Here is a 144,179-nt window from a genome sequence, read left to right as displayed (position 1 = left end):
ATATGTTGGGGTATCTGGTTGCCCACATTTGAAAGGTATACCTACTACACAAGAAAGACAGCAACTCTGTGTGGTGATATAATTAGACAGGATATAAGCACTGTCCTTCACAGTGATATAACGCTTTCATGCCTATAACATTCCATGGTGTGCTACCTGCCAGTGAAACACATTTTGCTTCCATTAAAAAGAATGCTTCTTCTCAATACAATCAACTTCAAAGCACAAAACGTAACAATGGTTTTCTTTTTTCTTTGTCTTTTTTTCACTCAACTAATTCGAGATGTGATTAGATAAAACAATTACTGAAATGTGTGTGCTTTCTCAGAGGAAGGAAGCTAATAATATAAGCAGTTGTATTTTGTGTGTGTATATATCTTTAGTGATCATTTGAAAGAAAGCAAAACAAAGGACCTTTTTTATAAGGATGTTTTTATACAGAAAAAATGCTCCTAGTAGAATTATTTTACAGGAAAGCAAATGTTAATGTTATAGTGCTACTAGTGACAACATATGAATGCTTCTAATATCTAAAATAAACAAGCAATACAATAAGGAACTGATCTCAGTTACCCTAGAGTGTGCTCAGGTCTGTCTTACAGTGCCTGAAATGGGTGTCTATTGAGAAAGCATAAAATAAACAGCCTGTTACTATTATGTGGGAATTGATGGATCTGTGTTTACAAGATGGTTCTTTCTAGTTTATGAATGCACTTTTCAGAGCACAGACATAAAGCTGCTTTTCAAGAGACCTTGACGTGCAGTGAAGAAATGCAGGTTTACTTATAGGTGTAAACATTGATTGGCGTTGTAAAGCAATCCAGTTTCACCTTTGGCTATTAATTCAAGTGAATTCAGGTCAAGAGCACATTGAGCTTGTTAGGATATCAACTCATTGCTGCCCCCATCATGAAATAAAAAAGGTGATTTGTGTTCAAAAGACCTGAAACCAAGACTCAGTTACCCTTTAACCACTGGCTTGGTGGCTAAGGTCTGATAGGTGTTTGGGAAAACTGGCATGGGCTCTCATTGCCCTACAATTGGTCTGTGAAGAGAAGGCTATTACTTGTAAGTGTTTAAGACTCCCAGCACTACAGTACAAGCACTCTCTTAAGAATAAAGCTACAGCTAAAGTCAGTCAGGGCACTTATAAGATGATACACCCAAACCCCTTGAAACATGTAACTGATGGGATTATTTCATTTGATATTTGGCTGGGTTTGCAGATCCCAGTTTCTATTCTAGGACTTACCTGAAGTAATAGTTTAGAGTCCAAGATTAGTGCAAACCGTGGTCTGTAAAAGCGACTGACATTATTTCACTTGCATGAATAAAGATGGACTTTACCCTTAATTTGATTAATACACTTGCAATGCCATTGTGTACAACATATTGAAGTGAGCAGATGTGTTACCCTTTCTACTGTCTTGTTTTACATTGTCTTTCTTTGTCATTTTGTTTGTGACAAATGTGAAATTTCCTATACCAAGCTTTGTTGTGTTGGAAGCCCAGGGCATACATCATACTTTAATAACATGGTAATAACTGAGTTATTGCCAACATTTCCTTCTATTGCATGGTAACTACTAGTGGAATAAGTGTAAAATCACATGGAAACTGTCTGCACCACAGTGTTTACATCAGATTGGCTTATAAAATGTTCTGTTCACAGGGCCATTTCCATGTGATTGAATAGTAGATACTGTGTAACAGCAGGAACCATGGTTAATAACTGAGTTATTACAAGGTAATTACATGATATGTAACTGAAACTGCTACCTGCATGCTTGAGGAATTGTTTATTCTGTATTTATTTGGTGCAGCTATATTTTGCAAGGAAGAAAAGGGTTGCTCTCCATGCTTATATCCAAACTCCAGTCCACAGCGTACTTCCAGATTGCATAAATTCATCACAGAATGGGATGGTATGTTTGTTCCTAATGTGCCATCACACATTTAATGAAGCAGAGGTGATCTTTATATGGAGTGAAAGATGCAGTTATTCTTGGCAACTGTCCAGGGGTAACATGTATAAATCTTAAAATAGTTCTTATTAATGGAACAGAGTGCCAACAGCAGCTTTTAAAACCGGTCTTGCAGCATTTATCCCAAGCCCTGGACCTTCACCTTCAGTCTGACCACAAACTGATGGCATTTACAACAGGTCTGTGAAAGCTGCCCATGGGAATATTGTGTGGATATAGGCACTGACCTGAATACAATGCTGTACATGTTACCAATTGAAATAGCTAATCGAGAGAGACCATCAGTGCACAGGTTAGAGAACACTAGTGTTTTACTATTCATATTTATACTCACCCTATTGCACTATATTACAATTCTGGTACATAACTTTAATTCCAAAAAAATAAACAAACAAAACATACAAACAAAGACAAAGACAAATTAAATATAGTGTAATGCACATGACTTGGCAACATATTTAATACATGCACACAATTCTATGATTGTGAGGATGGAACTTCATACATTAACAAGACACATTTTTCCACATTATATCATTTTGCTTTAAGTACATGTGAGGCAACCTAAAACACAGATTGGGGTGCAAACTTAACACCTTGAGCTTACCATCCAGATCTGCGCCACTGTACAAAGGAAACAGGCTCAATTGGACGAGCAGTTATATACCTAAAGTAATGGACTACAGGGGTGTCATTCAGACTGGATATGGGTTGATGGATATCAGTACTTTGGGTAATTATTTGAATACTATTTTGGTGACCATCTCTAGAACTATCTCACAAAGAGATAAACATAGACTGTGTCAATGTTATGAAGTATAACAGGACTTCACTGGTGAATTCAAAATGAAAGGCAGGTTTTGAGATTGTGTTTGTTTTAACAAGAGCACTAATGCAGAACAACAAACCTGTTTGTATGTTGAGGGCTTCCTGTGGGAGAGACTGCCAGTTAGCATTGTTGGTTCTCATACAGGAACTCTGATTAATCAGAACCACCAAAAAAAATGCTGCAGTTTGCACAATGGATACTTCCTCCGAATTTCACATGCAGGTTATCTAGGGCACCTTTTTTCTTCCTTGCCAAATCAGAAATGGACTGAACTCATTATTGGATGGAAAGTATGACACATAAACAGCACAGTAAGAATAACTGTGCTTACATTTATTTTATTAGCATTGATAACACAATAAAACAATGGCTGTTTTAAAATGGAATATTATAGGAAAGAGGAAATTACATCTGTAAATTAAATGTGAATCTTTTGCTAGTACTATTACAATTGCCTGCCATGCTTATTTTCAATTACCACACTTGCCAACAACATATTTTACCATGGATAGGTTCATCTCATGCTAATCAGCCACTGTACATATGCATAGCATATTTTGGCACCATCATTTTGGCATGTTCTCCTGGTATACCCTGGGTCTCTTAAATAATGAGGAAGGTCAAACAAAATGCTGTTTGATGGTGCTGGCTACTTTCAAGCCTATAATGCTCCAATCCACCATGCCAGAATTATGCACGAATGGTTTGAGGACCATGACAGAGACTTCTTCCATGGTCACCTCAATCCCAGGTCTCAATCCAATTGAGCATGTTTGGAATGATCTTGACCAATGCATTCATCATCCAGATCCTCTGCCTACCTCTGCACTGATTGTATAGAATATTAATGACTGAATGGATTAACATCCTATGAGTCAGCTTCCAGCAATTTGTGGAGTCTATGCCACATGGTAAAGGCTGCGATCAGGGCATATGGTGACCCAAGATGAAATGATCTACAGGTCCTTAAAAAGTGGCAGAGAGCAGTGTATATATGGGACAGAAAGTGACAGAGCTTAAAAGGGTGTACAACTCAATGTCCCATGCTGCAACTCTTAGTCTGTATTTGTACTTATCTTAATAAACTGATTTCCAAATGGCCAAGATTAGGATGTAATGTTCTTTTTAAATGTATTTCTTACTGTCAAATGCATCTGTAGAATGCTTTGGATATCTTGTGAGGATGCACACAAATCTACAAAAATAAACTAGTTTACATAAATGGGACACTACATTTCCATCCATGCATAATTTTCTTCTTGGCTGGCTTTCCTACTGTAACTCCCATTTTGCATTTAGTTCCAGCCTTTAACTTGGAAGATTTAAATCTGATCACTTAATCTAATTCGTATATGCAAAGTAGATCACATTTGCATAATTCATTAGCACACTTCCATTAAGTTATAACATAATACTGTATGCTTTCCAAGGTTCATTAAGACCATTAGGTTGTTTTCACTTAGATTTACACAGCTACTAACATACTCATTCTGAATGTACTGTATAGAACTGTAGCAGACCATCTCTGTCTTGTTGTTCTAAATTGGGTTGATCCTGCTTTACTTTTCAGTGAAGGAAGGCTATTTCGTGTTATCATCACAGACAGGGCCAGCGTCAGGGGTGGGGGATGCAACTGCACCCAGGCCCAGACTTTGTGGGGGACCCCCAGCCCTGTGTCCATTTCTTTAAAAAATATATAGGTGCCGTCTAATCTACTGGGATTAGAAAAATAAACCGTAACAAGGTAGTATTGGCGGACTGTCAATCAAAACACAAATTCACAAATCAGAGCCAACAGATTGTCTATCTGTAGGCGGGACACAGAGCGAGAGCTCTGGCAATAGGTCAGTGTTAAGATCATGTGATTGCTCTGCTGGCAGATGTGTGATACTAACCAACGGATGGTAAAAATTCAGCATTTAAAAAAATATTTTTTAATCGTATCTTTTTTTTTTTTTTTTACTACCTTGCTACATTTTTGGGGTTTTTTTTCTAATCCCGGTTGATTACAGGGCACCTACATGGCCAGACAAATAACCTAGCGTGCTCATCTCTTACCTGATGATGTGAACTCTCCATTTCAAGTGGTACAGTACTGTACTTACAGTTCCAAGGTTGCTAGTGCTAGTGATCCTTCAGTAAACTGTCTTTGATAGAGAATTACTTGTGGTCAAGAATGTCACAGGAGACGTTGTCTGCGTTGGCTGTACTGTCATTTGAAAATAGACTTGCAAGACAAGTAAACTTTTTTGATGTAATCGAAAAATGTGCATTATATTGAATACATGTGTGCTATAGGCTAAGTTTTGTGTTTTTTTTATAGAAATGTTTTCCTACTAACTTTTGTATTTGATAACATTCATTTAAAAATCCTATGATTAATACGTTTTTGTGCCTTATTTGAAGCTATTAATATGTTTCACTATTAACTGAATTGAGTTATCAATCAAATTGATTAATCTTGTTACATAATTGATTTATTAAAATGTTTGGATATGCTGTTACTTGATTGATTACTGTCTTGCTCACAGTCGTCTTAAAATAATGAAATAACTTTAGAATATGCTTTGTTGGAAAATAACAAAATATATTTTTGGACTGATTCAAATTTTGCTGCTGATGTATTTATTTTCAAACGGTGTTCTTAGGTTAAGAGTTGCATGTTTTTCCTTTTTCTTTTTCTTTTTTTGGAGGGGGGGAGGGTCTTTACATTCTTGCACCAGGGCTCAGTAAATCGTAGCGCAGGCACTGAACACAGAGATGGGCTGCTCTCTATAGATCCAATTTTACAACCCAGGAGCTGAATGAATTTTAATTTAAAGCAAGTGGTGGATGGGGACAGATGAGCAAGACTGGGAAATATTACAAGATTACAGTACAATAATGAATTAGTGTGTGCATAATTCTGGAGGGCCTATTACCAATTTCCTAACATATACTGCAATAATAGTCTCCTATACAAGTACTGTGCAAGATACTACATTATTATACAATAGATCTTCATTACAAACTATATAAAATGTTGCTTATAATATAATTGGGAGAACCACTGTGTATATAGTTGTTGTAAAAAGTGTGGTTAGTTTTTTTTGGGTTTTTTTAATATATACATATTAGAGATTGAAGACGGTCCAAGCTAGAACAAATATCAGAAGATCTTTAAACATAGCAACAGGTTTTCCTGTACTCAGATATATTTACTACTGTATTACTGATGCATGTCAAATAAAATAATACGTGTACAAATAATACATTACAAAATTCAGTGAACTGTTAAAAAAACAGGCAACTTTATTATGCAAAATCCAACACCAGTTAGAAATCATTCTGAGGTGGTTATTCTCTATGGAGAGATGGAACACTGTATAGTTTTTCTGAAATAGATTTTTCTGCCCTTTTGCTTCAATCTTCATGCTTCATTCACTTTCATAAGTGAATTATACGTCTTTAAATTGGAACCAATAGTTTAAAAAGGGCAAGCCAACAATTACCCAATTGCTGCAAATCAACATAAAACACAAGAAAGCTACTTCGGTTATAGAATAGTATGTTGCCCTGTGCACAGGTTTGCATTGTGTTGAAACAACCCAAGAAATAATTTTCAAATGAAACCCCTTAATATATTGTTTAGTTAAAGGGTACATAAGGACATTTTATATTATATTGTGTTACATGTTCCCATGTGTTGCTACAACTGTTTACGTAAGGTCTGTGTTTTTTTTTTGGTTGTTTTTTTTTTAACATTTTGACCACTTTTTTAAACTTTTAAACTGCATTCCCTGCTTCAAGATGGCTTCCCATGTACCCGCATAGACCTCTCAGAACTACATTTCTCATCATCCTCCTGCTCACTGATAAATCCATCTCAGTTACATATGTGAGCAGGAGGATGACGGGAAATGTAGTTTCAGGTACATGGGAAGCCATCTTGAGGCAGGGAATGCAATTTAAAAGCTTTAAAAAGAGGTCAAAATGTAAAAAAAAAGCAATACACACACCTGTAGCAACACATGGGAACATGTAACACAATAAAATAAAAAGGTCTTTTTGTACCCTTTAACTTGCTAAAAGCATTTTAATGTTTCTTCAAAATAATCAGTGGTCATGTATACATACTTACATTTTGATCTTGTAATCACCTGACTTGAAATAAAATGTTCTTACATCTACAGTAAGTTCCCTAGATATTTTAATTACTTAAAGCCTTCTATGGGTTCTTTTAGCAAAGGCCCTTACATAACAATTACAAAGCAGAACAAACTCAGCAGTGCACTGGAACACCAATGGGTTAATGATGTGTACTGTTTTCCCAGTGGTAAAGAATTTTGAAAATCAGATCCATACATTTAAAGATGGCATTAAACTAAACACAAGACTGGTGACATCATTAAAATGTCTTTTATAATTACCTCCATATGCCTTATCAAACGATTCTATGACTATTAATGTCAAACTGATTCTAAACACAATTTCCTAAACTACCACAAATCAAAACATGAAGTCAGCCATTAATTACTCCAAACCTTTTCATATCCACGTACTTATTTTCTAGGGATTTTTAAGAAGCTTAATATTAGTAGATGCAGTAAATCTGGTTATGTGTCTGATAGAAATATCTCACCAATTTCATTATGCTTCTTAAAAAGCCCATTAATGCCCTATTCATACTACCAATACAATGAGCAGTTATCAAGTTTTGAAAATGTAATGTCTGTTTATCATGCATTCATTAAGTAGTGTAGATACCTTTCACATTTCATGTGTTACCTTTTTATTCATTAAACTGTATGTCGCACATTAGGCTCCAATTTGATTGTTACTTGCTAGCTTATTCTCACTTATTTGATGTATTTTGATGTCACATAATAACCAAAATAGCAGCTGAACACCCTTGAATCATTCTGATAAAATATGCAAATATACTGTACACATGCAACGTTTTATCATTGCTGCCAGATAATCTAGGGTGCATTGGGTTAAGTGTGTCCATACATGGGTATTTAAATAAACCTTTAGGTGGAATACAAAAGAAATCATGGAAAATGTCATTACTGTTTGTCATGCATGCGTAACTCTAATAAACTAAGTGTGAACTAAGGTAATGCATTTACAAGGGTGGATAATTAAGTATTTCTGGAATAAAATTTTAAAAAAACTGTCTGGTGCTTGGGAAACTAAAACCTAGAAAAACATGTCTACTTTACTCTTGGTCTGCCAGGGAAACTGTCAGCAAAGGTACCTTGAATCTAAGAGCTCACTTAGGGCTTCGACAACCACCAGATTCAAATGACTTTCGATCTTTACTGACCCTGATTGGTTTCAAACTGGCTCCCTAGAATAGGCCAGCATCAAATCCTATGTTGCCGCTAAGCCGCCCAGCACTGCTTGTTTTTCCTTTTTCTGAACTTTTCTCTCTTCATTTCAAACAAAACCATGAAAGGCTGCTTCCAGACTGTAAATACAACTGAGAACGCTCAATGTGAAATTACCCTGAACAGATTGTTTTGTGAAGTTGTGTTTATTTAAATTGCTGTATTTCCTCCCAGAGTGAAAATTGTACTGCTCTCTGCATCTCAAGATTAGTCTTAATTGTTTGCATCAATAGGGCATAAATGGCACAGGATATTTCCTTTATAGGAAATTAATGTTATTGTAAATCTAAATAACATCTACTCTGATTGGAAGGTTTGGACTGGAGACTTATACCCTGTTTCTACTGCCTGGCGCTCCCGACTACGGCTGCCCACGGCAACAAAACAGGGTGTCTCCACTGCTCTGCCAAGCAGATGAGCGCAGCTATCTGGTCATCCTCGATGTAGCCAAACTGGCTACAAAGGAAGTGTGTCATGACATAGCCAGGAGAAGCTAGCAGAGAAGATAGGTAAAGCATGCTTATGACATTGTCTTTATTGTTTTTCTTGAAGCTTTATTCTATTCACTGAAAGCAGACAGCTTTGTTAAGCTGAGCAGTGTTCATTCTGTTTCGGCACACAAACAAAAAGTCTGAAGTAGCGTCGCTTTTTTTAATTCACGATGAACACAATGATAAAACCTGTCTGTTTGTTTGGCTGTGCTCTTCTTTTTTATTTGTAATGAGCCTATGGTAAAATGTATTTGTTACATCCCACAATCTCGTTTCAGAGGTTGGCCAGGTTTGTTAAAAAGCAACTGAGGAGTTATTTTGATTTCAGCAGCTAGCAGTGGGCAGCTGAAGCCTGTGGAACCAGGCACTGGAAGCGAGGCATTAGTGTCAAAGCTTGTAATAAACAATATTTTAAATCTGAAGTGCAAGAACATTGAGGAGTCCATGTTGTTGTTCTTTACTATCGGGATATACTTTCTCTCTCTCAGTGGCGGTTGGTGGTCAGAATAATGAGGAGGCAGAACAAAGCAGAGGCCTTGGGGTCCCCTTAAGCCACCAGCAGCAGAATAATCATTTTATTCTATTCTGACTGAGAACACTTTTCATATCTTCTTGACGTTTTACCGCAATTCAAAGATGTTAAGCGCATTTTCTCCACCAGCCAGCAGAAAAAAGAAAACATTAGCCCACTGTAATGTATTCTAATAAATGTAACTGTCACACACTGCCAACGTATGCTTAAAATACAACATTAATATAGCTTTTAGATTTCAAGACCATGTTACTTTAACATGCTTTGCATAAAATATTTTCTAAACATAGTTGTTAAAGCAGGAGAAAGGCAGATAAAAAGTAAACACACCCTATTGACATAATTTGTTAAACTTAATAAATGACAAACAATTATTAGATACTGTTCTGTACATATGAAACGTATCTATTTATTTTAAAAGAAGCAGGTGGCTGATGGAAAACCTCTTCCTAAAAGTAATTAAAAAAACAGAAACAGTAATTTTAATTATAATTAAAAACCTTATTGAAAATTAAATAAATCAAACTACTGTATTTGTATTCGCTAGTACTATGTCCTTCATTGCAACTTGTGCCTCTCTCCTTTCACTCTCTTCAGTGTTAGCATCTGAGGTCATCAATGTGGGACGGCACATGTCCGGTGATTGGCTAAAACAGTCAAAAGGGGATGGGATGCATGCCGCCTTTGGCTGTTATTTCAGACAGCTTTACTCATGTGGTCCATGCTAGCCATTTAACGAAAATTGAAGAATATGATTGGCTAATAGACATGCTAATCACCACTATACAGGAAGCAAGAGCGTGTCTGCCTGTGTCTGCCTCCTCCGAACATGCAGCGGTGACTGAGTGGAGAATTTGGATCGGGTGTCGAAGTGGAATTACGAACACTGGTGACAGCAAGACCTGGCTAACGTTACAGTACTGATAATCACAGAGGCTGAAGACAATTGTTATACTACTGGAAAAAGGGTTGCTTTCATGATTCATCGTGTTGCATCTGGACATATAACACATATATAACAAAACCTTTGCTTTAATTGTACAGTTAAAGTAACCACAATACCCTCCAGTAGAAAACGTCTCAAAATGCTTTTAAAACAAATATATATGAAAACATCTCTGCTAGTCCATGTAAAAGTTTGCCGTTGATATGTCAACTTGTGCAAAGCTTAGTAAAACATTGGTAAATAAAAACTAGCAGGATGGCAGGGTAATGACGCAGGATGAAATGAGAATAAAATACATTCAAGGGCAGTAATGTCAAAGACAGTGAGGGACTCGCTGACCCCTGAACATTGCCCTATTAACATTCTTGCTGTTCTGTGTTACACAATACACAAGGAACCATCTGTACCAGACTAAAAGAAATCGCAACATCATAATGAAATTCCACTGAGATTGATCCAATGTTAATTTATTGTAAAATACGAAATTCAGTATATAATGTAAAAACAGGAGAGTATAACAGTGCAGTGCTAGTATACTAAATGATGTGAAAGGTTAGGGCATTCCAGTTATCTCTGGTCTAAATAGAAAAAGGAAAACAACAGGAATGTGAAAGCTAAAAGCTTAACATATACTTAGACAAAAAAAATCATATGATTCAGCCATAGTTTCTAACTACTAGTCTCTAAAAGCATTTCTTCTGTCTTTCATGTTTTTTATTACCGTTATGTAAAACACTCCAGTTTTTTTCCAGACTGATTACAGAACCCAACAGAAGACCAAATATGATCCAATTACTGTATGAGAGATACAATTACCACCCACCCCTCCCCCCACACTCCATAGACCTACTGCATAGACCTACATCCTCCCCAGAATGTGTACACATGTACAATGAATAATGTATATGCCATAAACTACAAGCTTTAGGACAGGAATGATAAACACATCTATATATCTGCTCCCTTTTACACAACATAATATTGTGCTTCAGAATTAATGCAAACACATTGAACTACTACTTTTGCACTGCATAGACATGTATATTATAATACTCTAGCCTACGGATATTTAAACAGGTTTCACTAGATATAACTAATGCACAAAGGGACAAAAATGATAAATTCCTGCGCCTTGGTGTTAAATGGCTAGTCAATCACAGAGATATTTTTTTATGACCACAAGGTTTTACATTTTTATTTGCAAGGATTCGTTTTCCTATTGAACACATTTATCCCTTTAAAGTATCCCTTTAAATAAGGATTTCCAAAATGCAGAACGCCCCTTTATGAAACAGTAGCAGACAGAGAGCTCAAATTCATAACTCTCATGCTGCTATACCGGGAGTGTTGTATGTGTGATCTATAGAGCTGGATGGATCTAGCTCCAGCTAATTATATTTTGAACAGAGTTCAGCCAAAGGGTTGTAGTCGACTTTATGATTGGCGGTTGTTTCAATAGCCGATTGTCTCAGGAACAGGAAGCAACATATTCTCATTATTAAAGGTCACTGGCTAGACAAGGTTGGTTCAGGATCAAATTGAAGACTACTGAGCTTGCTGATATTGCACAGCAACTGCTAATTTATTCAGAATCGTTTTACTCCTGGGGAAGACTTTTAACATGTCTTCAAAAATGATCTTTGTCTACATTACAGTACTGGCTTTGCAATGCGGCACTGGGTTTATATTGTTGCAGAAACAGGACCCATGTCTGTATGTTTAATGTGTTTATTAATAATCCAAGAGTGGTACTGTACATCTTGTTTTACACATGCAGTAAGCCTAAGCAACATCACCAGGACAATATTTTTTTATTTTACATATTGGCAATTACTGTATTCTTACTCTTTGACCATTTTTTAATTGTTAGAACGATGAAGTCCTAATATTTGAGCACTGTGGGGGATACAAAGAGTAGTCTCTTATTGTTGTCTCATATTAAATATCTGCTGTAATGTATGGTAATTGGTTTTATTGGTGGATCAAAGGATAAGGAGAAATTACAAAAGAACCTGGAAGAAAACAGCATGCATCAGGATAGAACAGCTCAAAATGTTCTCCGTCGCTTTTGTTTAATTAAAGATTAAGAGGTTAGAGGAACCATCGGTTAAATCATTTTAATTCTGTATGTTAAGGGGGGAAGGTGTTAAATAACAAATTAACAAATGTTAAATGTAAAGAGGTCCTTGGGTCTATTCAATGAATGTGGGGGTTTCTGTTTCAATAATTCATGTATTTTAAGCAACAGCACACTTAAATAAAAGACTTACTGTGCATGCAATGTAAAATATATTGTTTTCATAACCTTTCCTAACCTATTTCATCTAAACAGCGCAGTTATGTAGATTTGCCACTATTTACAATGCCCCTTGCATTCATATTGATTGAGAATTGAAATATCCTTCAGGGAGAATTTAACCAGGTCATTTATTTGGGTCCTTCTTCAACAAAAACGGTGAGGGATCATGGTGCAAAGAGGTCTTCAGTTTCAAGTCATTTAATACAGAGCTCCGCGCCACACTGAGCTGTCGAGAGATGGGATAGGTCCAGCTTATCCACAGGCAGGGTTTGAACCTTTGTCCTTTGGTTCAGTAACACTTGTGGATGGACCCCTCTGAGCCACCCTGGGTGATTCCTGAAGTCATTCATGGGACATTCAAAGAGATGAACTGTACAGAATGTATGCTAGTTTAAGAGTAAAAAAAAAGACTTAAGTCAAATGAAGATTGAGCTATCTTGCACATTAATTTAATAAGTTACTTTGGCATGTATTGAAATGTTGGTGTGACATGTTAATTCTGTTACACATTTGAAGAACCTCCTTGAGCAGACAGCTTCTATTGTGGCATTGAACTGTAACCAACTGAACCTGCGTAACTGACCAGCCACAAAATGAGAGAATGTAAATCATTCATTTTCAATCTACCATGTTAGAAGACAACCTAGAGGTTGATAAAGGACATTTTTGCTGTAATACTTATTAAGTATGGTAAATAATCACCTAAGCAGAAACTGCAATAGAGACTGATAGAGAACACACATAAAGAGATTTTAAACATTTTGACGATCCAGATGAAAATTAAGTATTTATTTAAAATACTAATGTAAATAGTGAACACATCAACACAACCTCTTCCAGACCCCCTCAGAGTACCAACTTTGAGTATAGATATTACTGTAAATAGGCTAATTTGTAAGGAGGATCATTTTCAGCCCCCCCCCTCCCCCCCCCCCCCCCTATAAATAAGAAGAGTCAAAGGCAAAAAACGTTTATTAAATAGTTTTATTGGCTTCAACTAGCAAGAAACTAGCCAATAAATGAACTGCTCCTTCCTCTGGCATCAATGTATTGCACATCTTCCTTTGCATTATAACTTCAATTACATTTTTCTCAATTAAGGGCAGAGGTACACAACATTTATTTACTGAGATTTGTGAATGTATTTTGTGTAAATTACTGTATATTAATGTTTTTGGTTACTGCAGAAGGTTATGCAATATTTACATTCCATTGAACCTCAGCTACCAATTAAGCACAAACCATTGCAACAACTTTTTCAAGTAGCTACTAAATACAAATGAAGTCTTAGTTCATTGGTCTCACCCCAATTTGTGGAAGAATGTATGTACTAAACCTTGCTTCTGTTTAATTGAAATCCTCAGCTCTGCATTTCAATACAGTATGGTAACTGGACAAAGGCGCAAATCTTCCTTCAAATTGGGGTTTTACTCATAATCCAGCACTGGCATTATTGTGCTTTTAATCGTTGATAAAAGAAACCAACATCCCCAACCCCCATGTCAATTCCAGTCATTTTTGCATTCTGCATAATGAACGCCCCTCCCCCACCCCCCACCTAATAGTATCAGCTATAGACTGAATATCAACCCCCCAGCTGCAACATGCAAGCGGCTGTAATTAATGAAAACTGTATGAATGGGTCACTACTGCCCCCTCAGCTTTGGGCCTCACCCCATTGTGCTGGTAGTTTTTTTCCCATTCTTCCTCAAGCATCTCATTTCAATGGCTGTTTATTTGAGCGGAATAACCGCGCACTATTATTTTGCTCAGTGGATCATCACCCACAATTCCCTTGGGGGAGAAAATGCACTACTTTGAAGCAGCAAGTGTTAAATAAGAGAACACTGATCTGTGCCTTGAAGACACTGCACTTCCCTTGTGGTTACAGGGCTTTAATGACTGCAGTTAGTTGTAGGAACCTCTAGGAATTATTTTCACCCCTCAAGAGATTAACTTTACTTTGGTGGATGTATTATTGGACAGTATAGAACCGCTGCTTCCAGTGTGCCTGGCTCACCAAACACTCAAACTACATCTTTGCCTTTTTTATTTTATTTTTTATGACCAGTATGGAAATCCTTCCATGTAGTGCTTTTCATAACAGGAATTGTTCATTTGTTAACATGGGAAAGCTAAGTGGGATACCCAAAAATCCTCCAAAACAGGTTCTGTCTTCTGGGTGATCCCATAACTAATTCAGAGACCTGCAGAGGAGTAAGTGCAGTTAAACCTCAAAGTAACCAACCCCATTGGGAATGAAGATGTTCATAAGTCTGAAATGTCTGTAACTGTAAAACTATTCCCAATGATTTAATGCATGTGTGCTGAACCCATAAACAGTTGCATTTAATCTAAGAAATAATAATAAGAAAACAGCAAATAAGCCTGATCTGCATGTCATTTACAGTAGCCAGGAACCATCAGATAATGTGTTTGGTTGTCAGTACGCTAGTTTGGCGATCATAACTTTGAGGTCCTACTGCAGTTGCTGCCTGTTTAATGCCTGCATGGTTTTTCCAACATCTGATCTAAGATCCAGTGGACACACACGTAATTATTTGTGGAAGCGCATTTCTACAAATATCTGTCATATAAAGTGGTTGGAAATGATTAGATGTGCGTACAGGTTTAAGGTAGGTGGTGATTAAACAAAATGACATAGCAATACCCCGCTTGGTTTAAACTTCTAACATATGTAAGAGATTGTTGTTATATTATTATACAAATATTTGAGCGGTGGGGGTGGTCTCCTCATTAATATCTGTTTTGCTTTCTGTTCAGTAACTCAGCTGTCATTCATAACTACTTGTAAGTAGTATCTGCAGCTTAAATTGAGGAATGCAAATAAACAGAGCCACTATGGTAGAGTGCATAGCAGGATTAACTGTGGAAGAATGTGGTAAATGGAGATCTGGTTTAAAGGTCAAATATTAGCATTTATTTTGGACATTTTCTATCACAGCACAGACATCTTGTCTGTTAGTTATAAAATGTGACTAATAGAATAAAACAGCTTAAGAGTAGTACAGGTAATGAATAACACAGCTGTATTGTTGTTAAACTATATGGACTTTACAATGCAGTCAAAATGTACCGGTAGTGACAGTGTGCATCTCTAAACTGCAGTTACATTGAATGTGCCTCCACTGCATTAAAACTGCAATCCATGAATAAAAGTACTTCTACTAATAAGGCAGCTTAACCAAGAATGCACAGCATAACTTAATTCAATATAGGAATGTTTAATTAAAAAAGAGAGTATTTCTGTTTTGGAAGGTGAAAACATCAAATGACGTATTTAGAGGATAGAGATAATATTATCTAATAAATATATATATATACACACAGGTAGTGGACAAAAAATGGAAACACTTAGGTAAATGAGGGACACCAAGTATATTGAAAGCAAGGGCTTCCACACAGGTGTGGCTCATGTGTTAATTTAGCAAATAACATCCCAGCATGCTTAGGGTCATGTATAAAAATGCTGGACAGGCCTGGTTGCCTATAATTATGGCTAGCATGGCTGCAAGAGGAGACCTCAGTGACTTTGAAAGAGAGGTGATTGTTGGGGCGAGTTTGGCAGGAGCTTCAGTGACCAAGACAGCTCAACTTGCTGATGTTTCACAAGCAACGGTGTCTAAGGTGATGTCGGCATGGAACTCCAAGGGAAAGACACCATCAGCAAAGGGCAACAGTGGGTGGAAGCACATATTCCAGGATCGTGATATCCGTGCATTAATTTGAAGTGCAAGGCAAAACAGGCGAGCAACTGCAGATCAATTGACTGCAAATTTCAACCTGGGGCACGAGTAGCCAGTTTCATCAAAAAAGGTCCTCCGAGAACTCCACAGACCGAGATACCATAATGGCCCAACGCCTATTAAATGACTTTACATTGGTGTTTCCATTTTTTTGTCCACTACCCCTATATGATGTGTTTAAATATTTAATCTAATGTACTCTATCTTAAAAATGTAATATACTATTTTAAATGTATTGCTGTACTGCTCAGATTCTGTTAATGCAATATCCCCTGATTAGATGAAGAGGTTGTTTTTATTCTTTATTAGCTACTCTGGTCTAAGACCCATAAATGCCAAGTGTTTATGTCCTGCACATTCCTGGAAAATGCATTGCACATAATTATAATTTTAAAGTGTGTTGCTAGTTTAAAGTATATTGTGTATTTTGTCAGACTTTTCCTACTAAACATTATAATTCCTGGAGATATTTGATCAAATTAATTTTAAGTACCATATATATAAAGCAGTTGTTGGTAGTAAAACTCTATAACCTTAATGCAATACCAGTGTTGATATAATACATACAGCTATGGCCAAAGGTTCAGCATCAACCTACCAAATTGACTCATTTTGCTTCATAAAGTTGAATGAAACCTTCTGAATAATGCTAACATTTTGAATTACATACCGCTTTGTAGTTTCCCATATACTTAACGAAAAACTGACACATTTTAAAAATGTGACATTTAGAAATCTAACATGAAATACTGTACACTATTATGGCTTCCGATAGACTTTGATGATATGATTTTGTAGTTTCTTTGATTAGATGATGGTAAGTAAAATATCTAAATTGTGTTCATATCGTTTTTTTTTTGTTTTTTGTTTTTTTTAATGATGTCTCAATCCTAAAATTGCAGGTGATGCATACATGGCTGAATGTGATGTCTGAGAGAATAAAGAGAGGTGCCTCACGTATGATTTTTTAAATCAGATGACGTCAGCCATACCAATATGGAGAATAACGCATGGCAGAAACCTCATACAGTTAATGTCATGAATGGGGTTTCTTTGTGATGCGCTGTGGCACACAGCAGATGAACGTGGCACTGAGACTGGCTGAAAGATCCTCAGCAATCCATTTTAATTATGGTAATCCTATCCTTTCAGCAGTTTAATAACAAAATAAACACTACTGTGATAGAGAATAGTTGCAGTATAGCCACCCATTGTTTTTGTGATCTGACAAGACAGCTTTAAGGATAGCAGTGCCATAATTCAAATTAAAACACTTAGAGTAAGTTGCGTTTTGCTAGATTTATACCATTCCAATTGTTTTCTTGTTCATGTGTTCATTATACTGAATATCTGGGTTCAGAAAATGAAAGGGTAAGCTTGATAGAAATCCCCAGTGACTTCTACTGCAAGGAGAGGCAATGCTGGCATCTCTGCAGGGTCATCAGATAACCATGAATCTTAGTTAGCAGTGAACCGCCTGCAGTAACATCGTCTCTGCACTGTACAGCAGTACAACGCATTCCCTTAAAGGGAAACCAGTCCACACATTACCCAGAAGACTTGCCCACCAGTCACATGTGATCATGATAAAGAACCTGCTTCACCATGAGGTTAGTTCAGGTTCCTGTTCTGTGTCAACACTACAATGTAAACCTACAGCACACTGATGGAAAGACTCAATGCCCCTAGCACTCCTTACATACGTTATGATAATCTTCAGACAAGCAGTTCATAAGCTGTGATATAATAGTTAAAGACAGGATGAAAGCTGCCCTGAGATTTTTAAATTATAGTCCAACTAGTAGCACTCCAGGGTGGTGGACGGGGGGATTATACACAGTTTGAGGGTTTGTGCTATTGAGTAGAAGTAATGGCTTGTTAGATCACTGAATATGTGAACAACAGGGAGCACATGATACCATCCCAGTTGCACATTTGCTTTATTTCCATACAGAAATGGTAATTACATTCTAAATATGGTTTTTTTTATTAGTCTTCTTGTTTATGTATTTATTAGGGGTGTGCAGAGGAAATATTACTTGCCCTTGTATCCCTATTCATGCTCATACTCAGAAACCCTATATGGGTAGTCAGATCGTACTCTGACAGTTAGTTATCATTTTACCATAAAAGATACTTGTATGATCCAAGCACTCGGCACACCCCTAGTATTTACTTATTTAACTACTGTTGGACCAAATCCTCATGGTCATGTGGGTCCTGACAAGACAACATAAACCGATAGCATCAATCACAAGGACATTGGTATACAACTCACATACAAATAGAATGAATTTAGGCTTAGGCTGCTGTTCCCAGAGTTGTCTCATAAGCTGCATTCAAACTCACGCTATGGAGGTCAAATTCTTGTTTATAATATAATAATAATATATTTATTTTTACATAGCACATGAACTGTGCATTATACGCATAGTCACTTACAATAGGACATTGATTTTACATCTCATCCACAGGATGGAGGAGACGGAGGTTAAGTGACTTGCTCAGGGTCACACACAGTAAGTTAGTCAGTGGCAGCGTGGGTTTTGAACCGGTGACCTTCTGGTTACAAGCCCTGGACTTTAACCATGGGACCACACTGCCTTCTCAAATTATTATCCTAGTGTCATACCACATACAGCACCAGAATACTTGCTTACAAGTAGTTATATTGAAATCTCCCAAATAAATTTTCCTAACCTCAAACTACAGCAGCATGAGATGAGGGCCTCTTTGAAAACAAACATGAATGTTTTATAAATGTTCAGCAATGTCCTTTTTCACAGTTTATTGTCATCTGTTTAATGTCTGCTGAGACCAAAAGAAGGCCATGCCACAGTTGTTCAGTAAATGTGATCCTTTATTATTTTGGGGGAAAACTTAATTTGATTAGAGAAACTTAAATTAGATAGACACCGTATCCTGCTGGACGTGCTTTGACCTGACTGGCAGTTACAAGCTTCGAAATGACATTTTTATTCCTGAAATAAAAAAGCTTTTCATTTCAAAGCTGATGCGCTGTATAACCACATCATGTCAAAGCAGAGTTTTGGGCTTGAAAATAGCCCAGAGGATATAAAGGATAGACTTGTTAGTTTGGGAGTCTGTGTCAGATTTGCTCACAATGACAGAGTCACTTTAATAGAGGTAGCTGAATTTGAAAAACATTTGTAGGGGGTAAAACTCAACCAGACCCTGGCTGAAACGTTTGTCTACTTTACTTCTCGTTTTTAAAGTAATGGATAAACATTTGTGTGGCCTGCTTCCTTGGTTTTAAGTTGTCCTACCTTACCTTAGTTTTGCTGCCCTGTCAACTGACGTATCTTCTAGTTACTGTTGATATTTCTGTTTTATTATATTGGCATCATATTTTAAAGCAAAGCCACATTTTCAGATAGGATTGAAATATTTGAACAGCCTAATATTCTTAAGAAGAATGCAATATTTGCTGTTTCTTGCTGGTTTTCTACAGTTACAATTTGCTATAGGCTCCTCTATCAGTCTAATAGCCCATGGTTGTACAGGATGTCCCAACCCTTCTTGAAGGATACCCTATAGCTTGATAATCTCCCAGTATGTTTTACATACACAGCCCACATGCTTGCATGTACATACTGAAGTGAGTATGTGTAGCTGTGTACATCTAGGTGCGATAGATTACAGTGAAATAAGTATTGCTTGCTTCAGTTAAGCTGGGGTGTGTGTGTGTGTGTGTGTGTGTGTGTGTGGGGGGGGGGGGGGGGGGGGGGGGGGGGGATATGAGTGAATGTGTGTGTGTTCACCAAAAGCCTGTCAAATTTATGCATAATTGAGTTTCTAAATGTATATATTAAAGTAGGCTCTATAAGTCATCTTTTACTACAGCAACCTTTAGTTTTTCAGAAAATCTTAGTAACAAAATGAAGACTGTGTGAAAAATCAGCCTGTTAAATCTATGGTTGATAAGAATCACTACTGAATTTTACAAGCATTGGATCCTATAAATAAGTAAACAAATAACAATGAAAAGGGTGTCTTCCTATCTTGTACTATTTTATTTTTTCAGCCAGTTTCTTCTATTGGTTTCCTATGCTATTAGTGGTTTACAATCCTCTTAACTTGAGTGTATTCTTTAAATATTTGTTTCAATTTAGTCCTGGGGGAAAATGTATGGATGAAGTCACAGCCTGTTTTGCTTTTATCAGCAGTACTTACTCACATTTTAGTGGTTGTCTTGACAACCTTTTATTGTCCTCTAATACATTATGTATGTTCTACACCATGGAGCATAATGCCCCCAGTATGGCCAAATATAAATGTGTTATTATAAATATAAATGACATTATATCCAACAGAGCAGTGATTGAATATGGGAATGTGTGATTGTTAATGGTACAAATATTGTATATTTAAGGAATTTACTAATGGGTATTAAATACCTTGTTCACGTATGTATTCCATGATCTGGTCTAGCGAATCTCATTAAAGAACAGCCATAGGAACATTCAAACTTATGAGAGGAAGCCATTTTGGTCTATCAATGCTTGTCTATTTCCTAATAGCTAACTGATACCAGAACAGCACCGAGATACATCTTGTGAAGGATACCATTGAATCAGCAGCAGTAGCCCACCCCTTACACCCACCACGCTGTGTGAAAAGGTACCTCCTACCCTCCGTCCTGAATCTGTCTCCTCTCAACTTCCAAAATGTGTTATCTGCTCCTTGTCTCTGTTTATAATAGCAACATATCTATTATGAATCTCTACAACCCAAATGAGAATCCTTCCTTTCTCCATTTAACCATGCTATACAGTAACTTAACCTGTAAACTTAGTGAACATATTTAAGGTGTTTAAATTCAATTGGTAGACCCGCAGTATGAGGCACTTATGTTAGGTCTGATCTGCGAGAGGACCAGAAGACTGAACTTACTAACTCTCAATCCAAAGCTGGTTATGAAAACCCCCACATCAAGCTCCTAAAGGACTATCCAGACAGCCTTCGATCAAAAGCCCGTCTTTTTTGGTTGGAAATATGCATGGTTTCCCTTTAAGAGTGCAATTGCAAATTGTAACTTGAGAGTTAAAAAAAAAAAGCCTAGACAATGTTCTTGAAAGAGATTTGTGTCAAACAATGAAACATGTCCTTATGAATTTTAACTGCATGTTTCCAGGACACCCATGGAAACAAAACTTCAGGCTCTGTGGAGTCTTTCTTCCCTTTGTAAATCCTTTAAGTAAATACTTAAAATTCAAGATTAAAGTTGCATGTATGAGTTTGGCTTAGAAGATGTCCAGTGAAGAAATCCTGATTCAGTTAAAAGTGGGTGGAAAAGAAATACTGTATATAAAAAACATCCAAAGGCAATTGGATCCACAGACCAACAAGGTTTTCTCTCCAAAACTAATACATACAACACAGCAATTAAATAAAGACATTGAGCAATTTCTGAGATAATCACCATTCACAGCTTCTCAACTTGATTTAAGTGCATAAACCGTAAAGGATGCACAATCAGGTGCTCAGTAATATTTTATATATAGCCGTGTCTTTTCCAAGCACTCCACTATTTCTATAACTGGATCCCTTTGCAACTCAGACCAGGAAGAATCAATTGGATTGCAAGCGAATATAATTGCTTTTCCATATGCTTCAGCAGTCATGGACCTTCAGAGGGAAAAAATACATGGTAGAGGTGGTAGCTTGACAAAACGGCTTGTCTGGAGACTTGTTAAATAAAATGACTATGAATATGAATGCCCACAAGTGATTACACACATCCATCTGGTCCTTCTCGCAGCTGTGGATTTGATCAGCTACAAGCTTTAAGCAATCTGGACCACAAAGTTGTAGGTACCACTGGTATCTTTGATTCAGTCCACATACCAGTGTGAAGACAGCATATCACTTCATATCCCAAAGGGATGTACTTTATGACTCAATGTACAGTGATCTATCCCCAAAAAGGTAAGTCTTTGTTTCTGTGACTTTGTATAGCTAAAACAGCAAGACTTTAGTCAGTGTCAGATGGATTATTGGGTTATTATCTCGCTGTAGGGTATATTGTACTGCACAGTAGTCACAGTCTCTGTGTGTTCCCAGTTTGCTTTGCCAGTGGGAACCTGTGTTAAGTATCGCAGGCTGTTAAAGTGAATAATCTCATCAAATAAAATGACTTCAGATCAGCTGGAAATACCATAATGAGAGAGAGTAAAGGAGAGTGCAAGGACAGAGTCTGGATATGGAAGTTCGATCAATAGGGAGATTAATTAATCCCTCCCTGAACTTGCTTTAGTTTTATTTGTACGGTTGTATTAAACATGCAGAGGCAACAACAAGGACAAGAAAGAGCTGCTTTCTTGTAGTCAATCAAAAGTGTGCCCTACTCAGAAATACACATCTATAATCATTTTCCACTGTAAACCAAAAATATTTAGTGGTAATTGTATTGGTCTACAGATGAAAAGAAAGGAAATAATATAATAATATATTTTGATACTTTTTTTTTTTTACTGGGCCAATATGTTTAAACCAAATGTACCTAATGAGGGAGCCTACAATGTTTTGAAAGCCATTTTTCAGTTTGCATCTATAAAAGTTGTAAGAAAGATGTAAATCTTTATCTTTGTAAAAAAAAAAAAAAAAAAAAAACTTTCCAAAGGACCAGCAATTCTACTAACAAAATCATTCATAATTAATTTAAAAGGAATATCTTAGAAAGTATTGCGTTAAAATTCATATGGATTTGAGATGTTGTTTTTAATTGTTATCAATTATGTGATAAACATAATTGTCAATGATGTCATGGAATATATATCATGGCATAAAAAAAACACTGTTTTATTAGTGTGTTTTTGCAAATGCAATATTCCTTTAACCAGCTGCATCTTTTTTTGTTATGGCAATAAAATGAGTGTATTTGTTCTACTAATTGCCAAAGAGGTTCAGTAATTAAAGGATAATAAAGCTTTAGTAGTAATTAGTTTCTGTTGTTTGGTCGCAGTCCATCAATTGTTCTTTAATAATACTGATCATTAGCATTCAGTAGGCAGTTTAATTCCAGAGGGATGCTGGGACAGGACCACTACACATGCACTACACATTCCATTCCCATGAAGACACTGCAGCCAGTGAAACCATTAACCCTGCACTTTCTTACAGTCGCTGAACACTTTGGAGTTGTTGTCACATTCATCACTGTGTACTGTGATTGTAACTTTCATTAAAGCAGAAATATAACTGATGCTTTAATGAAACAAAAACAGCCCCTTGCCTTTCATGACCTTCACACAAGTACAAATTTTATTTGACAAACATTATTTTCATTTGACACCTACGTGATGCATGCAATATGACCCAACCTGAGTGTTACACTTGTGATCTATGCTGCACATATGCAGTCCTACATTTAACAGGAAACGAACTGAAAAGGTGGTGGGAGGGAAAATCTGTGACTATACGCTTAAAGTATTGATCAGGGATCATTTCTTCAGCTCCTTTTAAGATGTTAAAGACTGCTAGAGATAAAACTTTTTTTTTAAAGCCCTTTTAAACATATTGACACTCCAGGGTGCTTGTACTGGGTAATAACCACCATTGTAAAACCTTTTGTTTGTCAGCTGCAGAGCACTTCTATACACTTCTCTTTTAGGCCAGAGCAGAACTGATGCCTGTGAGTAGATGGGTTGTACTAGGATTGTTATAAAAAAATGCAATTAATAGAAAACTGAAGTTGTTTCCTAAAAGGAGACCCTTATTATTGTAGAGTTTTACAGCAAGTAAAACCCTGATTATTATACCTGTTTACTGTTTCTCTTATCCACTCTCCTCACACTTGAAGCCAGCCTTGTATGTTAGACTTCCTGTCTGTTGACATTTGTTAATTTGTCATTTCGGTGCTCAGACAGATTTAAAGGCCAACACTGATAACGAATGAGGCACAGGTCCATGTCCACGCTCATTAGGATTGCAAGAAGCCCTGTATATGGTTGTATAAGTTGATCCATTTCACTTGGTGGTAGTGGGATGTGTAAAACTCAAACCTGTGTAGAAGATGTGCACTCAGCAAAGTATTTTGCAGTTGAGGATATTTTAGGTAGTCCTGTAAAAAAGGAAATCAAACCGCCATAGTAGATTGAAATAACTTGTTTTGTACCAGAACTTCCATATTCTACATTATAAATGTGCATGATTCCACCAACTATATCAAAAACAGTATTATCTTTATTTTCATGTTGGCTTACTTTATTTTTGGTATAAATGTTTAATCAGTGTTTTTTATTACAATTGTGTATATTAAATGAACCCAGGAAAGGGTTAACGTAGAGCCTTAATTTCCTTGTCAGAATGTGGATAGAATAGAGAAAACTGTGGGCCATGATTGGAGGTCTAATTATTTAATTTAGTTTAAATGAAGCAGTTGTGTATAAAATGATGTTACGTCTGGTAGAGGCTGGTGTTTAAGAAGGAGTGCCAATAGGTTGTACAAAAAGAGTCTGAACGTTTGATTGTATATTGTTATTATTTAGTTTTATTTGTTGCTATTTAACAGATGCTTGATTTCCTGCCTTTTTGCCTGATCGCTTCTGCCTAACACTTACACTGGTTATAATATTGTAACTGAAAAGAGCTCTAAAAAACTGTTACTGGAGCTTAATTGTGACATGACGCACAGTGTGTCAACAGTCATCATCATTGGAACAACCTACAGTATTGCTGTGAACCAATACAATCAATAACAGGGGAAAGGGTTAAGTAGCCCTGGCTAAACGTTTTACTTGTTCCTAATCCAGTGGGGGCTTCTTATTAAATAAAAGATGTGTCTTCAGCACTTGTAAAGGAAGACCTGATCAAATGGACTCAGGAGGAGCATTTTGAAAATCATAGGTCAGACACTACTTTGCTGCACCTGGATGACCTCTCTCTTATTGATTGGAGCCCTGTATCTTTAAGTATTAGACCCCAGACAATGATCTCTACTGTTTGCTTACTTTAAAAATAAATCATGCAGAAACTTAGAACCTGTTTCTGTAGATTTCTATGAAAGCGCTTGATTCTTAAAACTTTTAAACACCTTGTTGGAATGATCTGAAAATGTGTATTTGGCTTCATCGTGGTACAAAACAAGTAGAGAGACATTTTTTTTATAACAAACCATTCCCTCAAAACAGCCGACAAGCCTGTCCACTCTCTGTTTAGAGATCTACTGTATGAGCATAACATTTTGTGATTGCTCCTTGATGGTACTTGCAGTGTTAGGACAACACCCTTCTAGTTAGATAAGTAGACAAATGTATTGCATATCCGTGCAAAGCATATTTGTGCAAAGCAGGCAAACGTTCATAAAGAGTTTACTGCAGTGTAACATTGTAAAATCAGTATGATAAGGTATAGAGTCAACAGAACAGAAACACAGATGCTGGTAAGAGTGGTAAAAGATCAATACTATGACTAGACACCTAGAAGCTGTGATAAATCCAAAGCTGAAAATACACTGCAAGGATGTCAGTGCTTATAATCAAAGTATATATTTTTTTAAAATTTTGGACGAATGGTAGATACTTATTGGGAACCTAGTAGCAGTATATTGGCTAAATTAGGTGTATCAATACTTATGGGCACCACTACATGCAACTGTCATCCCCAGATCAGACCTCAAAATGGGAATGACAGTTAGAACCCAGCTGGGTTGAACTTTAAATGCTAAGACAGTAACCGTAAAACACCTCCCATGTTACAGCATTAATCCCAAACAGCATCTCTGGGATAAGTAAAACAGTGCCTTCATCTGCTTCAGCTTTGCCCACATATCACTGAGCAGCTCCCTGTTTCTCTGCTGGAAGAATGCACTGGTACGCCTCCTGGAGAGCAGTGGCATCTATCTAAATACTGTTTGCATCATCGTGGAGTGGTTTTAAACTGCGGATTTCATTCACGTCCTCTTTAGCATTGTCAGTGGCACTGAATGGCATCATCTGTTTTTTGTTGAGTGATAATGCCATTTTGCTAATAACCATATATCCATTTATATTCTAGTACCCATTAAAAGGTTTTCAATGGGATTATGCGTTGTCATTTTTGCAATTCACCGTATTTCTGTCATTTACTATGCAGGAGGCAGTGTGGTCCAGTGGTTAAAGTCAAGGGCTTGTAACCAGAAGGTCACCAGAAGCTTCAAATCCCACCTCTGCCACTGACTGACCCGCTGTGTGAACCTAAGCAAGTCACTTAACCTTCTTGTGTTCCATCCTGCGGATGAGATGTTAAATCAATGTCCTATTGTAAGTGACTCTGCATGTAATGCACAGTTCACAGCCTACCTCTGTAAAGTGCTTTGTGATAGTGGTCCACTATGAAAGGTGCTATATAAAGATATTATTATTTGTGTGTTTTTTTTACAATCGTTTCACTATAAATATCTGTGCTTTACATGCTTTTATGTGCTTTACCGTGCTTTTACTACAGTTTATGCTTAACTATGCTTTTACTGTAGTATACAACAGCAAACATGTACAGTAAAAAGAACAATCTTAATGTGTTTACATAATACACTACACATTTTCACAAAGTAGCAGACCAATACAGCACAGTGCCCCCTAACATTATGCTGGGTTATTGTTTTGTTTTTCTGGTTTTATGTGCAAGTGCCTAACAGCTGAGCTATCAGATGAACAGCCTTTCCCACATAGCGCCAAGGCAATTTCTGTCTCCAGCTATGATGAATGTGCAGCTGTTTTAGATTAAGTAATTAAAGATTGTTGGTATAAAATAAGGCCAGCCTTAATTTGAAAATCGGCTAGCCAGAATTAATTTATACTGCCATTTGCTGGTATTTGAAATTGAAAATGATTCTGTGCAGGGTACTGTTTTCATCACTCATTTCTAGCACTTGTTTTAAACACTGTTACATTCACAACTTATCAGTTACAGCAGTTAGTAGGACTGTCAAGGATCAGTGTTTATGTGGATCTACTGTATAAGAAAGAACCCCTTTTTAAATATCTATAATTACAGTCTGTTTCTGGGAATGGAGGATGATTTAATAATTACTGGTAATTTAAATGAAGGAAATGTGCATTTTCTGCTTAATTGTGTTACAATGACTTTCTTACTAGTTTCTAGTGAGGTTTCATGGAAATGACTTACTATTTTTTAGTCAATCAATTTGACATTTTATTCCAATAGACATGATCTGTAATGTTATGCATGTAAAATGATGCTAATACAGTGGTTCCACAGTATGTTAGAATTTGAGCAAGCGGTATCTCATTGCAACAATGGGATGTTTTGTCAACTTATTGCCAATTGCTTTCTGTTCAGATGTAGCTTTGTGTTGTTTTAGTTCCACCACACCTTCATCAAACACTGAGGTAAGACTTTCTTCTTGCAGCACAACTTATTAAAACAAACACGATTTCAATACCTTACTGTGCTCGTTATGGCCTTTAAAGAAAACTTCATGACATGGTACAATTGATTTAAACTTATTTGCTTGCATTACAGATATGTTATGTCAATTGTACACATTTCCATAAGTGCCTTTCAAGTGCCTTTCTAGACGGGGATATTCCAACAAACATTAAAGTCATGTTGTTAGCTCTCAGAAACTAAGCAAGGTTGCTCCTGATCAGTACATGAATGGGAGACCCTCAAATAAATTCTGGTTTTGAAGTGCATGAAGTTGTGGCTCTGTAAGGGGCACTCTTTCTAATGAGCCTGAGATCTACCAATGCCCTAGCATGGTGTCAGACAGCACTGTATACTGTACATTAATACTAGCATGGCTACATTTCCCCTTAACTGTACAGCCAGCACTCGGATATCCGTTACCCAGATACACGTCAGTCATGTTTTACCGCTCTTGTATTAAGAATAAAATAAATCCCCATTATATATGTAACAAATGAACGCACTTACCTGTCACATGCGATTTCTGACTCCGTCACCAGTTTACTGAAACAAAGCTCATCTCTTCAATAAGTGGCACCAATTGGGGGGAGGCTAAAGGGGGCGATGCCCCCCCCCCCCCCCACAAGACTGCCCCCCCGTCCCACCCCAAGATTGAACTTTCTTTAATAAATATACTTTTTTTTTTTTTCACTGCCGGCGACGCATAACATGGTCCTCGGGCTCCTCTGTAGTTTGTCAGTTTGGTTAAAGTGTGTGACGTCATCAAAAATGATTCAGCACTGTTACATATAGAGCCAAGGTCAAATGTTATTCTCGCAGCTATTGAAATCTGTTTATATATATATATATATATATATATATATATATATATATTATATATGAGAGGAAGTGTTCACCATGAAAAGAACAGAGATGCAAAGTACCTTACATAGTTTTTTCAGAAGAAAAGTAGAAGGGAAAAATCTGAAAATGAGAGCAATGCTGACAGAGGCCTTTCCAGTAAGCCATCAAGCAGAAACAAGCACATGTCTCAAGACGGTGACTGCCTCGAAAGATTTAGCTACCGTTACCATTGTGGAGACTCCAACACATTCTGTACAAGTTACAGTGAATGATGTGAGTGAAAATAAAAGCGACTCTCCTGTGCAGCCAAGACAACAGGGCTTTCCTGTAGGCAAAAATGGACGTCGATTTTCAGTGCATTTCTACCATGTGCACGAGTGGATCGCATATTCTATCAAAGACGATGCTGTTTATTGCTTTTCTAAGTGGAAGGATATGCATGCTCTCTTCAGGTAACATACAGAACGCGACCATCATAAAAGCTCAATCATTGTATGGTCAGAGTATCAGGCCATATGTTCGGGTGAAAAAACGATTGCCAGTATGTGAGAACGTCTGTATCCTTTGCTTGACTGTTCTATCATCCAACTGGATCAAGGATTTTCAACACAAAACATCAACAGTGGCTGTAAATTTTGTAAGTAATATCTGCCAAGAAGAAATATTGTGTATAAAAACCGTGCGCTGTTTATTTACTATAGCACCAATGTTTTACAGGTTTACAGGTAATTTAGCCGTCCTGTTGTTAGTTAAGGGACATTTATAAGTTTAGTTAGTGCTCAAGGAAGAGCTAGGTTTTTGTTTTCATTTAATAGGGAAAAGTGTTTTTATTTTTCTACTTCACTGTATATATTGTGCACCACGTTTGTGTCCCTGCAAGGAAAAATTTTGGACACTAACTCAATCTCCCTCTCAACCTGTGAGGGCACGGTATAATAGGAACAGTGTGCCCTGGACTGGATGGTTTGACAGTTCATTCCAGGGTCAGTCGGAAGTTGGCCATCCAAAAAGGGCGGCGAAGCCACAATACTAGAAGTCAGCGCCTTACTGCGGTAGGCGATGTGTCAGTCATGGATTGGAGGAGACGTGATTGCACTCGCTACTAAAGGAGGCATGACTGAAGGTATATCAGGGTGTGTGGCCGAGCGATCTGTTCCTTTGTTATGGTTACGGACAGACCTGTAGAAGGAGTACAGTGATAAGGTAACCGTGAGTGCTGTATTTTGTTTGTGTTTATAACTGTTTATTTGTAATTATTAGACAGATAAACACCCGGGAGCTGTCGCTGTCAAGCCAGCATTAAAACCCGGATTACAATTACTGCACCAAGTCACTAATCACTGTGTATTCACCACCAGCACGGGAGCACCACGAAAGGACACAGAGTCGTGCCTGGACATTGCCTTTGTTTGTTATCGTTTCAGGACTGAAACCCAGTATTATTTCTCTGTGCAAACTACACATTGCTGTGTAGTTGCCAGCGCTATTATTGAACGGTGCAAAAACGGGAAAAATAAAAATAAAACTGTTTGCACCGTGAACTCTGTCTGTGTGTTATTGTTGGAGCACTGCACCGCATCTACACCTGCGCACTACAAACCACTTTGCGACACACATACACACACATATCCTGTTACATTGTTTAATTATTGCTTTGTTACTGTGGAGTTTTAACTGTTGTTTGTGGCTGAAGGACTAAAATACACGTAAACAGCTAGTAAAATGCAGTTCGGTTATGTTGGAGCTCATTTTTGCTGGATACAGTACATTGCAATGCAAGGATTGACAGGGGAAGAAAGCTGTATATTTTTTACTTTATAACTGTCTATTATGATCTTGCATAAATTGTTGCCTGTGGATTTTGCTTGAGGATACAGCACTCGATCACAAGTTTACTCATTTTGTTCAATAGTGTTTGTGTGGTGTTGTGTTGGGGTTTTGTTAATGTACTATTCGCGTGTGACATGTTGATGTATCGGTGCTTTGTTCATTAAACGTGTATAAGAAGTCATGTTTTACATTCTTGTGGTAAATATACTGTATATAAGATTAACCCAGCATGAGATGTTTCCTCTGATGAAACCCAATGAGCACCACTAAGTAACCAGATTTCAACTTTGCAGCACCCTGCCAACCCCCGCCCCCACCCAAGCTTTTGCTGAATTGGTACCACTGTCTTCAATGTTACAATGAATTTAATTATCTGTCACACCCCTCGTTTTCTTAGTGATCTTTAGTTGCTTTTGTGCATTTTCATTTGCAAGTGAACTGTGACATTAGGGCCTTATCGAGCACTATATTCTGCAATTTTGAATACTGACTTTGGATACTGTATTAATTCTGGAAACTGGTGTTGTTGTTTTTTTTCTGTGTTTTTTCTAGTTCTGTGCATGGGTAACATTTTGATTTCATTTTGCTGTTGGGTTGTTAATGGGGAATTGCACATACTGCTACAATACGTACCGGATTTAAAAGTATGTACTGTATTAAAGTCGACGTGTCCTATCTTATCATACGGTTCTGAATTCAGATACTTCTGTTGAAAATATAGTACTGTACCAGCAAATAGTTAAACATTCGACAGACTGCTGTAAATATCCTACCTTGACCCTGCTGAATCAGATCTTTCATGAACGATTATTTCAAATCAGATGAAATAATCAGATATGCGTCACATTCGTTTAACCGTCACTGAAGTAAAAATTTTATAGGGTCAGATATGTGAGTGCTGACTGTATTTCTCATATACAAGTGCAGTTCCTTCGGTGCTTCAGGTTAGTTCTACATGGTTAAATACATAGTTTATAAAACATCTCCAATAATTTATAGTTGAATTCTCCTTTATTTCTTACAATTGTATTCAGTGTATTCAGTTTCTTTGTGTACAGGGCTGTGCGAAAATGAACAAAATGGACAAATTCTTACATTACAACCAAATTAATACATAGGCCTTTGTCCCAAACCAACCTGGTGATAGCAATGAACAATAGTTTCCCTTTTCCAGTCACTCACTCTACCAGAAAGGGTTAGGCAGTGTGTGGGGGTAAAGGAAAGGGGCTTGCAAAGCTAACAACCCCATATAGTAATTAAACTATCAGCCTAAAGGCTCTCTAAATACACAAAGCTGACCGTGGTTTATTATACGCAGCTGTATATACACTACAGCATTGGCCGCTGCTAATCTGAATCTCATAATAACAGAAACTGGAGCTGCTGTCAAGGCAGCTCCCCTCCCCCCTGTTCCCCATATTCCTTCTATTATCGGCAGAGGTCGCATGGCATTTAGCATGGAGAGAAACAGCACATCTATACACTCCCCTAAACTGAACGCATGGATAAACACTTATGACAAAGCTGAGAGGGAGAGTGTACGCAGCGGGAAAATAGAAATACAGACAAAGGTGATTTTTTTAAAAAAGCAATAACCTCAGAAGCAGCATTTTACTGCACTGTGCAGTACGTGGAACTACCTCAACTACACGTTTGGTTATTGCTACTTTGTTAAGGCGCTTTTGAAAGACGGGAGTACTTTTTTTCTACAGCATACCTCCTTTGTTAACAGAACTAGCAGTAGAAATAAAACAGAAATATATACAATTATAAAGCACCCAGAGCATCACTCTGCTGCTCGTTGGTGTTGAAGTTAGACCGCGAACGGATGCGAGGAAAGGGTGTACTGACAGACTCAACCCCTTTTTTTTCTTTCTCTTACTCTGTTTCTTTTTTGTTCGGCTAAACAATAGAGAGAGAGAGAGAGAGAGAGAGAGAGAGAGAGAGAGAGAGAGAGAGAGAGAGAGAGAGAGAGAGAGAGAGAGAGTCACAGACACTGAAACTGCTTTCATGCCGTCAGTCTTGCGGACTCTGAAATGGACGTAAGATTTTATCCAGCAACCCCTGCTAGCGTGGGTTCGTTACCAACCGATCCAACTTGCCTGAGCTCTTTGGACTATTACCACTGCAATAAGGTAATTGGAAAATAATGCTTTTGTGTTTGAATTGCTTAGTCTCGTTATATGTCACTGTCTCATCCCCTCTGGCTGTATGTCATATTTGTATTGTATTTGTTGGGAGGGAAATGTAGCCCTTTTTTTCAAGCAATGTAGTTTAAAAATATGTAAATTAGTACTGTCTGTATTAAGTATGTCGGAACCCTAAGCAACAACACTAACTCATACCCTACAGAGACTGGTGTGCTTCTTCTGAAATTAGTCGTACTAGAATTCCTAAACTTTGTTACATCTCCGCGGAATTTCTCAAATCAAAAGGGCACAACCAATAGCTCAACAGCAACCCCTGCTAAGTTGTAACCACCTCCAAAACGAGGATCACTTTGTAGGTGGAACATAATTGTATAAATGCAAACTGAATAGTTCCCTGCTTGTAAAAAAAAAAAAAAAAAAAAGTCTTGCAATGAGGAGAAGAAAGGGCAGCTCTCACAAACAAAGTCATTCTCACGTGCATGCAGTTGCTATTTTGAAACCATCATAAATAATAGAGTGTCCACTACGGGTTGCTTGTAATGAAATACAAATTAGAATATGATATGTTTGAAAAAGAACAGCTTACAGTATATTTACGGGGGGGGAGGGGGGCGTTGATGAAAAACTTCAAAGTACCGGTATTGTTTATTTAATACATGTCTAGTTCATAATAAAATTACAAATTAAAATAAATAAACACATAAATAATAATTTTAAAAAGACTACGCAGAGCAATGTAGGTCAGCGTTACTATTTGGAGACGCGCTAACTCAGTCAAAGAGGCATTTCTATTGATTTCCCTAACAATTCCACTCGCTTCATACAGAAAAACGGTTCCCATTTGTTTTTTCTTTTCTTTTCCCCCCAGCATTAGCATATTGAAGTAGTGGATTCGTTGGAAGAAACCCATGCTCGTTGTATTTCAAACTTGCATTGTGATCATCAGCGTGTTTTCAATTTTTAAGACAGTTAGCACATTTTAGCTAAAACACCAGTTCTTTTTTTTCAGCATCAAGCTGTAAGTTCGGAATCCAGCACTGTGGCTTTTTAACATGATCAGATCTGTTGCTTTCTCAACAATGATTAAGAGAGATTCAAAGACAGACAGTAATGATCATGAAGGACTTCATCCCTTCCCTAATCCTTCCTTTTGTATCTTGCGGGTATAATGAAAATGCCCATATGTATACGGATAACCAATACAAGTAAATATCCTCAAGTGATTTTAATATAGGTACAGAATAACTACATTGGTTGCAGTATTATTGACATGTTTAACTGTTAGCATATTGTTCGTCTAGCATTGAGTGATACACAAAGGAAAAGCTGTTGATGTTATTTCAACTACGTAATTAATTTGTATATGCACTATACCATATGCACGGTAATGCAAATAATAATTGTTTTACAACTTATAACACAACAACCCAATTTGTATTTGTGTTATTGGTGAAGTGCGTAGGTGCAGGATAGGATAGACAACTGGGTTTATGGGGCTTTTGCATTCTGGTCTAAGCAACAGCGCGCGGGGTACTGTACAGAGCACCTGCCTGAATCTACTTGTGTGACAGAAGCAGTGTTTAGTGTCGTAGGCTGCCTATCGCCCTCTCTATTTAGTTATTGGTAACAGTCCAGACTAGAGTAAGCTGCAGGGTAACACTATGTTTTTTTGGTTTGTTTGATTTTGGTGGCGTTATGTTGTGCCGTTAGCGATCTCAGATTCGTCCATGCCCCGCAGAACTTGGCAGGTGCCGTGTGTCTGCTGGGTTCGTGAAACCTGCCCTCCACCAATATCGCTAAAAAGTAAAAAAAAAAAAAAAAAAAAAAAATGAAAGAAAAAAAACACCCGTCTGTGTTATCTCTATTGTGTAAACGAAATGAAAGCGACATACTGGAACCTAGATTTCTCTACGGCATGCTTCTGCTAGAGTTCTCTCTCTGTAAATTGGATTGGATTCCAGTGGGAATGTGTTCAGTATTGATGACTTTGTTACTATATGCACTGTACCTAGCAACCTGTTTTCATGTTATGCACTGTCAAAATAGCAAATGCAATTTAAATAAATGATAAGCTATTCTTCAATATAGTGCTGTATTAAATACATTGTTATATACTAAACATGGTACTAATGACGTCCCATATGCTAGTGCCAGGGCGAAATCACTATTGCTTTATGTTTTCATGAAATTAAAAGCATTTTTTCTTTCTACAGCATTCCTGCTTGTTCTCGTTTAATAAGGGTTAGTTTTACTGTGCAAATTGGGGTAATCCTGTAAGGAGAACTTGCAGTAATACTTCAAATTAACATTGAATTAATTCCAATTGAGATTGACAATTGTGAATTAATTAAAGGTCTGTACATGGGTAAGGTCAGTAATTGGGTTAAAAGACTGGAAGTTCAAAAGCGTTTACCATGTAACTTAGTTGCTGCCAAATTACCATTTACAAATGGCAACTACAATTTTCTGTGTCATTAGAAGTTTACCATTACAAAAATCCAGTCCGTTTTTCATAACATGTGTGTGTGTGTGTTGTATATATTTTCCTATCAAGATTACGATAGGTTTATTATAATCCCAAAAGGATCCATACAGTGCAGTCAAATATCAGAGATATAAGAAAAAGGATTTCATTTAGAAATGCAGTTTTCATAAAGTGCTTACTGCATGTTTTATAGACTCAAAACCCAGAATAGATTTATTAAGTACTGTATAATTGTCAAGTTTCTTGTTCATTAAATGCATTTAATGACAGGGTTTTTGGTTAATCTGCCAATTGTGTCATTTATATTGCTCTATGCATATGCAGTCTGCATTTTATATGAATGTGCTCGAGAATAATAGATTGCATAATCATGTAATAATTATTGATCAGTTACACTGAACAGCTCCATAATATTCAAACAGTAATGATTCTATGATGTTTCAATTAAAAATGAATACTGCACGTTGCATTTAATTTGGATAGTCTCTGATATGTTATCCATTTCAAACTGAAGACGTTACAGAAATGCTTAAACTTTTTTTTAAAATGTGTTATTTATTTATTTTTTCTTTTAAGCCAAGTAAAATATTGCCATTGATCTGAAAGGCCTAGTAATTTGAAGGTAATCCTTTACATTTCCCTTAACATGTATACATATTTATCTATACCGCACTATAAGAAACTTAACTTATGCTTTATTTATAGGTACAGTTTGTAACTCTTATAAGAAGTAAAATAGTTAGGATATTTGATGCAACTGGTTTTGGGACTTTCAAATATGGAGTAGTGGTTAGGGCTCTGGACTCTTGACCGGAGGGTTGTGGGTTCAATCCCCAGTGGGGGACACTGCTGTTGTACCCTTGAGCAAGGTACTTTACCTAGATTGCTCCAGTAAAAACCCAACTGTATAAATGGGTAATTGTATGTAAAAATAATGTGATATCTGTATAATGTGAAATAATGTATAATGTGATATCTTGTAACAATTGTAAGTCGCCCTGGATAAGGGCGTCTGCTAAGAAATAAATAATAATAATAATAAAATAATATATAGACTGTCAAACACCCATGGTACTTGCAAAGCAACAACACAAATAAATATCAGTTCTGAAACTTCTGATTGATAGTTGGATCAGTGCAGAAGGTTCCCAGCAGCTGGTTTGCTTTTACTGCAAAGAAATGACTGTAGTAAAAGATGCAATTATTTGAAGAATTCCTAGTTTTGGGTGGCATCAGCTTTTTATAACAATGCATTGAACTGTAACCACCTATAAAACATAACGCTCAGTAAAGGACAATACTCAGCACAGTCCCCGTAACTATTTAAATGTGCCGTATGTTGTGATTTATAAGTCATATATGACAGTTTTTTTATTATTCTGTATACATTATACTATTTCCTAGCACCAAAGATTATGACTGATTTATAAATGAAAATTACATTTAAATGAATACCTTGACTGAGGCGGCTCAATACTGTAGTCATTTAAGAAGTATTAGGTTGCGGTTTAGCATTTCAACATGGTATTTAATACATCCATTTTAAAGGGAAGGCTTTTCTTATAAACACTTGAATAAAAAACTTGATAGCTTTAAAAAGCTGCATTACACGTCTGTTAAATGTGTAATGTAGCAATTTACTATGCTTCCACTCAAACGGCTGTTTGTTGAAGAATTGCAATTGTCCTTTTTGTAAAATTGTTTTCAAATAGAATGCATTCAAATGTGCTTTCTTACACCAGTGCACTGTGGTTTTTTCATGAATTCAAACCCATAATTACTGTGATATTCAAAACAGCGTGGGTGGGCAGAGGATGTGTTGAAGGGAATATAAATGTTTAAATGTTAAGGGAGACAAATGTTTCAGTCCAACTGCAATATTTATATAAGTATCTTGGCTTTTTTTTCCTTTTTAAGAATTCCCTTGCTATTGTTTTTAAAGTTAAAATACATTGTAATCAACAAACAAACAAACAAAAAATGACAGACAAGTTTTACATAATAAATAAATATATAATGTATATGTATATGTATGCATATAGATAGATGTGATACTGTAGAATACCATCAAGAGTTTGACAAAGAGCACCTAATGTGAGCACACAAACAAAGAGGGAGTCTATAGTACTGTGTAAGTTGCATTGTAATGTACTGCATGTTTCTGTTATGCGTGCATTTTATATTACATTACATATACAAAATGTTTTGTTTTTTTCATGTGGGCATGCATCTGTCAGCTTACATTTTTGGGGGTATCCTATTTGTAGATCACAACTTAGGTAGGGGTAGTTTACAGATAGAGTGGAACTTGTGTAACCATTATGGGCAGATGATTTAGAAAGATGCATGGATGGTAATACAGTGGCATTAACAAAAAGACAAAGGGTGAAGGTATGGATGTAAGATAAAATACAATAGAATAAAAAAAGACTTCTTTTTGCAAGCCTGTTTTGTACTACACACAAGCTTGCACTATGCAAATTAAGTCATATTTTATCTGCATTGAATCAGCATTGCTAATGTATAAAATAAACTAGCATTAAAACCACAGTGTTTTGCATTTTACATGTTGGGGGTCATTTCTGGTTTTGCTACTTACTAATGCTGCAATTATTAAAGTGAACTTTTGCTAATGCCTGGTTCTGACATGATAATGATTAGTGTCAGAGAGCACCCCTTTGTGGAATTCATACTTATCATCAACCTTTTAAAAGTGATGGTGTTACCACTTTATATCTTCCTTTTGCCAGGGTTGGTATTAGATCAGAGAGAATTGCAGTGGAAAGTGAATGCTAGCCTTATACAGCACTAGCAATGACATTAGAACAGACAGCCTAAGAGAACAAGGGTAATAGTCTATTGTAGTCCATTTGTCAGAGTATTAGTGCATAGACTAGTTGTACGGTCAAGAATACATTTTAATATTGATGCATAAAAAGGCTTTTAAAATCCCTTTTGTAGGATTGCAACATTTGCTATTTCCATTTTGTTGAGATATAGTTAGCAATAATAAATATGAACCATGTCAAATGTTTTCATATACACAATCCAGCTACAATGCCCAGTAGTGTAGTTAAAACTACAAGTAATGATAATAATTGTAAAACAACTCAGTGATATTTAGTAAGCAATGGATCTATAAAACGTATATTCCCCGGTTCATATTAACAAGATGTGTTGAGCTCATTTTCATTTCCAGTGGGACCTTCAAGCAGGTTCAGATAATCAGGAGTTCCTCTTGTGAAATTGCCTAAGCGGGAGATTGTGCTTTAACTGCATGCAATACAACTGCTGAGTTAATCTTTTCAGTGGTAGTTTTATAAAGGTGAAGCAATTAGAGGTGCACAATTCATGTTGATTTTACAAGGAAAACAAACGAAACACTTTCAACCCTTTACTATTGGGGGCAAAGAGAACAACAACACTAAATTGGACATACAGAGATTTGTTTATGTCAAGGCATCACAATTAAACACTGTACATCAAAGAGTATGGTATGCTGTATTCTGCAACTTTAGCCAGCTCTCTTCCCAGCCCCCACATGTCATGTGTTAATGAGCGAGCCTTCTGCACGTTTAGCATACGTTGTGGGAATGTCTGTGCTGCGGGCCATTTCTTTAGGAATGGGAGTTTACAGTGTGCATGATGACTGGTGTATATCCCAGGGCTGCATCACATTAGTTAAATTAAGTAGCAAAACACTATATGTGAACACATTTTGAGGTTTAATTTTAGTCGCCCCATGAACTGTGAGGTAAACAGAGTTTTTTGGCAGTGATGTGTTCCAATTTTTGAGTGCGTGTTAACTGTATAACTAGGCATTGCTTTATTGTAGTCACTTCTGTAAGGTACTTATGTCAGAGTTCTTGTGCTACCAATTGATTCAATTCATTCATACTAAAGTAGAACAATAAAATGTCTTAGCTAGAGAATCGTGTATCAACCTGATATATGAGCATTCCTGTAAGGTTGTCCTGTAATAGTCGTTTGCAAGGGTCACGGATACTTTTACAGAGATTCAGAAACACAACAAAAATCATCCTTATAATATATTAATACACAGTTACGGCCGCCGAAGGAGATTTAAAAGTGTTTTTCTTGAGCAACCTTTACACCTGTATAGGATGGAGCTCTGGCTACCCTCCGGAGGGACCCCACCTGCTCTCTCACTACACATATCTGGACAGGCTCAGCTTGCAGGCGTGCTTTCCAAAAAGGATTGTCTGGATCTAATTGGAATCACATGCAACCATCAGTTTGAGCAACATATCTGAGACATTTACTGCATTACTGTCACCACAAAAGCTGCACTCTCTGCACCAATAGAGAAAATAAATATCACCTTTTATTACAGGGTGTCTGTGCTAGACCTAGTAACCAACATTATTTATGTAGTTATTTTGGTCACATTGAAGATAAAGCAATAATACATCTATAAATGTGTTATAGTTATCACAGTTCTGAACAATGCAGTGTTTTAGATAAAAGGCATTAGCTTTACTTTAGTAATGAGTCATTTAAATACCACAATAATAAAGAGTTTTCCCCTGCTAATAATTGTTATTTTATTAACACATGTTGATGTTTTAAAAAAGCATCCTTAACTAAATGTGCTATTATTAATGGTTTATTCCATTCTACATGATTGGACCCAGACAGCTGCACTAATAACACAACTGAATACAGCTTACACAGCTATAATAGAACAATAGACATCTATTGCTGCTGAGATTTGATTTATCCAAGTATTGTGTTTAGAGCGTGTTTGTGTTTAGTCAGCAGTAGAAGCTTTGCAGTGACAAGCAGACTTTAGCATATATCAAGCACAGATTGAAAGAATGGAAAAAGCTCATGAAACAGTATCTTCAGACTGGGTAAAAACATGTCCATAGAAGCTGGTAGGCCAAGAACTTGGTACCCTTGCAACCAACTGAATTTCTGGTTTGCAAAATGGCCACTAGAGGTACGCAGTTGTAATTTGTGTCCACTCGAATGCTGATTTCTATTTACTGACTCCTAGTTGACAGCCATCATGAATAATGTTATTTCTATTTCTGTGCTGTTAGGATGCCACACAAATGACTAATTTAATTTTAGTGCTGTTTTTATCCATGCTAATTTTTTAGCCGAGAAACTGCAGTCAGCTTTTTGCACTAGTTCCATTTCTGTGTATGCTGAGTGGGAGTTGACAAGTTTGCTGCCCCAATGCCCTTTTCATACAACAAACAATATAAAATATTACACACACATAAAAAAAAATGTTTTTGAAATATTCTTACTGCTTGGCATACTTGTTTTGTTTCTTGAGGATATTAAACACATGTAATGATTTGACCTTTCCTTTCCTTGCAACTGGTGAGATTACATTTTGGTTAAACATTGAGAGCTTAGTTTATTACACATTGAAAACAGAGATTAACACTTCTTTCATCTCCCTCTTATTTGCTGGTGAAGAGTAAGAAAGCACCGGCTCAGATTACAGCTCAGATAAAGCCCTGTCCTGAACTTGGCAGTAGAGAGGTAATGATAAACTAACACCATGATACGATACATATCACAATATGATACAATACCAGCTGACAGATGGGATACGTTGTATGACATGTAATAGGATGAAATGATCATCAATGATCGTAAACTAAGTTTCTATGGTAACTTGGATGTTGATGAGACAGACCCAACCCACTTCGCCTTTTGGATGATCTCATCTCCATACAGATATATACTTTTAAGCAATATTGCTCTCTCCGTTGCTGGCCTTAAAAAACAATAATAATCTAAATTAAAAGATCCTTTAGGAATAATCCATATCTGTAAATATGTTATAAAGCATACCATAAACAGTTATAACATGTTATAGTAATACAGTTTTATTAGAACATGACTAAGGCATTGTAATTACTTTCACACTGTAACATCACACTACCTTTACTCTGGTTATGTGTCATTAAAGGTTTTGTAATGAAGTTGTATCCCTTGTTATTTACCTTACAAGCTTTTAGTTACAAGTTAAAGTAACCCAGCTATTTAAACTCCTACCACTAAAATGCCTATTAGTTTTGTTTAACTGTCAGTAAGAAGATAAGTTTCAATTTGCTGGTAAAATACAAGGTTGGTTATTCATGTATGAGGAATAGTGAAAGGGTGAAACTGAAAAGAAGCCACATGAAATATAACACTTTCCTACATTTAACTAATTAGTCAGATTTATACCAAAGAAAAACCACCTTTGTGGATTGTGAGTACCAAATGCCAACAAGAAGTGTCAACTTCGGCTGATACAAAAAAACCTACAGAGAATCTAAAATGATGGCCCTTGTCTCATGTTTGCAGTGAGTGTGGATTAGATGTTAATTAAAAATTAAATTATATTTTAGCAACATTTTATTTGGAGATGGTCTCAAATGTACCAGGCCCTTATGGTAATTAAAAGCCTGTTGAGAAGGGATGAAGCGATGTGGTATATTTATTTCACCTACTGAATAAAAAGACCATCTACAGTAGCCTTATTTTTGTGTCTATGCAATTAAGTCAGCACCATCTAAGTACAATTGAAGTCCATCTTTAATATCCCATTGAGCTCTATGAAGAGCAGCCTCAATCTTTGGAGTTCGATTTCAATGGAAGGATACTTCTACATCACCAAGATGTGGATTTAGAAAGATATTTCTGTTGCTATACTCAGGTTATCTCAGGTGACTATCTGTTACCAGTGCTGCTGAACCCTGCTGGTGAAATGACCTCAATGCAATACGAGTGCTGTGTACTACCCATTTATATGGATCCAATCCTTTTACAGAGTGGTTGCTTTGGTGTAAGATCTGGAATAGGCTTTTCTTCAGTGGTCAAAGACATGTATTTCTGTGAGGCTGACAGGCAGTTAATCTCCCTGTTATAATTCTGCTATTGATCTATTGCAGGGGTCTCCAACCCTTGAACTGGAGAGCTACAGGGTCTTCTGGTTTTCGTTTCAACCGAGCTCTTGTTACTTAATTGAACCAATTAGTGGCTTAATTAGTCAAGAGTAACGTGTTCCAGATCTTTAGCCATTGATGACACAGACACTTGTAAAACCTTCGGGAAAGGGATTGGAAACCCCTGATCTACTGTATATGGGTCATGGTCATCTCAATTCTGAAGTTGCAATGCCAAAGTATCATAGGGGTCCGATGATATTGCCAACAGCAGAAGATAACTTTAAATGAGTTAATCTTGCTGTGCAGCACTCTCTTGGCAATCAGGTGTCACATTCTACAATATAGACAATACAGAATAAATTGTATGTAATCTGTTGAAGTCATGTTTTCCACCAGATGCCAAAAGGTTAAAGAAGTATAACTGACACATACCGTCCGCATGCCAGAATGTGCCCAAGACTGGATATTTTAGTGTGGTTTCTGTAGACAGTAACACAACTAGAGACCAAGCGCAAAACCATGGTCTCCTGACATGAGCTACATACAATATTATTTGTTTATTTTAGCAATGATGTTCTCCAGCTCTCAATAAAGCCTGGTTTACTCAGTTGATCAGGGGAAATACATATTGTGCTGCAGTAGTTGTCACTAGGGAAACCAACACATGGATACAGTATATCAGATGAATTAGTATTTTAATGGTGCACAATGATTATGTACTCATAAGTGTGCATCACTGTTCTGAATTCATGCAAACCAATGGATAGGGCTTTGTTATGTTGGCAATAAAAAAAAAATACATTAAAAATACATTCACAGTGTGAACTGGACTATAGGATAACATGTAACTGAAACTGAGTACTGTAAAAGGGACGGGCTGTTTTGTAGTAGTTGGAATTAATTTGCCTTCGTATTAATCAATATAGCCAAACTGAAAAGCACAATCACACCTTTGGTCTAACTGAAGCTGTGGTTTCCAGTTTAGTAGGATTTGATATGAAGATCGCGTCTCTTTACAAAGCAACAAGGAAAGCTGTGCACTAATTAGAGAGAGTGGCAGAGGGAAATTGCTACCTGTTGGCATGAGTGGGCTGCGTCTCTGCCTTGCTGCTGGTAAAATTAAGAATGGGACTCTGTTCCAGTAGGGCTTTACTTAATAAGAATGGGATTCCTGTGGTGTGCTGCTTGGACTCCAGTATAACCTGCAGCAAATGTTTCATGAAACCTAACACCACCTGCTGTGCTTATTACCCATGGGTATTATGGGTATTATGTTAACAGTTGTTTATATTTATTAACAATTTGAGTTGGTAAAATAATGTATTCATTGCAATTAGCCAATGGTGTAGTTATCCAATTTAACAGCACAATACCAATTTATTTTGGAATATGCTCTATTGTTTATTATTCATCCATCTCTGCTTATAAGCAAATGTGTAAGGTAATATTACAGTTTACTATTCTTATTGTATGGATTCACCAGGCATTTCTGAGATAATCAAAGTTCCATCAGTGTTTCAAAGTTAAAGAGTTGCTGGAACATTTCTTATCTTTAGAATTTACTACAATGCCTACTTTTTAACCACCTATATACCATATACTCTTTCTATAGCCTTGCTTTGCTGCCTGCGTGTGTGTTTTTTATACTGCTTTTGATCAGTTTTAATGAATGCATTTCCTTCCTTTGGAAGTGCATGTTCTCTGTTTTTTTTTTTATCATGTCAGTTACAGTATGAGTAATAACAGCAGTGATACCCATGTCTCACTTCTTCAATGTCTCAGAACACCAGCTTTGCACTCTTGCATTCCTTTGGTATCAGGTAAAGCAGTTTTCCTTGTCCTGAATAGAATTGCCTTTGTTGCATTGACATAGGTGTTCATATTGGTAAATGAAAAATATCAGTTAAATTAATGATAGTGATTGAAGATGTAATGATATTCATCTATCAAAAAAAACACAGAAGCAAATATTTTTATACCAGTAAAATAAATGTACTCCTCTCAAAATGTACCCTTGCTTCAAAATACTGCATTGCTAATTCAATATCTGACCCTGGCCACTTTACTTCTTTTACAGATGAATTGTCTGTGCAGTTGTAGATCAGCCTTTGCCCACTGATCTGGTCCCTGGGCTTCCACAAAACTTACTTGTTACTGTAGCAGTACATGTAGTACCCAAATGGTAACCACAGTATCTAGGGCTAACCTGCCTTAGTTGCAATTGCAATTTAAAACAAACCAAACCCAGGGAGCTATCATTTCATACCAAAAGACACCAAAGTGTATGTTGTTATGTTTGTTAGTTATTCATACAGGATTTAGATTCATCTTTGTGTAGTACATAAGAAGGGGCATAAGGGATATTTATAGAGCTCATGATGTGCTTGCTAAGAAATACTGATACAATACGACTGTCTGTTTGTAAGAATCTTTTGAAATACCATCTCATCCAGATGTGTTTAAGGTCAGTATTTTTAGCCGTGAAGCATGGTCCACATGGAGTTTCAGCAGTGGCATAATGTTCCCCATAGCACAGTAGACCAAAATCCACAGTGAACTCCAAGCTCCAACTACTCAATCTGACCACTTTCTAAACTCTAACATTCTCCAGTGGAGGGGGGAAAGCATTGAGACCAGATGTGTTCTAATTCTAGCTGAAATAAGCACATCAAAGACAGGCGTTTATTTTGTTTTAGCACACTTAGGATGGTTTAAATTTAAATGGGACAAAACTGACTCAGACAAGGCAGACCAAAGATAAACATCAGCCACCTTCTCATTCACTGCAGTTTAACCCTGTACCCCCCAGAAGGTACCAAAGGAAGATTGGAGCCTTACTGAGCAAAAGCATTGGGACACTTTACTGGACAGCAAACGTTTGGTCCTAAACTGGCAGTCTTTCCCCTAACGTTTCAATAAAAATGACTTTTAGCAGACTGTTTTAAAATATAAACATTAGTACAGTTTCTTCTCTTCCACTTTCAACTTAATTGGCACACCAAAATAATAAATGCATTACACTACTGTTCTAGAACTGACAATGTTACTCAGGCTCTGAATATCATTATTACAAAAAAAGTCACATAACAACATTGGACAAATTTCAGATGGAACAGAAAATATATATTTTTATTCTCACCATAATTGTGTACAGGAGTTGCTTTTGAGCATTGCCAGGAAGCGATTATCCAATAACCTTAAAATAAATGTTGTGTAAATTCAAAAAGCCATAAATGTCTGTAGAGCCACTTTTAATTTCTGTATTTCAAGTGAGTACTAAACAGAAAATACTTCCTACACAGTTGTGTTTTTTTCTTTATGGGCTGTGTACAGTTCTTCTGTTTCTGAATCACAGATTGACACTAGTATATTTATTCCAGTACCTTGCATACAAACCCCACACTGCCCCAGTTGTACAGTTGAAAGATTATTTTGATAACCTACTGTATAAAACTCTTCAGGGTAAAGTCCTATCTTCTGGACTTGGTCGATTGCTTAGATCAACTAGCATCTCAGTGTCTTTTAAAACAATACTATTATACAATGTATTATGGTGAAAATAACTGTATTATTCCTCTTCTTTAAAATGTCAGCGAGGTTACTCCAGTCTATGATGTTAAAAATGAGCACCTCCCTATAACCTCCCTATAATGGATTATTCTGACTTTTACAAGGTTTCATCATAAACTAACTAACTATCATCTCAATCTGATACAAATGGTCCTGGCTCTGCCCAAGTATAATAAAACAATAAAATGAAGAGAAATGGGCTGGCTGGTTATTGGGTCAGCAGCTTGTAAGTCTGCTGGCACCACTGAAGTAGGTCAGAGTGTTGAGGATGTTTAGAGCTGACAGATTCAGTCTAGCGCTTTTGTTTTCCCATAGTTTATACAGAATCCTTTAGAGATGTAGGTCCTATTTCCAAAGGGGTCCTGGCAAGACCTTGTCCAATGTTAAGGGTATAACTGGAATTGCATGTCAATGAAGAAATGGCGTGGGAATTTAATTGTTGCTTTGTTTTTATTTTCAATATTAATTTAGCTTCAGGTGCAAAATTTTCAGATAGATTACTCACTCAAAAAACTTCAGAAAACTGACAGGTACAATGCTTTTTTGACTGAAATCATCAGGAAGTGTATTTGGTATGTTTTTACATGGTGGGCTTCAATTATATGCATGTTTATTATTTTGAAAAGGGTGTCACTGTGGGAGGTCTTCATAAAACCCAGGGTTTTGGCTTAATATAAAGCCACAAGCATGAACATGTTAACTGAAATTGAACAAAATGGGTAATGTTCTGGACTTGCAGTACTCAGACCAAAAAAATGTATGCATCCCATAGTTGTATTAAAAAAATGGCAACATATAGCTCAGTTAAAATTCTGTATGAACAAACCAGCTTGGTTTCTCATTTACTATTTGCATTAAATACAGCACTAAGCTGGTATTTAAAAGTTTAAACACTTGGTCATTCATACCATGTGGAATGACTCATAGATTGAAAAAAAGATTCTGAAAACATGAACCCAACAAGATAAATGGTACAGCAATTCACTGTGTGGCAGAGCAAGCAGGAGGAGGGCTTGTGAAAGAAATGGATGTTTAAAAGTTCAGGTAATAGATGTTATTTATAACAAAAACTTTTCATGAAAAATTCCACTAACAGTGGAATTGCCTACTCCACAGCAAACGCATACCATTTGGCCACAGTAGAAAAATGGGCCTAGTGTATTTATCCTAGTTTTTATTTTTTTGGCACTTCTTTAAAGATGTAGGGATTTAAGGATATCGGTGCCATAATTACAATTTCATCCCAGCTGGGGTTATAAGTGGCTACTGCAGAAGATACAAAATACATGGATTTTCTATACTTAACACAAAACCTAGGAAAGCAAAACGTAAAGAACGTGGAACCATTCGCTATCTCTTGATCTTTAAAACTGTTGTTGAGTGCTGTTCTTTACAGGGACTGATAGCTCCGAGTTCGGCACGGTCACCTGATGCAATTAACCTAGTTTTCCTATCCTGCGGCCCAGGTTATATAAATGTTCAAAAGATGAGAACTCAGATTGAAACCAATGGCACTGCTCCCTAATCTTGTTTCATTGCTGCCCATTTATTATTATAATTTGTTCTGGTTGTGTTAGAGCTGCATTGCTGTTATTGCACCTGTGGTCTTTGAGAAAGGTGATAAATAAACAGTCCGACTAAGAAAAAAAAGTACAAAATAAATAGGAAAAATCCAGCTAGTGTGTGTATTACAAGGAAAAGAGACTCTGCAAGCCTGGGCAAACATGAACAGTTGTCTTAGCTTCATGAGGCATGTCCTGTGCAAATACAAATGGAGATGGCAGACTCCAGTTCTGGCTTAGGAGCCTCATTCTGAACACAGAGGAGCTTTCAAGGCTCAGTTTGCAGAGATCACTGCCATGGACTCCGTGTTTGCCAGGAAATGAGGAGAGAAATTAATAATGTCTGCCCAAAAATCTCATCAAACTTTTGAAACAAAGTTGAACCCATTCTCAGCAGAGATTCCACCACACTCAGAGTAGGACAGAATGCTGTATTGCATCTGTGGGACATTTCTTAGCTTGTATTTAAGCCACAGTGAAGTGCTGTTAAATTGTCCACATCAAGGACCCACAGACTCCCAGAGTAGTGCAAAAAACAGGTGCTCAAAATAATTCCCCTTTAAGGTGTTACTTTTAATTCTAACAATATTGTAACTGTTTGTTTTTAAAGTTGAAGCCAATTTTTGTATACTCACCCCTGGTCTCATTACATACTCAGATATAATAGAAATATGCCAAAGTTTGTATTGTATTTCCTCTTTGTGTATCTATTGAAGTTTTCTTTATTTTTGTCATGTATTATATGCCTGCAAAATATAGGAAGACAAGATGAAATTACACAAGTTATCAGTTACAATGGGCTGATAAAGAACTTTTAATAAAGAGACCATCCCAGATTGTACACTACTTACCCTTGCCAATAGCGATAAGGATTACAATGATGCTGCTGCGGTTTAAATAAAGAATCTTAAGAAAATGCATTGCAGAGTTGCACCACTTCTTAGCACCATATCTAGATACACAAATCTACAAAGTGTTTAAGCTTTTCAAAAGGTTTATGCCATTGACAGGAGTCTCATGTAATCACGTTTAGGTAGTGATTCTTTTTACAACCAACAGAGACAACTAAACGACCCCTAAGTGGTTTTGTGTGGGCATTATTTAATGACACACGTCCACTTTAAAAAAAGAATGTTTACTTCACGGACCATTAACTTAACACATACATCCTCTGCAAGACTTCACAACTCCTAGTCACAATACACACAGAGCAAGCAGTGTATACAGGAATTCAGTTCACTGTACAGTTCACTCTAGCAGTATCGGTCTTAAGAGAAGGCTTGATTGTGTGCGTTGGGAGTTCTCAGCTTTTGGATTTCAGAACTGCAAAAAGTTTAAGTGTGTCACCACCAGTTTGTCTGACCCAACTTTCCATGAACAGACTCAATGACAGATTCAAAAGCCTGTCTTTTTAAATCTTAATCAGTCCCATAGATGTGTGGAAATACTCGATTAGAAAACACAAAGACACTAAACACTCGTGCAAGCTACGTGGTAATGTGTACAGACTTTTTTACTAATTTCCACCCAGAATTTCACGCCTACACATGTTAGAAAATATCTATTTATACCCAGAAATAAACACAATAAATTGCAGGAAAATTTTAGATTAAAATAAAACTGCAAAGAGGTTTTGTTACATGCTATCCTGTTGAGAAACATTATATTTACCTGCCGCCTTCATGCTTCTGATACAATCGCTTAATTGCAGGCGCTTCAGAAACAATCGTTATTTGAATACAGCTGTTTCTATCGTCCTGGCAACTCGGTTTTGTAGAATTGCTAATAACAAAGCACACAATAGTGGAAAAACACTCCTACAGCCTGGGGCCGCATTTACTGACACTGACCACGTGAGCCTGCCTGGTGGTAAAATGCAGCAGAACAGAGTTTGATGGGCTTGCATGGTATTGAAAAGTTTAGCAAGCAAAATCCTATTGAGATATCCTAATCCAATTGTAAGAGCCAGCTGGTTTTGGATCCAACAGGCTGCCAGCAGATCTGTGTGGTTTTTAGACAGCTCCATCCTGCTATCTTTAATTTGATTGCTTGCCTACAGTCACATGTTAATGACCTAAACTAAGCAGAATGATACTAAACAGCATATTGTTAATTGGCATGTCATTGTAGTGAACATATCACACCCCCAATAGTCCCATTCATCTAGTATCGAGTCAGGAGGCTGGAGGAGAAATAACTCGGCAGTTCAGGTTCATTGAAACACAGCCAGCTTTATTAGGCAGCATCTCAGAGTCCTCTTTTACAAATACGGTTATGGTGCCATAGCCTTTCTCTATGTGGTGACTTGCAGTCCACTAACTAGCCCCAAACATGCCAGTTTGCTCAAGGCACATTTTATCATGTGAACAAACTATTTTATGATACAAATTTGCCAGGGTCAAGTATGTATTTGGATTGGATTAGCCAACCCATTCCAAACCCAATATTATCATTCTGTTATTATCACATTCTCCTGTTGACGCACCCCTCCATCATCACAGAATGTTATGTGGCAGTCTGTCTCTGGGGGTGCAATTTAATGAAAGGAGTAGTGCTGATACCTGTTTTGTCCCTTTGCCTATACTGTACCTAGCTTTTGAATGTAGCCGGAAAATGAAGCAGTTAAGCAGAGAGCATGCTGGGAGATGCTTTTTTTTTTTTTGGTTGATTCATACATTTAATAGAATCTGCTTTGCAATCCATTCTGTGGTTCTGTCATGCTGCCAACTTGGTGCCGTGGTGTGATCGATCTGCACTCTTTTGTGTGGACAGTTTCGAGATAATGGTGTTTTGTGTAGTGTGTTGACATTTTTGCACTGTCTGTTTGCATGTTTTATTTTAATACTAGACATCCGATACTGTAATCTGAGGTGTAAAATCGGGATCAAAATAGCAGTTCCTGCTCTTGCGGTAGAAGCTGATAAGCAGAGGCTGGTACATTAAGAAAAATATATAATAACTAGTAGGCCAGAAACAGAAACATTATTTTTCTTAATTGGCTTTAGTCCATACTACGACTACTACTACTACTACTACTACTACTACTACTAATAATAATAATAATAATAATAATAATAATAATGATTTTTAAAACGTCATATACTGTAAAGCATTACAGTATTTCTTCATATCAGTAATATTGCAGTAGATTCTGTTTTACAATCTACTGTACTGTGCTCTCCACGCATTTGACCTCATTGGAAAAATGTTTTCATAGCATAACAGTGATAATGCCATAGCTACAGATTGCAACCAACTTTTGTTGATACCAGTTTTATTTAATTAAACGATATTGGCAGGCATATACACTTCAATAGGTTTTTAATTAGATTTTGTGAAAACGAATTAGTGCAATTAGGCAAAAAGTACACACAGCATTCTTGGCAACACTGAGTGGTTATAACAGAACAGATTCACTCATTTGTTTTCTTAACAGAATGCTGGATAACAATCCTGCATCACTGCCTGCCAACTTCGTATGCAACAGAAATAATTCCGAACAGTGTGAAATGCATTAAAAAGGAGAGAGAACAATACCTGCTTTAAGTGAAATGCATATAACGTACAGTATGAGATACTGTGCTCTATTCACAAAGCTTTAACATTATTTATTTTGTTAAGTCTGTTTGGATGTCAGTTTTATCGCCGCAAACCTGTTTGTTTATTTAATAACCGTCTAGAATTTCGACAAGTTAGATGTAAACAATATTTCACTGGGCAGGGCGAGTGAGAGGGGGTGTGAGTTGGCCTAAGGTCCCACTCCCTTGTGAGAGGATGGGGCACTAGCCCCACCCAGTAGAGGGCAGCATTGCAGAGGAGGTGTAGGGGAGGCAGTGGAATAACAGCACAGAGACAACTGGAAGACAATATTCAATCCAAGTACTATGCAAAACGACTTTAAGATCAATATGGGAAGTCCCAGGGTCTTATTAAGGACATTGTGATTAAAATATTTGAAATAGCGTTAGTGATTGCGCTATACAGTGTGGGTTACATTGCTTTTTATTCTTGCTCATTTTTTGTTCAATAAATGTACTGACCTAGTTATGTTTAAAGAAATCAAACAAATGTATTAATTAGGTCATGCATTAAAACTGTAAGAAAATAGAATCACCATGTCCTGTTTCCTGAGAACATTGCACAAGCTATTTATATATCTAAATGCTGTACTGACTGTATTTGGTCTAAATAATATAAAACAGTATAGTACTGGCTCCCTGTTGTCTTAACAACTTCTGGTCAAATAAACTAAAGTGAGGGTGGTCTTGCCTGTTTGAAAATCTACAGAAATGATGGATGTGACGCAATAATGTATGCTACAGGAATATAACCCCCTCCCCCTCACTCATGACCAGCGAGAAACCGTGGTTTCTATGCAATACATGATCCATGACCATGGTCTTAAATGGATCCACTAATGGTAAATAGAGCAAGTATGTCCATTTTGTTTCTCTTAATCCTGTGTGGCTTTGTCTTTATGTCATTCCCATGGATCATGAGTTAACAAACAAATAGATGAACGCCGGAACAGGGGTGACCTGTCTCTTAATATTAATCCTTACATTGTGCAGCAAGTTTAGGGCTACTGAAGTCAGTATGAGATCTGCCGTTCATCGTTCATTTTCTAATGGAGCCTTCCTGAACAGGCTACACAAATATACCAAAGCGTTTCTTAAATGCTGGTGTGTTTTCTTTTGCTATTTTATAAAGCTGGAATCAAACTGGGATCTGTGGGAAGGTGGGGCTTAATACTGCAGCACAGTGTCATTTCCAACCAGCTGTGTGAGCACCATATTGTCTCGCAACTGAACAGAATAATTAGGCAATTTGAAACCCCTGCGCGTACAAGGCAACAGACCTATCAAACAGTAATTGTTTTGCATTTGTATTTCTAATGGAAAGGAGCTAAAGGGAATATCAGTTTTACTCATTCTGTTCTGAAGCACAATATGATATCTACTTTACAGTAGCACGCTGTAAAGATAAGACTAATGTACAGTTCAAGCAACCTGCACCCCCATTCTATAAAACAACACCTGAACAGATTGACACAGATACATTTACATTTTCTCACTCTGTCATAACAATATTGTTTTTTTTCCCATTTGCTGTAACACTTTTGCCTTGATTTCTAAAGGAATCCTTAAAAAAAAACTGCAATTGAAATCTGCCAAACCCACTTACGAACCAAGGCCGAGAAGCCTCCGTGGACCAATATCTTCACAGACGGCGTTCCTGAGATAAGAGCCTGCTTTGCAAACAAACACCACACTTCCCCACAGTGAAGTAACACATTTCTGAATTGAGAATCAAGTTGAAAATGATCCTGGCAGGGAATCCATATTGCTGTTGGCCAGTATTGTTAAAAGTGAGCAGGCTTAACCATAGAATTCTCATCAACAAACAAGTACACTGCCCTTGTGTATGTGTGTGCGTATGCAAGTGTGTTGGAAACTGCTATGCAACTGGAGTGTACCAATCTATGCCGTGCACAGGTTATTAACAACAAAGAGCCATCAATAGCTGTCATTGTTTTCGTAAGCAAACAGAGGCTCTGGGATTTGGAGGTTGACTGAAATGTCAATTGTTGCCTAGGCATCAAAACACATTGACAGAGAAAGAAAAATAAACGCCTTACAAAAAAACAAATGTAGCATCTAGAACAGATGTTGGGTATGCAAATCCAGTGGCAATGCAGTAACCAGACTGGCTAGCCATAGACACTACAAGCAGCTCCAGAATTAACATATTTAAGGTTTTTGAGAGGTTTTTTTTTACTTCTTTATTTAATTTGCACTACATACCTGTAATATATATATATATATATATATATATATATATAGTATAAATAGAAGAAGAAGAGAAGAAGAAATGTTCAGAGATTGTTAGTAGTCTGGAACAGCAACTAGGTGCATTGCTTTCATATCTGCTGAAAACGTATATTTTGTTTAGTATGCACCGTATCTGAACTATTTAATACATTTTCCTGTTTTTTGTGAAGCCCAATCTTTTTATTTTATTTTATTGCTGGCTATGCCCTGGGCCTATTTAATCACCCCATTTCCTGCCTGTGAATTGCTTTCAAAGATTTAATCAGTCCATTTATTTATTGGCCCAGTAACATTAAAACTGAAACCAAAGGTGGTGTTATAGCAGCAGTGTTTGGTTGCGGTAGCCTTGGAAACGGTTTGAATTAACTATAGTGAACCAATGGTTGTTTTTTTAATTTTTTTTTTTATTAAAAAATGTGCTGACCTTTACCATGCAGAATAATATACTGTGAAGAACAATCATGTTGGGTTTTAAATTTCTATTTTGTAAGTGCTGAGGACCAGGATTGCTGTTGCTACAAAATAACACAGAAGAGCTCTAAGGGTTAACTGAGAAGTTCACAGTCATCCACTTTACCAATAATGGTAATGCTCCTTGAGGTCTGTCTCTGTTGTTTGCCTTTAGGGAAACAGAGTGTACTTTTATTTCTCACTTTACAGCCTTCCTGATATGAATATCAGTGCACGCTGATTGTAAAACATGATGTTTAATGGTCTGAAAAGTACAGCCAGACCTAGATATGATCCAGCCACTTGATTGGAGCCTTACCCCAGGGCCTACCACAACCATAAACCATAGTTTCTACAAAAACTTTTTTGACCAGAAACAATAGAGCAAAATCTGGTTTTAATATTAATTTCACAGAACTAATTTGTATACCAAGTATTAACTACATCCAAATAACGATTTCCCCATTTTACTGCACCAGCTTATTTCCTACTATAACAAATATTGGATACTGATAAAAAAAAAAAGCCAATCTTATCCTATGGGATTCCCCTATTGGCCGTGCTCCTACACCACTGACTTACTGTAATCCTTTTTTTCTGTTATTGATTATGTGTGTAGGAGATGTATAAAGTCTATGTTGTAAATGAGGCAGATTCCATTTTCACTCCGCAGGGCTATATTTAAACCAATGAGGTAATGCTGGAAAAAGGGATACTTTTATATGCAGTGTATATATTTAGCTACAAACCAAAGTCATGCCAAAGTCCATGCTATAGCATAGCAGAGACAATGAATACATTCATTTTGGTTATAGAGATCTGGATACTTCAGTCTGTTCTATACATGTAGCTCACCAGTGGCAATACAGTGTTTTTATAACATATAAACATGTTCCTGGAATAATTGTAAAGAATCAATCCAGCATAATAATTCCATTTTATTGGGTTAATTTGTTTAAAATGACTGCATGCATTCCAATTCTGTCACCCTGACATCTTCAAAGGCCATGAAGTGGCACAAGCACAGCTACAATGACACAGTATGAATTAGATGAATGGAACCAGTGGTAGCATTTACTTTTTTTGAATACCAGTGGTATCATGCTGGTAATCCATTGCAGTACCACAGTGCCATATCAGCACCAGTTTGGTACATTTTGTGTCGACATTGCTGTGGTCCGCTAATGGTTCTGAGAGTTTCTTCAGGGTGGTGACACACTGGGATTGTATGTTCTAGCACGAATATGATATTTTTTACTTTATGTGGTGGCTAAATGATATCTAATAGCTAAATTATAAGTAAATAAGTTGTGTGTAGGCTGTCTCAAAGAATAAGAAATGGAATTTAGTCAAAAGGAATTTGGACAAACCCATAACTGTGATAGGTTGATTTCCTCTTTGTGATTTATAATATATGTACTGTTCAGTGATGTCTGTGCACCACAGTTGAACACATATTTTATAAGGGTTGCGATTTACATCTCAAATTGATGGTTGTTTTTTGTTTGTCATTCTAATGACTTGGTCCTCGTTTTTAAATTAAATTCAACACTTGACACAGTAAAATATATCATTAACCAAGCCATATTGCAAAGCAGCAATATAATGTAAAATGTGTAGATGCTTTGTGTCGGGGAGATATGACCGTATTTGCTCAAGGTTTATTATCGAACACCAAAACAAACAGCAGCTCAGTTAATAGCGCTGTTTGTTTGGCAAGGGCAAAGACAGCTGGCCCATCAGGAGGTAATGACAGAGACGTCCCCGGGTCAAAGTGTAACCCTTGCCTGCCCCTGAACTTCAACGCTTCTTTCCTGTATTAGTTCAGCATTCAACAGGCTCTGGTTGTGATTAAGGGCGTTCAATTCTGTTTCATTTCCTGACAGTTCAAATTTCAGAGGAAGTCGCTTCAAGTTACATTTTCATAATGTCTGCTCTGCCGCCCCCTACATGTTTATGATGTTTGTACTCTTCCTGTGGTGGTTCTTATTGCAATAGTTAAATACGTTGTTCATTAAGGAGCCTTGGCCTGAGTACAGAAGCTGCTCTTCAGTTGCAGTTGGCTGCCATACAATTCAGTTAGGTCAGTCAGAGTGTGTTTATGTTAGTAGGTGCCAGCACCATCTAGTGACCACCAACAGTGGATTTGAGTTTCCATTTCTGTTCGTAGCAGTAGATGGTGGTCCTGCTAACTAACATAAAGGCACTTTGGTTGATCTAGCCTGTGTTACATATATAACAGAAGAGCAGCTTTAAACTGTGTTACGTAATAAATCATAAAAAGAGGGGAGAGTAACAAATATGATGGCAATGTCATTTGAATCTACATGGTCTTTAAACTTGTTTTAATATGGAAACTTTATTGATATGTTTGGAACTAACCAGAAAACCATCCTGAATATTATTATTTATTTCTTAGCAGACGCCCTTATCCAGGGTGACTTACAATTGTTACAAGATAACCCATTATTTCACATTATACAGATATCACATTATTTTTACATACAATTACCCTTTTATACAGTTGGGTTTTTTACTGGAGCAATCTATGTAAAGTACCTTGCTTAAGGGTACAACAGCAGTGTCCCCCACCAGGGATTGAACCCACAATCCTCCGGTCAAGAGTCCAGAGCCCTAACCACTACTCCACACTGCTGCCCAACACTCTAATAGAGCGATGTGTTAAAGTAAAAACAATATGAATATAATATTTGTGTGTAAACTATTACCACCACTAGCTGTGAGCCACTTCCTGTCCTCTGAAATGATTTGTTCCACTGTTTTTAAGTCTCCATTTCTTTCCGGTGGACACAGCAGCATAACCAAATCTACATCACCAGCAGAGCATGTTAGTATGTTTTTCTTTTAAAAAGTATGTAAAATGCTGCAGCTGCTTGGATCAGTTACATTGACCCCAGTAATTATAGCTTTGAGAAGTTTATTATCTGTATTAAATCAGATGCTGTAACCATCATATAAAAATAAAATCAGTTCTAATAATTAGTGTTTATTTTTTATAAGCCATCGTGATGTTTGTAATAAGCCGTTTAACTAAACAAATGCCCTTTTTTCAAAAGGAGGTTATACTCTCAAATGTGTGGGATAATACATTGATTAAAGTGCAAAGGGTGCTCCCCTTGCTGATGGAAAATAGGCCCCCTACATCCAACCCTTTAATCCACTAACAGTGCATTTTGTAATAATACATCTCCCTTCTTGTGGGTTTGTTTTCGAAGATGTGAAACTGTGATGGTTTGTTTGTCAGCTTCCCTGAGGATTGAGCAAATAATGAGCCGCAGGCATTAGCTTTGAATAATTATTGTGTTTATTTAATTGCTGTTGCACTCATTTAAGGGGACAACATATTGTACTGAACTAGATTATAATTCCTGTTAATGATAGCTCTGGTGCAAAGCTATAATACCCTTTGCCATCATTACTAAACCCTGAATTCCAAATGGAAGAAACACCATTACAAACGCACTGCACTAGAAAGGTGGTACATTTTGGCTACCTTAACCTTCAGCCAATGTGACCAAACAGGTGATGTAAAAGCACATATACTCTCCAGTACTCGTGTGCAAAAGGGTTTTTCTTTTTTTTCTTTTTCTACTCTTTGCATTATTTTTATTTATTTTTTTTATCGCTGAAGACCCCAAGCACCTTTTCCCGGCCCCTCAGTCACTTCCTTTCCAGAACAAGGACAGGACATGCTGTGAGGACTGGGTGGCAGAACCCTTTTCCTCTTGGCAAGGAATGACTAGTAAATGATTTAACCCTGAACATGCTAACTGCCTATTAGAAGTATATTATTAATGAACTCTTGAGCTTCACTTGGTGACATTTATTTTTCACCAAAACTTTTTCAAAAGGAAGATCATGTGATGGTCTATCTGGATAAATAGGGAGTGCAGCTCCATTATGACAGCAGTCCAGCTGGCAGCCACTTTCTGGATTAACTTGTCTGTAATGCAATGTTTATAATATACTGTATGTACATAATATTCTATAGGGTGCTGTATGAGAGGTCAGACTGGCTCCCAGGGTTTACTGGACACTAACCTTGAGTGGGTGAAAATCGGCTTGTATCTTACACATCCTTGTATACTTTTTATAGTATACAGTATAGTTAAATTATGAAATCGATGGCTGTATCACATCAATATCAGGGCCTCACACTCTCTGTATAGGCGTTGGCTTCTGTCAGCCTTTATTTATTTTGTTACAGTATTTTCTTTCCCTTGTTTATTGACACGGAATGTCAGTTTGGCAGTACGAATACAGCACAGCAAAGAAAATGCAGTTCAAATGTAGGAGAGCTAAAAACAAATCTCAAAATAAGAGAGCATTGGCACTTCACCAGCTTCTTTCATGCTTCAGAAGAAAATCGATCCATTAACTTTTTCACACCACATTAAGACAATATTTCTCAGAATGAATTTACATGAAGCCATTAGTCCTTTGAAGAAATAGCAATGCTTCTTAAGGGAGATAGTTAACTGATGAAAACCATTCCTGCTTCAGTCTGCTACAGTAGACTCTCCTGCATGTTCACTGGGTGCACAGAGCCCTTTAGTGACTGCTTGCGAAAATGCTCTTCATTTTTATACCTTCTACTCATAATTGTGTTTTTATCTGTCTAATAAACCCTTTTAATCTTATACTTGCTACACACTTATGGATTTCTCCAAGCACTACAAACAGCTGCCTTTATTACGATTCAGCAGATCACTGGAAGAAATAAAACTGTAGCGTTAAAAATAGGATAATATCCAAATGTTGTATTTTTTTTAGAAAGGGAGTCTTCTTCTAAAAACAACATTGCGTAATCAAATATTTAAAGATGTTTGTAATCTTTGTTACATTGTTCAATCACTCATAAGATTTGACCTTTTTTTAATCTGGTAGCACTGTCTGTATCTGGGCAGCTATCACATAATGAAAGCCACAAATCCCTGTTTGGCATTTGTGTCCATGGACATGTGAGATATACGAATGTGGTAGTTGACCACTCTGGGGATATGTCACTGCACTCCCTAAACCTGAAAAAAAACAAACAAAATGTTTTGCTCTAATTAAAAAGATTTTCCTACTGAGGTTGTTACCATTTAAACATGTAAGTGGTAAACAGAAACTAAACATATCCTAAAGGCACAGTCATTTACTAAGGCTTAACAAAAAATGTCTTGATTCATTAGGATTTTGCATTGTTTTTCACATTTCTTAAAAATGTTCAATCTTGATGCATTGTAAACTGCTGTCATTTACTACTGTGTGTGAAACTCAGTGTATCATTTAAAATAAATACATAAGTAAAATATAAAGATGACTATAAACCATTTTTTTGAGAATGTATATGATAGTTTAAACTCTAAACAACTGTTTACAAAGAAAGATTAAACGTTGACCCTGTTAAACCCAGATTTACAGCCTTAGTTCCTACTATATCAGCTTTGAATGCTCAAACACCAGTAATGTGTTACTAATATTTCTGCAAGCCCTTGAAAGAAGCACAGACCTTTTTAAGAGGGTATGGTCTAGTGGTTGGGCTCAAGGACTGGGAAACAGGAGATCCTGGTTTTATAATGAATGCACCTGTACCAATACTTCCTGACTCACTGTGTGACATCAAGGGCAAATTATTTCACCTTACCCTGCTGTAAAACTGAATAAACATCAGATGGTGTTTCATTTAATCTATTGCTCTCTGCATATCCACTCAGCTGTGGACACTGTTACACTTGTGGCAGATTCTTCTGTATTAGTACAGCAAGATACAAAGTACTTAAACTCAATTATTTGACAAACATTTTGTGATAATAAGTCTTTCACTGAAGACACTGTTAAAGACTTGTCTAAACTTGTGTCACTTCTAAATCTATGTATTCAATAAAGGTTATTAATGTATATCTGTGTAAGATGTTAATGTACCCTTTGGTTATATTTCTTAGTCACAGGCACTATACTTTAAGACACTATACTTTAAGGTAGGCTGTGTGGTCCAGTGGTTAAAGAAAAGGGCTTGTAACCACGAAGTCCCTGGTTCAAACCCCATCTCAGCCAGTGACTCATTGTGTGACCCTGAGCAAGTCACTTAACCTCCTTGTGCTCTGTCTTTTGGGTGAGATGTAGTTGTAAGTGACTCTGCAGCTGATGCATAGTTCACACACCCTAGTCTCTGTAAGTCGTCTTGGATAAAGGTGTCTGCTAAATAAATAAATAATAATAACTATAGAGCCTTGAGAAGAAACAGGATAAGGGGAAAGCCCCTTGAGCTTTTAGAAAGAAAAAAAGGCTCTCATGGTAGTTAGATCTTTATCTTTGTAGTACTATAAAGTTTCTGGGTTCTCTTACAGAACATTTGAAAAATACCCTTGGGTACCCATTTAACACATTACCATTTGACAAAAAGTACTGATGTATACTTTATATATATATATATATATATATATATATATATATATATATATATATATATATGTTAAGACTGAGCATTTAGTAGTAGATGATTCTGTATAACCACTGTTATCTCGCTGCTGGTTTGCATGCTGATGAGTTTTGTGCAGGTTAACAATGTGTGAATTCCCAATCCCTAAGCAAAAATATTTCAACACTGACATTCATTTTATTAGCGTTTATTTAACCTAAGAGGATCAAATAACATTTTGACGTTTTTCTACAGAGCCTTCTGTTAGTCTGTTCCATGCCAATATTGCGTAAGAAACACGGTGTTCACTACTGTAGACTTATAAGCTGGAACTGACGCATGTAACATGAAAAGCTTACTAACCCATTCAAACTCAGCAACCATGGGGACACAAAATGCAATAACCAGTACTAGCATTTCTCAGTACTGAATTGAGTCTCGAGGAAATCCTAAATATGCTTTCGGCGTTTTAAGGTGAATAGTGCTTTAATTGAGGATTATCAGTTAATGGTGTTGGCTGGTGGTTTATCAGAGGATAAACCCCATCTGGGTCTGTCCTTGCCTCATTTGCATAATAGGATATTGGTTGAAATTGCAGAACTAAACAGCCGTGACAGCGTGCAACGGGCTTTCTGACTGTCACACATTGATTGAGTTATTAAACTAATCTGCTGTGATTAAAAATGCAAATTTCTCAGAATCATTTGTGAGTTTACATGTTTTTATTTTAACTGATTTAATTACACGGAAAATGAAGCAAGGACCTGTGAATGATTTTAAATTTTAAATTTTTTGCCAATTGCCACACTTTAATGAATATAAATGAATTCCAAGCAGCTAGGGAAGGCAATTAGATTGTGTTCATTTGAAGAAACTGTATGGCAAAATCAAGAAACCAGACTTGGAATTCATCTTAGTCGTACACTGCAGCGGTATAGATATACCATTTCCAGTGTATAAAGAACAGAGGTGCTTTTAAGGCTGGTGCAATCCTTGTGTTGATGTAAGCATTGAACTTCGGTCCCATGAGGAGGGCAGGCCTGGTCCAGACGCCTCAGTTATGTCTGCATCACTCCACAGGATTCCTAGAGCTGAACAGTAGATAATGCACCACACATTGAATCTAAATGAGCACCGAGTACAGTAAATACTGTATGTTATGTACCGCTGGTCACAGAATATGTATTTATAATATTTTTTGTACATAATGTCAGAGAGACAGAATAAATAAATGATATGGGACCCATACATTTCGAAAGAAGATGTAGGCACTGTATATTGATAATTAAATGTGTATCACCAATAGTTCTTTTGTTTTTGGTGATACACCTTTTCAATGCTAAAGTCTGTTTTCTCAAACAATTTAATAAGTCTTTCTAGTATTTACGAATTCATAAAATGGGCAATTCGTGTATTAGGAATCCAGTATACAGTAGATATCCGTCTGTACGGTTCAGGCTGTTACCTTCTTGAAGGGTCAGCTACCAGATGGGTATGCCCTCTAATCAGGTTCTATTGCTTAAGTATTGATTCCCACCATTGTGATACCATTGGTAAAATGTTGCCAGTGTGGTACCATTCTCCCAATGGCTCATATTATTATTATTATTATTATTATTTATTTCTTAGCAGACGCCCTTATCCAGGGCGACTTACAATTGTTACAAGATATCACATTATACATTATTTCACATTATACAGATATCACATTATTTTTACATACAATTACCCATTTATACAGTTGGGTTTTTACTGGAGCAATCTAGGTAAAGTACCTTGCTCAAGGGTACAACAGCAGTGTCCCCCACTGGGGATTGAACCCACAACCCTCCGGTCAAGAGTCCAGAGCCCTAACCACTACTCCACACTGCTGCCAGAGCCCCTTAGCAGTTAAGGCAGAACCATTGTCATTGAAGATCATTCAAGGATTATACAATTGTTTTCTTGTCTGAACATTTATTGTCTGAATCAGCGCTACTGCCACCATTCTAAACATAGCTTCTGGTGGCTAAGCAGATATCTTTAAATCTTCTGTTTTCATATATCTCACTCGATCCACGTCATGAGATATGAGGAACCACACGGACTGTTTGCAAAAAAATCACTACTGATTAAGAGAATGTTATGTCATTTTGGTGAAATGCAGCGGTTTCCACATAGAGTTCATAAGCAATCTGCATGTTTTATGAGTATATGCTCTATGCTATTCACTGCAGTTCAGGTACAATCTGTCAGTCTGATACAGACCCAGGTCTGGTATTTTTTGCCAGACATAACAGGACCTTGTCAGTTCTTTATAAATTGTTTTTTAGACAATGACACTGCTGTTCACAAGATTATTAAATCACACCAGGTGGTTTCCTGGTGAAATATTTTTAAACAAATAAAACCCACACGTGAATAGCAGGGCTGATTCTTTCAAATATTACATTGGGGTATTGGGTTCTTCAAATGCTAATTCCAGATGGGGATTGGCAACACTCGGGGTCTTTAGTTTGCTTGGTATTAAGAAGTAGGGAAGAAACATTTGCTTCAGTGTTTGCTTATTTAGTCAGATTCACACACTGCCTTTGTGCAACATAGTGAGGAATTGGTTCATTTTTAAAATACTGTCGGCCATAATAATGCATTTCAGTAACAACCACATAAACACTAACTGTTTTCCAAAGACTGACTCATCCTGTAAGTTAAAAATGTGAAACTGCACCCTTAATTTTTGTACATTGATATCATTGTTATTAAACATGTTTTCACATGAGTTTTGGCCACAAAATACAGTAGAGAGTCAGGTATTAATAACAATTACTGTACCTTTAATAATGTATAGAATAAAGTTAACATACACAAGTACCTATTGATGTTATATAGCTGGTAACCTATTCTATCACATTAAGCATACAAAATTACAAAGCTTTACAAATCATTAAATTAATGCAATTCAGTAAAACTTTAACATCTACAGTTAAGGTAATGAAATACTGTCATTAAATGTACCATATACCAAACTTTGAAAATAAAAGAATACAATTCAGCACAACCTTGACACATTACAGAACTTTAGGAATCATTAAACTTAAAAAATTCAGTAAAATCTTTCTATAGTTTGATACTTGCTGTTAAGGCATTGTATAATAACATGCAATTGAAATGAATAAAGTAAAAGTTCTCAATAACATAGACAGGATCTCCAGACCTTGCTGACGAAATAGAAGAAAAATCAAGAGCGAGGTCACTGTTTTAATTTGCTTAACTGCAACAATTTACAGCACACAATGCTCCAGCTAAGGGTTTGGTGGTCTGAATAATTCTGTAACTTTCATTTGCCTCAGTCCGCTGGTACTTTTTTTGGCAGCTAAATCTCGTTTTAGCAGCAGAAGCTGTGTGTGTAACACACCACACGTAATTCATCACGTGATTACAGATGCGTTCAGTTGATTAGACAGTACGGTTGATCAAAGATTGGATAATTGACTCTCTACTGTATTCAATTATTGTCAAGACAGGATTGCATACCAGTATAAATCCATATTGGTGATTGAGTTGGCAATAAATGTTGAAAGCATGTTTCATGTACAGTTTTCTTCTTCAGTTACAAGTATGAAACCATACCAAAAAAAAAAAATGGGTAGACTTAAAAAAAAAAAATCAGGAAACTTCGTTTAACTTTCGTTTTTAAAATATAGTTTGAAGTGGTGAGCTAGAGTGACAATATATTTACAAAGTAAACTCTGCACTGCATTTCTGTACCCAGTAATGAGGTCATTGATTTTAATTGGATCTAATGCGATTGCCAGCCAAGGTGCATTAGTCACAGTGTGAGGAGAGAGAGCTTTATAAAATAATATAACGTTTGAAATGAGCATGGAGTATATATCACTGGCTATGTCAGTGAGCTGCGAGCCTGGAAATGTGATAGCCATTTTAGACTTTTATCTCTTGATGTAAGTTGCAGGGAATTCATTATATTAAATACATAATATTTAACTTGAATAATGCCAGGGAGAAATACACGCAATACATTCTGTAGGTCTAACTACAATGTGTATCACAATTACACTTGGCAAAACTGTCGGCTTATGACCGATTCATCTTCAGGACTGCTTGCCAAAACGTCATGAAGCTTTGTACGGCCACCATTAGTTACAGTTACTTTTCCCACATGTTGTTACAGTTACAGTTACTTTTCCCACATGTTGTTGCAGTTACAGTTACTTTTCCCACATGTAGTGAGTGTAGGTCTTGGTACTGACACCTGAGTATTTAAAGATATGCTATGCTGCATGCTATCAATTTTGGCCCTCTATAAAGTTTGTCTTGTATCATTATTTATTCTTTTTTTAAGATAATTTTATGTTCTTGTTTAAAATCTTTATACAATGGCTTCATATTGCTGGCTGGTACATCAGTACTGTAATTTTCTCAACTGGGAAATCACCAGCTGTTTATCTTGTGTTGAATCACATAGTGCAAAAACTATATGCCCTACTTGCATTTCAATAACAACCACCAACAAAACAAAAAAAATCAGCATAAAATCATGGTGCTTTATGGGCCTTATTTTTCAAAAACAAGACACATTTTCTGATAGGAATAAATGTTAACATTATGAAAATGGACTTCTCCTTCATGCAAATAAGTTGTTTCTTGCTATGATACAGTGGAAATTGTTTGATTGATTTTAGAGCATTTGCCTTCGTGTTTACTTTAAAATAGGGACCTGCGTCTTCCTAAGGCATGCAGGTGGAATTTCCCATTTCCAAAGGCATTTTAACTTTGGCAACATTTATTGTCTGAAAGGTAAATACTGAAATGCAAGATTAAAACTTGATTTCCTTTTGAATTACCCTTATAAAACTTTGCCATGGTATTTTTGCATTGTAGTTTTACCATGCTTTTCCCATGGTTATTATACTATATATTTACCATAGTTTACCCTGGTTTGCCATGTTTTTTTTTAACCTGCTTTACCAATCTCTGTGCTTTATTACACTTTGCTATGCTGTTACTATAGGAAACTTTTATAGGGGTAATATCAACTGAACCCATTCAATACAATTAAACCATCAATGAACACACACAGGTACTGTACTGTAGGTGATATTAAAGTTTGAATGTACACAAAAACTATTGAGACATTAAGAGGCACATTTCCAAGCTCAGGTAATCATCATGAAACCTTTTTCTAACGAGGGTTTAGAAATACAGTAAATAAAACTCCAGCAAACATTTTATACACTGAGCCCATAGTAATCAGAACAGGAAGCTATAAAACATGGCAACTGTACCTGTTTCAGTGTGCCAAAGTCCTGATGAAGGCTGTTTATTACATTGAAAGTGTATGTGGTCTGTGTGAGAATGAGGTGCCGCAGGTTGGGTGTCAGAAGAGGAGAGTAAAGTGAAATTTAGCACCTATTTCTTTTCTCACCTGAGTTTCAGTTAGAATGGAAACACTGAAACACAGTTAACATAAAAAAAGTAGAAACAGTCCATTCACTAGATTTTGTTGATCTATTAAACTTCACTTCAAAACAGTATTCTTGGTTGATATTAACCTTGCACACTACACCTCTCAGGCCCTTTGGCTCTCACTTGTCAAGGCGTTTGTGACACACCACAAACGACATAAACAACTGACGATTCGTGTCCCTGCCACACGCCTTTCAAAGTGTTAATTTATATTTCCCTCTTCTACATTACAATTATGAAGTTGTGCAGAGATTTTGCATATCAGACATAATATGAACTTAGCCCTGGATTAAGCCTGTGGTATCTTTTTGATACATTAAAACAAGCTCCCAAATGGTTTAGACTAAAGCTGGGCCTTTTTTAAAACAAGAGAGAGGGGCTGGGGCAAAGCTGTGTGTCTGGATGAGATCAGTTTAGCTGAGGTTTACAGAGAAAGGGAGCTGTTTGAAATGCTGTAGAACTAGCCCAGAACATAAATGTCAAAGTTAAAATGGCAGGAAATGTGTCAGTGACAAGGAAAAAGCTGCCAGTGGTGTTCTAGAGAGGAGAGTAAAAATAGGGCATTGGGCAAGCCAGCAGGAAATCAGTGGACTGTGGCTTTGACTAGGAATGTCTTCTGGAGGCCAGAGATAAGAGATTTAACTCTTTCCTCTCTCCACTTTCCTGCTGTTTTTATATGTATGTACCAAGCCAGTGCAGCCCACATTGCTCAAAGGTCAGCGTGATTAATGCCTTGAGGAGACAATGCCCTCGCCACAGTCGTTGATCTAAGATGCACGCTACTTGCAAAAGGAATCTCAAAATCCACAGGTGCTGGTTTCTATCTATCAGTCTGTCAATGCAGTGTTGAATTAGAATGTTCATTTGTTTCAACGAACACAAAGTAATAGAATATTCTATGAAGAGAATTCCACATTCCTCTCGGCACTGTTTGTTCCATACTCACTCTCTATATTTTTCCATGATTGACATGCTGTTAATATCTCTTTCATTGCCCCCTGCTAGGAATAGTTGGCTCCCTGTGTAGTGTACTATATACTGGAGACCACTGAACCTGTGTGCAAAGCACAATCAACACACATGTAATAAATATGATTAAGATTAATAAGCACTAGTAGTTATTTCTTATGTTTTTCAACAGTGCTAACAACAGGAAACATTTATCACTAAACAGCCACCTGTCCCCTCCCCACAGATCTCAGATAGATGGCAATTTGTGATCACAAATTAAATAAATATGAATGAATAACATATATTGATTCTTCTCACTAAGATATTATATCTCTGGATCACGTGGGCTGGAAGTAGAGTCATCAGTATTGTCTAAACGAGTAAAAAAGGCATCACGTTGCATTCCTTACTACTCCCGCGCAGTCTTTCCATGCAAACCTTTCATTAAATTAAGCCAATGTGAAACGGACATATTACTTTTTTAGTAATTGCAAGTGAAATAAATCTAAATTGAAACTGTCTCAAAGGCAGATCAATACACAGTAAATACATTTCAGGTAAATAGGTACACTTTGCAAATTTCAGATGCCATCTATTCTCCAGCAGATATGAAAATAGTTACGTATGCTTTCAGTGCAGAACCTTCCCTAACTTCTTCATTTTAGAAATCAAACCAAATACAATCAGGGTGGCTGACAGCTGACACGTTTTTAGCCGGGGTGATGAAGAACCGAAACGAATGAAGATGATATGAAATGAAATGAAGTGAGGTGCCTCGTACTGATGTAAGAGAGTTACTTCAAAACTTGAACAGATTCACTCTTATGGAAAATGCTTTACATCAGTTATTAGATGAGCAAGTGGAATGTTGTTTCTTTAACTGAACCGTAGAGGGTAAAGCATGTGATGATTTTGAGTTAGTAACTGAGGTAACTATGAGGGACTAGACTTTGTCTAAGGCTTTCATCTGTGATATAGGCAGTACTCTTATACAAGTCTCCCCTAGTAAAAGCATAGCAAAGTGGAATAAAACACAGTGAAAGCATGGTAAAGCACAGGTAAACATTGTAAAGACCAGTGAGGTATGGTAAAAAAAACACCATGAGAATTACTGTGGTAAACGTTTATAAAGGTAGTCATTAGCCAACATGTTTGTCTACTTCACTTTCTTATAGTTGTACCACCAAATGTAGGATTGAGTGTTTGCATTTCTGGATAGTAACTTAACAAGTGAAATATTGTACTATTGATTAATATTGATATAAACGGTGTGGAGCTTTTTATTTTGCGTGTTCTGTGTTCTGTCTGCCTAGAATTATAAAATAGTATATCATGTAGTGTGTATAATGCTACTTTAGATAAAATAACTAATAGAGCCCAACACAATACAAATCTCAAATCTAAGAAATATTGTAAAAACTCTTTCCTCTGTATACTGTGCTGTAATTGAGGCTGACTAGCTGACTAGGATGAGCTCTCCCAGTGTTTGAGTGACTGGCCTTTCCTAACCCTTATTTAGAGCCCTGTGTTAATTTCATTTACCCCTGCCTCCTATGATGATATCACTTTGACCAGCTACAGGAAAGCAGCCTTTATTACATCAAAGCAGATAAATGAAAAGATGATAGGAGGATTTTTTACAGTGCCTGGTTAATCTGCCCCTGTGGCATGCCATTACCCGGCTAATAAGAGCTGTCTACAGGCAGTATTCGGAAATGGAGGCCCAGGCTTTAACTGGCCCTGACAGACTCATTAGGGAGCTGGCGTCGAGCTGCACAGAGCTGACACTCACACTTCTCTTTAAGTGTGGAACAAGACTGGTGCTGACCCCACCTATCACACATGTGGGAAGGCAATTTAAAAAAAAAAAAAACGTATTTCCATGAAATTGTATCGTCTGGATTATGGAAGAGGCCCATACTCACGATGAAAGCATAAAACCTATTGCTTTGAAGATATTTAAAACAGGATAGCCCTTTTAAACTCACACAGGTGCTCCCTGAGAGATGTTTTGGAATCCTCATCCGAAGGCAGCAAGTCAGTTGAAAATGTCAGTGGAAATGGCCTCACAGCATTGAGTAGATATTGGTCCACAGCACAAAAAACAAATTCAGTACTTGTGGAGGAAAATGGCTGACGTATTAGCCTACTGCAGCCACTGCATCTTGCCATTCACCTGCTTTGTAAAGTGATTTGAAATGAGCTCCCCTTATAATTTTTAAAGACCTGTATTTGGACTGTAAATTATGCTTTTAAATCTATGCGTAATTAACCAAATTATATCTGGTGTACTTTTAATAAACTGACAAAATAGAGGTATTTTGAAGCAATACATTATTCACACAGTTCTGTGGTTTATTTGACAGGGCTCAGTTCTGTTTTCGCATGCTGTATTGGTGTGCAGCTGAATTTTTTTTCTTCTACAAATAACTACAAATTACTTGTACAACACCCGCAGTCAAGTTACAGCACAATTGCAGTGGGTTAGTGTAAGTAAATACGAAATATAATGTGAAAGTAAGGTTAGTATCCTATCTGCTCTCCTCAAGCAAGCACTACTGGCTCTTTAAAGTTTAGAGCTATAAATGGTACTTTACACATGAGATCAGAGTTGACAGTGAGCCCATAGCCGCAGGAAACTCTAATTGTGTGCTTACAAAGATAATGTGTGCAGACTGGTCGCTTGTTTTCTGTGGGTCTCCCCCAACAGACACTAAAGCAAACAATACATTACCGGTAGTGTTGCTTTTCAATCTGAAAGTGGCGCTGTGTGTTGAAGAGAACAAAGGAAAAAAGTAACGTTGTGGGTTGGGTGAATGGTGGGCTCCATCCATTGGTAAAAAGTAACAATTTCACTAAATCAAATCCCTGATAGCAGTTTTAAGTTTGTTTTTAAGATACTTTACACCAAGCCAAATACGATGTAATATAATAATTAGGTATAACTTCTTCTTCTTCTTCTTCTTCTTCTTCTTCTTCTTCTTCTTCTTCTTCTTCTTCTCCTTCTTCTTCTTCTTCTTCATGATATGGCCATTCCAAACTGCATTCCAATATTGAACACTTAAAATGCATGTGCAAGTCCATATTCATGTGTCTCTGTAAAATACACCAGCATGCTCACTCTGATCCCTGACATCTCACTCCTGTTGTGTTTTGACCCTGACTGCTCCGTGTAAATCAAATGTATTAAAGAGCTATCTGTACAAAGGCTTTTATACTTCTTCTGAGAGTTACGCAAGTGAAAATATGAATCATTTAAAGTGGTTTACAATGCAACCGATGATCACTCTCACCAGTTCCTGTTTATACAGTTAAAAACGGGGATGCTTACTGGGGCTTTGCAATCTCAGTACTCATGTTATGTAATGCACTTACTCATTGGACAGGCCAACAGATGGCAGATTCTCTGGGCAACTGGCTGAGTCTATAAGGACTATATTTAGAGGTGATGAATAGTTCTTTGCAGGAGATACCTCCCAGGCACAGCACTACATCTCATACTCAGGTCATTCACTCGTAGTAAATGCAAATGTAGGAAAGGTCTGCATTTTAATGTGTAACAGTGACAATACTTAGCAGCAACTTGGCTTTAAGGTTAACATACATGCCTATGATATTCCATTGGAAAAGGTTTTTGGAAAAAGCAGGATAAAATCATCACAAGATTGAAACTGTGCTTATTTACCATGATAGACCAGTTGCTGCTGTTCCGCTGAGCTTTATAGTTTTTCCTGCTGTGTACAGAACCCCTTGTGTGTTTGAAATACTGTATGTGTTAACTCGGGGTGGTAAGGAGATTGTAGACAGCTGGATCCTCAAGAACAGGCATGGAATGGAACCTGCTCTTTACGTACTACATGAATCAGCAGCCTTATGTATTGAGCAGAGCACAAGAGAGGTTTCATTAAGTAAGGGTTGTTGTCTATTCAGTTGCAGTCTGCCTGCTTCAGCTCTCAATACCCTGTTGCCTGGGCTGTACTCAGGTCTCCAGTGCTATTTAGTGGATGACTGCTTATGGGCTGGCCCCACAGTGGAATTGTCATTGACAATTTATATTGGGCACGCTTACTTCACCTTAAGTTGTAATGCTACGGTCATCCACTCAAAGAAGGGTGTGTGGGAGAGTGTGTGTTGGTGGGGAGGGGGTAATCATGCATTGATACAGAGGCTTCTTTTAGCCACTGGGAAGGTATGCAGCCTCATAAATCACCAGTCCATTGTAGATAATTCTGTCCTCTGTTTACACGTTTTCCATCAGTTTTTGTTGATGTTCAAGTCAACAGCAATAGTAATTTACAGTGTCATTCAACACAAAACACCTGCTTTGAAATCCCATGTTACAGCCAGGCAGGAACACCCTTTAAATGCTGGAGAAAAGCAGTCATCTCAGCCTTCAAATTCAGCACTGATAAACTGATGTCTGCCACATTTACTTGGTGCATCAGGCCAAATGTAGCAGCACAGTTTTAAGGATATCTTTCTGGCATGTACCATTCACTTGCAAAGCCTTATGTGAAGATGGCTTTAAGGAGTGTATTGCTGTTACATCTGCAAGATACTGTTATTTTAAACCAATGAACATGTTATCAAAAAATAATTCTACATGACTGATAGTTTTACCTCAGTATGTATGCTCGAATGCATAAGGTTATGGATTCAGAGTGGATCTTACGGCATCACAAGGTCCACTCAGCAAGCGAAGATTTCTGCAATTCCATCACGCTGCACTTTCGGAGTAAATTGGTTGTTTCCATGCGACCTCATTAATATGAGCAGTGGATTGTATGAGACACAACAAGAAGTAGCCATATTAAGCTATTATCACTCACACTGTTCTAATTCCCCACTCTGTGAGAAGGTAGACGCCTCCCGTAGTGTAGCTCAGAAAGCCTGTTTGTGTGTTAGTGACAGCCAGGGAGGGCGTTTGTGTTGCTATCTCTATTTCAATGTCCATGTTCTCCTTTGCTAATCCTCCAGACATGCTCAGCCCAGTGCATGTTGTGGCTGCCAATGGCTGCCACTGTGGAGATGTATACTTGATGTATTGATCAGCCAGTGTACTAACAGCCTTTTTTGTGGGAAATCATTTGTGCTGTGCCACTCACTGGTGTTATGAGATCTTTCAAATTCTATCAGATCCCTTGACAGCCTACCTCCTTCTGGCATGTTAGAATACCCATCTCCACCGCAGAGCTACATAACACACGGGATGCAAGACAGGTAAAACCTTGCTGGCAAACCGCTTTCGTCTATAAGCAGAATACAATATCCTTTATTATTTCAACTAACACAGGATGGGATTCATAGCCTCCAGGAATTAAATAAAGAGGGAGTAAATTGCTCTTAAAGCTCAGCTGTCACTTTCCAACTTGTGATTCGGCCATCTTATTCACAGCCGTAGTGCTTTTGTTGTTGGTGAAAAACAACATGAATTTAAAATTGTGCATGAGATGACAGATAGATATCATTGATAGACAGAGAGTAAGAAAACAAAATGAAACAGATTTAGAAAAAAAAAAGATTCCGATACTGCACGGATAAGAGAAAGACACGTGCAGTATCAGGAAGGGAAACAGAGAGAGATATAACAAGATGATGTTCATGCAAGTGTAGAGCAATTATCTATGAGTCTGTAATGAACAGAATTACTGTTATGCATTCTTTATGAAATAAACTACATTTTCTTTTCGGATCAAAGCACACACAGTAAAAGACTGTATTGTATTAAGGCAAGTAATATAAAAGGTTCAAGCTTATTTTAAGCTATAACCTTTCTAAAGCAGCCAATGCTGTACAGTGTTAATTAAACATTCTAGATACCTGATATACCTTAACACATAAACACAAGAGGACTGTGTATTTAAACTGGGTTGCAGTTGAAACTGCCTCAAAACTAGGATTTGCCCGTGGGATGTTACAATATCAAAATCCAACTTTCTCAATCCTGAATATTATTACCACCGTAAATACACTAGAATTTCACACAAACCGAAGTTGTAACTGATCAACTTCATCTGTAATTATAAACAGACCCATTCTAATTAGGATTGAGACATCATTTAATAAATTGCACCTTGGTATACTTGCATTGAATTGACCTTATTATTGCGTCAAGCAACCAGAAAGGATTGTGTTTACCCTGAATTCAGGCCGTACAATTACTCTACCTCATGCCCAGAAGCAGAGCCAAAGAGCAAGCAGACAGCAGTGTGAAAGCAGGAGGAAAGCTGAACTGCTTCCCAACAAGCAGCCCCAGGGCCACGCTTAGGCCCTGTAGCTTCTTTGTAGATGAACCCAAAGCCCTTTTAAATCGACTGATTGGACGGCCTCCTTAACAGCTCCAACATATCATTCGTTACAGCAGCAAAGGGAATGCATTTACATCTGGGGATATATCAGAGGCTTATTCTACCAAACAAACTGAGTTAGTGTTGTGAGGCTTTGAATTGAACACAATGTTTAGAATGGGTCCTGTGAAGCACGGTGGCCCCCTGACCTGGGTGTAAGGAAATCTGTCTTGGCCTATAAGCTGGGGTTTGTAAACTATATGAACATAATATAGATCTTTTATTTAACATGATGTAATCAAATAAACTACAAAATGATATCGCAAAAGTATTTCTGAAGCCATAATAGTGGTACAACAGTATTTCATGTCGAAATGTCACATTTTTCAATTTTTGAAATTGTATGGAAAACTACTTGTAATTCAATATGTTAACGTAACATTATTCAGTAGGTTTCATTCGACTTTATGAAGCAAAATGAGTTAATTCTATAGGGTGATGCAAAACTTTTGGCTATAGCTGTACATTTTTTAGCTTTTGAAAATATATAACTACCAGGGAGAAAATAAACAATTGTTTCCATAGGGAGCTGTGACAGAGGAACACACTTTGTTAGAAACACCAACAGTAGTAGGATGCCTGGATGTTCTCAGTGCTCCCCAATATCTTGCACCACAGATTTCCTGTATAATTACATCAAAATGTTTGGTGCATCTCCCCCAATAACCTTTGCGGTAATATAATACCCACTGTGTGTATAACACGCATGACTGAGCAGCTTGGGTTACTTGTTACTTTTGTATAACATTCACCTCTTACAATGTACGTGCCCTGTATATAACCCAAGCAGACATTCTCTTTAGAATTGTTATTGAGGTGCAGATTCCCGTTGTGGATATGTGTAAGTGTGTTTCCATTGAGTTATTAAATGGCATGTGTTGCCTGTTGGTCTAAGCCTGAGTGATAGTGAGAAGGGCTGGCAGACAGTGCTGGATGGAATTACAGATGTCTTACATGTGTTAACTGAGTGGCAATCCTTCAACGCCTGAGGAAATCCCGCTAGTAAATTCTCGTGTGGATCAACCCAAATACAATTTCCATAAGTAATTATATCACTTTGTACCGCGGCAAGATTTGCTGTGTGATGAAATGGGAATTGGAGGTGGGCCAGAATCAGACAGCAGTCTTAAACACACCCTATATCCTGGAATTCATGTAGCAGCTTTTTTTTCGGAATAACGTGAGTACCGAAGAGCCTGTCTGGTCCTTTATTACAAGCCCTGACCTCTCATTGCGTGTTTGCTGTGTCAAAGATGCCGGAAAAAGGCTTTTTGAAGAAAAAGATGTGTTGGATGCAGTTTGCAAATGGATTTCTTATTTGGTTTGTAATTGTCCACTTGGCCTTTTGAACTGGCCACTTGGCATGAGTCTGCTGCGGCGTTTCTAAACGTACTCTTCTGTAATATTACACCCTGTACATGCATTTAAATGTGTACTATTTGATGGATAATTAATTGCTATTATGATCATAGAAATGTGTGCGTTTGAGAGCTCCTTCATTTCTATCCATTTTAATTTGTAACCTTACATCATGGATTAAGCATTAAGCATAATGTTATCAAGATACATTTGATAAAATGAAAATATATATAAATACACTCAGTACATACATACAAACATACATACATGTCTCTCTCTCTCTCTCTCTCTCTCTCTCTCTCTCTCTCTCTCTACTTATAAGCAACAGAAAGTCAAAATGAAGGACAGTTGGTATATATAAAATATCTTAAGAAATTATCAGAATTATAGCTGCTTTTAAGAGTCATCTACTGTTCCTATACATTCTACACTTTGGGAGGCTAACTGACTGGGGTCAAAAGCCATTCAAACAAAGAAAGGCTTGATTTCTATTTAACAGTAAGAAGGGAAGAGTGTTCTACATTATAATAAAGGAGTCATTATTTTAAGAAATGATAATGGAGCCATTTTGGTTAACCCGTGAAAGCAACAAAATACCAGTGATGGATCACATGCAGAAAATGGCCAGTACGCAGCCAGAGTGTAAGCATCCCAGGGGTGTCTTACTGGCAAAGACATCTGCTCAGTGCCAGCACTAAGTGCAAGGGCTATTAAATATAGTGCTGTGGAGAGCTTGTTGATCGAGTCAGGCTAATGTATCATGGTTCCCGTGCACCACTTACTGTGGCAAACCTAGTGTGCAGATTGTAGTGATGGTAGTTTTAAATGGATATTCTAGAATGAATCAACACTTTTGAACGAGAACCTGTGTGTCACAGTAGACCACGCAAGAAATTTGGGGAAACTGAATGTAAAAATCAATGCAAGGATGTTTTGTGCAAGGCATGCATCCTTATCCTTGTACCATCCTTGCATTGTCACCTGCTTGACCGATGCAATCGTGGTATTTTATGGGTATGGGTGGTTGTTCTTTCTCTGTGTGTAGCACAGCGCGGGTCAGCTGCTTGTGGGTATCTTGAAAATACATTTACTGGAAGAACCAAAATACATCTCCATCATTTCATTAATGCTAATTACCACAAGCATGTGACTGACTAGAACCAAGCAGCAGAGAGGCTATTCATTGGATAGCTGAAACTTTCTCACCTCAGTCAGATGTGACCCCCTGCACAGCACACTCTTCAGATGTTTCTTGTGTTTGCATATCTACCTTAGTATATTTCAACTGTCTAGTTCCATGGACTTTTGTTTAAAAGCTTATTCTATTGGACTTCAAAGAAGAAGCACATTTTAGTGGCTTTCAATGGTCAAGAGGACAACGCAGCACCAGCTGTCTCCAAAAGCATTTCATAAGATCCTATACAGTAGGTGATGAATGGGTCAGTTGTAGACAGTATTAACATAATATAAATCATGTTTTGGTCAAATTAGAGGAGAAAATACTGTAACATAATTTTACTGTAACCACTCCAGTGTGAAATGTTTTTAGAATGTTTGTCACTTAATTGATATCCGAGCACAGGAAGAGACATATAGCAAAAAAAAAAGAGAAGAAATAAGTATATAAATATATTCACGAATCAGACATTCGATTGGCTGAGATGGACTTGCTGGTGTATAATATAAGCAAATGCAGGCCTAGACTGGCACACTTACAATCCATGCCCCTGCACTGACAAAAACTGTGGGCTTTAGTCTTTCTTTCTTGGTTGAATGCAGGGTTGTTTGCTAGAAATGCTTCAGCTGTGGTTGGACTAAAATATTGGCTAGTAGAGATACAGAAAATGGCAATTGTCCGCAGAGTGGGGCTGTTAAGCTCTTACACACAATTTAACTTTCACAAGATAAAAATACATAGAAGCATGCTTATAAGACTAAAAGGTCCAGCTAAAGGCAGTTTACTGAACAATATATACACATTAACTGTACATGAATTATTAAACATGGTCATTGCAGCTACAGATACACAGTGATAGGGAGTTTAAAATAGTAACAGTAATAAAGGTTTTTTTTTTTTTTTTAAACGCACCTTTAAGACAACATTTGAATTGGTCTTGTAAACAATACAGAACAGAGACACGAGGTGGAAGTTAACCTGATGGTTAGGCATTAACGGATCTTACAAGCATAGGATCCTGTGACTATAAAGTCAAGACCCCAGTCTCATATTTTTTTTTCATTCGGTGCTCATGAAAACCAAGCGCCCGAAAGCACTGGAGACTGAAGCCCTCTCTTTCTCTTTCTCTTTCCACAGAACAGATACAGCACAGGCGAGCGCGGTGTTAGGCTCCTCCACGGCACGCTGCCAATGTGCCCCAACCCTGGCGGGAAAAGACTGCCCTCTACCAGGGTGAGAAAGTAGTTAAGTTCCCATGCCTATTAGCCATGGAGCCTTAAAGCACCACTGGATTGTGCCAAACTGGTGGTTTTGTGGTTGTGAACTAGCCTGAGACCGCCAAGCTTAGTGCACTCCAGCTCTTCCCCCAATCTAAATGCTGTTCTCGATTTTAGATAGAGCTCCCCTTAACAATGCTGCTCCAGACAGCTTCCCACCAAGAGTCTAATGTTAATTGTTCTTCTTACCCACATAAACCAACACTGGTGACATCACATAAGTTCTGGAAATCCCACCTCCTGTCTGGTTGCTTGGTTTATTATCAGTAATATCTTTAAACACATATCTCTAGATCTGTCATATAAAAACAAACAAGGGCTAGACAGCCCTAGACAAGGGACAAGGTAAGGGCTTGGGTAAGAACCGTTGAAGACATTGTTTTATGAATTACTTTCTAGGGTTGAATTCGACACACAACTGATTTTTTACCTTTTTCGACATATTTAGTTGTGTTTTTTAAGTTGCTTCAGCAAGCTTAGACTGACATACCATCTACAGTATGCCCTCCCATTGAGCCTTTCTTTCTGATTGAATTCAGGGAAATTTCCTAGAGAGGATTCAACTGTCGCTTTGAAACTGACCAGTATATTTCCTAGAAATTAAATGCCAAATTTGCTAAAATATATAGCTTTCAGTAACTTGCGGTAGGTTCACACACCAGCTGAATCGCTCTGCTGCATTATATGTATTTATTCTTCAAGCCTGGTCTAAGAGGTTCTGTCGTAACAGGTGCACCCCTATATCTACAATGAAATCCAACATGGGTTTGTAAACTTACTGACAGTAAAACTCCAGCCTGAATCCGCTTTTTCATTATTGCTTATAACTTCAAACCCAAGATTTCACCGAATTGCGAATTGAAAAGTAAAATGGAAACACACAGTACATTCAACACAATTATCTACCTGACAACCTGTTGAAAAGTTGTTTATTTTGTATAACTGCAAGCTGCAAAAACACGACACCTCTGTATCTTCTTTTGTTTTTAGCTTGTTTTTTGGCTGCAGTGTTACTCAGCCGTTGAACTGTTTTATAATCACATGCCAGAAACACAAAGCTTTCTAAAAAGATAACAATAAACATGTCTGCTACCTTTACTGTAATGATTTATATTTGACACTGTTTCATATAACTGAACTGCACACTTTTATTCTGTGAAGAAAGCAACAGAACTGTAGATTGCATTAAGATAACCAATTATATGCTAGAGGAAACCAGACCTTTTTTCCATTGCTGTTATCAGATGCTGTGGTGAGCACAGGCAATGCACAGTAACTCGTAGCCCTATTACATTCTCTCTGGCTCTTATCGCTGTATCTGTGTTTACCATATTCAGTTAAAAGTGGGTTCTTTTCTGCATCCGCTCTCCTGCCAAAATAACCTCAATCGACTCATGCAGCTTTGCAAAGGTGTTCACAGTTGCTGCTTGAATGACTGCAGTATAAGAATCAAGAGGTTTAATTATAAGCAGACTTTGTTTGTTTTTGCATAAGTCCTAAAATATGTCAGTCTAGTTGCAATTCTCCACATATTTTCTTCCCAGCAAACCTGACAAAGTAGTTTGAGACATGCAAATCTGCCGAGTGCCCAGCCTGATATTTAACAGGAAGTGTCTTCTCAGTATGGTTTAGAGGCACATTCTTGTACCTTGTGGCTGGCAGTTTGTGCAGAAGGTGTAACTTAATATGGGGGAGTCACCTCAAGCCCATTCACACTGTTTTGTGCTGTAATCTTTACAACATTTTCAATATCAGCTAATGCTGCATTCTTCACACATTGTTGCTACTATTTTTTTAAAAAACTTAATTGTGATCAGTATTATTATTATTTACAAGGAACAGGCTCTATTTTTTTTATTTATTGCTTAGCAGACACCCTTATCCTGGGTGACTTACAATTGTTACAAGATATCACATTATTTTTACATACAATTACCCATTTATACAGTTGGGTTTTTACTGGAGCAATCTAGGTAAAGTACTTTGCTCAAGGGTACAGCAGCAGTGTCCCCCAACTGGGATTGAACCCACGACCACCCAGTCAAGAGTCCAGAGCCCTAACCACTACTCCACACTGCTGCCCACTATTATAAGGGGATGACGGGGTAGTGATATGCTTTTAGGACAAAAGACATACAAATATTTCAGCAACAATAAGCTGGCAGAAATCACTAAACTCACTTTGACAGAGGAACTTACTTAATGATTGCCAAATGCGATTGTGTTGAGCCTCAAAATAAATGTTGACAGAATGGAAGACTGTCAGATAATTTACGAATATGATATATAAATAGACAAGCTTTGTGTAATGTAGGTTTGTAGAGTGTAGATGGACCTGGCAGCAGGTTGTCCCAGTGTGATATTGGAATGTTATACAGACTGGTTTCATGGTGCAGATGGAGATACTGTAATAGTAGAGGGCTGGCCCAGAGGGAGAAGACTTGTTTTATACTGACCAGACTGAAAACATCAGAATACAATAAGAAAACTATTGTAATTTTTTTGATGATCTCCAGACTGATATAGGAACCGCTCAACAACTGGTCGATTGTGGTCTATGGGGGTGTTAGCATGTTTTTTCCAGTGAACAGCTCAAACTGCAAAATGCACCTTTAAAACCTCAATTTTAACAGCTTAGAAATGTGCTTCCGGTCAAAATTGAAGCCCAGAATGAATAGCTAAAAATCAAGAAACCAAGGGAAAGAAACTACCTTATATTTGTGTGACATCAATATTTCATGAGTACCATTTTGCACAGAACCACTGAGGAGTGACTATTACTTCTGCTACATAAGATTGTTTTTTATAAAACAGAGTTAGTAGCTTTTAAAGTCATAAGGAAATAATGAATTAATATACAGGCAAAATCTGAGCCAGACAAAAAGAATATTGGGCCTAGCTCTCCAGTTTAAAGACATTTGTTATGCTATGTGATAGGTTGAGAGTGCAGCACACCGAATAAACAAAAAATGAATAGCAATATTTTGGCTCCCAAAAAGATAGCTAATATGAAGTAGAAATAATATTACAGAAACCACCTGAACCCTCATACTGCGAGTTGTGTATTTGTGTATGTTGTAGTATACTGCAAGCCCCATACTGCTTTTGGGCCATCCTTCAACAAGGTTAAACGCTGATACCTCTATCTCAGAAGAACATTGGAACCGTCTTGTTTACAGCACCCTGAAGTGAGGAAAAAGATCTAGCGCAGCCCATAAGTCACTGTGTGTTGGGGAGATCTATCCACGTAAATCGTGCCCAGTCATTTTATCTGTGGTTTTCATTTTTACTTTTTATACCAACAAATGCAAAGCTGGCGAGGAAATGGCTCTGAAAGACCTACTCTCTATCAGCGCATCTTAAATACTGCATGAGTCCCAGATTCACTTAGTACTGTATTACTTCCACTCTGTGGGTATATTATTGTAAAAATGCGGCTTGTTTATCACAAGGCATGACCTAGTTCTTGCCAGCTTCTGCCATCACGACAACGTGTGTAATCTCAAACTGCAGTCCCCTCTGAACAATTACAATGCAGAGCAATCCAAATGGAGATGTTTGTAGAAAACAACATGTGTGTAATTAAGGCCTAATGAGCCCTTGTCTGTGAGGAATGTGCAATTAGATTTGGAATAGAAAAAATCTGCTTGAATGCCAGGGATGCTTAAAAGGAGCGTGGATGAAAGATATTGTTGCTGTGAATACAGAATAATGGGAATGCTAATAGTGCACATGCCTGGATAGGAGGTGGGGATAGGGGGATATATGTGATTGGGGTTGTCAGGCATGTTTCTTGCTTCTCTAAAGCACCTGTGTTCGAAACCAAGGACCTACTACTATGTTTGGAGGCTGTAAACTGTTACCTACAGTCTTCTCAGTCAATAATGTTCAGCTCAAAATCGTTTTTTTTTTTTATTATTTTTTTTTTTTCAGCAACTCTGAGTAAGTACTTCTCATTAAAAACAGTAACCCACGTGGGTCGATAGGAAGTTTAAATAGGTTTACCCTGGCTAAAGTGTTTCATTTTAAAAGTTGTACTGTGTTTAATGTCTTTGTTTTTCGAGTTAGTGTGGCATCTCATTCTTTCCTCTTCCGTTGAACAACTTCTTCACACTTTCTTACCTCAAAAGTAGCAACAGGTGTCTGCCGACATATAAAATTGGAATAGCACTACCAGTGACTTTGAATCTGAAAAGTAAAAATAAAAAACACAACAAAAGCTACTTCATTAAACATGACCCTGTAGACTGTGTTTGTCTGTGTGCCGTAGATATACATAGGATCGTTTTCTGCTTAACACTGACCGTTACTGAAAAACACAAAGTTAAGTTAAGTAGATTTTAATCAATTTCATGGAATTAGGAGCCAGGGTATAGTGGTCGCCTTGTCAAGAGGCCATTTTGTGACAGGCAGGGTATACTGTGTCGGGTGGTGATCAAATAAATGTCATATTTGATGTATTCTAATGTCACAACGTGACTTGGTGTGAAACATTCTTACTGAGGATAGTTTGATCTGAAACCAACATGTTACCGAAATCTTTTTATTCACCCGCAACTGATAAAAAATATATTTGTGAATATTATTTATGATTTTGTAAGAACATCAAAAGAAGGCGTAACATATATTTTTATCAGATTTTACCAGCAATGTGCAATATTCTTCACTTTAATTTGAATTTTTATTAAAAAAAAAAAAAACAGTTTTGCAAGTTCGTTTTGGAGTTTATTCGCTAACCTTTAAAAACATTTATAGACATAGTTCTATAAATAAATAGTTTTTTGTGAACAGAGTTGTACATTACGTTTTGCATTAAAAAAAAATTTCACAAAAAATGCCCTTAGTTCACGCAAAGTATGTAAATTGTATTTATTTGTTTGTTTGTTTGTTTGTTTGTTTGTTTGTTTGTTTGTTTGTTTGTTTGCTAGCCCCTAGTTATCGCCCCAGAATGTCCAATGATGTTCCATCACCACAGCAATTCCTATTTTTCCTGAGCCGGGACTCGATGCATTGTTTGTGCCTCAAAGGAAAGCTTAGAGGGTAGTGTATGGTGGCACAGTGCTGGGAGTGAGCTGCTTGTGTATCTGAAACTGGAATCTCAATGTGAGCATGCCGCAGTGAAACCACACTTGTCGTGGCTTCAGCTTTATGCAAACAGAGCTATTTATATCTTTAGCTCTCTGCTTTTATTTTTGCAAAAACCAAGTGTGCTCTTTGGTGTAAAAATATGCGTCAGTTGCGAACAAACGGCTCTTTGTTATCACTGCAATGTTTTTCTTTCTTTCTTTCTATTTTCATAGCTGTCATACCTACTTTAGATATGATTCCTATTAAACATGTCAACTGCCCCTCTGTGTTCCTCTCTGCAGTTTTTATTCATGCTTTTAATTTACATCGACTTGATAACATACAGTATAGTACATCTAAGTTATTTCGGTTTACTCTGTGCTTGCTTTCTGTAGTAGATACCTAAAGCTGTATTCTCAAGCACATTTATCGGGTGCTTGACTTTCAGTTAAAAACAGTGTTTTAGCAAGACGCGGCTAAATGCAAATACTGCATGTCCAGTGCGTATGTGTGACTGAAGAAATTGAAGAACAAGACTTTCCCGTGTTTAACAGATTGGATTTTGGTTAGCCAAGTCTACATTTTTTAACAGGCCTGCACTGAAGATGTGTAAAACAATAAACATGCAATATAAATATAGAACAAAAAACAATTCCCGTTGAGAAATGAAGAACCCCGGGCTCTAAATGGTTAATGCTCATGTGTTCCGTTTCTAGCTCACGAACCCAAATCCCTTAAATCTTTTGAACAGCCGAGCAGGGATTTGACACACGTGATTATTGTTATATCTTTCACGTTCCACTCTTCCGAAAGGTAAAGTACAGTAGGTCTTCAATTCTTTGGTGTCTCGTTTCTCTTTCCTGTCTGTGTGTTGGGAAATCAGAAAGCCCTCGTCAGATATAGATTGTGTCAGATTGAACTGACTTACTTCTATAAAAAAACCTTGGCTGATCTAGCTTAGGTAACATATATCTATGGCAGGCAACTGAAGAGCAGCTCCTGGAAGTGAAAGCAACACAGACTTAACAGAGACTTCTCAATACATGAAATGGCTGTTAGCTGTTTACACTGTACATTTCACGAATTCCCATTGGCATTTATTTTACTACGATAGGGAATTGTGTAGAATTTTAATTAAGACTCTTGAAGTTGTTAGTGATAGATTACATGGGGGACACGACTTGCAATGCTGTAGTATCTGGTTTTCATTTAGGTTACATCATTTAGTGTGAACCACCCCTGTGGACATGACCACCCTGCATTCCTGGAAGTGAGAGGCTTCTGATTGGCCTAGTACACTGACGGACAAGAAGTCTCAAGGTGGCATCAATGATTATATGAATATGTCTCTTTCGCAGAAGCAACTGGCAGACCTACATGATCCAATTAGTGTAACTGTGTTGATGTAATGGCCGTAAAAAGGTTTGAGCGATGTGTTAATGTTAAATATTTATCTAGGGGACTTAACTCAATGTTTTCTTTGACATACAGGTGCAAAACAGAGGTTGCTGAGAACAAAATAGCATTTAACAAACATGAGCCCAACTCTGAACTTTATAAAATGTACTACTGAGACCTCGGCTAACACAGAGAATTAAAAAAGGCAGTTTAATACAGTTAAACAGTGACGGAATGACTATGTATTCAGAAATATCACAACGTGTTGGGTTATTTCAAAGTCGTTTTTTTTTTATGTGAATCACGACCATTTTGTAAAAACAAAAACGTTAGAATGTATATTTTTTATAGCCTGTCTACATCACATTTTTATAACTTTTTTTTTTGTTCATGTGAAAATAAAAACGAATTACAATCAAGCATTACTGTGATGTAGCCAATTACACCCCTTTTCATCTGTTTAAAAGATTGGAGCTGTTGCTTTGCCTAAATTGAAATGCTTAACAGATGCATGCAATATGTGAATAAGGCTGTTTATCTAAATTCCCTATGCAAATGAGGCTGTTTCATTTGGCACAGTGTATGCTGTTCATCCCTAGACACTCTGATAGCCCTTCTCCACTGGCACATCCGACCGTGAGGGTTTATGCCTGAATTTCTGACGATTTGAAACAAATGGAAATAAACCGCGGGTACACTCAAAAACACACAATTCTACCACATTTCTCATCATTGACCTTTATTATATTAATATAAAGAAAAATACAGAAAATAAAACAATTCTAAAGTTATTTTCAAAAATATAGTCAAACAAAATACTGGACAGGTGTACCATACATACAACTACGGCTCTCGTTGCACTCACATAAATACCTTTCTCACTGTGTTACAGATTTGTTCTGTAAGTGTCCCAGCAATGTTCTAGAACAGTGACTTAACTGGTACGTCTTTAGGGGTTTCCTCTAGTAGTATATAGATTGTAAAAATTAAAAAGGAATACAAATCTTCATTTAGATAGATACAAATCAGATGTATTTATAGCCTACATTTTGCATACGTAACTTGCATGCTTGGCTTTTCATTTGCATGTACTTACAGTATTTTCACTGCTTATTCATTGTGTATTAGCTTTTATTCTCCTAGAGTGAACCAATCAGAGAGCATCCCAGTAAGGATATTGTGCAGTAAAGTCCCAGGAACCAACACGCCTATTAAAATGAAAGCACAAAGTAAACTTCTGAAGTGAATAGATTAATCAAAGTGTTTCATTAAAATGAACCCTGACTTGTAATAACCCATGCTCACCACTAGAGGCTACTGGCTGTGTCAATTTCAATCCCTTGCCTATTGTCCAAATGGTACCAAGGTTTTCTATTTAGGTGCTTGTGATCTTAGTATTCTTGAGGGACCTCAGCAGTTTTTCTGTGCTTTCTCAAGCAGAGGCAAGACTGGCAATTGTTCTAAATTGTGTGGTGGTTTCGTAAGGTTTACAGTATTTGGGGCTGCATTGCTTCCAACCCAAGACCACCGTGCATGAATGGCATGAATTATCCTGATGGGGCACCTAGCTCACAACCTAGCTTCTTTGAAATGAATTCTGTTGATCTCATCCCGCTGTTTGTCCACAATGAAGCACTGCAATAGTAAATGGAATAAAACTGTACCTGTTCCCCGGGTTACCAAGGAGTATTAAACATTTCAAGTCCAGTATTGCAGCTTGAGCATAATTATCCTACCATAATATACAGTGTTGCCTGCTTTTCTGTGGTAGCTTTAGTTTAGTTCATATATTTAGACTTTACATTGTTGTTTTCTTTGAATGGTGTTGTATAGACTAAAACATACAGGGGCTTTTGGGATTGGGAAACCTGACTTGAAATGAGCCCAGCATGTCACAGCTGTCCTCAACACCTATATGCTACACTCTCTCACACACATACACCAGAACTGATTCCCCGTCATGTTTTCTCACCCCAGGCTGCAAGTTTGGTCGCTGCTGTTCTGTTTGTCAGTGTGTGAAAGTGTTAGAACTGCTCAGTCCTCTTGCCTTGTTTCACCTTCAAGTGCTGTAAAGCAGACCCTGGCATGATTACTGCTCCAGCTTAACTAGCCTTAGCGGCTGCTCATGTGAAAGACATGGTACCGTCGCCCCCAGCGCGGCCCTGTTGGGAAAACTACTGTTCATTATCTGACCTGACCAACCTAATTAGATCTCATTCTAATGAACTGTAATTACTGACATCTATAAGAGCATTTGAGGTTGAAAGAATGAGACAAAAGTAATTGGATTCATGCTTTTAGTCTAGTATTTTTCTTTTTTTTTTACCCAATCCACTGATTGTCATTTTTGTTTTTTTTTCTGTTTTCAGTTTGATGGTGACAACATGTACTTGAATGAAAATAACCAGGAGTTTCTTTCTCCCAACCAGGTGAGTGATATAACTTCCAAACAGTCTTTTAAAACAGATTAGTGAACAATGTTGTAGAATAATAATACAAAATCATTCTTGAAACCCGCATTCACAATTGTGTCTCAGTACTTTTTGAAGGGCTGCTGTATTGCATGCTGTAAACCAGTAATGTAGCTGCCATAACACTTTTAATGGGGTTCAGAGTCACCATGGGCGGTCAGGTTAGTATACAAGGTGTTTAAATTATTCTGTGGGGATACAAGTCCACAACGTCATTTCTTTTGAGACAGCAGTAATCTGTAATTATACGAAAAATCTGCTGTATCAGAGTGTATCAGATCCGCTGTCTTGCCTACCATGACTGAAACTGACCTGCAACAGAAATAGGTGGGTTAGTTTACATTTGCTTAAAGGTTAAAACTTTAGGATTAGTCACATTTAGATGCCTAAAAATAATGGGAATGTTTTTAACCAGTTAGGAAAATACATCATAAGAAGCCCTCCATCAGTTTTTCATAAATTACTGCAAAATGTGTATGACCATGTATGTATTAATTGTATATGGAAAAGACAGTGAAGAAATATAGGCTCCACTACTTTACTACTGTCTAAACACAAAGTCTAATACCTGTTTTTGGCCTGCATATTTTTTTTACAACATTTAGACAAAATTTGAAACTCTGAAGTACCCCTAAACAGGAAAATGCCACTTTTATATGCAGTATTGCCTAATGTGTGTGTTACATTGAAAGAGTATTCAGAACTCAGTAACGGTGGTTCCATTAATTACACCAGAGCTTGTCGTATTGTCAGTACAGGCAGCATTCCTTCCATGCACGGCCACATAGCATCTATCTCAGAGCCCTGGAATATCAGCCGTTAGGGCGCTAAAAAGAATAGAGTATTGATATTTTAAATAAGTAATGGATCATTAGAGGAAGTAGGCATTTGAAAAATATGTGTATTGCAAAACTAAGATTTCTCTTAACATTTCCACTTAAATTAACAGAGCCCTTTTCCTTCAGGGGGGTCTGCCCCTTAATTTCTTTTCCAATTGTTTCCTCATTCAGATACAGATAGAGAAAGAAACAATCCAATAAATAACGATATAACCCCAGGATAAAAGCCACTTCATTTATAACATGTGCATCCCTGACATCTCTTTGCTTTAATAATAAGGCAAATTAATGAATCGCAGACAATTTTGCTCGCATTCTGTCCTAGACTTTTTAAGCAAGTGAAAAAATAACAGAATCAGGCAGTTAAGATCTGTGTTACAAGAAAAGCCGGCAACATCCTATACACACCTTTCATTATGTATGCACTTTAAATGCATTTTAAAGGGACCAGGCAATTACTGTGTAATTGCTGTTTAATTACTTAGCATTTCATCACACTTATAATGTGCCATTTCTGCTTAAACATTATCTTTGTCCATTGAAAGAGGTGAAACTATATGTACTGCTACCCTTAAGTTATTAAAACAAATGTGTACCGTGTGCATATCTTCAATCCTCCCCCTCTCTTGTACACCCAGGGACAGTATAGAAAGCTTGCGGTTTGCTTGTGGTCTCTCGACATGCCAGAGCAATGCAGCTAAACCTTTTCAACAGCAATGGCCTTGACAGAAAAACTCAAAGGGAGATCTCAGACTAAACTTGTAAAAAAAGGTTGACTGAGTTTGGCATGTTAATAGGGATGACTGCTTCAATCTATCTGTTTGACTGTCTCCATGTGTGTACATTTGAACTCTTGTATGGTTTGGGGGATCTAGTGGGAACACAGATACAGTACATGTTTCCATACATGCTACGCCTAAAAGTTTGGAAGTAACAAATGATGTTGAGAACGACTGAATTTCTTGGTATCACTGAATAGATAATCAGCACCTCTTTATTTTATTAAGGCTCGCTGTGTGACGGGTGCTGTGGAGCCCACATTATATCCATTTACTACCAATGCAGAATGTCTGCATGTGATATTTGTTATTCATTTTAATGTAACACTTTGTCCAAAGCACTATAGTTTACTATTGTTTTCTGTATGGAATAATATATATTACAATAGTACTCTATAGTGTTTTGGCCACTACAACTGTAGTATTTTTTTTTATTTTTTTATATGGGTTAAGCTTTAGACTACATTGCCTTACTCAATAGGCTGTTATATTTATAATCTGAAAAGGATGTCAGCATTGACCTTGTCTTTTTATTAAGTTCTTGGCATTCTGATACATAGCTAGTCTTCCTGGGACCTTGCCAATGTGTTTGTTCAGCCTTTTGATGTAATGAATGTCTTGCTTCGGAGTATTAGTGTATTTATAAAGGATCCTATCTCTCTCTGTCCACTCCTATGGTTATAAGCTTATAATGTCCCTGTTTCTGATCTAGGGAGTTCAAAAGCATCTTGCACTGTCACGTCATAGTGACTGAATGAGGGCAAGGTATGCGTTAAAGTGAAACGGGACAAATGTGGAAGGGGAGCTGGCATGAGTGACAACTGATGTGATTTATTTAAGTGTCAGCACTTGCTTAATATGTAAACCGATCTGAGATCACAAAGGAAGTGTAAACTTGAAGCAGAAAAGGCTAGTTCATTAGTGCAATGACTGGCTTGAGAATAGGTACCACTACAACACGTGAAGATATGGAAATGCATCCCTCTGCTGTACTTGAATGGAGAGCAATATGGGTATCACCTAAATCAATGGTCACTGGCATCTTAAAATGTGCCTAATAAATCATCCTTTTAATTACACACTGATACAGTTGGAAAGCTATGCTGCCAGACTGACAAAGACAACTGCCAAAGTAGCATACAAATAGACTTCTTTACTGCACTTCACAGGGAAATAATAACTAAATAAGTAAAAACAAGGTTGAATTAAGTGTACCTCAGTTTGAACATGTTGGGGGGAAGTTGTTGTTAGTGTGTTCTTTTCTTTCTGCTGCATCAGTGATAGATGAAGTTTAAGTTTGTGTAAATTACTGTTGCATTGTAAAGAAGGTTATCAGATCCTGACACAGTAGAGAGGGTAATATCACTCTAAATTATGCAGTCCAGAGCAGTTTTTGCATAGTTATGCATGACCAAAGCAACTAAAACAAAAGACTACCTTTTTGCTTTACCTCAAAAGTGTAATAATTCAGTAATAACTTAGAATATGTAATAATTTTTGGTTTGCATTATATGTCAAAGTTCAGGTTAGACTTCAAATTAATTAAAAACATTAAAAAATCTTTCAAATATTTGGACTGCATTTCGTTCCACTCCAGTGTGCAGCAATAATGACCATTTAGCACTGTTGTACTGCAGTGCACATCCTTTTTTTTAAGTTGAATCCAAGTGTCATTCGGCTGGGAAGGTTGTATTTATTATTTGATAAAGCCCCATGTAACTCAGTGTGGTGTACAATAGACGGTTTGTGTGGCACTGCAGTGGTGCCATTTCAAATTAGTCACGAAGGACAGCTGTGTCTTTACAAAATACATTAGTACACCACTCAGAACTCATAGCTCCCGGGGTTAAACACAAATTATATAATTTCTGTCATCCAATCAAATCAGATTCACCCTTTGACCCCAGAAATGAGTCAAATGTCTAATGAAATATGACATCTCACAAAGACCCTGATTTTAATCTGAGCTGACATCTGATCAAATGAAGGTGACCTTTTGACCTTGGAGATGAGTGAAATATGTACAGTGGCTGAGCGAGGGAGAGAGATCACAATGGGATGTTGTTCAGGGGGGCTATTGTTGTTTTATCTCCTGGAAGAAAAGCTCTTGTTGGAAGAAAAAGGCTTTTAGAAAAACAGGAATGGATAAAGTGTGTGACATTTTGACTGCTGGCTGATGATGCAGTTTTTAAATCCATCTAATATATATAAAGCGACAAAGAGGCAGAGCCCTTGGACTGAACCGCAAGATGGACTTGTAGAAGATTTTTTACAAATGTGTTTTGAAGAAACTGACACCAGAACTAAATTAAAATCTGCTGAACCGGCATTCTACTGTAGGACTTCCTTTGGGACAAATGATACTCGTGTGTTACCCTGGATACCGATGTATCAGAGGTTCCACCCCAATTCAGACCTGGAGAAGCAGGTCTCATCAATAGGGTTATGAACCCCCAAGTGTATTCAGTGTTTTGGCCACTACTGTATAAAACTTCAGTATTTTTTTTATATGGGTTAAGCTCTAGGCCACATTGCCTTACTCCATAGGTTGTTATATTTATACTCTGAAAAGGATGTCGGCATTGACCTTGTCATTTCATTAAGTTCTTGGCATTCTGATACTTAGCCAGTCTTCCTGGGACCTTGCCAATGTGTTCGTTCAGCCTTTTGATGTCATTAATGGCTTGCTTAGGAGTGACCATTTCAATAGATACCAGATTTCTTTAAGCAGTGTCTTAAAGTCTGCAGTGGCTTTATAATTATTTACAAGTGTTGGGACTTTTCAGATCCTTTGTTGCAAATTGGAGAAAAAAATGTAACCGATACCAAAATTAAAATGTTCATACTAGAGAGTATTGTAACATGCTGTGTGTGCGATAACACATACAGTGTGAGTTCCGTTTGAAGCGCCTGAGAAAATGTATTCAAGCTGTTCATCCATAACTATTAAACACTCAATAGTGGTGAATTCAGAAATACTAAAAGAAACTCAAATTAAATGACAAATGTTTTGACTAGTCTTTTTCAATGTCTTTAAACATAAGCTATTCAAAACGCAAGCTATAAAGTTTTGATGCAGACGGGCTCTGGGGCACATTGCAAAAACTATCCAACGACTTCCAGTTACAAAACAACATTGCCCCGGGCAGCAAACCTGCTAACCCACTCCAAACATACCCTTATCTAAACTCCCCAGCCCCTTCCCTTGAGCCACAAAAATAACCCAAACCCCTGCCAAACAGCCTGTTCCTGACTCCCACTGACATGAATAGGGTGCACTGAACCACCACATGCCCTGTCCGCACAGAACTGTGATGAACTTACCATTAATTACATCAAAAGGATGAGTTAGCATATGAGACCGCACATTCAATCCTTACATGAGGGATCCACCATACCCTACTAGGATAGGATTTTATTTCATTAAATAATGTAGTAATACAGTTGACAGAAAGGGCTTGGTAAGCAAGCATGTCCAGTGAAGTCCTGCCCTGTGCTCGTGTGGGAGGTAAAGTTTGAGCTGATTGGTCAATATTTGCCCCCGTCCTCACAATTAACGTGAGACCTTTAATGTGTATTGTCTGGCCTATAAGATAAATTATGGAAGCGTCTATTCTTTGTGGCTAATGTCAAGCAGATGAAAATAGATGAAGCACCAGAAACCATGTAAGATAAACTCATGTTTGAATCATCCATAACACTGAGTGTGGAAATTACAGATAACTAACTTTGACTTAGATTCAAGTCAGGGTGTGACTATAAATCATAATATGTCAACTGCTCAGAGAGAGAGATAAGTGCGTATTAGGTTCAAAACAAATGAGTTGCTCTCCCTTAAACTGATGTTTGAATGCATGGGTTGTCTGCAGTGTTTTCTTTTTGTACAGCTCTACAGCGACTCTCTAAACGAGATGCTGTTAAATTGTCTCACTTTGGTACATTAGTGCAGCTAGGATTAAAGGATTTCATTTCAAATTGGCACACATTTTCAAATATGTTACTGCTTTTTGGTTATTGCATTTCCTGGTATTAAAAAGCGCATAATGCATTACGATACAATATAAAGTTCAGTTTACCACTATTATATTTTTACATAAGCCATACATGTCTGTCTGCTGTAGTCATTTGTCTTACTGTCTTACATTTTGGATTGTAATGAGGCCGGTAAAAATAAATAGTAAGGGTGCACTTAGGTGTGTGAACCAGCAATTTCTTCCCCCTGAAACAGAGTTTGTTCATTTGTAATAGAAAATATGTAACAAACACCTGGGATAGTTAATTGATCAAATATATATATATATATATATATATATATATATATATATATATATATATATATATATATATATATATATATATATATATATAATATTATGCAAATAAGGGGTGTTTAGTATTCCTTTAAAGAAATACTGTTACTAAACAAGAAAATGTACTGCATGCTGTTCTAGTGTTGTTACCCAAGAGACTGGTATCAATTTGAATTTGACATTTAAAGCGATCATCGCTAGCATTAGTGCCGAACAGGAAGTGAGCGGTAGAGTGGAAGCTGATTATCTATGCTGTCTTCAAAATGGTGGACACTGCTATTGTCCAATAATAATTTGTCTTCTCCAGCAAATCATTCTTTAATAGCGACCTGAAAGACGCTTTTAAGTGTCTTAGCAAACCCCAAGATGTATATGTGTTTGATATTATATTTTATGTTTTTAACAACAGACAAAATGTCTACTGTATGATCTTGTGATGTTTCACGCAAACACTTTTTATACACTGAATGAACATTAAAGAGAAAATATATCTCGAGCTGCACAAGTCAATTTCACTAAGTCACAGAGCACAAATTGAGCATTATGCTGATTGCTTCAGCAGGCATTCCAATTCAGGTTGCATGGTCTGAATTTCACCAACTGTATCTTGCCTCCAAAATGTTCCCTTGTACAAACCTTCACTTGTACACAATCTACCATGAGTCTTGGTTATTCCAGAACCCATTCTTTAGAATGCTGCTTGTCACATCTGTATTCCTGTGCAGTAAACACAAGCTGAGGTCAGTCCATAGGAGATGAAATTCAAGAACACGCAGTGAAACAGTAGCCGTAGCTTTTGACCAGAAAGGATTATATATATTTTTTTCTCTTCTTAACTAAAGATAAAAATGATTCATTGAAAAGACAAAGTTAACCAGAATGTTCTTGCTTTGTTCTTATAATAGCACCGTGCAAAGAAGCATATGAATTATTTACTTATTTAGAAATATTTAACCAGTGAAAGTCCTTGAGATTTACATCTCATCTTCAAGGTCGACCTGGAAGACAGCAGCAGTTGCATTGTAATAAAACACATACGGTATGACATCTAAAGAAAGCATTCAGGAGCCTCAGCAATCTAAACGTTGCTATTTTACTCACAAATAATGCAAATACCACTAGGTCTGTCTTAATAAGCTTTGCCAACAGTACTTTATTGCATACTGTACATAGGCAACTGCCCACTCACTTGTCTCCAGGGCTATAATAAACTATGGGAAGGTTAGTCTTTTATTATTATTATTATTATTATTATTATTTATTTATTTATTTATTTATTTATTTCTTAGCAGACGCCCTTATCCAGGGCGACTTACAATCGTTTTAGTTTCCTATAACACTATAGTTGGGAGCCATAGTTAAGTGCTGGTGGAATGGCATTATGTGGCAAATGGCAGCCACGACTACACCGCTTTACAGCTGGTTCCACGGTAAAGAGATGCCTTATAAAGGCGGAGCACTGTAATACTCAGTAGAGGAGTTATTGAGTCACTGTATGGAGCAGAAAGCACAGTATTGGGCCATTTGCCTATGTTAGGGTGTGATGTGGTTTTGTCTCCACCTCCCTGAAACGTTATTGCAATACAGTATAGAATAAGTTCTTTGCACCATGCTGATGCAGAATTTAATTTTAGTTCAACACAGTGAAAGTACAGTTGTTTTAGCACTTTTTTAGCTACTGGGATTTGATGTAAGAATCTGTTATTTTGGCAGCCATATTTTAGGCCCTGTGCAAATCGCAGAAACTTTCTTTAAAATTCACGGTAGTGTCACAGGTAAGGTATTGTATTTCGCGGAATGTGCACAGAACTATTTTATAAATTATGTGTACAGGTTATTATTATTTTAAACATCAAATATAAAGATAAAAGCACTGACATCATCAAAATCACAATCAAAGTTATTCAAGCATTTTACAATAGCTTGTGAATCTGTGTTATAATTAACAGCCTGTAGGTAAAGTGTATCTGCAAGGACATCTTTCAGTTCTAGTACATCAGGTGCATGTTCACCATTTAGGTCTTGCAAAACAAATACAATGTGTAACCCATACTGATCTCATGGGCATCAGTCAGCTTGTCAGTGACCAATGACAAGCAACCAGACTGTTTTACCAATTCCATAATCTTCTGCTTGTGATACTCGGCAACTTCAGGTAAGTATTCATCTCTCAGCTGGGCTGATGAAGGAATCGCTCCACCATTTGCTGAACACTCTGAAGAATTTACGTAATTTGATTGTCCAATTTTCAAGAGGGATATTTCCGCCTTTCTCTTAAGGTGAATACTTGAATCTAAATGCTTATCAACAGCCGATTCTCTGTATTTTATTTCTTAAGAATATTGTAAAATTGGGCTCATTTCACAATTTCTGCACAGCCTGTGAAATCGCGATTTATACAGGGCCTTAGCCATATCGTTCATTTAGACAAATCTTGACCAAGCACAAGCTTCTATTGTACCAAGTAAAATCCTGGCTCACATAAACAGCCTGCTAGGAATAGTAAATCTAACAATACAATTGTATTGTAAGCACTATGTAGTAACTCCATTCCCAATGGAGATGGACAAGGAGCCACTTCACACAATGCTCCAAATGTTTACAACAGACAAATTAGTTTCCTTCCAACAATTATGAGGGAAATTGAATCTCAGGAAATGTTCGTGTTATCGTCCATTAGACCAAACAATAAGAATATCCTTGAAGGTTTACAAAAACATCTGTCTTCAAAGAACAGTCCCGAAAAATTAATCTCCCCTACCTCAGTCAATGCAGAGGCACAGTAAATCAAACTAAAGCCAATCGAGTTTTCAATTGCTGTTTAACAGTCAGGATTTTTTTTTTTTTTCGAAACTGAATTTTAAAGTGTTTCATTTTTCATTTTAAATTAAAGATTTAATTACTATTATTTTTTTAAACCCTGTGATAATTATATCAACAATATACCTGATAATTATTATTATTTGTTTATTTAGCAGACGCCTTTATCCAAGGCGACTTACAGAGACTACGGTGTGTGAACTATGCATCAGCTGCAGAGTCACTTACAATTACGTCTCACCCGAAAGACGGAGCACAAGGAGGTTAAGTGACTTGCTCAGGGTCACACAATGAGTCAGTGGCTGAAGTGGGATTTGAACCGGGGACCTCCTGGTTACAAGCCCTTTTCTTTAACCACTGGACCACACAGCCTCCTATAATTAGTTAGCGAGGGTGCTTGAGAAGTCGCAAAATTATATATATATTTAAAATTATATATATATTTAAAATTATATATATATATATATATATATATATCAGATATAATACAACTGATACAAACTATCTGACACAGAGTCTTTCAGGGTTTGCTATATTTAAATGTATGCAATTGATTTGGTGCTCACTATCTTTTTACAGGGTGTCATTGCAATGCTAATCCAAATAGCAGCAAATCTCAATTCCATTGATCTCTCACAGACCTTTAACCATATTATTAAGCATTTAGTCGAAATAAGAGGGTCAATGAATCACCTTTGAGGGAAACACCAGCAGGAGAAGATCATGGATAGAAGTACAAGAGCCTGCCGTAGACATATGGAATCATGTATTTGGTAATATGTGGTAAGGGGACGGTTTAAGAAATAACAAAATGAAACGTGAAGATGGTACAGCTCTGTACAAATAAATTCTGTTGGCACTATAAAAAATGAGCAAATGGCAAGACCTTTTTTTGCAGTTTATTTGTTAAAAGTGTTTGTTTGCAAGATAAATGGCTGTTCTGGTGAAGAAGATGACAGGCTACACGAAGATGATATTGAATTGATTTCTGAAATGTTGCAGAACTGACTGTTTGATATATATCGCAAGACATGAATCATAAAAATTCTATTAAAAACCTCTTGAATGGCTGACACCGGAATATTATTTGTGATGATTAATTTGACTCAGTCATTATGAACGGAGTCAAGTCAGATTGCTTCTGACAAAATTGCTTTTCATTCCCCATTGAATACCTCCAGTATGCATTTTGAGAGTACAAAATCATATTTCTCTACACATCTCTGTCTTGGGGTGCTTTAAGATGATAATAGAGAAATACTGCTAAAAAAACTGTATACAAATTCCTCGTGATATTTATCGTGTCATAATGCTTTCTTTCTTTCTTTCTTTCTTTCTTTCTTTCTTTCTTTGATCAACAAGTCTTTTTTTATATTTTTCAAACAATTGTATATATCTGAAAACCAATAAAAGCTGATTCGGTTACTTTTAGGTGTAATAAAAGCATTTAGAAAAAAAATGTTTTCAAAATATTTGTTCTGGTAAAGTTTAAATAAATTAAGTTAGTATTTATGAGAAAACATGCAGGAAAATAAGCAGTTAAGCCACATTGAAGACTATCTATACCATACTTTACAAGAAAAATATACTCTTCATGAATTCACTGTTTTTAATATCTCAGATAGTGAATAAGGCAGCACTGTTCTCTGTACTTTGCATCTGTTTATTCGAATTGCCTGTGGTGCCTTTGTATTTTTCTCATGCCAGTAGTATCTTGGTGTAATTGAGAATTGCTGTTTTCTCTGTGTCTTAGAACTACTCTGGCCAGGGAGGAGGCGATGAAGACTATGAAATCCCTCCTATAACCCCTCCAAACCTTCCAGAGCACTCTCTACTCCACTTGATGGATCCCGAGTCTGGCTACCACTCCCTGTGTCACTCCCTCCCACCCAACGGCTTGCTGAACCCATACTCCTACCCAGAGCTGCCAGCCATCATGATGGGGCTGGGGCAGGACGGACATCTGCTCTCCAGCCAAATGCCCTCTGTAAGTCACAATCTGCTTTCTGTTTGTGTACACATACACTGTAGTGCCTAGAACCCTTTTCTCACAAACATGAAACCTTATCTAACCCATTCCTGATCTCACTCACGTGGCTGAGCTGTTTCAAATATGCTACGCCATAGTATAAGAAGTACAGCAATGACCTAAAGTTTTGCATCACCCGATAGAATTAATTCATTTTGCTTCATAAAGACGAATGAAACCTGCTGAATAATGTTACGTTAACATATTGATGTCTCAATCCTAAAATTCTAGGTGATGCAAAACTTTTGGCCATAGCTGTAGTATATTATAACTGTATACTGCACAACTCATATGCAACGCTCCTATATACAACATTCAGCAACTCCCAAATCTGTAAATAATTTATTCTCATTAAATTATGGTAACCTTTACAAAGGCCATGAATCCACTTGAAGAATAAAGCACACCAACAAAAACTTGAAATAAGAAAAAAAAAATTCAATAAGAAGTTTTTTTTTTTATCTTGTATGCAAGCCTTTGCCAAAAATATAATTAAGGTGTGCAATAATTTTTCCATGTCTTTATTTGTGACCTTATTGTAGTATCCTTACTATATACAGATGACATGTTTTGTTCCTGAATTACATTTGTCTTTTTCATTACTAGTCTGAGGAAGCAATCATTGTGCCCATTTTTCAGTTATTTCAAAGCAATATAAGAATACCAAAAACAATTCTGTTTAGACCTGGCCCTAATACACTAAGAGAGTGTCTGTGTGTTGTTCTCTAAACCTCCCCAGACACACTGTAGAACCCTGCACCAAGTTTAATCCTTTGCATGCATTGAAGTCACATCAGAGTAGAGCTAGGGCCAAAAGTTTGGCATCATCTATAATTTTAGACATAATTTAAACAAAAAACTATATCAACATAATTTTGATTATTTATTTAACATCATATAATCAAATAAACTACTCATTATTCAGCAGGTTTAATTTGATTTTATGAATCAAAATGAGTTAATTCTATAGGGTAATGCAAAACTTTTGTCCATAGCTATCCATTAGACACCATCTGCCCTGCGCCCTGTTTTTATCAGGCTGGTACATCACACACGCCCTGGAAGTGAAAGAGCCTTGGAAGGCTCAAAGTGATGAAAGAAAATGTCAATTTTAAGGGTAACTTTAAACATAGATTTGTGTCTTTTCTTGGAGATGAGTGGGTTGATTCGGGGGCTCATCTGTACTGACTCAGTCCATGTTAGCTCAATTCAATTCCAGATATGACTATCAGGCAGTAGAAATGGTTCGGACCAAGGCTACATTTTTGTTTGAAAAGACAGTAGAACCACATAAGGTGTACTCTGGTTTTGTTTGACCAACATTGAGTATTAATGGAACTGCATTTCCATACATTTGCAGCTATGAGCACAGACTGCCTTTGATACATTTAATTCAACCACTGTTACTGTTTGTTAACAGTGGTTGAAAGAGTATTCATTGTAGGGGCAACCTTTCCCAGGGTCCTGGTGTGGTCTGTGAAAATTAAAGATCAGGGAAAACGCCAGGAAGCTCGGTCCTGCCTTGCTTATACAGGTTAAGAAAACAAAACTGTGTCTAATACTCAAAACTAGTCATGCTTTGGCTGGGACAAATATTCAAAAATTCAAACAAGCACTGCTTGAAATGTATTCTGTGGCAAAAATGACTGTGTTCTATATCTATAAATGTATCTAATATATATCATGCAAAGGAAAGCAATGCATCACTGAGGTATGATATAAATAACACATTCTATCCTTTCTTTCATAGTTCATTTGATGGGGGTGTTTATTTTACTGCTGAAATATTTATTTTACTGTAACAGGAGTTATAATTTTAATGTAGTACGAATTATACTTTTTCCAGCTAATTCAAAATGAAATAAATATTTTGTTTACATTTTGAAAGAATATTTGAACATGTAAAAACCAATTGTTTATCCCAGCAGCACCAATACATTTCCCCTTGTAAATGAGGTGTAGACATCCTTGCAAATATGATATTGCAGTATAAATCTCAAATAAATGAATCACAATTGTTGGTGTGCAGCTTTTGATTGAGGTAAGTGTTTATCACTGGAAGAACAGTGGATTTTGTGTTGGTAAAAGGTCTAGCAAATACTTTAAGTGATGGGTTTCCTTTGCAGAAAAAATACATAAAAAAAAACTCAGGATGTACAATAAGCGTCCATTAAGGCAGATTAAAAAACAATTCTGTTGCAAACAGATGCTTTGATGAAAACACATTTTGGAAATGTCCTGCGTGGATCAAAACTAAAAGCACACAATTAAATGCATTAGCAGAGTATTTATATATTTGAGGAGGCGATATTAAAACTAATTATTAAAAGGCCACTGTTTTCACGGAATTGCCTTTTAGTTTCCTGTTTGCCGTGTTTTTGGATCTGCTTAGTTAAATAAATAAAAAAAAACAGGCAGAAAATGTGTCCCTTCAGCTCCGCACGGACCCCACTAATGCAAAGGAAATTGCCTTTTTTTCAGACTTGCGACTATTTAGATTGAAACACATAATTACCAGCCTGTTCCTAATAGAAGGCCATTTCGAATCCATTAGGGCCTGTTGCACTTATTGTTTTGTGGTTTTCATCTCTTGTGGGATAAACATGATACCTGACTGCTCTAATGTACACAGCTTGCAGTGGAACCTGTTCAGCAATCTTCTGTTCCCTATGCTATATTCCTAAATGCCATGACATATCCCTGGGGGCTGGAAGGCATTTGATATTGCATATGCATAATCAGGAAGAACATATTAAATAGATTAAAGCACATGCTTTAACCTTAACTTATAATCTTAATACGATCTGGTTCCCGGCAACATTATGTGTGGCAGAGTGTGTTATATGGTTGTTCTAAAGTTAAATATTAATACTGGAGGAAGCTATCCATATATGCTCTCTTCTGTAAAGAAGATATGTGTTGATGAACGGAAAATACTCTGTATTAAAGAGCTGCACAAGATTACATTAAGATTACAGATCTGTTATATAAAGGGAAAGCCTACATATGACGTAATAAATTAATAAGAGCTCAAGGTAAATACCCCATTCTGATTTTGAAATAAATAACTACACAAGCATGGGGGCTATGAGCGGTAGAATCCATGTTGGCTTTCCTTGTGCCGAATTTCATTATTTCTAGTGCAGTCCCTCCTGTACATTACCGATGTAACTGCAAAGAAATACACAGTGCCTAATGTAGCGCCGTTAAGAGAATGCTGTGATTTATAGACTATGTGGTTGTAGATTTATACATTTTGTTTGAAATTGAGTTAAGGATTGTGGAAAATGACAAAAACGCAGCATATTTTTTAATTTATTTTTTTGTTAAAAGCTAAAACTTGTTAAAATGATCATTTTTCTGGTGCTTGATGAGAGAGAGAAAAAAAAAGCAACTCTTTTTTTTGTGTAATAGGCCAGTAAAATCTCTCTCCGAAAGAGAACTCTGTTTTTTAAACAGCTTTCTTTTCACCTTTGCAATTATTTATTTTCAAATAGTCCTTCAGGGTAATGTTCCATTTTCTTATTTCACACCCCCTTTTCTCATAAATGAACCGGCATCGCTATAAATCATAGCACAAACAGAGACTTGCACAAACCCTGAAAGGTCTAAAGATTTATGTAACACATTCATGTTTTCCACTTTCTCATTTTAGTACTCCTCTGGTAAAGCCAGGCTAATAAAAGCTGCTATTAATATTTCTTGTTGCTTAGCAACCAGAGGCAGCGTGTAATAGCTTTCTCTGGAAAAATAGATGACCGATAAGGAAAAATTCAATTCTTTTATTATCTCTAGGGAAAATGGAGCCTTATTTCTCCCGCAATATGATATAAAAATGTGTAGCTAGATATTGAGAAAATATTTTAAAGAAATGGAAGTTATTTTCAATTTCATTATGTCAAAGGGACTTTTCATTCCTCTTGTAGAACCTATCTTCTTTTTTAATAACGTCAATTAGCTTTAAGATTAGGCAAATAAAAGGATAAGATATTGGATAAAAACATTTTTTTTAATCATGTACGGCAGTCGGTGGTAGGCAATAACATGTAAGCTGATGAGATCAGAATATTGCGTGATTGGAGAGAAAGTGTGTATTGTTGTAAGTATTTTACAGTGATGGAAGTCAACGATCCATCTCCCCGTGTTTACCAATAAACTCCATGTCTTTCATGCCAGTTTTTTATGGCTGCATTTTGTATATCTTAAGTGAGAGTTATGTAGTTATGGGGTGATTGGCAAGTGTATAGTATCGATACTGTATGTATTGTTTGTGGTAGAGAAAAGGACAACCCTCCCAGGATAATATATAATAATATAGTATTTACTGTATATGTTATAGGAAACTAGTATTTTTTTACATGGGTTAGCAGAACACAGGTCCATTGCTGTTAGCAGAAACCATTTCATGTGGCTGCTATCCGCCTCTTCCTTGTATGAACTGTACTGGGAAACCTCTACAATCTATATTATATCTGTGTTCCTGGCACTGTGTGTTAGATCCCAACAAGATTAAATCCCAGGAAAATCCAAATACAAGCCCGACTCTAAGAGACAAGATGTATGGTTCCCAGGGACAATGTTATGATGATAGAGGATTGTATACTACATTTTGCCAAAGGCTTTTTTTCTGCTTATCACTCGATAAACCCCTCTCTGTACTGGATTGTACAGATTCACAGACTGTTCTTTCACTAAAGCTGATTCAGCCCTCCAACTGGCCTAGGAGTTTTGGCTTTGAACCTCGCCACATGTCAGCGTTGAAGATCAAATAGTACAGCAGAGGTTTCGGAGTCAGTAGTGTTTTTAATGATGTGATCTTTGCTTACATACTGTCAGTTAATCAATAATGGAATACTGAGGGCTTTCTGTGGTCTTAAACTTTGACAGACGAAACAAATTCAAGCAGAAAGTACATTACAGTATGTGTTTACTATGCTTTTATCAGTAAGCTTTTATAAGAGAACCAACACACACAAATATAATTTGATTCCAAAATTCCTGTCTTGTATTAACTGCAATATATTATAAGTTAGTGCCAGCTGCCTATACCTGTTTCTCTGGGGCATATGAACCCCAGAGTTAGTTCATTCTGGGCTGCTACTGTGTGAAGAGCCCGACTATGCGTTTGTATATGACTATGTGTGTTTTGCTGTTTTATGCCAGGTAAACAGCTTCGCTGTCCTGCACGTTAGTCAGTGAACCTGTATAAATGTATAGTAAGTGCTTGGAAGAGCTAGGTGTTTATTTAGTTTTGTTTGTCTTTGATTATTTTGTTACTCCCCTGTAGTCAGACTGACCCCTCTAGAGGAAGGGAGGTGAAGTACAGGACATAAGGCTCTCTGCATTCTCAGGTTTACATTATAGCCATGACTGACTTTATTACAACATATATATATATATATTGTTTTTAAAATAACCTGCCAAAAGGTTACGACACAAATGATTTTGTACAAGAAACGAATACCAGGCGCAACCAGTGATTAGCTGTCAGAATGCAGGAGTCTTGTAAACTGTTTATTATCAAGCAATGTTACTTTATTATTGAACAGAGAAGATTAGTTCAGAGATCGTAGATCCCACCAAAGTTTTCGTACACTGTATTGTATGTGCTCTGTGCGCTGCCATTGCTGGTAGTGTCACGTGAGCTGTTCAGTGTGTTGATGTGTAAATAAATCCTGTTCGCCTGCTAGGGGCCGTATCAACCGTCTCACTCTACTGCCTGTCAATCAGCAGCGAATGCACGCATCCGCACGCATCCGATGGCTACCCTGTCTCAAGCATTAATACCCTGTATCTTTCTAAACAAGGGAGTTCCCTAATAAAAGCTGAGTCTCAAACAATAATTGTGTGAATATAGTAATTGTCACAGCTGTATAGAATGGTATTTAAAACAGGATTAATTAATCCAACTTTTTACATATCCGCCCTTACTCTGGTCCCACCGCAGTTGGATACTCTGATTGTCAGTATGATGAAATATTACCTCACAAAGAAGTATTTACTGGAACAGAATAATCTTAATGTCAAAAACAAGCTGCCAAATCCATCTTCTGTTGCCTTAAGCACTACTAGATTTTAATTGCACACCTGCCCTTGAACAAAATAGGCATTAAAGAAAATTGTACTGGTTCCATATAAATCAGAAGTATGTTACAGGTAAAATGTTATTTTTTAAATGGGATTTTTCATCTAACAGGGATAAACTATATGCCTGGCAATGGCATTTTTGACTTCAAAGAATAATGGGACACCTTTTTCTTGCAAATGAGCAATGGGACATATTTTTCCATTTTACAAAGGCGAAAACCATCTTGCTTTATTTTTGTGAAGGTTAATAGGTTAGTATAAATAGAAGGCAGCGAAGTGGAATATTTAAGGAATGAACATTAAAAACAAATCAGTATTCATTTATTTTAATGAATATTCATGACGTGCTCATTTAAATTACCTTTGGCAACTGTTGTTAAGACTAATGAATAATTTAAAACAGCATGGCCGAAGAGATTTGAACACTGTATTTGCTGGTTGCCAGGGATTAGAAGCAGAGAATAAACAATTAAATCTGGATAACTTAATTTAAAGGAAAAGAATGGGGCTCCCACTTTAGTGAAGAACCTGGTATGCGATTCTTAACGGTGAATAATACAAAAAATGCTAAAACTGAAGCTGATCCGTGCTAATTAATACAAAGTAGGTTGTATAATATTGAGTGTACATATGATTAGATTATTCCCCTGGATGTCTACACACAGCTTCCTCACAACAATGTTTACGCTACAAAAGCGCAAGGCCTGGTTGCCGTGGCGATCCTTTGTAACCAGATAGGATTTACCTACTGTATGGCTCATGAAGCTGTTGAGGGATTTGTCTTTAGTCTCACACATGCTGGTTGTAACAATATTTAGATTGTTATATTGGAATCAAAGCAGTTATACAGTATTTACTCTCTATGTGTGACAGGGTGAGGAGTCCCCTGTCATTGGTGTATATGGTGTCTGTTTTGGTGGCAGTTTGGCAGAGTTAGGGTTAAACCCCTATCCTTGCAGCAAAATAATGTCTCTGATTTTTTCCATTCCGGACATGTGAGAATGTGGTGTCAACTGGGAAATGATTGATTTGCCAATCAACAATTCGATCAATTATGAAATTAACTATTGGTTATAAAAGGTGGCAGTACTGTATAGGAGGGGAAGTAAGGGTATGAGCATTCCAGATATGACTTGGGATGGATTTCCAAAGGCAAGGAGCATAACAACTAAAGGCCCTTGCCTTACATTTGAAAATGTAAACAAACTGAACTAGCAATTGAATGGGGGGTTCTGATAGCTCAATGTAGGACAGATGTACTAAGCAGACAGTGAAATTCAATTCCAGTTTAAATTCAAATTGAACTTGTGAGAAACCGCAGCTTTAAGTTAGTGAGTGTATGCTAATGAATTACCCACTCTGAACTTAATTCACTGCTACATAACTGGAAGCGGTACTACAATGAAGTTCTGGATATAATATAGTTGTCCAGGATATAAAGCCTCCTGTTGTATGTATTGTGTTGTCGGTCAAAGGAACTGTTTATAGGTCAAAATCTCATTCAACAAATCCTGTGAAATTACAATCATAAATAGATACCAAAAACCATACCATACCAGATACCATACCAGATCTGACAAACTCAACACAAAACTGACACATAAAATCATCAATATACCAGCTCACACAAGCGTTGTGTGTTAGGTACAGCCTCGCCTGACCATTCAAGAGCCCTCTAATTAAGTGATGCTGCTTGGTGGAAGGACGCTGTTGCAGCGTTTTAATAGGAAAAATGCAATACTATTCACGTTCCTGTGCTTCTGGTCTCCTTAAGTTGCTGGGGGAATTATTGCAAATTACATTGGTGGATTTTATGATGTTTTCACCCTGGTGTTAAATTGCGACAGAAACATAACATTGGAATTCATAGAGCGTGTCAGTACTTATGGGCCTGAAATTCTCACCTATAATTTATTTGTATAAGAGCAATTGTATGTACAACATCAAAAGCCATGTTAATATACAAGATATGTTCAACATAAGTGTCTTCAAGTATGTTTAATCGGCATACATGTTCCAAATGGGTCTTTAATATTCAAATGTAGTAATTTGAAAGATGTCTCAAATCTCAGTTGTACATGTAGTTCATGTGAATATACAGTGGTTGTAGAGTTAGATTGTTATATATTTAATCACACTGACTATTTTGGAATAGCAACATATTCTCCTATCAGAAGAAGGTTTTCTTGATCAGTTACAAGGGCTGAAGAAGCTGAATTTCCCGCTTAAACAAAGCTCAGGGCTCAGGATTTTGCTCTGGAGGAGGCAGCGTATGCCTACCTAAAACATGTTTGCTGTTCCTTTGAGGGATCAGCGTTCTGAGTCCTCAACACAGCAATAATTAAAGCTGTCATGGCTGGGAGCCTGCAGGGATAATGTTCTATTATTATAGTCATTTGTTTCAATTAAACGCTCTGTGATTTTACAATAGCAACTGTGAACCTGTGTGAGTAAGCTATTGCTCTCAACAAGATGTCTCCAATTCGAAAAGTAAATACCTCTGTTTTATTGGGCTTCTGTGGACTGTGGAAACTGGTTCACACAAAAAGCAGTTCTGGGTTCATTTAGTGAAGATATTGGTAGGCAACTGGATCAGGCTGGCATGTGGCAAATCTACATGTTTTACTTGAAAGGGTCCAGCTCATTTGAATTGCAAATGTAGTAACAGGTGTATGGGAGGACAGACTTATCAGTAGCGGTGATCATATTTTGCATGTGCATTTTGTAAGTACTGGTGAGAAAAGCTGTGATTTTTGTTTCCTCAATCTGGCTGTACGGTATTGTCTTTTTTTGCTATTAAATATCAATGGAATAGTTCAGAGTGGTGTGACCATTATTTTAATGTTAGTAACTGGAAAATAATGTATCCATCATAGTATAGCATTATAGCCATCATAGTATAGCATTACTGATCTTACTGCTTCAAAAAGCTGTCAGTTGCAAAGTGCTCCAGGCTATTGTAACTGAGGCGAAAAACGTTTCCGTGCTAAGGTCAACAGAGTCCTAGAAATGGAAGTGAGACGTGCAAGAGCCCTAGAACAAATGATGCCCTATGAATTGAGAATAACAATGTTAAGGCCTTAGTTATTTACCCAAAAGTCTTTGACTGTGTAGAAAATAGACTGTTTCAATATGTTATACCTGTTTTGTTTTATTTAAAAGAAAGAAAAAAAATCACAAACCAGTAGTCTTAATGTTTCGGCTAGTTACACTGTTTCTACAGTTTTATTGGACCTTGTTAAGAATGACTGATCAATGACATATATGAACTGAATGAAGTGGGGTGCACAGATTACTTGGGCTACATATGACAATACTGCTTCACAATTACTGCAATCTTCATACCATGCTTATTGTGCGGCCAAATCGTGCAGCTTTTTGTATTTTGTAATATATTGTGGGAATTCATTTAACAAAAAAGCCTTTTGTATAAGTATTACTGTAGCTATAACATGAAATATAATCAGAGTAACAGATGCTGGCATTGCAGGAGGCTGAAAATAAGCTTTCTTCGACATACACCATTGTGACATGAAAGTACGTGAAAGTGCAGCTTTAGCAGCACAACTAAACCAAGTTGCCTAGACAAGAGCTTCCAGTTCCATGATGACAACTTAAAGAATTAGCATACAGTACCTACGGCAACCTTTATGATACCCTTTCAGAATGTTTAGACAGCAGGCACATCATACACTTTATCTTAAACCAATATATATATATATATATATATATATATATATATATATATATATATATATATACACACACAGTAAAGTAAGCTTGATTTTTGTATTTTTTTTCTAGCTGTAAAAGTAATGTGTCTGAATAAAAATATGATGCTAAATACAAAATAAATAGGCCAATTGAAAACAATTTCAAAGAATGTGTGGCATGCATATATTATAAAAAATGGTAAGGAATGCAAGGCACTGCTTAACATCAGAAGAAAGGAACAGTCTTTGTGGACAATGACCTCACAAGAAGGACAACACGTTATTCATCCATTCTCTATCTCTTTCAGTCAGAAAGACCAGCTACCTGTATCCCTGAAAACAGCTCATTATTTGAAAAATGTCCCTTTTCAGTCACACCTGGTCTTATATTTTTAAAGCAGTTTCTCTCATCTGTATTTGTGTTGTTTATGAAAAACATAGCGCGCTCAGATTAAAGGGTGAATGTTCCACCCTGAGGCTGTTGCTATGGAAATAGCCAGGCTCTTGCAATGATAGCCCATTCATGTTTGATTAATTGGTTTTTCAATGCTTCTTGGGTTGTAGAGTCCCTTAAAGGGCAAACTCCACACAAAATGGAAGATTTATGGAAAATGTTCTTCAGCCACTTCAAAATGGTTTGAGCAGTGTTATTTTTAATTAATATGTAAATGGTGTTGTCATTTTATTTTATTTTATTGTATTGGTTCTTTTTTTCTTTTTTGTTTTGTTTTTTCCATGGCTGATGATATGAAATGCGGAAGGAACGCCTTTGTGAAAAAACCTTTTGTACTCAACCTTAGAAAAAAAACAAAACTAATCTGTCATAAGTGTACTAGGAATAACAACAACTTTCAGCTTACATATGATATACTATATTTTATCCAGGCAACCCACTGGGGCCAATTAAAATGGTTTTACTGGCAGGGCTGCATTAAAGATGCTTTACCACTGTTTATTAAGATCTGATCTGCTGGGACCTTCTGACTTGATCTTGTTAGCACAATGTTAATCTAATTAGAGTTTTTACTTATTATTAATGTTTCACTAGAGTAATGAGTCTGGGAGAGACAAACTTTGTGATATGTGCTGAAGAGGCAAGTAAGGCTTGCTTCTGTGGACATGACGATTGTGAGCAGGCTTTTTGAATTTAGAACCTCATATCAGAACCTCACTTTAGTCACAAAAGTTACCAGGTTGTTTGTCCATAAATATAGCCAACAGTTCCACCAAAAATTACACAACCGAGCAGATAACCTACCAATTTGAGTAGGAATGTGATATGTACACAAGCCGAGTCAATTGATATGCTTATCAAATACGTACAGTACAGTTATCTCTTTGGGTATAAAACTCTTGTGAGTGAGCTAGACTAGAGAGCTGTCGCCCTTGGTGTAAAATACTTCTAAAATTGAGAAGAAAACATGCAAGTGTTTGTTGACAATATACATTTTGTTTCACCCCCAGTCTCCTTTCCCCTGGTAAAATAACATCTCTATATGTTGTTGCTTGTGTCAGAAAAAGACTGTTTGGCTGATTTACAATGAACATAATGAGGAGATATTCTTGCATGGTGGTGCTTGAAAGTCCTCTAGCTGTATGTCACACATTCTGTGATGATGCCCTTCCGTGGTGTGGAGGTCATGGTGGCCAGTTATGAGATGGAATATTAAGCAGCTGTACTTGGTAAGAGGTGGGGAAACTGGATCAAATTCTAAGGGACTGGATTTGTAGGGGAGTCTTCAACTCTGTCTGCCCACCCTCCTGGCGACAGGGTGAGGAAAGGAGATAAAAAAAAAAAACAATTTGGGAATAAAAAATGTAAAAAGTGCATCTTCTTTTCTCACCCAGATCCAGGAGATGGCTCACCATGACGGCTCTCATTATGACTCCAGTCACCACATCCCTCTGATAAACAGATCACCTAGGACACTGTCACATCACCACATGACCGCTCTGAGCCAATCCCAGCTGAACTCTCAGGTTGGCCTGCGAAATTCTGTTGGCCACGGTTCCCCCTCACCTCCAGGAAGTAAATCGGCCACACCCTCCCCTTCCAGCTCCGCCCAGGAAGAGGAAGCAGATTCCCATTCCAAGGTACTGGTGGAACCTTCACTTATATTTGACGATGGGGAAATACTGTAGCAAGACAATTAGACACGCCCAGAGCAGAACTAGGCAATTATACCTGCAACAGTAGGATAGTTCAGCGACCCAAGGCAATAGCAACACTGCAAAAGGTCTATTGTCTTGAATGCCCACTGAGGAGAGTATTATTGCTACCGTAAACTGTAAGGTGTACCATGTTTTAAAGAACACAATCGGTATTGATTCTGTAATGCACATATCCACTTTATATATCTACAAATGGGCCAGTAAAAATAAATCATATCTGTTGATCAGAGGCTATGGGTTCAGATTCTCTCAAGGTTTTTGCTTTTTAGTATTCATGTGTGATTGTGAATATTAAAAAGTGCAAATCAAACTGCTCTCTGCAAAATGTCGAAAAGATCGAAAAATGTATTTTCTTTTGTGATAGGGACATTCTGAGCTTGTTTTTTTAAAAAGATGTGTACATCCGAAACACAATGGGCTTGATTGTGTGCATCGCTTTGAAATCAAGCCATTTGTTTTAACCGCCTTAGGTTTTTTGTTTACTTGAAAAAGTCAAGTTTTTGCTTGTTTTATAGTTATAACTGTTACCTTTCAATTGATATACAATCATCGACAATATAGAAGCCAGTTAATATTTATTTTGCAAAACTGTTTAATTACAAGGTGAGAAAGGAATATATGGCATAACTGAGGATAGAAGCTACTGGTTACAGTCTGATTGCTTTGCCAGTTCAGCTATCAGATCATGTTTTTCAAAGTCACCATCAGTACATTTTATTTCTCTGTAACTGCTATGAACACAGTGATTTTAAATGGCAAAATATTAATAAAGATGCTGATATCATGGGCTTTAAATAACAGCAAACTAATTCAAGCTATTTTTACACAGGATTTTAAGTGTTTAGACCATCTTAAATTTGATATAAGCACCATCCTTTTTTAAACAGAATAAAATTGCCTGATCCTAGTTTGTATTATAATCAGCCTGTCGACTAGTGAAGACATTTCTCAGTAGTCTTCACCAACCAAGGGAGTCTTCAAAATAATAAGACCACCTTAAGAAATAATGAATACATCATTAAGAATTCAACACCATCTTAAAATCATTTACCACCGTTGTAAATGTCTGTATGAGTTATATAAATGGCAGCCTTTGTATGAGAGAAATAAATAAGCTTTACCACTGCATGTAAATAGCAACCTAACTGCACATTTAGCTACATTATTACCTTCTGTTTGCATGCTGTGACTGCTTGTCAACTAATTAAAGCCCCTCCCATCAGTCAGGCTTGCGTTTTATGAAGGTAATCTGTTTTTAAGCATTGCCCAAAATAAGAAATGAACTTCTGTGTACAAAACAGTGAATTTGCTCTAATGTATGAGTTTCATTTGTTTATGTCCTGTATGATTTAGATGTTGTATAAATCTCGCCAAAGCATTACATAATAATGATCAGTTTGCAAAATATTCCACCTCCACATTCTGGCCCTAGCTGATTGTAAAGGATCCCTATTTAAGTACCTGCAATGCGGTGAGCTAAAATCCTCTATTCCTACCCTTAAACACTGGATAGGGCTATATGCACACTGACACCTAGTGTTCAGTCTGTGTCAGAGCTGTTATTTTGAAACAACTTCGTGTTGATCTGTTTTATAAAATTAAAGGTTACAAGAAAGCATTACCTCATCTCTCATTAGCCACTCATTGTTTTACTGTGAATAAAACTGTTTTCCAGACTTTGTTATTTTCAGTTTGACCTGAAGCAGTGTAGTGGGTTTTTTGTTCTTGTTTTTTTTTAATATTTTGATTTACTGATAATCTGTTGCAGGAACACTGTAGGAGTAATATTTTAAACATGAACTTTAATTATGTAAAATAATAATCATCAGTATGAGCAGGACGTGTTCGCATTGATCATTAATTTAAATACATTTTTATGTAAATTAATACAATTAGGCTCAAAAACTCAATCCATTATGCTAGAAAACAAACCAACCTGTCTTCTAAATATTTTATATTGAAAATGTATGTTTGTTGCTGGTATAAATTCACTCACAAAAGAGCAGGAGCTTTACAATTAACGCATATGTTCTCTATGCAATCGGACAGTGAATAGGAAACTGTGGGGCCAGTAGGGGTTCCACAGGCAGAGACCCCAGTGAAAGCATCACAGTGTTGAGACAGGATAAACGGTCTTCACCTGCTTGCATAGACTGGAACACAAAAAGACCGATAGCCAAACAGTGTTTGTGAGAATGTTGTTATGCTGCAAGGTGAAAAATCATTTTAAAGCCTAACATATTTTTCTCTTCTCAGCCACTCCTTTTAGAGACATAATCGCAAGCTGCTTTCAGTCTATACAATAGGTCGATTGTGTTATCAAAATCCTTTTTTGTGGTAAAATCTGCTGCATTGCATTTTATACAGTGTGACGTTTTCTATCACCAACGTTATTTTCCCTTATAAACAGGAGGTTTTGCCTTCTGCGTAAGTTGTCATGGTTGTCAAGTTGAATCAGAACTTTTCATGGGTTGGCGTGGCATTCTAAACTGCAAATTGGTGTCTTGGTGGAAAGAGAATGCATTGTAAGGATGAGGGCAAGACAATATCTATTTTTGATGAGTGACGCTGCGAAGGAGATGCCAGCTGTATGCCCCATTAAAACACGTTACAGATTTGGTATTCTTTGGAGAGAGACATGGGGAATCACAATTAAGCACACAAATTGGAAAGGCTGTCAGTCCCAATGGTGATGCACAGCCTTAAAGTTTAGGATACTTTGCAACCCTCGTACTGGGTTGTCACTATTGGTAGAAGAAACAATGCTGTCTGTCTCAACACTGTGTTACTGGATTTATGTAATTCTTCCAAAATATTCTTGGCATGCTGTCAGCCATTAGTTCTGTTGCACAGCTAATAGATGTGAATGCACATTAAAAAACTAGGACACTAGTTTCTTTTTTAGCAGCTCTGTAAAATGGAGCTACTTTGGAAATTAGCCAAACAGTCTTCTTTCTACATGTGTGCACTTTGACAGGCCCACATTTAAATCTGTGGGATGTACCTGAACTACAGGGTAAATTGCCAGGCGTGCCACTATATCTTATTAACTGTTTTCTTTTACCCTCTTAAATAATGGAATGTTTTTTTCTTTTTATAATCTAGCGGCACTTGAGAATTGAAACAGATTTAAAAGCGCATAGCAACTCATGTAGCACTGATGTGAATGGAAAGTAAAAGTCAGCAAAATCCGAATTGCATTAAGCAGTCGATTTTACACTAAATATTTGATTTTATTTTTCTGGGAATGGATTGCGTGCCAGTTTAGATCTGCATCGCGCCAAAAGAAATAACAAAACTCACCGCTGCAAACAATTCACCAAAAAAACATGCACTGCACCTCATAGTCTACAATATTACATTTGTACAGGACAGCACCGTGCACTATGGCTGTCTTAATGTCCTGACTGAAAGAACAACCGCATTCAAAATAAAGTCTGCCAAGCAAAACATATCATACAAAATCTATATTGAATCCTGTTTTAAATATGGAATTAATGTTGATTAGTTACATCAAGTCCATACCTAATTGTATTTAAACTACTGATACAATTTCCATACTAAGACCAAATGCATTTCAAAATAAATGTATGCATTTTTAAATTCTGTAAGCATTATAAAGACCATGTATGTGGTTCTGTTGTAGCATTAAGAAGATGTATTTGTTGAAATCCCACTTCACAGCACAAGCCCACTGAGATACAGTATCCTGTTCACAATAGGATCCCTGGGGAGGAGTGGCGGAGCAGACAAAAGACATTAGATTACATTAAATTGCTGTCGTCCTCATTTGATTTCTATTCATCTAATCAAGTCCAAGAAAAAAAAGGGTCTTGTTCTTAACATTATATTGTGTTTAATATTTAAAATAAGCACTGTGTGCCAGCTCCCTGAGTATATACACTGCTCAGCGTCAGAGTCTTAAGTTCCCTTTGTTGTGCAGAACACAAAATGAATGTTTATTAAGCTGAAGGAAGCCTCTGTCTACCTGTCGATGGCACACAGGCAAGGGGCTGTGTAAGATAGAACACTGATCCTGTGTGACCTCCAGTGCACATGCAATTGGGGTTACCGTCATTACTTTGTTTACAGTGCTCCTGTTTTTAGTTCAGTTTTGTCCTTGGAGAAGACATCCCACACGTAATCAGAAAAACATGGTATCAGTGGGACATTTACCATCAGTAACTGTCATCAGCAAGCAGGGATTATAACAGTGGGCAGTTCATGATGGCCAACCATGTGTTGTCTATTGTCTTGCCAGCCATAGACACCTTCAATAGGCAGGTGTCTGTCTTAAGCAGGCACAAATATTTGACTCCTTTGAGTTCATTCAGGGTTTGCCGTATCTGATTTACTTGTTTATTTGATGTAAACAAGTGAAATGTGGTTTCTATCACTGTTGCACTGAGGCCTCCATTGAGCCCCATTGTGTTGCCACGGTTCCCGAGGGAGATAGGGTTAAGCTCTTATGAAAGTGGCACTGCCTGTGTAAAGATGAACCCCGCAGTGGATTGAGTCCATCAAGGATCACAGCCTCAGAAGCGTTAAATGGAGTGAATATAAACTGCTGGTCCGTGAGAGAAAGTGTTCAAATCTCCATTAGACTTCTCAAACCCAGCGTTCTCGTTGCTCAACAGTCAATTATCTCCCCGCATCCTGAATCCGCCATCAGAGGAACTAATAGTTGAGCATTTGCACAGCCTCACTGTTGTTTCAATGCCTTCCTGGCTTCCTTGTGGAGTAATCTCCCTGAGGCAGCTGTCAGCTACAATTCACTCGCATTTATACAGATCAAACTGTTTTCTTTCCAGATTTTATATGTAATTTTCTGTTTTACATTGATCCAACTTTTTGTTTTAATATTAATTGTTTATTGATTTAAAATGAATAAACTTGGTAAATAATAAAAAAAAAATTGTCATAATAGTAATGATAGGATTGATTAATATTATGATTAATTAATTAAATCATGAAATATGTGCATTGTAACAGTGGCCTACACTAAACAGTTGTACAATATTTGATGTTTATATTTGGGAACATGCTTCATGTTCTTTATACATTTACTAGTAACTTTATAAATCACCCAGCTGTTCAATAAATTAACCAACATTTCCTGTTTAAAGAACTTAATCATGAAGTACACAATTATACTAAAACAAAACATCATTATGACGATCTGCCTATTTATTTACTTTTATCCAGAACCTCAAAACATTCAATAAAAAAATATTAGGTAAACTAGTGAATTATCCAAAATGTTTGTCTTCTTGATTTAGGATCTATAGTTTTTACCTTGTTTCTTTTTAATATCACTGATAAAAACACTATTTCCTTTCCTTTTTTGTAGGTGACTGGCGAGAAGAGACCCTCCTCAGACATGGTGAAGAAACCAAAGCCCCAGAAGAAGAAGAAGAAGAAGGACCCCAATGAGCCGCAGAAGCCGGTCTCAGCCTACGCTCTCTTCTTCAGGGACACCCAGGCAGCCATCAAGGGCCAGAACCCCAATGCAACCTTTGGGGACGTCTCCAAAATAGTGGCCTCCATGTGGGACACCCTGGGGGAGGAACAAAAGCAGGTAAGGAACTATTTTTGTTGTCTGGGAAAGATAAATGGGATACAACTCCTTAGTTGTCACACTCCCAAACAGCACCCCAAACCTCAAAAAATGAGACTGACGTGTGTGACCTTTTCAAGACCTTCTTGCCAAGTGGATTTGGAAAAGGCACACACAAAAGGCGATTTGTTTATTGCTTTAATACAGTAATAGTCACTTGAGGCCTATTCATATAGGAAGAGACCACGACGGCCGTGCCTGAAAAGGAAAACAATAGACAGACAGCCAAGCACATTGAATCAGGAAACAATGTGTTTTGCACTGTTCAGAACACGTAAGTTTTATTTAATTTTTTTTTTGGCCAAAGAGCAAACAAGTTAAAAATATTTTTTACTGGCCCCATGCGAGTTGAATAGGTGTAACAAGTAAGTTTCAGACCCTTGAGAAATGTATTTGAATGCAGATCATACCCCTACCCCTTCCATACTGAATACATTTTTATTAAAATAATGTATTTAGTCAATTATTAGTATTACTACTTATCAGTCAGGTATGCGTTCTGAGCTTGCAGTGGTGGCCTGCCCCTTTCTTAATAACCTTGCAGGGAATCAGTTGTCTACATCCTGCACTGCTCTGGCTCTTAGGACTACTACAAACAAGCCATCCCCCTTGTTTGATTGTTACAGAACCAAACACATCCTCAATAATAGAATTGAAAGGATGTTGCACTGTATCTATCTATCAGGCACAATGGTATGCATTAATAGGGTTTTTTTGGGGGGGTGGGGCATTATAAAGGAATACTGAATCATCTCAGTTGCTCCTCCTCAGCTTCTTATTAGTTGCCTGAGATTGAAATCCCCAGCTGACAGTACCAGTAATTGTGTTGTGCTAATGCTAGAGATGGCCTTTAAGTGTATAACTTGCTATCTGTTGTGTGCACAATATGCTAGGAGCTACTAGTGCAGGTTTTGGTTATGCATCCTTGCATGGCTACTGAGGGGCAATTTCCTTGTACTTCTTTTACCCAATTGGTTCCATCAAGCTGTACAAGCCCGAGGCCCCAGCTATGAATCTGAGTCATGTTATACGTGCCAGCTGGATAGATACCTAATTATTGTGTAAATATCTAACCACCAGAATTGCCTGTTCCACCAGTGAACACTGGTACATGCAAAACGGCTGTAAATAATGCTTAACCACAACAGGTTTTTTTTTTTAATTTGGCACACTAGATGGAGAAAGTTTTGAATACTGATGACATGTTAAAAGTGGTTGAAGCAGTTAAAATAGTTCCGTCAGAAAGGAGAGCCTAAAAAACGAGTTGAATTCCATATTGAAAAAAAACAAGCTTAAGATCTGTAGTTGGTTGATGGTTATAAAAAGACACACTGAGTACATTTTCTCTTGTTTCTGTACCGGTATCCGATTCTTTCCCACCACTAATGATACTATAAATAAAAAGTAAATAAATAAATGCAGAAATGAACTCCCTGTCAGCATGTTGCTGCCGCATTAATTCTGCACTTTAATTTTCAAAGTGAGCTTTTCCAATCTGCTTTATTGCTTGGTCGTGACTGTGTGTTTTGCAGTTAATTTTGCTCTTCACAATGAATCTTCATTTTGTTCCTGACACCCTTGTATGTGAATTCCTCATTTCCTGTCTCTTTATTTCTATCTGTTGCCTGGTGATTTGATCATGCTGAGGAATACAAGATTAGCAATCTCCTTGTCCTTGGATTCGTCTCAAGGACACCTGTTCAGGAAGTGCTGTTATTGTTTTTATTTCTTAACCACTAAAGTGCCAGGAAGCTCCATTATAGCAGCAACATACTGTATTTGTTTCCATCTTAATCAAGATTTCTCGCTTTGTAATTTAAATTAATCTGGGTATATTTTTCCCCATAAAAAGGCTTTGGAATGACAACCAATTAAATCCAAATACATTTAAAAATGGGAAGGTTTAATGTTAAATTACATATTGTATACAATAATAATATATAGAATATCCAATTGGGTGCTTTACGATATGACATGAAAATCAATTTCAATCTTACATCACCCAAAGCTACATTTTTTCCTTTGAAAAAGGGAGAATCCACATAACTGACCAGTCTTCAAAGTAGCCACAAATTCTGTTCAGAAGTGGGGATATCTTGTAGAAGGCTATTGAATTACGCAATACTAAGAGTCAATAGTGAGATGGCTGGTGCATGATGGGAGCTGTAGTTCTAAAGAAGATACAAGCAAATATTCTCCAAAACTACTTCAGAGGAAAAGTACATCGCTAAACTGATTCTAAACTCAACCTTGTTTAAAAAAAAGAACAGAAAAAAAATCCATGACAAGTGACTGTCCAGGAGTGCTCAGGTCAGCTTATATTCGTATTCATTCATTCATTCCAGGGCTAAACAGAACAGTTCATTTCCAATGTAGAGCTTCATAATTAATGATGTTCTTCCGGGACTGGCTTGATGGGTCGTGCAGACTTTGTCATATTTACTTAAAGAGCTGTCTGTAGCTCATTTCTTCAAGTGGTACGAAATGGAAATGATTAGTGAAGGATGTCCTATTGAGATGAGCAGCACCAACATCGTATTGAAGGAATTCAGACCTTAAAACCTGGCCTCTGTTAACTCTTCTCACTCTAGCTTTATAGAGTAGAAGAAAGATCATGTATCCTACTTGAAACTTGAGACAAAAAAAATGTATGAAAACTGTATATGATAGCAGGCTTAAAGACAATGGTATTTAGGTCAACTACTGTTTAGGTTGTTCATCGTCTCTTTCTCAGAAAAGTTCAGTTTGTTTTTTAGCCTCTGGTGGGTACTCTGTGCTTATAAATTCCACTCCTTGAGACCACAAGCTACATTCAAAGCCTTGTTCTCTAGTGGTTAAACAGGCCCTGTTTCTATTTTTGTAGAAAGTTCACCTTTTCTCACACATATGTTTATTCATGCATTGCCGGTGGCTGCTAAATCAACTCATTAAAATGCTTTTTTTCATTATTAAACTCAAACCTTCAATATAATGCTGCAAAGTCATAAAACAAAAACTGCTGCATCAGTTATGTAAGAAACACAGGCCATGATGGACTAGAGAGGTAGAGATGAGGTTAAGAAATCATTTCTCAGAAGCTTACCTAGCACATTCCGGATCCTCTATTTCTCTGATGCATAAGACCTTATCTCACACGTATGTCGCACATTAACACATTCTCGATATCTTGTAACAGCAGCATTTCACAAAGTTTGAACTTAAAATGTCAGGTTTTTTGTCTAGAATTCACTATTGAACCAATAATATCTACAACTGTTAATAAGCTAAAATTGGCACTAATAGCTACATGCTAATATCATGCATATCTAAGAATGAAAATGATCTAAGCCCCTATATCTTACTGTGACAGTATTATTGGAAGTGTGTCTGTGCTTTTTGTACAGAAAGTGGAGATTCATCATCTCTACAGGAGGAGCTCAGGGAGCAATTCGACTGTCCTGATCAACAGGGATGGTCATTGCTGTTTAGGGAGGATAACTTGATTTTAATGACGGTTACTAAAATATAACCTATGAAAATGTCTTCTATATTCTTCAGCTTAACTTTCGATATGGGTTTGGTTCTAAGAGAGAAAATCTGTCAAAGCTCATTAGGTCAGACTGCAGTCTCCAGGCTGTGCTTTAAAATAATCTACTTTACTCAAGTTCCTAATTTTAGTGTACTTTAAAAGAGAAAAAAAAACATGTGCAGTTCAAAGATTAACTTTCTGTTAAATAATTTATTTTAAAATACAAATACACAGCTATCGTACATAGCTATTGTTTCCCAACTCTCCAGGTTTCCACATGTTTTGAACTCTGTATTGAATTACTTATTTCAAACTTAGCTGTTTTATTCCAGTTGTCATAGTTTCCAAATATAACTATTTTGTTTAATATAGGGTACCTTTTCATTGCTCTTTCGTAGTTCCTATCCAGATCTGAGAATAAAGATGTACTGACAGAACAGACCATTCACAGCATAACAATTACACAAGAGCATGAACAGCCTGAAACTACACCACTATTTTGGTTCTAACCCATTAAAAAAGAAGGCTTTGAAAACTATGGGAATGTCAACAGAATTAAAAAGGAAAGATTTTTAGTTAAATAATTTATAAGGAGGTCAATCTTATATTTAATGGTACATTATATTATACTGTAATGTTGTAGCTTAGACTTTGCTTTAAATCTATCTATCTATATTTGTCTTTATCTTCTTGATGTGAGCTTATTCTTAGGTGTTACTAACAAAGTCCTTGTCTAGCGTTGCATTGTAACATATTTGCCCAGAGGCATCATGTCTGTATAGCCTGAGGGAAATTTTGTCAGGAATCAGTGTGAAAGTATTCTACAATGATATCTTATTAATTAAAGTAACTCAAGTGAATTAAGTCTTTTAAAAGCCATGCATAAATGCAGTGAATTGAATTACTCCCTGCAGACGATAGACTGGGGATATGCATGCCACTATGAAGTTGTACTTCTATATAGAGAACCTCTTATTCATTTGTGTTAAAACTTGCTAAGGCCATGTTATTGAGAGTGTCAGAATATAGGGGTACATGAAGGCATCCTGTGTGTCGGCCCGTCCATCTGTAGTTCAGTAAACTCTTGAGTTGTAACAACTTGTTTTGACAGAAATACATGATAGTGTTTACTGGCTGGTTATGGCTTTCTATGGTCTATATTCAATGAACGTAAATATTTAAAATAAGACCATTTTAACATACAGCAATGCACCAAAGAGTAATATGCACGGTTAGCTTTTTGATTAGTATAACCTTGGCATACCTTACTGTAATGATCTAAACTGTGTCAGCCTTTAGATCCGCCTCCATTTAGATCAATTTAATAGAACATGTTATATGTCTCTAGTGTCATTTTAGAAAAGGAATACTCGAGGTCTACAAGAGCTTTCCATCACAACCCTTTTAACACATGCAAAAGAATAAATCCACGCTTCACATTACTAATTCATGTACTAGGTTAAATAATGAAGAAACCCCTTGATTGTTTCTCAGGGTCGCTGAAGTCAAACAGCTCCTCTGTCTAATCGGTCATCATATTTTCCACAGAAAAGCAGGTATTAACCTTCCGACTTTTGGTTTGTAAACAGAATGTAAATGATGATGCTGCAGCTGGCTGATCAGAGTGCTGCTGCTCCATCATGAGTCACTGCTTTCCTTAAGAGTTATGTAACCCTTTTCCATTGGCTCATCTGAGGCTGGTGCCCTCACGGTACGGGTGCTTTTCCACTGGTTATTAGTCGAGCCAAGAACCAAACTGTGAAAATCTGGCCTCGGAGCCGAGCAGGGCCAGGGGCGGGGTTAATGATTTCCACCATTATGTTGTATTAGTCACTACACTGGAAGCTCTTAATACCGCATCATCTGCATGCAACACATTCATTGCGTGTGACTTCAGTTGCACGGCTCAGGCTCTGTAGTGGAAACACAGCCAGGCTCCTCCTGAGCCGCGTCACTCTGGCTCGGTGTGGCTTAGCCATGGATCGGTTGTACAGTGGAAAAGAGGTAATGGAGACAAGTGTCTGTCTAGTACATAGGGACCCACCATGTTACGACATGGTCAATCAGGGTCTATATATAATACAAAGAATACGGTATAGCGTGCTTTACAATACAATCTAATAACCACTCTACAAGAGGTCAGATGTATCACATCGGTATCAGGGTCTACTGCGTATTATACAGTTAGATTACACACTATTTGTCAGCGAAAGGGAGCAGAAAAGCAGCAGTTAAAGAGCTCCATTTTCTAGTCACACGTAATCCCCTATTCTCGCTCATTACTACTGTATCTCGGACCCCCTAAGGGCAGGACTGTTCTAATTCTTCAAACATACTTCCCTCAAGAGCACCTGTAACCCAGCACCCCTCTGTCATTTTTCACAAGCCTGTGTAATTGTTCAGTGCATGTCAGCAGGGTTTAGAGTTATTGTCTACTTTAATTAACTGGTTATCAAACAAGAACATTTCATTAAGCTACAATTACCAGCTAATTCAGCTGGGAGACCCGATGTCAGGATTACGACCACAACATATGCTCCTTACAGCACAGTTATTTTTAATACATCCAGACCCCTAGACTCCGACGTCTCCAATTGCTAATGAATCTACTATCTTTGGAATAATTAGAAATCCTTAGGCATGGTAATTTATTTAAAAATATCCGTCGTTCCGTGAATCATTAGCTGCGTTAAATGAATTTGAAATTAAAACTGCTGGGAGTTCTTTGGAGTTCATTAAAAGGCAGCACGCTTCTATCAATATTTAAGTGGAGAGATTTAAGGTCACAAGTTTGATTTGAAAATATTAATACTTTGTTTTAAGTTGGCGCTAGAGAAATTAAATGACAAAAGGACATGGCAGAGAAATCTTCTAGTGTCCCCCAGAGATTGAAGATACTGGTACATTCACCATTCACTTCAGGCAAGGCGTTTTCACAGAGGGTTTTATGGGGGTGTGCAGAGAATGTTAAACTATATGGTTTCAATTAAAGGGCAGTTATAGTATGTAATAATGCATTTGACCTACATAAAAACATGAAAGGTGAATGCATTTCTTTTTTGCCTGTGACATTAAAACGTATGATAGCAATCTTTATTTATCATTTGCAGGGGATAATTTTTGTTTATTTTTTTATTTTTGCTTTTTTATAAAAATAAAATGATTCATTGGATGGTCCTAATGAGAAGTGGACAGTTAACAAAGGCAGTCTTATACAGTGCAAACCAGCTAATGAGCAAATGTATATTGATTGATTCATGCTCTATTGGGCTTACTATCTGAAATATGGAGAATGATCCTTTACAAAATCTCTGATGTTTCTAGTTAGTTATGTGACTCCCGTCCTAAATTCTTACAGTATGTTACGGATTGCCACTCATGTCTTGCTATTAGGTAGCACCACTTATATGATTGCTATATGATTGTAATTCAGATTGCAGATGTCTTTTTCCTTTGTTTTCGTTAAAGTTATTTAAAAACCTAATATAAAGACAATTAGGCAAGCATTTGTATTTGCAGAATATCTGCAGGCTCCCCAGTTTAGTTCAGGTTGCAATGGCTGTGACTCGATATTAATCAATACTGCTTTCTTCTATTTCACAGGCATACAAGAGAAAAACAGAGGCCGCAAAGAAGGAGTACCTGAAGGCACTTGCCGCGTACAGAGCCAGCCTGGTTTCCAAGGTAACGGGCTATGTCTTTGATATACAAGGGTCAGCGTGGATATGGCTATGATAAGTTGAATCGAGAATTCCTACCGGTCTCAGGGGGAGGTCCAGCCCAATAAGGAATGTGCTACAACAAGACCATATAGAATCAGAATCTCCAGACCAGTGAGAAAAGAATATGTGGCAACAAATATAAATTAACTTGTATGGGGTAGATTTTAGGCTACTTTCACATGAGAAAAAAAAAGATAGTACTGTTAACAACTGGAGGTTACCTGCTGATGTGGTGTGTTTGATTACAGAGTATCAAGGTAGTAATTTGGCTCATAGCTGAATTTATAAATTGTATTGTATGTCACTACCAGTACTGATGCTAAGATAGTACAAAGTATACAACCAATAATGCTTTGTATTAGAATGGTCCCCAATACTACTAGTACAAGCCATTCAAATTGTATGCATAATATTAGTGAGTGCTGCTAGGCATTTAGGGGGTACATTGGATTAGAAATACACTGTATTGCAGCTCAGTTTGTTACAAATTGACATGGGATCAAACAAAGTGCTGTAGAGGTAAATTGATAGACAGAACACATACTGGTGGAAATGATAGATTTCCAGAAAATGATGTGTTTTGATGTCTCTGAAACCCCTGTCTGATTTAAATGAACCCTGTTCTTATGCTTATTCGTATTCCTATTCTTATTGAAGCTGATTATAAGGATGAGAACATGTAGATAGCAACATAGACTTTATACAGTACCGGTACTTATAGTCCTATTTGGTAGGTTGTTCCCCAAGTTACAAGAATATGATTTATAGTCATATCCTTTCTGGTTCACAAAATATGAAGCTGCTTTTTCCTCCGTCATAGGTGGAATAACAAAAACTATTTATTCAGCTGAGTTGAAATCTAGCAGGTCAGAGTTAATATGGTGTTTCACCAGTAAATGTGGCAGGGTACGGAAAGAGATCGAACAGACTGCTGGCAAAAACAGGTCTTGGCTCTACTAAGCCAGGACTGGAGGAACACTATTTTCAATCGTCCATTTCTGGATTCATTGTTTAAGTTTTACTCGTAAACATAAATATTAAATTGAGACACGAGACGGCAGTTTATGGTGCCAACAAGACAAAGGACTGTATCACTGTTGTTTCCCTGTATACAATCGTTGTGGGGTTTCATTTTGACTGTGATCTAGAAAGTAACTTGATTATATGTTGTTTACCTCTTACAGTCATTATTGTTTTTTTATTTAATACAGTAGGCTTTGTTAGGGATACAAACCTATACAACACATCTAAAGTGTTGGTTTGATCAACTGTTTCATCAGCAATCAAACGCTTGTTTTTAAGAAAAGTTCAAAGAAATGAATGTGCAGAAAAGATGACTTGCTCAGAATGCAACTGATGTATCAAATGCACACTGTACTGTAGCGATAACTGTAGTTAAAACTGTAAAGGCTATTTGATCAAGATTTAATCTGTATTTTAAGTGGGCTTTGTTTCTATTTGTTTTTACCCATACAGTTTTTGCCTTTGTTAATTTAACATAACAGTTAAATAATAAAAATCTTACATTGTTCCCCATCAAAAATTGAAAAAATATCTTGGCAAGTCGGGCTAATCACACCTGCAGACAAACAGCCCTCTTTATTTATGACTGTAATATTTGTATGCATTCTTTTTTCCTTGCCGTCATTCATCCTGTGTTTTAATAATCCAAACTGTTTTACAGCACAACGTAGCTCACTTAAATTTACTACATCCCAAAAACAAGAGGCATGATTGCAGACAGAATGGTTTATTCATCAGACCGTTCCCACGGCAGGATTTATTAGGAATGAATCTCATCTGTCATTCTGTGTAATTAAATATTCTGTCAAATCTGTAATTTTAATGGATGATTAATGTTTCTGCAAATCATCGGGCATTGAGTCTTGTAAAGTAGAGAGAGAGAACTGTGAAATAGGTAGACCTTTAGGAGTCGGCACAATTAATTAAAATTTCTGAAAAACAGATGTTATGGGGAAAACCATTTTTCTTTCTGTTTTAATAAAACCGAGATGACAAGCATTCAGATCAGCTGAGCAGACTCTTGTGAAGCAAAGGAGATTGTGAGACGCACAAGTCTGATTGCTTGAAAGGAGAAAAACACACGTCAGCTACCTCGCTGGGATAAACTGGCTGTGTTAATGAAATTAAAGAGGATGTGCCAGTGCTGTAAAATGCTCAAAAAAATCAACCACTAATTAGAAGTCTCCTGTTGTTTCGGATTCAGTAACATTAACAGGGATTTTCCTTTCAACAAAAAAGGATTTAAAAACTAGAGGAAATGCATTGAAGGATTCCCCTAAACCCAGTCACTATCTCATTGCTGGGTTGAAGACAGTCCATAAAATTCTTACATTTGAGAAACCCATTGTGTAACTGAAACACCCAACTGATAGATGCAGCTATATAACGTATTTTACAAAAATACATGTTAGGAGTACCATTTGCTATTATAACTTGCACCCTCTTTATAAAGTGCTTGGCTTGAGCTGCCTTGTGTTGCATCTATTGTGCAGCACACACCCCTTGTATATTATCCCACCATCGAGTATACTGCGCACATTGTATAAAACCTGCAGCCTGTATGTAACATGAATACAAATGAGAATGCATGTCCTAGAATTATGCAATGTGTGTGTATGTGCACGCCTGCAAAGATGTGTTTGCTATATATGTGTTAACGCTATTCCCTCACCAAAGAAAACCCAAGCGTTGAAAGCCATTTTGTTTACACTGCCAGGTTACATTCAGCTTTTCAGGTTATTGTCACAGTGATTTCTTTTGGCATACAATTTATTTTCATCCCAAATAGTCTAATTTCCCTCTTGAACCCGCAAATATGCACTCATAAATTTATCCATCTGCCCAGCTATCCATCGATCATATTGGTGGCTTTGTGCAGTTCATACAAATGAGGGACATTACTGAATAACCAACACTGATAGATCATGTTAGCAGTTCTGACAGGTAATAAATACTGCACACCGGTATTTAAAATATATGCGCTCCCAATGGGATGACACTGGAAAATATATTAATGAAATAATTAAGTCTAGCGTATGGTCCCTGCCTGCCAGTGCTACATGTCTAATCTAGACCATGCTTTGTAATGTGTGTGACATCTCACTTGCAACGGATTCAATACCTGTGCCATATGTCTGCTTGTGATGTGTTACTTTTAGCAACCCATTAATGAAGATAGCGCCATTGTGTGATGGGTAAAATAATGGTCATTTGCCATCTGCCTCGTGTCACTGACAGTGCAGCTAAGCAAGTACAGTACAGTAGATTGAGATTGCACTGCCTTCTTAACCTCCATATTCAATGCCAAGTCCACCTATGTTGTATTCACCTATTGCTACAGTATAGCAAGACTTCCAGAGCTGTTCCTTACTGTAATGTACCATGGTAAATATAGTTAAAACAGTGGCCTAATGCACTGTACAAGCATGGGAAGAACATGAGAGTGAATAAACATGCAATTTAAACTTTTAAAATGAACAGGTTGTTCCTCCTGAGCTGCATTCCACTGCTAACTCCTTGTTTAGCAGCATTTGCTGGCTTATAGGATAACTGTTAAAGACAACTTGAAGATGTGTGCTTGTCATCAGCTTTGGCCGACAAGGCTATATTGAGTCCTTTTAACTCGTATTTCAGTCATATTCTGGATATAAAATCATATGATATTCATAATTTATTTTATATACAGTATGTGAGTGATATAAATAGTTGGCCACATCTTAGTTGATATGTGAACCATATATGACAGCTTCATACATTATAGAAATGCATATGAATCCTAAATATATGTCTTTTCCATGAGGGTGGGCTATTCAACCATTATTTCTTTGATTCCAGTCAGATCCACACTACAGCCTGTTTTCTTGTGTCTCTTCCCACAGAGTTATAATGACCAGGTGGAGGCGAAAAGCCCCCAAACAAGCCAGCCTTCTCACATGATGCCACCAAAACAGCCCCTGTACAGCGTACCACCACAGGCCTCCTCGAGCTACCTGGGCCCCGGCTCGTTCCCCTTGTCTGACCTTCAGAGCTACGCCGGCCCCCAGCGCCACAGCCTCTCCAGGCCCCTGAGCCAGTCGCAGATGTTGCCCAGCATTAGTGCCTCGCCACCCACCACATTTCAGATCAGCCCACCCCTGCACCAGCAGCTCTCCCTGCACCAGAGCTCCATCCTCAACCAGCCAATCCGCATGCAGCAGGTCCAGTCGCAGCCAATCATCTCCCATCAGATGGGACTACAGGCTTCACTCCATTCTCCCCCTCCAGGCCAGCAGGTTGGTTGCATCCTGTTACCTTTTATTCTTCTGGATGGCATCTTTATGCTTAAGTGTTTAGTGTGGTAAAATAGTGGCAAACATGACAGTCTACCAGGGCAGATGCATGGCAGCAGGTCCACTGAATATTCGGCTTCAGCATGCTTCCAACCCAATGATTTGTTCCTGACTGAAGTCTTTTTCCTCCCAGGGTTTTCCTCACATTCAGTCAGAGTATCAGAACAACGTTGGCTCCCAGTCTCCAGGATCATCCAACCCTGCTGGGGGACAGAACCAGGAATGGGACAACGAGTACTGCAATCGGGAGTGTGGAGTCAACCACTGCAGGTAAACACACGCAGCATGCAGCTGATTGGCTGTGCAAGGGTTTGACTTCCTCTTGTTGGAATTAACATGGTTGGCTTATGGTTTAATAAAACAGACAACCACACACAGAACTGTCACTGCACTGTAAAATGCAGTCTTTTTTTGTTTTTTTATGTGTACTTTTCTCTTTCCTTTCTTTCAACAGCATGTTACCAAGGGATAAGCCACTCTACCTCACTTGAAGCTGGGACACGTTGACAAAAAGGGACATCTGGGAACCCCCGTATTATATTTTTTTTTAGAAGGATTTCAAGCAAGTCCTAAAGACTACTAGTGAGCCTCTTGCCAAGCACTTAGATTCACAGGCCTCAACTGAAGCCTGTGAGAGCACTCCTGTTATTTTTAAACCATGGGCCTACTTTTTTGGGTCATTCAGCTTTAATATATGAAGACAGAAACTTGTTTTTTGGTTGCTATTTTATTTTATTTTATTTTTTGCTTGCAACCAGCTTTGCCATGGACTATTCCTATAGGGAAGTAAATGCTTGTAGATTCTACACAGGCCATGGTCTAGTTGGCTAAATTAGGCTGGATCCATAAAAGTACATTGTGTAAAGTTGCTGAGAGCACTAAGTCTGTGCAGAGAAAAATAAATAAATAAAAAAGCAAACTTTTTATGTATCATAACAGACCTGTCAAGGTTGATTGATCTGTCACAGTGTGATTGTAAATATCACTTTTAGGGGATGAAATTGGGGATTGAAATCCAGATCATTTGTTTTATTAACTCGGATTTACCATTTCGCTTTTGAATTTTATGTTTTATAAGTTAGAGGAATGTCATTGTAATGAAGGGTTTCACACAATAAATATTGTGTTAAAACGGTGCTTCTCCCAGTAAAGGCTGAAATAAGATTAACAGTTTGAAGGAATTCTTTGTCACGTTGCCTATCGGACATCATGACTTGACAGGTCTTTTCTGTAAAGAATTACTGTTAGTTACTTTCCCACCCTAACAGACTTCAGTCCCCAGCACGGCTTGTACAGGTGAAAATGATAAATGTGAAATGTTACTAAAGATAAACGTAACAGTGGGTTTATAGTTTTCAAGTAGTTTTACTAAGTGTTTTAGAATTGTGTTGAATTCATCCTTCTTTTTTGTGAAAACATTAAAAAAAAAAAATGAGTAAATACATTTTACTTTCTAGGGCATACATTTTATATTCACTGTAGCACACTTTTAAGTTTTTAGAAATTGATTAAGGGGGAAGCTATATAATTTGTGTATAAACCTGCCAAATGTACTTATTTTATTTGTAAAGCCAGTGACAAGGACAATTTTATATCTGTGTTGTATGGCATTATACTATTCATTTTACTGCCACTTGCCCATCTTCTATTTAATTTTAATGACTGGTTTCTATCTATTTATGAACGATATGAAGTAACATTTTTTAGTTTTTTAGTTTTGTTTTTAAGAAGGTGCATTTTGTTTTTGTTTGTTTTATTTTTACATTTCTTGTGCTACGGTGCTTTCTAACAGCATCGCCACGTTCATTTTGTGTCACAATGCTTCTTTTTTTTCATTTGTCTGTAATAAAATGTTTAAAGTGGAATTCACGTGTTTGTTTGCTTTTTTATTGTTACTGGTTGAGGGGAGATTGGTTATTTAGCCCCTTTAATGTATATTCTGATTGAAATACCCTTGGGAAGTCAACATGTCATTTCCATAGCAACAAACTAGACAACCACAGACCCAGTTTTAAACAAAGATGGCGTCACCAGATACATTTTATGGCAGCATTTATTTTAATGATGAACCAAAAGCAATAAAAGGCTTAAGTTTGACAGTTTTCAAGCTAGGTAATTTTCTGTAAAAAAAAAAAAAACATGTCTGTATCGATTCTTTTCTAACCTTGGGAAAACAGAAATACCTTCAGTCTCTTAGGCTATTGCAGTCAAGGGCAAAATGCTGGGCTGTGATGAGCTGGTTTATTGTACATCCATACCAGTGAAGTTCTCAGGCTTTGGGGAGACCCCAAAACCCCTTTGCCATGGTTTATTTAGCAGACACCTTTATCCAAGGCGACTTATAGAGACTAGGGTGTGTGAACTATACATCAACTGCAGAGTCATTCACAACAACATCTCACCCGAAAGATGGAGTACAAGGAGGTTAAGTGACTTGCTCAAAGTCACACAATGAGTCAGTGAGTGTGACAGGATTTGAACCAAAGACCTCCTAGTTACAAGTCATTTTCTTTAACCACTGGACCACACAGCCCCCTACAAAATGTCACACTTTTCCTAACATATTGTTACTAAAATTATCAGGAGCAATTAATCAGGCTTGCTTAATCTGGGAAACAAGTTAAGATCAACTGTTTCCCCTCAATAGATGCCTGGATCTCTTCCAGCAGGTAATCAATTAATGATTTACAGAGAAACTTGAAGATTAAGGAGGAGACTGATTGCTGGCACCTGCTTCCTGTTGTCACATATTTAAAAAGGTTGACATAGAAACAAACAGACATGCTGAGTTTAATTGTTGTTCAGTATTTATAGCAGCGGTGTCCTGAATTTTGTGATTCCTTGGTGACAGTTGACTACCGTACATACTTCCTTAGTTTAACTTTCTGTGTACTCTACCTTGTTTACATGCAGTTACATGCACACAAAAAACTTTCTCATTTCAAATGTAATCACAGTTTTCAGAAACAAATTCAGTTTTCCAAAAGAAAAAAATATGTACACACACGCTGTTGCATTTTCAGTTTGTTTGCATTCTGTAAAAGTCGTTTTTTACACACCTTTTATACTACACACAGGTACAGTGTGCTACAATACCTAACATACCTGATGTTTCTCCATTGGTTTCCAAGGAAATGCATTTTCAAATTAAATATAATAGCATTTCTCTGAAGTCAAATAACATGAGTGACACATGGTTAAGGGAATATTTTTTTTAAAACCCTTTCCATTTTACCTAGGGCACTGACCCATTGGGAATTGGTCTAAGACCAGCAGAACTCCTTTACTAGATAATCTGGACCAGTTACCAGGTGGCAGTTGTGTTCAGTCGCATCAGATCTGGACTGTAATGAAAACAGCAGCACACGCAAGATCTCAAATATCCCAAACTCTCATGATTACTTCATTATTAACACACTTGCATGATACACAAGAAACCCATTAGTCTGAGAAGATCCAGGCTCTGACAGAATGTTCATTAATTCCAGGTCCCTGGGCATGGTATCTTTATTTCAAATGTGTGACCGCTGTTCAGTTCCTACCTCTTTTCATTTAAGGAATCAGCAGTTCAGTAATGTAAGATTAAACACTCAGCAGCTCTGCTTGGTAAAGCAAGCACACACTACATGTACTGGTAAAAAAAAAAATATATGATATACATGTATCTTCAAAAATATTTACATATTAACAATTCATCGTGAGATTACATTTTAATTTTGACACTGCTATCCTCATATCAGCTTTTAATAAGGACCATATAACTATTTTTTTTTATTATTCTATACCTTCAAAGAAAGCGGTGCCATTATTAAAATATATTCACAGCAACAGTAACAGAACGTGGAAATAACGTGTTTATTAAAATAAATCATTTTCTTAGTAATGGTCCCTTTTTTAACTTCCAGTTGATCCTTATGGTGGTAGATCTAAATAGCTCTGTCCTTAACTCAATATTAATAGCGCCTCCCCCCACAGACCAAGGTCCAATGGTTCCAGACGGTTTTAAGGTGTGGTGGCATTGTCAGAATAGACCTGCCAAAAGCTCTGACTTACCTAACTGGTCTCCCATCGAGTTCATTCCTTCTTTGTCTATTTCTGCATCTTGTGATTCCAATAGCTCCAGCCACAGTGGTTTTGCCTCAGAAAGAGCTAATTAAAAGAACCGCTAACCAATGCTTTCACGTCCATTTTCTTAGCTCTTACAAGCTTCATTAACATTAAAATATTTCAAATTGAAGTGACCTCCCACTGTGACCAAATTGGGAAATAACTAAACTGTGTTTTTATTTTATTTTTAGGTTTGTTCTATACTCCTTATATATATCCAATAAAAGACAATTGTATTTACAATGTATGCACTCAGGAAGGAGTTCCTATTCTATAATTACATATGAAGTATATTCCATAGGAAAGTATAAATGAAAAATAGATTCTACATATACTTAAGTATACAATGAATTGCATGGTAATTAACTAGTGTACAAGATCAGTATATTTACTCTAGGTAGTGTCAGATATTGATGTCATTTAGAGTGGTTCAGCTAGATGATGGATGAAGACTGCATTGTGAGTTGAGGTTGTGTAATATTAGATCAGTATTACGATCAACTGTACTTCAAAAGCTTGATTTTGGCGCATTATTAACCATGAAAGCAGCTAGAATTACCACTTTAAAATCCTGCCTCATCTTCAGTCTGCTTCAATTAGGAAGCAATGGTAACTGAAACACTGTCAACTAATCACCTGTGTCAACATCCAGCATAGCCAAGAAATCCAAGTAATTGAGCCGTCTATATTATCAAGTTTAAAATAGCAGGCTTTGTTCCATTTTAATGTAAAGTTCAATATTAATCAGTGCCACAGATACTAATCCGCTTTTGGACTTCTCCAGTTTCCTACTTCATATTTAAACCCCACTTGCTAGATACTAAACACATTACACCTGTTAGCCGTAAATAGGTCCAATTGGCAATTTGTACTGTGATGTCGATGGCTATTTTCAAAATTGTAAGGAACATCTTCCATGGCCATTATAGCTCCTGGATCGTAATCCATTTGAGCATGTTTGGGATGAACTTGAACAATACATTTGCCATTTCTCTGCTTACCTCTCTTGCATCAAATATTGAATGGATCAATATCCCTCGAGACACAGTCCAGCACATTGTGGAGTCTATACCACACCACGTCACGTATCCAGGGGCAAACAGTGTCCCAACCCACTATTAGATACAGGCACTGGAAGCTTATATATATATTTGAAAATTATTTCAGATTTTTTTTTCATAAGGGAATGCAGATCTATTAAATAAAATGGATGATCCCTTACTTATTTAGACACTAATTAGGCATTTAAATAAAAAAAAGTTATATTTTACTTCTTGCATGTATCCTTAAAAAAAAGTATAGATTTATAAAGTACGCAAACCATTAAAGAAAAATCCTACGAGGACACATACTTTAAGCTGCCAGCTTTCTCATTTAGCTAGATTAATGACCTATTTTAACAAACTATGGTTACATAATGTAAATTATGCAGGGGCCAAAACATGAAACGATTAGCAATAAATTATGTGCGCTCATAATGAGTTTCGCTCTGACATTTTTTGCACTTCTATCCAATATTTCAAAGCATTTTTTTTTCAAACTGTCTGAAAATGTTGACATTATTTTTAGCAATTTTAGCCAGCCACCTTCTGATCAGGCCTAATAATTTAGAAATATGTTGGTTAAAGTCGCTGTACTATAATGCTTGCCTAACTGTCTTTAAACAGAGATTATCAGAAGTAAGGGACAAGGGAGGGCAATGAACTCTGTAGTTTGATGAAGCCCTCTGGAATAGTTCTAAGAGTTCTCAATTCCAGTTCATTAAATTACAGGTATGCTAATCTCCACTATTCATAAAGTATTGTTGTTGAGTTTTTTCTTGGAACTATAGATCTTTGGTTTCTAGACAAATCTGAAAGAACTCCTATTACTTATTTTGAGTTCCCTTAAACCAATTCCACCAGCAGTTAATTGTGTTGCAATATAGCTACCCCACTTCTCCTCTTACATATCTGTATAGCAATAGAACCATTTGGATTCCAGAAATTCCAGGCTGTGTGTATTAACAACGCCCTGGCTATGCAAGGCTCGTTCTTAAAAGACAGGACACGTCATTTTGCATTATTTCATTCTATCACCATTTCTCAATCATAATCTCATTTTTATTAACAATTATGACTATATATGAGATAGAACTGCAGGCAATTATATGAGAACTGTAGTTGGGCATTTAAACAACACATAAGTGTTTAATAATAGTGTATTTGAGAAGATGAAAAATCCTCCCAATGTTATTTGTGTTTGTTTAATCCAACAGTTTGTCACAGCGTTTTCTTTCTCTGTTTTCTGCTATGATGTGTTGTTGGAACTGGCCTATTTAATAATAATGACCTTGTGAAATAGCTCCAGATCAAAACTTGCATAAACTGGTGTGCATACAAAATTGTGCATTGCATATCTTTAAGTAAACCTGTGGCCTATTTTCCCTGGGTCAGGCTGTGCACAGAGTGATACAGCTTAATTTATTTGGTAGCTATGACTACTTTGTCCTGTGTCCCTTTCACACTAATGCATTATGTTACAGTCAAGTATTTTTTATTTGCACACAGAGTGAAATGTACTGACTCTTCTTTTTGACATGTTTTATTCATGAGCAGCTGGTGTCTGTTTCTGTATAAAAATCAGCAAACAGATCATTATTTAACAATTGGAATGCCAAATGTGCTTCCACGATTTGACACACATCACACGAAAATCCCCATCATTATAGCCTTTAAAGACCCATAAAGTTTTGTACTAGAAGGTTTTAGAAGCAATTGGAGGTGAAACTTGACAGACAGTGCTGACAGACAGATCACTGTAAAGCATTTGCAGCTTGAGATATTTAACATTGAAATGACTGAATCACAAATCAGACTGCATTCTGGGTCTACAATGTCAATAATGCATTAACAGTCTTTAGAATGCACACAGTAATGATGCTTTGGCTGGAAACTCTTCATAAGAAGTACCTGTTCCTGATGTGTAAGAGCTGTGGGATAAGAGTGAATGAGCCCTACATGCACTCACAGCCATCGGACAAAAGGTTTTATAACACATGTTGCTTGATAACTTATTAGCTACACACATATCTTAAAAGAAAATAGAACTACACTCATAAAACACTGACTAGCTCACCATGAGAACTGTTTCAACCTTATTTAATTTCCGTTTACACTAAAAAGAGAAACAGAAATGGATGTAAAATGTGTACACTTGAGATGCCTTAGCACTTGTTCTTTTTTCAGTTGAGGGCAATCGTCCTTTACACTCTTCTATACTTTTCTACTTGATCAGTGTTACATAAAAGAAAACGCAAAATTAAAGGGCCTTGGCTATGCTATACATGAAATGAAAGAGAGTTAACTTAACAACTAAAGGTATTTTGATTTCAAAATTAGGCTTCTCTCTTTTATAGGTAAGCCATCCTTGCATTCTGAGAAAGATTCGTTGAAATGAGGGCACTTTGCACCTCCTTAATACCAAGAATGAACAACGTCAGGACTATATAACATAGAAATAATCTGCCTGCTTACATATCATTAAAAAATGTCCATTTTGCAGCTGTCCGAACATTGCCATTTGGAGTGGGAGTACAGGAGAGATCTTGCTTATTCAAATAATCAGCGAGTCACATGTTCAAATCATTTCTCCTCATTGGCCAAAGTAGAACTTAAAGGGGTCCAGGCCTGCTCTAATTAAAACATCCCTTGTTCAATGAAACATGTTTTCTTGTGCATGTTGGGCTTGACAAATCTTAAAGTATCAGAGCCAGTTCAATTGCTCAGGCACTGTGCAGGGCAGCTAATGAGCTGGTCCTAACTGCTAAGCTCGATGCTGCAACCCAAACTGCGTGTGTACACACTTGACGAGTTTCACAGTCGCGACTTGTGGTGTAACGTGCAACAATCGACGCATTTACAGTAAATCTATTTATTTTTGTCCCTACTCTTGCTGGCTTGTGGTTATGCAACCTTCTGGTGCTGGTTTCTAGGTTGCATTCACGTGAAGTGTGAAGGTCCACCTACCGCCCACTTCTGTACACTGGGGTCACTGGTGATTCAAGCCCAAGGCAAAGTGTTATCTGCACTGTGCTTTGAAAAATAACTTTGTCAGTTGCAAATTTAGTTCTGCGGCAGGAGCAGAACAGGAAATCTGTAGGTGGTTTTGACAAGAAAAAGGTTTCATGTTCGGGTTATCAAAGTATCGTTTTTTCTCATCGGTATTTGAGTTTAGAAGGCCTCAACATTAAACTTCTGACAATGTTTGTGATGGAAACTTCTCTCTCCTAAATTAACATTTTCTGTATCGTGCACGTTGGTTGAAAACGGATTTTAACAATCGTGTTTTAAAACCTTAAAAGTTTCCTTCATAAAAAAGAAACTAAGTATGTCATCATTTCAAACGTCTTACATTTTTTATAATAAATGTGGCCAAAGATTTTTGTTTTTGACTTGCATTATAACTATGCAGGCACCGCTCTAAGTTAGCTCAATCAGATTTAAAAAAAAGATTATTAAACAGGGAAATGCTGTATAATATCACTCAAGATTGATTTTTGCTTTTTAGTATACAGCAATTAACAATGTTAATTTGGGCTAACCAATAAAATGCATGGAGTCAAACCCAGCTACAATCAGGTATTTGAAATCAGAAATGAATTTAACTATGGCTAAACTCTGAACTTTATGGTAAATTGACTTTACGGTAAATTGACAGGGGATGTACAGTGCATTCATTTAACAGTAAATAGCTACTCCTTCATATTTTTTTTTTACTGTACAATAGTCCTTTCAACATTTATGTTTTTGATTGATTCTATCTCTCTAAAGCAACCCGTGATGCTGTGATACTAGTTTTAGAGAGCACTAGACTCAATATGCTGCACTTCAGTTCATAAAAAACACTACTAAATAAAACTGTGTTCTCTTGAAACCTGAGCCAGTACCCAGAGTACAGAGACAGCCAGGGACTGGGGGCTCCAGAATCAGTAGGAGAAAGAAAGCGAGAGAGAGAGAGAGAGAGAGAACAAAAAAGCTTTGAGAGAAAAACATTAACAATGAATTTTAGGAATGTATAGCTTATTACACACATGATCTCAGCATGCTTTGCAAACACTGTACAACAATATCACCAAGCAACTGTGAAATGCAGCTACCTTTGTGGTGGAAAACTATAGCCATTTTGCACATGCACATCACATTTAGGTTTACATAGTAGTTACTTAGTAAATGCATGTGTGCTTACGCGTAATTACAGTGTTATTATGCATTGTTAAGATAAATCTGTTTGCACGAAATAACCCTAACCATAATCCTGACCCTTTTCTGATACAATTGTGTCACTTACATGTATTTATTACGTAAATGCTATGTAAATACACAGTAATTAGACACAATTACGGCCTTATTTATGAAGCGTTTACCGTACGCAAAACAAGATTACCATGCGTAGTTCTGTCCCCGTCCTATTTACGATTCCTATTTCCATGCGGAAAACAAGGATTTAGCCAAAGGAAAATGAAAGGGACGACCGTTGGATAATGAGCTGCCATACATTCACAAGCTATTCATAATTGACAAGGATTTTGTGCAGGCAAAAATGACCCAAACATTCCGCTGACTGAATGCTGCCGCAAAGCGGAGAGCATGTGTACTGGTGGGGTGGGGTGGGTTTCAACTAAAACAAATGTATTGAGTGAATATTGAACATCATTAAGGCCCTGCCAAGACAAACAGCTTTTCATTGTCTTATTTCATAAAAATACCGTTTTCAAATGGGAGATATTTAAGGTCCATAATGTGTTAATGCAACGCTATGATTTATTTTGGGCTAATTATAAGTAGAGTAAAAAAAAAAAAAAATGCTGTAATAATTTAGTTTCAATTTAAAATAATATTTTATAATATATGCGTCCTACAACAATGCAAAGCCTACAATGCATCAGCATGGTTTGTTTTAAGTACTGTATTACATGTAGGATAAACTGAAAAGAAAAACCTGCTAGATATTCATTTGATTTTTACTACTGTACTGTTTAAGCCTATTACACATATCTATATTTACTGTAATGTGTACAAACACATTAATGTTATTTTAATATACCCTCATATTTATTAGGCTGTTAATATTTTTGTTTTACTAAACTAACATACATTGATTGAAAACAAACAAATACATATGTAGTACTTTAATTAATTAATGTTGAAATATATATATATATATTGTAAACGATTCACGCCCACTTGAGTTCGTTGCCCCTTTAAGAATCGACCCGGCACACAGAAATGGATTTTTTTAAGCGCGTTTGCGCAATTTTTTAATAAACAGGGAACAAACAAAATACACAAAATCAAAATAACACCTAGCTCTTCTGGAGCACTAACTCGACTTTCAGGAAACACCCTGACTAACGCGGGACAGCTAAGCTGTTTACCCGTCTTCCCAAACACACTGCTACAAACAGCACTTACTCTCTCTTCATTTGGCTACCCGGAGACAGCGCACCTACTGCCTCCTTCCACTCAGCAGCCCCGAGCAGACTGCTTGCACTCCTTTTAAACTCCCGCACCTGGGCTTAATTTCTAATAACGCCCAGGTGCGGAAGACAATTAACAATAAAACAATTAACAAAACAATAAAGCAACACAAAACGGTGCATTCTCACAAGTTTTTCCTTTGCAGGGAGGTTTTAACCCCCTCCCTGCCGTCTCTCACAACCCGCTATATTACATATCCCCCCCCTTGTCTTTCCAAGACACCGGCCATGAGACGGCCACCTCCTCCCCTAAAACACAACCACCCACCCTCGAGTCCATAAATGTCAATTTTCGCCCTCCTCCACGGGCGAACTCGAGGGTGGATCGGTCCACGTCCTGGGTCAGCCAGGTAGGGACCGCGCACCGGCGACGAGGGACCCCACCGGTTTGTCAGGGGCGACCGGCACGACGACCGGGGCACTGGAGGCTGCAGTAGCGGGCAGAGGTCTGCAGCTGGGACCCAGTGCAGCGACGTCCGGTCAGCAAGGGGGAGCGACGCAGCGACCAGGGGGAGCGTACGCGACGTCTGGGAGCAGCACAGCGACGTCTTAATGTCCGGGGGGAGCGGAGCAGGGGACCAGGTGGAGAACTGTGCCCGATCCTGCCGACTCCTGGGCTCCAGGTCAAGTGAAGGGAGGTCCAGGCTAACCGACAGGGTGTCCAGGAGCAAGGGGTAAGGGACTGGACGCAGCGACACCGGACTGGACCGTAGGGGTGGTGGTCGGGGCTGTGGTGGAGGTACGCTCGTCACCTCCTCCCTAGGCTCCGGAAGCGGCAGCTCCTCCCCTCTGGGCTCTGGCAGCGGCAGCTCCTCCCCTCTGGGCTCTGGCAGCGGCAGCTCCTCCCCTCTGGGCTCTGGCAGCGGCAGCTCCTCCCCTCTGGGCTCTGGCAGCGGCAGCTCCTCCCCTCTGGGCTCTGGCAGCGGCAGCTCCTCCCCTCTGGGCTCTGGCAGCGGCAGCTCCTCCCCTCTGGGCTCCGGCAGCGGCAGCTCCTCCCCTCTGGGCTCCGGCAGCGGCAGCTCCTCCCCTCTGGGCTCTGGTAGCGGCAGCTCCTCCCCTCTGGGCTCTGGCAGCGGCAGCTCCTCCCCTCTGGGCTCTGGCAGCGGCAGCTCCTTCCCTCTGGGCTCTGGCAGCGGTAGCTCCACCCCCTCTGGCTTTCGGGACGGCAGCTCCCACTTTTGTAGCAGCCGCTCCAGTTCCGTTGGCTCCCGCTCTTGTATTATCAACGGGGCCCCGCCCAGCTCCTGTCTCTGCCTCTCCATCTTCTTAATCTGCTCCACCTGAGCAGCGGTGTTTTTATTGAACATCTCAATTAATTCTTTAAAATCCATTTGGGTCTCCAGGGGCGCCCACAATCGCTGCCACCAAATGTAAACGATTCACGCCCACTTGAGTTCGTTGCCCCTTTAAGAATCGACCCGGCACACAGAAATGGATTTTTTTAAGCGCGTTTGCGCAATTTTTTAATAAACAGGGAACAAACAAAATACACAAAATCAAAATAACACCTAGCTCTTCTGGAGCACTAACTCGACTTTCAGGAAACACCCTGACTAACGCGGGACAGCTAAGCTGTTTACCCGTCTTCCCAAACACACTGCTACAAACAGCACTTACTCTCTCTTCATTTGGCTACCCGGAGACAGCGCACCTACTGCCTCCTTCCACTCAGCAGCCCCGAGCAGACTGCTTGCACTCCTTTTAAACTCCCGCACCTGGGCTTAATTTCTAATAACGCCCAGGTGCGGAAGACAATTAACAATAAAACAATAAAGCAACACAAAACGGTGCATTCTCACAAGTTTTTCCTTTGCAGGGAGGTTTTAACCCCCTCCCTGCCGTCTCTCACAACCCGCTATATTACAATATATATATATATATATATATATATATATATATATATATATATATATATATTTCAAACAGGTCTGACCTACAATTGAACTCGGATCTAGCTGCTGTACCCTTGAGCAATGCATTGCTCCAGTAAAAACCCAACTGATAAATGAGTACCAGAATTTGTATGTAAAATACAGTAACCACTTTGAAAAAAGCATCAGCCAAATAAATTATTATCATTATTATGATGATGATTATTATAAATAGGGGAGACCACCATAGTGCTGATGTGAGTATAACATAATGCTACTGAAAAAACCTGCCCAACCGACCTTTAAATACCTTCCTTTATTGATCAGTGTTAGAAGCCAATTTAAACTGTTTGACACAATGTTACAAGATTCATCACAGTTGTGATTAAACGTAGTTACTACAATTGTAACTAAACAGTTACAATTTACATTTTTCTGTAGGTTCTTTGTGACTTTAACAAACTTGGGAGGTTACGTTGTAACAATAAATCTTGATGAATCTTGTAACATTGGCCCTGAATATCAAAAGTCCCTTCCGACAGTTTGAAACTCGCTGTCTCCATCTGGTTTAAAACCACTTTTATCGTGAACGTTGTTTCCATCATAAAATGAAACCATTTTTTGCTGTTCTCCGACAGGTGGAATGGGTGTAATTTACATAAATTGGCGTAAAAAAATATTCCGTATTTAAATTAGAAACATATATGTTAATGATGCAAATGACAGTTTTTACGTCATTTAAGGATTTCAGTCAAAGGACAGGGGGGTTAAAAGGTAGTAAAGGCGGAGGAAAACAAAACAGGCGTGTGTTTCATGAGATACGGAGAAAGAAGAGAAGATACATTAAATAGAACACAATCTGTATTTATCTGTACTTCATTTAGTTCATTATTCCTCTATATATATATATATATATATATATATATATATATATATATATATATATATATATATAAATTAAAGTACTATATATGTATGTGTATGTTTTCAATCAATTTATTATCAATTATAATAATAGGAACAGCCTAATAAATATAAGGGCATATTAAAATAGTATACATTACATTATGTACAAATATAGATATGTACAATAGGCTTAAACAGCACAGTAGTAAAATCAAATGAATACCTAGCAGGCTTTTTATTAAGTCTATCCTACATGTATTACAGCACAAAACAAACCATGCTGATGTGTTGTAGGTTTCACCATGTTGCATTTTGAAAGGTAGGTGGGCAGCAGTGTGGAGTAGTGGTTAGGGCTCTAGACTCTTGACCAGAGGGTTGTTGGTTCAATACCAGGTGGGGGACACTGCTGCTGTACCTTTGAGCAAGGTACTTTACTTTGATCCAGTCAAAACCCACTTGTATAAATGGGTAATTATATGTAAAAATAATGTGATATCTTGTAACAATTGTAAGTCGCCCTGGGTAAGGGTGTCTGCTAATATATAATAATAATTTTCTTTTATCTCTCTCATATTTCTATCTCTCCACCAGTAAGTATGCTCCTTCACCTGCTGTCAATAGAATAAATCGTGTGCAACTTCAGACCTGTTGCCACCCACAATTTGTATGCTAATTAGAATTCTTCCGACCGGTATTTTTGTTAGTAAATAGGGTGTGACACTTTGGGAAGTACCATGTACAGTCATCTCAATTTTCCTTCCGCAATTCTGACCAAATTACCGCCGCTTGGTAAATGAGGGCCTTAATGTAAAGTGTTACCGGATAGTGTAACTAACCACTATCATTAAATGGATTGGGTGGTTTCAGATCCCAGCTTCGTCTTGATCCTAACAATGCACCTAGCACTGTGCTGCTCAGATAGGTGGTTTCAGATCCCAGCTTCATCTTGAATAACAATGCACCTAGCACTGTACTGCTCAGATAGGTGGTTTCAGATCCCAGCTTCATCTTGAATAACAATGCACCTAGCACTGTACTGCTCAGATAGGTGGTTTCAGATCCCAGCTTCATCTTGAATAACAATGCACCTAGCACTGTACTGCTCAGTTAGGTGGTTTCAGATCCCAGCTTCATCTTGAATAACAATGCACCTAGCACTGTACTGCTCAGATAGGTGGTTTCAGATCCCAGCTTCATCTTGAATAACAATGCACCTAGCACTGTACTGCTCAGATAGGTGGTTTCAGATCCCAGCTTCATCTTGAATAACAATGCACCTAGCACTGTACTGCTCAGTTAGGTGGTTTCAGATCCCAGCTTCGTCTTGACCCTAACAATGCACCTAGCACTGTGCTGCTCAGATAGGTGGTTTCAGATCCCAGCTTCATCTTGAATAACAATGCACCTAGCACTGTACTGCTCAGATAGGTGGTTTCAGATCCCAGCTTCATCTTGAATAACAATGCACCTAGCACTGTACTGCTCAGATAGGTGGTTTCAGATCCCAGCTTCATCTTGAATAACAATGCACCTAGCACTGTACTGCTCAGATAGGTGGTTTCAGATCCCAGCTTCATCTTGAATAACAATGCACCTAGCACTGTACTGCTCAGTTAGGTGGTTTCAGATCCCAGCTTCGTCTTGACCCTAACAATGCACCTAGCACTGTGCTGCTCAGATAGGTGGTTTCAGATCCCAGCTTCATCTTGAATAACAATGCACCTAGCACTGTACTGCTCAGTTAGGTGGTTTCAGATCCCAGCTTCGTCTTGACCCTAACAATGCACCTAGCACTGTGCTGCTCAGATAGGTGGTTTCAGATCCCAGCTTCATCTTGAATAACAATGCACCAAGCACTGTACTGCTCAGTTAGGTGGTTTCAGATCCCAGCTTTGTCTTGACCCTAACAATGCACCTAGCACTGTACTGCTCAAATAGGTGGTTTCAGATCCCAGCTTCATCTTGACCCTAACAATGCACCTAGCACTGTACTGCTCAGATAGGTGGTTTCAGATCCCAGCTTTGTCTTGAATAACAATGCACCAAGCACTGTACTGCCCAGATAGGTGGTTTCAGATCCCAGCTTCATCCTGACTCTAACAATGCACCTAGCACTGTACTGCTCAGATAGGTGGTTTCAGATTCAGCTTCATCTTGAATAACAATGCACCTAGCACTGTACTGCTCAGATAGGTGGTTTCAGATCCCAGCTTCGTCTTGACCCTAACAATGCACCTAGCAGTGTACTGCCCAGATAGGTGGTTTCAGATCCCAGCTTAACATCTTGACCCTAACAATGCACCTAGCACTGTACTGCTCAGATAGGTGGTTTCAGATCCCAGCTTCATCTTGACCCTAGCAATGCACCTAGCAGTGTACTGCCCAGATAGGTGGTTTCAGATCGCAGCTTGAATATGTATATTTTATCAATTAGACAATGAAGAAGAAGAATGAATATTTTAAGAAGATATTGTGAAGATGTGAGCTTATGAATTTAGATGGATTTACAATAAGTTATTTTGTACAGTGACTATTGTTTGGTGTCTATTCAGTATTTTATTTTAACCAGATCATTTATTTGATCGCTGTATAGAGCTTAATGGAAAACAAATTAAAGAACCCTGTAAGTATATTGCCTGAAAGGTGTCATTTGTGTTTTAGCAAATGCTGAGCTTTGGGTGTCTTGGCATATTATAATAATGTGGGTTAGATGCAAGTGTGAAAATGTAATTTTGGTTGTTAACCACATTCCCTAAAGCAATTTCATAATTACTTTTCACCTAACCATTTATAATTCTTGTAACCTAGCAAGATTAGCAGAAATGCAAGTTGCAATGACAGCAAAAGAAAGGGGTTTCATGGGCTATCAAAACTAAGCTTGAGGGCAAATAGCTAGCTCTTACACTTCTGGTGTGAAAAAACATCTTTCCAGACAAATCACTTTCAACTTCCTCAGTAATGAAGTAATGAAGCTGTGACTGACTGCGGGTACATATACATATAGTTCAATTGTTACAAAAAAGAGAACATAAAATGAAGGACCTACAGTGTATGGTTTTAGAGGAAATACAAATAGAACATGTACAATACAGAAGAATAAAGGAAAATAAATGGATCAATAGATTCAATGCCACGAGGCCTGAAGGTTTAAATGGAAAGGAATAGTAGATCATTACATCATTAACTATGCTGTAAATGACATCACAAACACAGTAATAGATTTAAATCGAAATAAGTGAGTGTAGTTACCTTCACATCAAAAGCCTATAAGTACCTCCACAGTTTGTTTTCAAACACACTTCCCCTTTGAGCAAATATATATATATATATATGTGTGTGTGTGTGTGTGTGTGTGTGTGTGGGTGGGTGTGTGGGTACAGTATTATAATTTGTTTACCCATGTTTTTCTACCCAATTTGAAATGACCTATTTGAATGCTGCCTTTCCTCCTTAATGTTGCAACTAATTTAATATATATTTGCATCAATTTTATTTGTATCTTTGCTTACATTTTACATAAAAAAAAAATCTGATTGAATCTGTTCAGAATTTAAAAAAACAGCAGTAATTTAGTATCTTCCTCCAAATATTAGTATGTGTGTATATAGACTGAATATATATATATATATATATATATATATATATATATATATATATATATATATATATATATATATATATATATATATATATATATATATATCTGTACCAAAACACAGACATATAAACAAACAGAATAGAAATGATTGCACACAGGTTTCAATAAGAGAATCAATTATTCTGTTCATTTGACAATTATGCCATCTGACAGTTTCATGTTCAGCTCCATAAACCCCATCACATCCACTGCACTATTTTCACATCAAATTGCTTCTAATGTTCTTCTAAAGCAAGCCTTCAGAACATTTTAGGAGACTGAATTCTTTTCTGACATTACTCAAAATTCAGATCACAGCAGTTTCTTTCAGTAATATGTGTCTACTATAAAATTCATAACTGCAGTACAGAACTGATGGAATGTTTCCAGTAAGCTTACTGAGCAAAAATACAATTTAAATTGGCATATTTAATAACCTCCCCCTCTAAACTTCAAATATACAGAGAAAATGCAGAAACTACTTGTTATGATCAAAGAACCATCTTAAAGTTTTACCAAAAATGAAACACATTACTTACCATTGCTGCCTCACACGTTACATGCAATCCTGTAATATCTCAACATATTACAATTATTGTTGGTATTTTTGTTCACATATACTGGATCGTAAATCAGCTGGGAAGCAGAACAGATTTAGCAAACACTGAATCAGACTTTAGCAAACATTTAGCAAACATTTGAATCAGACTTCTGTATGTGTCACAACAGCAGCTGCTGTTTACATACAAATAAAGAGCCATATCACCCAATGCTGGAGAAGAAGAACACTTTATTTTTTGGATACAAGTTGTATCGTGAAATGTTGCCAAGATGCTGAATCTTGGAGGACAAATTTAACTTGGATATCTCCACCTGGCCTCATTTGGCGGTGGCTAGCAGGGGTCACTGCAGTGTGGAGAGGCTCACTGAGTGCAGGCTGGTCACGTTAGTTTATGAATAGTATTTATGTAAAGATAGAAGAAAAACTCAAGATACTGAAATGTATTTAGGTCAATTCGAAAATTTGCCGTTTTCTGTAAACTAGACATTTGAGACGTGGAGCAGGGTAGTTCCAGAGTAGCCAATCTTATATTTGGCCCCTGAAACCTGGTTTTGTTTTTATTTCCTCTGGAAATTATGCACATTCTATCATACTCTATATTCAAATATATTCTAAATATTATTGGTTTGCATGCTAATGCAAAATAGATTCTTTGAACTTCTCTCAGCAGTTGGGTAAAGCAGTACTCTCATTTAAATTAAATTCAGAATGTACTGGGAAAAACAATCCAGCTCACGAATAAGTGGTGACTGCTATGCACTTCACACTCTTCTCTGGAGTTATACAACAGTGCTACCTGTTGGACACTTTTAGCATGACATGGCATTTCTATTAGTGCCGGGATCGATGGGATTTTCATGCTTGGATATTCGCTCATAATTAAAATATTCGTTCGGATATTCGTTTGTTTTTCAAAAAGTAATAAAAGCCATTATATTGCTCTGAACGCAGGCAGAGACAGCACAGCAGCAATTACAGGGGCCATGACCGTGGCCCCTGTGTGTGTGTGCCTTTATTTTACAGCAAGGCCTTAGAATATCTGACACGTTCAAATTTAAAAATATCCCAGGAGTAACGAATAAGTTGTGTAGGACTTACTTTACCCCGGTGAATTAACTACAAAACAAAGGATGCCAAATAGCAGCTCAAGTTAAATGTTGTTTTGTTTATTCCTGAAATAAACAGTACATAAAGTTGACAACGCAGTTTATTTATTTTTTCTTTTTTTTCATTCCTTGCCATTGCCGTTTCTTCACAGTAAAACGTGGCCATCGACATGTTTTCATAAAGTAATAACATGAGGTTTACTTATACCTTTTCATAGCTGAACAAGCAAACAAAAACTGAAATTTAACCAAATTAAACACACTTTCACCATTTTGGTTCTCATTTATTACATTCCATATAAAATATATTTGTATCCGAATACATGTCAAAAAAA

General features: G+C 37.3%; 1 protein-coding gene across 3 annotated transcripts; it reads left to right on the top strand.

Annotated features, from left to right (window-relative positions):
* The first annotated feature begins 31,747 nt into the window (after window positions 1-31,747).
* LOC117432718 (TOX high mobility group box family member 2-like) lies at window positions 31,748-127,003 on the top strand. Of its 3 annotated transcripts, XM_059003889.1 has the most exons (10): window positions 31,749-32,420; window positions 76,115-76,210; window positions 85,089-85,148; window positions 95,692-95,925; window positions 107,616-107,861; window positions 113,290-113,517; window positions 120,668-120,748; window positions 124,689-125,081; window positions 125,272-125,408; window positions 125,593-127,003. In XM_059003889.1, the coding sequence occupies exons 1-10, from the start codon at window positions 32,322-32,324 to the stop codon at window positions 125,627-125,629; spliced, it is 1,611 nt and encodes a 536-aa protein (XP_058859872.1). In that variant the 5' UTR covers window positions 31,749-32,321; the 3' UTR covers window positions 125,630-127,003. The 3 variants fall into 3 exon arrangements, with proteins under 3 accessions (XP_058859873.1, XP_058859872.1, XP_058859874.1); XM_059003890.1 differs by lacking the exon at window positions 76,115-76,210 and having other exon boundaries at window positions 31,748-32,420; XM_059003891.1 differs by lacking the exon at window positions 107,616-107,861.
* Window positions 127,004-144,179: the final 17,176 nt, after the last annotated feature.

Source organism: Acipenser ruthenus, chromosome 29 (assembly GCF_902713425.1).
Source record: "Acipenser ruthenus chromosome 29, fAciRut3.2 maternal haplotype, whole genome shotgun sequence".
In the NCBI taxonomy this organism is placed as follows: domain Eukaryota; kingdom Metazoa; phylum Chordata; class Actinopteri; order Acipenseriformes; family Acipenseridae; genus Acipenser; species Acipenser ruthenus.
The sequence above is the reverse complement of the archived record's forward strand: the minus strand, read 5'-3'. Positions and strand labels throughout refer to the sequence as shown.

Bases quoted from the DNA above. Each gene is read 5' to 3' on its own strand.
- LOC117432718 (XM_059003889.1), top strand. From the start codon at position 32,322: ATGGACGTAAGATTTTATCCAGCAACCCCTGCTAGCGTGGGTTCGTTA. The intron at 32,421-76,114 runs GTAATTGGAAAA...CTCTTTCCACAG, and splicing joins ACTATTACCACTGCAATAAG to AACAGATACAGCACAGGCGA. The intron at 95,926-107,615 runs GTAAGTCACAAT...TTTCTCACCCAG, and splicing joins TCTCCAGCCAAATGCCCTCT to ATCCAGGAGATGGCTCACCA.